The sequence below is a fragment of the Ostrea edulis genome, chromosome 3 (assembly GCF_947568905.1).
Source record: "Ostrea edulis chromosome 3, xbOstEdul1.1, whole genome shotgun sequence".
Lineage (NCBI taxonomy): Eukaryota > Metazoa > Mollusca > Bivalvia > Ostreida > Ostreidae > Ostrea > Ostrea edulis.
In genome coordinates, this window is record NC_079166.1 from 19,490,592 (window position 1) to 19,634,770 (window position 144,179).

Here is a 144,179-nt window from a genome sequence, read left to right on the forward strand (position 1 = left end):
TTAAGCCGTCGAATTTATTTCAACTATATCTAAACACAGCAGATGAAACTGAAACGCAATAATGATTATGTTTAACATATCATTGAAATCGTCCCATTTACATATATGTGTGGTATGCTTTAAAATGGAATCATTTGCATTAATTCATATTCAAAGTTTTTCTGCAGGTGCGAGTTTTGCATAAACTCATTTTCATCGTATGTAAACCGTGCAAATGTTCAATTGCATCTGCTATAGCCAATAATATGATTTTTTAGATATATATTATAAATATATTGATATGTATAAAAGTAACGGGAGCGCCTTCTCACCTTTATAATTGTTGAATATAGAGCAGTATCCAATGCGGGCAACCAAGATAGCTCGCTGATACACATTTAAATATCGATATGTTTTTTGAATTATAGCATCTGTTATTTCGGCTTGTAACCTACATGCACCTGAACTTTTGATCACTAGTACGGGACCTCTTGATGCCCCCCCCCCCCCCCCATAATTAACATGTTACCTGACGCGTCGCGGGGAATTCTGAGTTTTGAGGTGTAATTCCACACTAAAATTATGGAGCACACGTGTACATGTATCATTATAGTTGTAGAACTGAGGCTCTCTGAAAAAGATCTGTCACAATATTTTTTCAGAGAGCTACAATTCTGCAGCTAGTATCGTTATGGAAGCTGCGAAATTAACAGTAAAATATTGATTGTCAGTGGCGGATTTAAGGGGGGTAATAACAATCAGGAATTGTGGTTACGGGGCGCCACTTGATGAGGCAGGGGGTCTGGGGGCTGTAAAGTTTTAACTTTTAAGTGTATTTCACTTCATCAGTCTGGATAATTGACCAGGGGGCGAAGCCCCCAGAAGCTCCTGGATTTTACAGATTTTATAGGGCTTGAAATATGTCGTTTATTTAAGTCATTTGTATACTATTTTCTATCATTTTTGATAAAGGTGAAATTAGTAAAATGATGCAAATTTTAAGGGTTTTTTGGAAACGATTAAGTTATCCCAATAAAGTAATACATTAAGAAATTTAAAAAAAAGGCATTTATATCTCCTTGCTTCTTTTATCGTTTAGTACATTTTTCTAAACAAAATACCACGATTTACCTTAAATTTGAAAATTCGGGGGGGGGGGGGGGGGGGTATTCTATTAGTATAGTAAATTATGGTAAATCTGGACCTCCACTAGGGATTTGCCCTGGCCCCCCTTGGGACCTCAAGCCGGCCCCCAGCCCCCCTGTCTCATAAAGTGGCGCCCCCCGTAACCGTAATTCCTGGATCCGCCCCTGATTGTTATTACTATACTAATAGAATTTTTTTTTTACTAAATAGCTATTGCAGGCATGCATGGTGGAAAGAGGTGGGGTGGGTGACATTTGATTAGCTTACTTGTAAGTAACATGTTGACCTTACAGGTGCGAGTTTTTATCAAATGTGAACCCCCCCCCCCCGATTTTAGAATCGCCAGTTGTGTCGCTTTTAAAACCTATAGAATATGATTTATTTCCAAATTAGGGCCCTCTCGGGCATACAGCATACATGATTGTTAACATTTCAATGTGCAATGTTTATTTAGACAAAATATGATGATAAAAAGAAAAGAACAAAACAAGAGCAAAATATGCACTATTAGTATGAGCAATGTTCATACATGAGACATTTTGAACATGATAATACTTATTTGTATTATATGTAAGTACCACCGTGTATCTTAATGCAAAACAGTCAGAAATACACACAGAAAAAATAAAAATAAAAATATATATATACATGTACATAACAACACTACATGTAATAATAGTAAAGGTAGTATAAGTATATATGATTAATACTCCACTGTAATGCAAAAGATACCACGGGACGGTGCATTGGTACTAGGTCAACATGTCATGTTTATAATAAGTGTATATGTGCAAATATGGTTTCATATGGTTCACACACAATTTACAGTAATATTAGTAGTATGAGCTTAGACAATGTACATAACATGAGACATTACTTGATGTAATATATGTAAGTACCACCGTGTATCCTAATGCAAAACAGTCAGAAATGCACACCTATATTAATTCAGCATTTCCCCAAATTTAGCACCTGTGGTATTCCCAAATACAAATCAGTGTCCTTAGGGGCGAAATCAAAAGTTCAATGTCTTGGCAAAAAAACTAAATTCACTTAGTTTTCACCAAGATCCCCACCCCCTTTAGAACTAAATTTGGTGAATGTTGAAACTTAATGGATTAACAAGTAAAGCATACGATAAATAAAACTCTGTATAGATCTACCTTTTCTACTGTTTATTCACAAATGAAAGTGTATAAATTATACTATTTAAAAATATTCATTAAAATGTAAAATAATTACGTGGTTTTAACAGTCGCTTGTCTTTTTCTTATTCCATTAAAGTGTGATCGATGTCGGATGACAGAAACTTGTGGGATATTTTATCCCCCTCCCCTTAAGCGAGGGGGAGATAACTCGTATACTCTTCTCTGATTCATCAAGTCGTAAAATAAATTTGTCTTTCCTATCATAAAGCTTACAGAAATCTTACAGTATATATTATTTTTACCTTGAAATCAACGTTTGAAAATGTTTATTTTATTTCATACCATGAAATTAAACAATAAAAGGCGAGAAACTATTCAAAAGTCTTTGTCGTTTCTTTTCTGTTCGCGCGCATTTCCGGCAAGGCTTGCACATGGTTGACAGCCAAAATTTTGCTAAGTACACATTGGTTTCGGTTGAGCAGTGATGGATCAAATCCCGGCCGCCATGGATCGGCACTTAGACGTGATTCAGTGTCGCAAAGGTAAATCTTATTATTTTGTATGAAATACTCTCAGAATTACTAAGATTTTCTTCAAGATTCAAGCTGAAATTTCAGTGATAACATATCATTGATTTGTGATCGACAACAATGGAGTTGTCAAATTGAAATGTGATTTTAAAATTGGGAATTCAATTTGTTGTTTACAACGTGATCCCACGTGGTTTTTGTTTCATCAAGTGGTAGGCACTGTTTCTCCTTGTAAGATAGATCGAAACAAAAATATCCATTCTGATATGTGGATTGAACGGTGACGGATCAAGAATTCTGAGTGGTGGGGTTGTATTGATCTTATATCGTTGACTCTAGACCATAAACTCAGTTAAAATTTCATTACCGATACTTTTAGATTATAAAAATGTATAGGCTATATATATATATATATATATATATATATATATAAAATAATAATAAAAATGCTGATTTATCCAAAAAAATAAGTATCAGGAACAAACATAGATCTACATACTAAAATTTTTATTTGTTTTGGAAAATTATTTCTAAAGTGTCTGTGATTCGAAACTTAAACTGAAGTTTATCCTTAATTTATTAGGGATTTATTTGTACCTTCTTTCATGTCTCAAGGGCTGAAATAAGGCCAGTTTTAAGTTCAGGAAGGTCGTGTAACAGGAAACACACATATGTTTTTTTTGGCCTAAGTGATGTTTCAGTACTCTGTGAAAAATAGCATTCCGTTCATGATAGTCGCTAGATCTAATTGTGGCGTTGCTGGAGCGAAGAAATTTAATTATGATGTCATAATAGAGCATCATGCTTCATCGTTTTTGAGTTTCATGAGAATGTACGATGTGGTTTGGTGTATGATCAAATCAAGCACTAAACCGGGGCAAATACACCCTTTAGGCATTGTAGATTTAATTGATCATATTCAAGATCAGTCACATTTTACATCTCGATGAAATTCTGAATTTTTGTAATGGACAAGGTAACAAAGAAATGAATAGGTCACAGGATAGTGAATTATTGTATTTCATGTCAGGGACAAATCATTTCTGTTTAAAAGAGAATTTAAACTGTTACAGTGAATAAAAAAGCCTGTGTGTCTTCTGTTTAATCACTACTGCAACCCTTAGCCTGATTGGCTATATACCAAATCTGTATAATCAGGACTGTCACTTATGTTTTTGGGACAGGATCTTGATCCCTTAGATTGGAAAATGTTGACAGAAAGTTTTGTTCGGATTAACATATATAATTCAGTACCCCCCCCCCCCCCCCCCCCCCCCCCCCCCCCCCGACCACACACACATAAACACAAACTCCCTGTAAAAGTGCAAGAAGTGTAGTAAAGAAATCATATTTTGCTGTATTTTGACAATGAATGGACATTTGATAATGTATCTTACTGTACATTATATCAAAATTGGCATTTACTAGACTATCAATTGGGGAAAGTTTTGTTTATTTTCTAATAGGCAAGGGTCCTTTTATCGGACTCCTTATAGGGAGATTGATGGCCCTGTGATAGATGACATTGATCAAATTCTTTAAGAATTCACCTTTTGAATTGGTGACCTGGTTAGAACTTGAGAATTACAGTAGAAGTCACTGTGTACCCCCACACAAATCACCATGAAAAAGCATTAGACTCATCATCATAAACTTTTAAATTCTTGGGACAATGACAAGCTGAGGGTTGACAATGAGCTGTGTTTACTCTGGTTTCTGAATTTTCTAGATTAGTTACAAGAACATTTGACAGTTAAAAGATTTAGGCTTGGATGGCTCAATCAGTCGGAGTATCAAATTTTCGGAACAATTAAGTGCAGTATATACAGATATCCGTGGAATTCATGGCCACACAGATGACAGAACTCATTGTGTGGGTATAATTATTAATTACGACATGGTTTCTGAAATGGGAAGATTTATGAAAATTTGAAGCCAATTTGGTTATATATTTCCATGCTCCCTTGTGTCATATGATATGTGTATTTAAATATATTAACTAGAAGTGTAACAATCTGGCAATTTATCATATACTTGGTAATAATTATGCAGATTCTGCACTACGTAATATGGGTGATGTCACAATAGTTGATATCAACGACCGGTCCGAAAATCAATATCACATATCAGACCGGTGTGCAGAAATGCATATCAAGCCGGAAATTATGTATTTGCTCGTAAAAATCCGTGTATCAAAGTTTTTACCATAGTGAGTCAATGTATCAAGGTACAGAGTGTATTTACTGTAGTAAAACAATATATCAAAGTTTTTACTATACATGTATGTATCAAATTAAGTTTTTACTGAACATGACATACGAAATGCGTATTAGCATGTATTATTATACCTCAGTATGAGAATTAAATGCAACGAGTAATCTGATTGGTCTAGACGGTCACATGCCAGGGATAACAAAACTTCATATCTCCCTCTCAAACATCATATCTCCCATATCATATTTACCTCTTGGGCAGCCTCGTGCATTTTCCATAAATTTAACTTCAAAGACGACGAAATGTATTGTGACGTCACAATAAGTCCGAGTCGTTCTACTTCCATAAGTCGTAAGGCACCAAACATGCGGGTCTCTGATACACAGTTAAATCCCCTGATATTGGTTGATACAAAAACAAGCAAGTAAATCAGCATTCAAGGAGAATGTTAAAACAAAAACTGGTTATCATATCACTGTATTTCGTTGTTTGTACCTTCTAATTCGTTGAGGCGCGGTGTTACCGTTAGGGCAATGTCAGCTACGTGTACATACATGTACAATGTATAGATGAGCGGACTCCAATCTCAAATGCAATTTTGTGGTCTTGCTTTGTTTCGGTATAATAAACAATTTATTGCATGAATGTTCGGGAGATATGAAGATTTATTCACCCAAGAAAAATCATATTCCCCTCGGGCGTTGCCCTCGGGGAATATGATTTTTCTTGGGTGAATAAATCTTCATATCTCCCTCACTATCATGCAATAAATGTATAATATTCTGTATATATTGATCACATTGATTGCGAGTATGATACGCATATCGTATTGTAACTATGATATTATGATAACAGGGTTTTCTTACATATAGGTTTTCTTTATATCAAGGGCCTGGGCATTTCCAATTTGGGAGAAAAATAGCGACATATGGTTAAAAATGGGAAGAACATTAATAATTACTTACAAAGAAGTTGGGATAAAAACCCAAACCAGTGCATTAGATTAATTATATAATTGGACTCTTGATAACTTTCAGTTTGGTCTAAGTTTGCATAATTAGTACACTGAATATATTTTTATAGCTGAGAAAAAAACCCAACTAGCTTAGTATGATTAGTATTATTCAGAGTTGGTACTTGCCCAGTAAACATGGTGAAGTTCAAAAATGTTAAATTCTTTGCTGAAATGTGATAAGCATGGTGCACATATAAACCCAATATTTGAAGATTATCCTTGAATACTTCAATAGGGGAGCAGAACATATATCTGAAGGTTGTCTTTGATATCAGAAAACCGATATCTGAAGGTCAGTGTTTTCCATTCATTTCATTTGAACAGGCCCATTTAGAATTGTAACAGGCCGGGGGGGGGGGGGGGGGGGGGGGGGGGATTCCCCCCATGAAATTTTGGAAAATTAGACGCAAAATTCTGCATTCTGAGGCATTTCAGGGGGCAAAATGACCCTTGTTCATATGCCACTTTTTAACCTACATTTTTAAATATATACCAAAGGGTTGAACATTTTTACCTCAGACAAGTTAGTCACAGTGGTGTTAAATACACACCTTTCCGATGTTTTGACTGGAAGAAATCATGTAATGTATTCGTTCGACGCTTCATTATATTTCACTGTCATGTGCTTCTTACGCGCAAGGTGAGAGTTTAAAATATCGTCCAATCAAAATCGCCGTTTCAAAAAGCTCTCGATAAAAACATAAACAAGGAAGAAATATGAAAGATATTTATAGTCAACCAATTGCTACCGCATACATTCTTTGCAAAGATCGATCGTGTAAATCAACATCACTGAAATTGACGACATATTATTTTTTGATTTTTTTTATATTTGAACCGGCCAGAAAATCATTTGAAACGGTCAATTTGGCCGGCGGCCGGTTCTTAGGGAAAACACTGAAGGTTGTCTTTGATATCAGAAAACCGATATTTGAAGGTTGTCTTTAAGAGCAGAAAAACCGATATCTGAAGGTTGTCTTTGATATCAGAAAACCGATATATCTGAAGGTTGTCTTTAAGAGCAGAAAACTGATATCTGAAGGTTGTCTTTAAGAGCAGAAAACCGATATCTGAAGGTTGTCTGAGAGCAGAAAACTGATATCTGAAGGTTGTCTTTGATATCAGAAAACCGATATTTGAAGATTGTCTTTGATATCAGAAAACCGATATTTGAAGGTTGTCTTTAAGAGCAGAAAAACCGATATCTGAAGGTTGTCTTTGATATCAGAAAACTGATATCTGAAGGTTGTCTTTAAGAGCAGAAAACTGATATCTGAAGGTTGTCTTTAAGAGCAGAAAACTGATATCTGAAGGTTGTCTTTGATATCAGAAAACCGATATTTGAAGATTGTCTTTGATATCAGAAAACCGATATTTGAAGGTTGTCTTTAAGAGCAGAAAAACCGATATCTGAAGGTTGTCTTTGATATCAGAAAACTGATATCTGAAGGTTGTCTTTAAGAGCAGAAAACTGATATCTGAAGGTTGTCTTTAAGAGCAGAAAACTGATATCTGAAGGTTGTCTTTAAGAGCAGAAAACCGATATCTGAAGGTTGTCTTTGAGAGCAGAAAACCGATATTTGAAGGTTGTCTTTGATATCAGAAAACTGATATTTGAAGGTTGTCTTTAAGAGCAGAAAACTGATATCTGAAGGTTGTCTTTGAGAGCAGAAAATTAATATCTGAAGGTTGTCTTTGAAAGCGGAAAACCGATATCTGTATGAAGGTTGTCTTTAAGAGCAGAAAACCAATATCTGAAGGGCAAACCAAACCATAAAAGCTCTCCCACTGACAGAGTAGCAGTCCAACAAACCAATAGGCTCTCCTTGAGCAGAAACCAGAAAATTGATATTTGAAGGATCCCATTTAGTAAAAGATCGTTGGACTTATATTTGAAGGGTCCCTTGAGTGAGAAACCGGCAAACCAACATTTGAATTTGAAGGCACTTCTTGGGGGCCGAAAACCAATATCTGAAGGGTCCTTTTGAGTAGGAGAGCAAAAAACATGATATCTGAAGGCATTTCTGGAGTTTTGTTTCTTTCTTTGTTTTTTGTCCCTTCAGGAATTTTTCACTCATACCGATACGTCACCAGGTTTAGGTGAAGTACCACCAATTTAGACCTATAATCCTGTTAGTGTTCAGTCAGGGCCGTTTCAGTGAGGGTTATTTACTGATGCCATTTGACACTGTTCTAAAATCATGCAGTACCAGCAGCATTTAGGTCACTGCTATTTGGCAACATGTCCCATACGTCTAGCTGTTGTCTTAAGGACACGATACAAACATAACACTGTTTGCGTAGGTTGATCTATATTTTCTGGCTATCTGTTTGAGTACATGTTACATGACAATCACAGGCAGATGAGTTGTTTGTTTATTTTATGTTCTGTCGACAATTTTTCACTTATATTGAGACGTCACCAGTTCTAAGTGAAGTGCCACAAATTGCTTGGTGTTCAGGGCCGTAGTTCTTCAACATGCCAACGCCTACCGCGACACAGGATCTCCGTTTTTAAGGTCATATCCGAAAGACCCGTGATTCTCACTCCTAAATGCGGCGTGTTTGATGAAGGAGCATCCACTACCTATCTTTAAATGTCTAACGTTTGACATGGCCATGGCAAGAGCAGGGATCGAACTCATGACCTTCCGTTTACGACGCGGTGAACGCTTTACCTCTGAGGTACCGCGACCAGTCAAATGAAGATTTCAGATTCTCATATGATACCACAAAGTTGACATGATACTTTCTGACTGGAGTAATGCATTTGCTGAAATTGAACAACTAGGTTTCATATTCAAGTGTTTGGTTGTAATAACAGCGTTTTTTTTTTTCTCTCTACCAGTCTATGTGAAAGACATCGGACCGTCGGACCTGACCGATGTACAGTGCCTGAGGTCCGATGCATCATTTTTTTCACCGGACCGAAATGTCCGATGTCTCAGTGTCCGGTTTTGAACTTTACTATTTTGATGCGGAGTCATTTAAATATTTGTTATAAGAAAAAATAGCACACAAATCCAAATATGTAAATGAATGTGATTAAAACCGCATGGACCATCTAAAGTAATATACGGGAGGGATCCCTGGTATAGTATTACTAGTATAATAAATAAGATTTCCTTGGTTTTGCATTTTCACGTGTTTCACTTTTTTACATTAGGTTTTTCGGTCTGACAAAATTTGGTTCGGTCCGGTGTGTTCATTGATTACACAGGACCGAATGTCCTGTGTGGTCCAAAAAACTTTTGCATGGACTACTCTACCCGCTGGTATTGGTACATATAATCATTCAATTGGGAGAAATAGTGTCAGAATCGAACAAATTGTGAATTTTCTACCAATGTATCAGCAATTGATTTCAACTAAAAAAGAAAAAAAAAGAACAAGAGACATCAGGAGTCGTCGTATGTTCGTTCTAGAATTGTCGTAGCTCTACAACATGTGCACTGCCATGGTCTGTACTTTCAATTTAATACCGGAAGTGAACATTTCAGTTAACTTGTACAACGTTTCAGACTAAGTAAATTAACGGATATCAGCAGTCTATTTTTCGGCAAATGAATTGGAAATATTTTGTCTCAATATTTGAAAAAATCAGCGTTGTTTGGTATTGGGATTGGTACCCGTTTACTGGTACCAGTTATATAAGGGGGGAAAAACCCGCTGAATAAGCACAATTAAAAGTTCTTAAAAAGTGTTAAAGGACTCGTAAATTTTCCATGTTGCTAAAAAGTTGAAATATATTGCCCCTCCGTATATAACTATAGATATTTCCCACTGTTTTGGACTTAATTCAGAAATCATGGGAATAAATTATATTCCATACGATTAATAATATAGGACTTTTTTTTTTGTCACCATCATGTTTTGTGTTGGGTAGGAATGTACGATCGCTTTTCAAAGTGTGGGACAGCCGCAAGGAAAATTAAATGTTAATTTACGTCTCAAAAATTGTAATATTAGAAAAAAAGACTAATGCATTACCCATTCATTCTTTAAAATCTTAATCAGAAGAGGGGTTTGGGAATGCTACTGTGACTGCCTCAATGAATTTTCTTTTCTCCCAAACACATTTTTTTTATAAAAAAAAAATCTTGAATCCTCTGTGTGTGTTGGGGGGAGGGGGGGGGGGTCTTTTACGATTAACGTTCATCATACTTGGTTTTTATTCATCTATAACCCAAAATTACATTCTTCTCATTCACTACTTCTGTTAAGAATATCAGGGGGTGGGGGGTCAGTTACCCAATGTACATCTATCTTACTTGTATTACAAAATAACAAATGATGGTAATTGTCATAAAAAGTGTGTGAGGGTCAGGGATGGGGTGTGCAGGCCCTCCTGCCCCACCCCTAGATTCTGCGTTTCTGTTAAGTTCTATTTAATTAAACAGAAATCTGACTGTCTGGCGGTATAATGGCCTCATTTTAGTTTTTAGACAGAGAGAATTTCCCAAAAGTCATAAAGCTCAAATGACTTTCTGATTATATCAAACTTGATATTATGAGGGACTGACAGAATATAGTTTGATGGTGGGAAGATGTCCTCTGTAGTTTTAGAGGCTACAATCTGGTAAATTTCTGATTTGTTTGGCATTGAGAAGACGGGGATATTTGTGTCAATAAGTGATTAGTTTGTAGCTGGATGTAGTCCACCACTTTCCCGTTATCAGGTTTCCATATTGAAAGAGTGGTTCCTTATCACATCTATTCAAACAAGCAGCCGTTCTTCTGAGGAGTAAACAGACCTGCAGTAATGGTAATTGTCTCAGTAATCTGAATTTCTTCTCTGATTAAAACTGGTCGGACTCATTAAGAGGTTAGAAGAGATATCTGGGTTATATTTGAATTGGGGATATGTATATATATGACGTAGAATGCTCCTTTACAATCCAGTTTTTAACCCAAATTGAATTACATGGTTCGTGATCAGGAGTCACATGAATTATTTATACCAGTAATTGAAAAATTTTAATGTTTGCATCAATGACCTGAGAAAGTGAAGATACACAAATCTGCATAATCAGTATGAAAGAATGGGAACAATAAAATGGGGAGTCTTAAAATTTTCAGTCAGAAAATTGTGTTTTAATTTATTTTTGAAATGCCTTAATTGCATGTGCATGCATAGAGAACATTCCTTGAAATGTCTGCCAATTGTCATTCTTGTTCTGTGAGTCTGCAACACAATGCTGTTTAAAGCTTTCAAAACAACTGTCTGTAGTGATTTTGTTTAAGAAGGTATCTTGTAGATGTATTCCACAGTCTTAATTTCGTGGATATCATTTTTGGTTTGGTCCGCGGGTATGAAATTCCGCTGAGTTAGGTATGGCTTACATGAAAATAGCTCACATGCTTCAAGTCTGGTATGAAATGTTGCAGATTTTATGTGACGGCGTAAATAAATACTGCATGCAAAAATGCAAGTTTATACAGTACTACATGGCCATATCTTTTTAAAAACATGATTGAAATCATAAATATCAGCAATATTTAAATTTGATTGCCCAGCTGAATGGGGTCAATTTGAAAGTTTTCTAGATATTATTGTACATGTTGTATATCCTCCACTTTCCATCCATTCTCTAGTGTGTTATTCCCCCTTAATCTTTCAAAACAACTACAGTCTGAAATCATTTTGTTTGAATTCTTCAGTAAATTAATCAAGGCAGTTGTTTTTCTTCTTTGGTCTCTACTTCATTGCAGTAACACAACATTTTCTTATCAACAAGTTTTGTATTCCTCTTGAGAATACTAAACACTTATTCTAGTTCTACATGAACCCTGATAATACGTCTGTACTGTGCTACTTGTTACTCCAGCTATATAGCCTGTATACTCTGGCACCCCGCTGACTGGTAGGTTTTAATTACATACGGAAATATGTAGTTTGACTGTATGCAACACAGCCTTACACAGATAGCCAAATAGTTAGTTTGTATCGAGACATGACTCTGCCAAGTTTTATATACTTTGTAAGAGAAAGTAAGGAGCCTCTAAGCTGACTAACTCCTAACTGTATGCAGAAATGCAGGGCTCGAAATTAACATATGCCCGTCAGTCTGTGACTGGTTAAAAGTCTGGTGGACTGACTGACATTTGTTTTAGTCAGTCCGATGAGACTGGTTAATTTTCTAAAGCATCATTTCGGAAAATATACTTATGAAATTTACACATTTGGCATGCTTTGATATGAAGACCTATCAGACAAATCTGATTTGTAAATATAAATCCCACATTTGAGTGTTAAAATATTGTTTAAGACATATTGAGCTAAATTTCATTTTAATAACATTAATAAAATATGTTTAATTATTTCTGGAAAACTCTGTTGGACTGGTAAATTTTTCAGCGGACTGGTTGAAATTATACCCCATCAGTCCGGCTGGACTGGTGACATAAAAAGTTAGCTTCAAGCCCTGAAATGAGAGAGGGTTGGAAAGTGAGAGATAGAAAATTGAACATGAGAGAGAGGCAACTAGTTTAGAATTGACTGTTTCAGACAGTTCTGTAAATTCCAAGATTCAGTGGTTAGACTTTGAATGACCTTGACCTTAATGAGAATGTAAATTTGACCTTTGAAAAATACTCAGTTCATTGAGTTTAGATATACTCTCTGTCAGACTTTATAATTCAAAAGTAATGGACAAGATAGACAAGAGACAGAAGATGTAGAAATAGAATGACCAGCTAAACTACGGTCTAGTGTAGACAAGGTATATAAATGTATTACAGAGAACATTCAGTGTTGTGTGCCCAAACATTTCTTACATTTTCCGTGGTCCTTTATTGGTTAATGTTATAATGGAATGAATGGTATTTGTTTTGGACTTTCAATTTTGCATACCTTGTGAAGAAAGCCCGTGGGGTGTGTGTATATTTCAACAGTCGGCTTCACAGGTTATTGGTTTGGATGAAATAAGTGAGATTGCTGTAGTCTCGAGTACGAAAAGGCTGATAGTGTGACAAAATTATAACAAGACAATCACAGTTTAATTTACTTAATGTTATGAATATGACTTGAACAAAAACAAAAACCAAGAAACAAAATAGGAGGGGTGGGGAGAGAATTTTTGTTTGATGAAAAGAAATGTCAGTCAGGAAAAAAATTGTGGTCCTGGAGAGGTATTGCAGAATGGAGAATCATGATGAAAGATGTACATTTTATGACTCTCTTTTCAACTGTCATTTATGCAACTAAGATCTGAGGCATATTGTTTTTGTCCGGTTTGTCTGAAACTTTTAATCTTGCTTATAAACATTTGAATGGCATATGATAAGGATCTCATATTTCATACATGCATTCTTTATGACAATTAAAGCTTTTACTTTTGGTGCAAACATTTTTGATTTTGTGACCTTGGAGTGAAAAATTAACCTTGGCAATATCTCCTGAATTATGTATTGATTAGTACGGCTTTCACATGTTTTATATAGAATTTTTATGACAAGACATTTCATTTGATACTGTGATCTTTGACCTTATGACCTTGGAGTTTGACCCATTTTTCAAAACTTTAACCTTGCTCATAACTTTAGAATGGTGAGTGATAGGGCTCTATTTCATATTAAATATCTGCATTCCTTAAGACAAAATCTTTCTTTTGGTTTGAACGTTTTTGATCTTGCTTATTGTGTTTTCATGTTTGCCGCTGGGGACGTTATGTTTCACAAACACATTTATCATTGTAGATGGTGGGATCCTGCTGGGAGCCTCCGGATTAACGGGTCGATACTGGCTGGGATCTCTGTGGTTCTACTCCAATCCAGATGTGGCTCCGGATGTGGAGAAGTGCACTGCTGGAGTGCAGCTGGAGGCCGGATTTAAGGAGGCTGTGTGGCTGGATGATACCAAAGTATTAGTGGGATTAGACACAGGTGATTGTTGGAATACTCTCTCAGTCTCTGAAGAGAAAGTAAAACTAAATTTGATGGGGTGGGGATGTAGGCTCTTCACTTTTAGTTTAGGAGCAGTTACCTACTATACCATGTCAATGATAAAATCTGTTACAATAGGTTGTGTAGTTGTAGGGGTGGGTGGTGGGGGAAAAGACAGGGTAGATGCATGATTGACTGAAACATTTTGAAATTGCATATTTTCGGGTCAAAGTTATACGTGCATTTCCATGTTCAGATTCCCTTTAAATATTTAACTCAAAAGTTGTAAATTGCATATTTCATGAATTTTATTATATCCACAAAGTTTGAACGGGCCACACATATTTCATCATTCTCACCAACACTGTATCGGATAGGCTCTCCAAACACTTTAAACTGGTCCAAATGTTTTCAAAAGGCATTTAAATAATTGCTCAAGTAGCAAAAAAATAAATATTAAAAAAATTCTGATCAGAACTATTTAAATTGAAAGGGCAGAGGTTTATTGAAAGCAAGAGAATATCTTTTGGGGTTGTATTTGTATGGGAGTGTAAGTATGAAAAAGGTTACAGTTATTTAAGGGTTTAATGTGACAGTGTCTCTGGTACCGTGCCAATGCTGTTAATGAACACCACTTAACTTCAGAGGGTGGAGCAGGTGTCTAGCTGTCACAGTGTATCTAGGAGAATTAGTAAGGGCACCTTAACACAATTACCTACCTGCTGCAGTGGATGGGGAAAAAGATATTTTGGCTAATATGTAGGGCTGACACCATTCTTTGTCAATAGAAAATAGAGGTACACTGTACATGTATGTATCAGAAAATTTAAAAATAGATTCTAGACATAAAACTGACATTATTTGTTCCATGATTTCGTCCAACTGATCTCGTCTAGTAATATGAATGAAAATACTTTATTTCAAGAAGGTGACCTGATTAGTGCACTCACTATTCGACCCTTCCCGTTGACACATGTATACAGTTATATACACAAATAATAACTTAAAACAAAGAGCCTCGAATGTATGGACACGAGCATGTAACAAAACTCAGTCTATATCACTTTAACTATGATTCAATAACTAGTGTTAAATCTAAAGCAAACTAGCATGATTCTATAACAGTAACAAACAATCACAAAATCTTATGTTCTAGATTGGGATTAAGATTTATATACGAGAAGAAAATAACTCTGCATAGATAGTGGTACAGCAGCTGATACCGTATCGCTCTACATTATTTTTAGAATTAACAAGTTTCCAATTTGGTATATATGTACATTCAATTAAAGCATCACTTTTAAGTTTAATACTGTGTGTTGTGCTGTTGTAAATAAGTCATTTATGGATGAGATTCCTGATAAATCAAGGTCGTAACAACTCTTATTACATGGTTATTTAAAATTCCAATCATATGTCAGACAGGCCTGTCAAGCCGAGCTTTGCATTAAAGGTGCTGAATTCTCTCATTGTTTACTTTAATCTAAAGAGAAAGCAAACAAGTGGCTCTATCATTGTGTTATTCTGGGATGTTCAGAATCCTCTTCCTCCTTTTTGTAGGAGTGTAAACAGACAGAAATCACTTGCAGCACTGCACTTGTTTATTTTGTGGATTAGCTTGCTGATCAGTGTACTTTGTGATCCCATTGCAGCGTTTTTTTCTTCTTATATAACTGGTACCGATAAACGGTATACCATTCCCAATGCCAAAAAACATTGATTTTTCCCAATTTTTGGACTAAAAATTCCCAATTCACTTGCCAAAAAATAGACCGCTGACATCATAATTTACTTAGTCTGAAACATTGTACTAGTTAATTAAAATGTTCACTTCCGGTATTAAATCAAAAGTACAGATCATGGCAGTGCGCGTGTTGTAGAGGTACGATGATTCTAGAACGAACGAGCCAATGACGATTCCTGATTGTTGAAATCATTTGCCGATACATTGGTATAAAATTCGAAATTTGTTCGATTTTGACGCTATTTTTCCCAATTGAATGGGTATCGGTACCAGTACTAATGGGAAAGAAAAAAAAACGCTGCCTTTTAGCTCACCAGATCTTTTTCTGTGGCAGCCTTTTTCCTGTATGTTCCCATTTCTGGTGGAGACATTTACCTACCCTCGGTATTCTAGAGTGCTTGTAAAACACATACTGTATTACGATGACAATTCTGCCCCCATTTCATTTTTGTCCACATTTTGTCTAAGTTAAAACTGGACAAATACATAAAAATTCATTCTTTACTAACAGCTGAACAGCTAAAAACATATTTGGGTACATTGAAACTTGGGGTGAGGGTGGGAAATCGGTGTCCAATATGTAAGGGTAAAAGTAACCCGGGGGGGGGGGGGGGGGGGGGGTGTTGGGGTGTTGGGGGGGGGGGTGTTATTCCTGCATACAGTTATGTTCATGTATGATGAGATGACATTTCAGACAGTTGTTATGTAAAACTATTATTCAACTCCTCAATGAATAGTTTTAGTTCTTGTATGCTTTCTGAAATATGATTATATCTTACATTGTAGTAATATTACTACACTTTGTATATCGGCCTGGTTAGCTCATTGGTTAGATCTGCAGCTATGACGCAGAGGTCACAGATTTTTATCCCATTCTTTGCTGCAATAACTTAGTAATGTCCTTCTGTAATATAATCAAAAGAGCTGACTTTACATTTCTACTTGCCACAACCAGGTGAGGAGTTATCAAAGTATACCAACTCTAAAACAGACCTGGTAATATACCTCAAGATTTTTTGGCAGAAACAAGATAGGATGCAAGTAAATTGTATCTGAATTGTCACCAAAAATATATATATTATTGAGAAACGTCACATATGACCTTAAATAAACATTAAGTGTCAGTATTGTATTTCTTGTAATTTCAGGTGGTGTTGCATTATGGGAACTAGTGGATAATTTCCACACGTTTGTCCACCTAAGTGGTGCAGTCGAGCATGACGACATTGTGACCTCAGTGGGCGTGGTCAGTGGAGGAAAGAAGGCTGTCTCTGCTGGTGCTGACCGTTGGTCAGTTAGAACTTTTAACTAGTCTTTTTTATGCATATACATGTATAGTTTTTGGTCTGTCTATTTGTCCGCTTAAACTTAACTTAGCCATAACTTCTGAAAGTTTAATGATAGGGGTTTCATATTTCACTTGTGTATTCCTTGGGACAATTCCTTTCTTTTAGTACCAACAATATTGACCTTGTGACCTTGGAGTTGGACTTGATTTTGAAAAGCTAACCTTGGCCATAACTTTCAAACGGTTAAATCTAGGGCTTTCATATTTCACGTGTGTAGTCCTTGGAACAAGACCTCTTTGGGTACCAAAGTGTTTGACCTCTTGACCTTGGACTGTGACTACTTTGAAAAACTTTAACATGAGCCATAACTTTTGAATGCTTTGTGATAGGGCTTTCATATTTCACGTGTATTCCTTGTGACAAGACCTTTCTTTGGGTACCAGAATTACTTTGCTTTCATATGGGGACATAAGTGTTTCACAAACATGTTTTTTTTTTGGGGGGGGGGGTACATTGTCATGCTAAAAAGTTTGAGAAAGCAGGTTGTAATATAATTCGAAATCCTTAGCATTTAGTTGCATTGTACAATTAGTACTCTACTTGAATAGTTGATTGTAATTCTTGGTGTTATTTTTCAGTGTAAAAGTTTGGGATTTTGATTGTAATTTTTGGTGTTATTTTTCAGTGTTAAAGTTTGGGATTTTGATTGTAATTCTTGGTGTTATTTTTCAGTGTTAAAGTTTGGGATTTAGAAAATATGTACTCTACAAACACATACAGAGGTGAGTACCGTGATTTCATTTCAGAATTAAAATTCATAAGTGTTGATTAATCTATGTTAGGAGGAAATCCTAGTCCTTTAAATCCAATCCTGTGATGATTTATTTTTGTTTCAGCTCACGCTGACGTGGTGGAGTGTGTCAGTTGTCATCCAACAGACTCCGCTCTTTTTTTGTCATGTTCAGCGGTAAGTTATCATCTTGTTGTGATAAATTGTCATTCTGTCGCGATACATTGTCATTCTGTCACAGTATTGTCATCCTTTACTGTCGCGATAAATTATTGTCCTGCGAGTGTTACAGTGTATTGTCATCCTGTCATGGTATTAAAGTTGTTGTCCTGGTAAATTATCTCATCATAGTAAAGTGTTATTGTGTTGCTGTAAGTTAACATGCTGTTGTAAGTTGTTTGAGTTGCTGTAAGTTATCGTGATATTTGTAAGTTGTTTGTGTTGCTGTAAGTTATCGTGCTGATGTAAGTTGTTTGTGTTGCTGTAAGTTATCGTGATGTTGTAAGTTGTTTGTGTTGCTGTAAGTTAACGTGCTGTTGTAAGTTGTTTGTGTTGCTGTAAGTTATCGTGATATTGTAAGTTGTTTGTGTTGCTGGAAGTTATCGTGCTGATGTAAGTTGTTTGTGTTGCTGTAAGTTATCGTGATGATGTAAGTTGTTTGTGTTACTGTAAGTTATCGTGCTGTTGTAAGTTGTTTGTGTTGCTGTAAGTTATCGTGATGTTGTAAGTTGTTACCGCATTGCTGCTAGTTATTATGCAGATTTATGTGGGCGGTAGATTGAGGGAGCACTGCATCAGATGAGTTGCTTTAATATCTGGTGGCTACAGGGAGGTAGGACACAAATTTTGGGGGGGAGGAGGCATTAGTACCTTTGGACAGATATACAAGTTAGTAATTTATAGTTCTTCAGCATTTTCAATAGTCAGTTAATGGACGAATTCGTACCTAAAGGTGCCCCCTCCCCGTTTCATTCCTATGAGGTTGTAATCGGCCAAATACAGAAACTTCTTGGCATGTAGGTATTTATTAGATATTGTAACTGAGAATTAAAAGCAGTTCTATACAAGCAACACCTGCATAACAGTGATTGATTGCTTGTGTAGTGTTGGGGTGAAGATAAGAGGGGAAAGGATTTTAAACTGCAATAATCAGTAAGATATTTGAGATGAAAGTTGGTGTGAATTAAAGTGAAATATCGGTGTAAGGACTTCCATAAGTACAGATTATAGATGTTTAACATTTTTTTTCATTTTACAGGATGGCAGTGTGTTTCTCTGGGACACGCGGAAATCAAGACCTGTGTCGGATATAGGTGGGTTTCCTCCGCCAATTCTCCCTGTAGATAGAGTAGGTGGGTTTGAAAGAGGACCACTGACATTGCAGTTTATCATTGACCACTAACTGACATTGCACGGTTTATCATTGACCACTAATTGGTTGTATACTTTCACAGTGCATTTTCGTACCTAGAATAAATGTTTTGCACAGTACACTGCTTTTCAAACAAAAAAACCCAGGTGCTTTGGGAGAAGCTGTACTGAAGAGTTTTTTATACCACAGAGGTCCGTGGTATGGCAAAGTACTCTCAGATATCCATGACAATGGAGTGTACAACAAAAAATTGAAAGAGAAATTTTGAATATGTAGAACAGTTGTCTACAAATCATGCTTCACCTAAGGAAAAGGAAATAAATTGTAGATTATTCTTAACTCCTACGATTGATTCTTCCTGCTGAAGGAAAGGTTGAAGTTGGTTTTGAATTCAGCAGCGTTATAATGGACAGAGGAACAGTAATTACAAGTGCTTGTTTTGTTTCTCTAGACACATCACCACTCAAACATTCCCCCAAACAAGTTGTGTGGCAGCCAGACTCGCATCATTTTGCAGTGGGCGGAGAATGTGGACAGTTGGTTGTCAAGGATACAAGGAAGGCGGTTGGAGCAACATTGTCTCTGGACTGCCATTCCCGAGCAGTCACAAAGTTGTCGTTTTGTAAAGAAAAGTAAGGAAGCCATGTTGGATCTTACCTAAGAACAGTCTTTGACAACAGGGGGTTTTAATTGTTTCACATTTCGAATTTTCTTTAAACACTTGGTGGTCAAGTTAAATCCAGATTGATCTTTTCTCTGCTCTTAATGGGAGATTGTAAACCAAGTTCACTCTTTGTTTTTATAATTTCACTAAAATTTGAGAGGTTTACATGAAAATTAGATTCTTGTATATAAAATGATGCGCATAAAAGAAATTATGATCAAATTTAACATTTGCAAAAATGATACCTCATTGACATGTTCAGCAAGACGAGATCACGAAAAAGAAGTTACACGAAGTAAGAGTTTACTGTTATAGTATAGAAAATATTTGGTTACTGGGCGTTTTCTTTTACAGTCCAGGTCTTTTAGCCTCAGCTTCAGAAGATGGCACAGCTGTAGTTTTATCTATAGACAAAGAATCTGGTAGACAAATGTAAGTTATACAGTTCTATTTATAGACAAAGAATCTGGTAGACAAATGTAAGTTATACAGTTCTATTTATAGACAAAGAATCTGATAGACAAATGTGAGGGATGACATTTTATCTGTAGACAAAGAACCCGGTATAAGATTTATCAAGGTCCTTTAAGCTTCATGTTATTTGAAGTCGCCTGTATTTAGGTAGCTCACTACACCAACACTTAAATATTTTATGAAACTTCATCACCAGATGGAGATTCCAATGTTTTGTGAAATTACTGGACATATCGATTGATTTGCTCAGTGGATAAGGTATCGGGTTACTGAACCGCAGGTCTTGAGTTCAAATCCGTCATTGTCTTTTGTGTTATTCGAATAAATTTTTGAAAGTCACGATTTTTCCTTCGAAATTGTATATTAGACTCTTTCAAGGTGTAGTGAGCCACCGTAAGATGCAAGCATACTCATGAAATGTAGATTTAAATCTATTGTCATGGAGTCACTGCATGGGGCTGAAATCAAGATTTAATACTTTACACAAGATAGTGCAGATGAGTGATACGGTCCATGGGTCGTGTGTTCGAAGTTTTGTCTCATTGTATTTAGCTCCCCTGAGATGAAAGCTCAAGTGAGCTTTTCTGATCACTTTTTGTCTGGCATTTGTCCATAAACTTCTAGCGTTTTCAACTTCTGTTCGAAGATTAGTCTTTACAATTGTTTTTATTGAAATGTTGTTTAAGGATTTTGATTACAAACTTATTCAAATCAAAAGGTTTATCTAATTCAAGTTTAACTTTACAGAGAATATAATCTCTTTCAGATTCCAAGACAGCTCCCATACTGATTTTGTGACAGGTCTAAGCTGGCAAGGAGGGGACAATCTCTTCACATGTAGTTGGGACTCAAAAGTCAAAAGACACTGTGTATCAAAGTGTGAACAGACTTCTGAGGACACTGTGGTTGTTAGAATGGAGACGGACTGTATAGAAAAGGAGAATGTGAAGAAAAAGATGGCCAGTATTTCTTTAGTTTGTAATGGAAACGGTGCTGAAGTGGAATCGACATGATGTGCATCATCTACCTCGTTGTATCTGTGTTCGTAGACTGGTGTTTAAGAACTAATGGCCACATATCTACACAAAATTCACACTTCTGTTATGTTGGTGAAAATTGGTTTGCTTAGTTTTTTCATGTCAAACCTATTTGTTTTGTTAGTAGAAGTGTTCTGTTTTTGAGAGGGCATTGAATGCCATGTTTCAGGATGAAACTCGAAAGAAATTTCATTCGAGTTTCACTTGATTAAATGATTCTGATTAAAAGGAAGTTGTGAAATAATAAACATATTGATAGTAAGCTTGCTTGTTTCAATTTTGATTAGAATTACCAGATTTTTATTCCTGGAGGGGTGCAGATGTCTGTTCAGGATAAAGTTAACAATCTAAATCTTAAATATGAAAACATTTAGGGATTCATGGGGATATCTTGACAGGAGTAAAAAAATCATCCTATACAAACAATATTTACATGAATATACTCGGAGCAATTAACGAAATAGTTTTATCGTGAAGTATTCATTTTGGCAACAAGTGCATGGAAATGCCTATCTGTGGGCTTAAACTCACAACTTGTGGTCTAGATGCAGTCTCTGACCTACATTTTTTGCTTCAGTGACTGATTAAAGATAACACTTACTTGGGTCCGTTCTCACTTGATGGGGAGTAGAGCAAACTAAACTTGCTCATGTAATACATCTCAAGAACTTGGTTGTCGGATGAATTTCGAGAACTTGCTCATATAATGCATCTCGGGAACTTGCTCATATAATGCATCTCGGGAACTTGCTCATATAATGCATCTCGAGATGCTTCATTCCACTCATGTTCGGGCTGCTGAGTCTACATTTTGTGCATCGGCTCATGGCTATGTATTGTATTTAATGTGTTGCAGTTGGTATATGTACAGGGGGTGTGGCAGTCAAGTCATGCAGTGAATTCCATAAAAATAAAAAGAATTTGTAAATGCAGTGTGTCATGAATATTCATCATACTGCAAAAGTGATGTCACAAGTCTAGGGTCGTTGAAATTTAGAAGCTGGAATGAAAATCGGTGTGTTCGACATAAAGGTCGGTGACTGACTTTTTAAGAGAGGCTATTCTACTAGAGTTCTGTAAAATTATCCCTTGTGTACCTCCTAATCCACACTCCACATGGTTTATTTACTGTGACCCACAGAAAGGACAACATAAGCATTGTTTACAATTTTTTAAACCAATGGTCTGGAGTTGTTGGGCATAGAGAATTCAAGGGACACTACTCTGTCTATAGCACATTGGTTTCTGAATACACTAGTTCCATTTGAATTTCAGCTAATTTCTAAAACAGCTATGAAACTTTATTTTTGTAAAACTGCCCATGCAGTTTACAAGAAGTTGAAAATGTACAATTGGTTGATTGTATCTTTCTTTATAAAGTTCCTCATTTTTCAATCGTATGGAGACAACACCAAGACCGGTAAAGGGCTTCAAATTTAGGCCTATGCTCGGTGCTTACGGCCATTGACTCGCAGTGAGGGTTCTTTAGTGTGCAACACGGGACATCCATTTTTAAGGTCATCTCTGAGGACCCGTGACATTCACACCTGATGCCGAGAGTTTGGCGATAGAACTGTCACCACCTGTTTTAACGACCTAGGTCTGTTGCGGCTGGGATTCGAACCCCGACCGTCTGCATACAGGGTGAACACTCTACCTCTCCACCACCATGAATGAACAGGATGCATCATGGGCATGGATAGCAATTGGTCACTAGAGTGACGGGGTGACTTGGATACTATTTGACCTTTAGCAATGAAACTTCACGTACAACTGAAAAAAGTAATAAACCAGCTTAGTGTCAAACCTGTTGAGCTACTGGTCATACAAAACTATAGGAAGTTTCAAGTTTGATGATTTTATAATACTCTGTACAACTGAAGTTTTAAAAACTGTACATTTATTTTCTAATTGTAATATAAAATATCTCGACAATATTCGAATTTGAATATAGTCTAAAACCATTCACATGATTAATTTATTTCAATGTTACACAGAATAAGTCACCATTGAAATGATTTTTTTTATAAACTATAAAAGACACATGGATTTTAAAATATTAACCCATATTGTGGAAATGGAAACGAGCATCGTCTGATTCAATATCCATTACATAGAATCATCCAGTTTGGACTTGCTGCCTCCACTTCTATCACATGTATTTATTGTACATGTAATTTTATTATTTGCATAGAATCTTCTAATTACAACTTGTGACTCCATTTTCTAAATTACACATGTAATTTGTAAATGAGGAGAGTTGAAAGTCTTTCTCTAGTTGAAAAAAACCCATCAGAACTCCATCAATGCAACAAAAGTAGTCCCGACACTTAGTATGGTGTTGCCCTGCAAATCAAAATCGGTACATGTTTAAAGAAAATGTTTTCTGTATTGTCAAAACTTGTCAATATTTTACTTCCAGTACTTAAAAATATGCTAACTAAACACTAAAAAAGTACAATAAATATTTAATAATAAAAATTTTCCAACTTTTTATAACTTGAAATATTTTCTGTCCTTTTGACAAGAATCATTACATATGCATGGTATATTTGTACATGTATTGCAAAAACAAGGATTTTGAAACTCTGAAAACCTATTGAAAACTCCTCACCCCAATTCCTAGCTCAATGTTGTAAAGACATCTTTAATTATCACATTACCTGGCAAATGTTATCATGCAGATGATTCCGAATATTAGCTCCAGTCCTATGAAGGCAGCCTGAATTGCAGCTAAAATGACGTCTACTCGTAATACGTAGGTCTGCCATAAGATAAGGTAAAGTGTCCCCAATATGGCGGGAATACTCAGTAATATTGATATAACCACGCCCACTATCCGCTCCGTCAAATTCCCTTTTTGAGCTGAAATACAGAGAGCTTTGTTATCTTAATTTCAGGAAACTTAATGCATACTACAGTTTAATTAATCTTGACATCATAGGGTATAGATTTATTCAAAATAAAAGTATCCCATAAATTATATATACAGGACTTTGGATAACTGAGTAGGTGACTACCCTGTACATGATATCAACATGATGTAAATTTTTAAGCATCAATGCATGTATATTCAGTAATATACAGCCTTTATCTGTTAAACAAGAGGCCCATGGGCCACTTAACTCACCTATCCTCAGTCTCCCATGTAAACTCCATTGTGGATCCGTTAATTTCCACAAGAGTACTGCAAACGGTACACAATACGCCTGTGAAAATGCTTACATAGGGTGTTTTCTTAAGCCATGATTTGTAGAACTTTGCTTCAGGTAGTATCAGCCATCATCAGGCTGTGACATACCTTCTTTGCATAATATGAATATTTCCTAAAAATGGACTAAGTTCAACAACCTGTAATTTTCTCAAAAATTGAAGGAAATCAAAACCCTTGCCACATGCACATATTCCATACCCATACAAATATTCTGTAAAATAAGAAGGTCCTCACTTGAAAACTGTAGAAAGAAAAATAAAAGACAAATCATGTACTCTCTATGCAATATTTCCTCAAAACTGACTAAGTTCAACAACCTGCAATTTTCTCTAAAATTAAAAGAAATCAAAATCCTTGCCACATGTACATCTTCCATACCCATACAAATACTATGTAACATAAGAAGATCCTCATTCGAAAATTGTGGAAGGAAAAACAGATAAAGAAAATCAATATCCTTGCCACATACACATCTTCAATACCTACCGGTAAATAAATGCTCTGTAAAACAAGGTTCTCACTTGAAAACTGGGAGGAGTTCACTGAACAAATCATGTACTCGCTTGGCAATATTTTCTCAAAACTTACTAAGTTCAACAACCTGTAATTTTGCCAAAAAAAAAAAATTAAAGAAAATTTAAATCCTTGCCAATGCATGCTTCAATATGCATACAAGCACTCTGTAAAACAAGATGGTCTTCGCTTGAAAATTGTGGGAGGAGTTAACCAGACAAATTATGCACCCTCAATATAACAATAATTTTCAAATAAAGCGGCAAAACTCCTGCAAAAGAAGTCGAAATGGATCAAAATTGCAACAAGATCTAGAGTGATCCACAAAGAAGCAACATAGCAAGTTTCAGCTTGATATGTGACAGAGAAACGGAATCAGAAACAAAACCCCAAACGGCCGGCCGGACATATATCGCTGTACCATTAATATGTCCTGCCTAAAGACCTATCTACCATGGTCTACATGACTCATGAAGGTGCTTACATATATATAGACTGCAATCTTATACGCACAAAGTTACGTGTACTTGACTACCAATTGTTTTTTATTCTAATTTTGAATGAATACAACAAAAGTTTAAATGCTCTCACCAAAAAATATTCTTAACGCTTCTATTCCAGCCAAAATGAAAACCAAGATCACTTCTGCAGGTAACACATTGTCTGCGTAGGGCAAGTTTTCACCTGAAAATTGAATAATGAAACATTCCTGTATTCAATGAGTTTGTCTTTATATTATAACAGTACAGTATATATCTCAACTCTTGACCATATGCTATCAAACCTCATTTAAGGTGGCTCATTACACCAAATCTTTAATGGTTTGTTGCAACATCTTATATGAAATATGCATCAAATCACAGTGAAATTTAGACTCTAAAATCTCTTATTTATTAAATAAAATTTTTGTGTAATGATCCACCTTAAAATGTATACAAATCATTAAACAAGATCAGCATTTATTTATTAGACCATTAAAGAATTCAAAACAAAAAATAAATTATGTGCCAGAGTGCACATCTGGCAATCAAAACATTTTCATCATGTTTTAATATTAAGAAAATTGGGCCAGTTTAGCCTCTCAAATGTTAACTGATCCCATTAGAAAGATAAGCAATTCAGCTCTGTAGGGGTGGGGGTGGCAGAACTACGAATAAGAATTGAAGAATGAAATCTGTGGGCATTTTGAATACAATATGGACTCCAAGCACTTCTTCTGTTAAAAAAACAAGAAACAATGAGTTTTCAAGGACGCTGGATACACAGGAGATGTATTTGTAGGGAAAGGCAACCCTAATCACATTGTTGCTTTTATGAATAAAGAATTACTTACTGATATCGTAAATGAGTCTTTAAAAACAACAATCCTTGCTTAACGATTAAATGAATATTAATCTATCATGTATTTTGAATTACTTGTCGCTAAGAGAGAGGCCATTAAAGTTTAATTTATGACATCACACTGTCGATTCCGGTTTATTTCATCAGCAGTACTGTAAACATGACAAGTCACGGACAGTTAAGTTTGGAGCCATATAGATTTGAGCCTGTTCTTTCGCAAGAAAAAACTGAGAAAAGAAGACGTTCAATCGAGTCGCAGAAGAAAGCAGACGGTACACGTTTCTTCATACAAATGTCTCGAACCTCAACTTGTCATTATGTAAATTATGGATCCACAGTTTACAGTGTCTTCTTTTCAGATGACTTGGTTAGGTCAGGAATTTCGGGTAAAAACTTTTCATATCTCCCCTTCGCTTGACAGCTTGACAAGAAGGCCATCAACCTATTTATTCGTAAAATTGACCACATGAACATCTTTAATAATAATCTCATCAAAACCGGAACAGACCGTGTGATGTCAGAATATTAATTTTCGTGGTCTTGAATACAAAAGAGTTCCACATCATGGCAGTCTCTATAGATGGTGGGAATTTTAATTTTTAACATTTTCAAATTAGTACTGAAGCTTATCTAGGACGTATATCAACAGAATAGTATGACTTGTAAATATTTATCATACAATCAATTCTATCATATATCATGTGAAATTTTATGGGTTGCCTTCCCCTTTAAAAAGTATTGGTAATATTTATAAATTAATAGGTCCCCTACAGTGTAGTACTATAAGAATTTATACCTTTCTCCCAAACAGTGTATTGAAACACAACTTATTTTATTTGAAAGGTGAATTCTCATAAATCCCTGTAGAGAAGAAGAAGGTCCGACAGAAGGACAAACTGTTGGGTAAAAATTTCTTAAGACTTTGTTCATGAAAGCTAAAAATTTATTATTGGTATTAACATTTTAAAAAGTTACTGACCTTTGTATACATAAATTAAGATTTCACACAGAAAAAAGAATGCGAAGTACCATCCATTTAGGTAGAGGAGGACTTGATATGGTAATGATGATCTCTTGTGTGCAGTTAAGGAAAAATACAGTAAAATCATCACTATACAAATAAACTTTACTTACCCCCCCCCCCCCCCCCCCATCCCCTTTTTTCATCAAAATGAACAAAGCATCATCATACCGGTTCATAGAATTACCGAAATTACCGCTAATCACCAATAAAGGGGTCGAAATTACCTTAGTGTATGTTCATCTATATACCATCTAGTCACACATCAAATTTCATGAAGATTGATAACGATTTGAAGGAGTTGTGGTCATTAAACCGCTTAATGTGAAGTGTAAATACAAGTTATTTCCCATGTTTTAAATATATTGTATTCATGGTATTGATTTACACAATAAAGTGTGATAAATAAATGAAATAAAATATTTGTCCTGAATTTTATATTGCCATTTGGAACTTTCTGGCTCAGCCCTATTTATAGTTCGCTTACTGAGTACCTGTCGGTAAAGGGAAGTAACTCAGATTCACACGTTACAATAATCGGTTTTAAGGAAACAATTCCTTCAAATCGTTATCAATCTTCATGAAATTTGATGTGTGACTAGAAGGTATATAGATTAACATATACTGAGGTAATTTCGGCCCCTTTATTGGTAATTTCGGTAATTTCTTTGATATTTTCGGTGATTAGCAGTAGTTTCGGTGATTCTACATGTTCTATGCACCCTCATCATATACTACTTCTTTATTTTTACATTTACCAATTTGTTTATAATAAACCAACACTGTTTCAATGTATATCATTTCTTGATAATATCACTCACCTTTTAACCTGTGCAGTGCAAGATACAAATACAATTTTAAATAGAGATACGATAATATCGGGATGTTGTACATGTATAACAAATTACCCCCATGTTTCCAATTGTTTTAAATTTACACCTCACATAACTTAAGACATGTATTCCATAATTCAATAAAGGAAAATTGTAGCATTTCGTACACAATAACGAATTATAAAGGATACAACAATCTGCACTCTGCCTGAAAATAAAACACAAAATCAGTTACAGGTCATTTGCACTTTTAAAAAATGTAATCAATGCCTACAAACTATCAAAACAAAACGTGATCACAGTAACATGTAATATAAACTATCATGTACAATAAATTTAAAATCAGAACAGAGCAATGAAAAGAGATATTCAGACATTCAATGATTCATTCATGTTTTTACACGAAAATGACACAAATTCCTATTTTTATTAAACAACGCCCATTCTATTCCACATAAAATCTCCACACACTTGTAGATACCAGGTAATTTCATCTTAAGCTTAATTAACTCCTGGATTTTCACACACATATAATAAAAATGGGGATAATTTACCTTTGTTTTGCCGCGGCGGCTGTCCCGTGGTCGCCATCTTGAAACAAATGTTTCTGCGGATCGCAACCTGAAAAGCGGATATTAACGAATCGAGGAAGGAAATAAATAATAGTGGCGGATCTAGAGGAGTTTCGCAGCTTCGGGGATAATAATATATAACATTTTGGATGTGTTTGTTTGTACAAATTACCACCCCATTTCTGAATTTTAAAAAATATAAAAGAAACAATCTATGTATCTGTAACGGGAATCTTAGTCACGGGAATTACATCATAATTTAATATGACAACTTACAGAATATACAAATTTTCACTATTAGAAATCTACTTGTGGAAAAAAAGTAAAAAAATTGTGAAAATTTATCTGTGTCAATTCATTACACATTATACAACAACCTGTCTTAAATTTTCAGAGATTTTTTTTAACAGATTGCAGCAAGAAACGAAATGCATATAAAAAATCCCTGTTCAAACAAAACGTAACACCCTCTTATCTGACCAAAGTTTAAAAGTCGGCCAAATATTTAGTGTTTCAACATTTATTCAATTTTCAGAAATGGATAACGTGAATATCAATATGGAACATTCTTTGAATCAGACATTGGTTGTTGTAAGTACTTTTTATGGTCACATAATTGGTGTTACATGTATATCATCTGACAGTATCTTGTCCATCTATCAATTTTTGTGGGTATCTTTGTTTTTTTTTAAGTCATGTAAGTTTAATACATGAAAGCTTTGAAATTCACGAAATTTCAGAAATCCATGTTCACACGATGTTCCTGTAAAACAAACATTTCCCTGCAAAATTTATATTAATGTTATGCTTTAAATAAATGCTTTTACTTTTACTATGGTCTTAGAACAAATTCGCCCTTAGTTGAAATGAATCAATAAAAATGAAATGTTAGTAAGAGAGGTAATAAAATGTAACGGAATGAAAATATCCGAATATGTCTCTACTGGTTTCAATAATCTTAAATATTTCCAAAAATAGAAAGAGAACGAGCTACATTTTGACCTAAATAGAGCCATATACTGTATGGAGCGCCAAATTAACATAAACTCAAATAATTATTTGAAGATATCAATGAAATTATTGCTCTCTTTAATTGAATTAATGCGCGCATTAAATCAATTATTGCTCTCATCAAATGAATTAATGCGGGCTTCAATTCAATTATTGCTCTCATCAACTGAATTAATGCGCTCATCAATTCAATTAATGAGAGCAAAAATTGATTTAATGCACGCATTAATTCAATTATAAATTGCTCTCTTCAATTCAAATGATGAGAGCATCAATTCCGTAGAAATATTGCTCGCAATACTTAATTTAGAGCTCGATATAAATAATTTGATGATCTCTTTAATTCAATTGAAGATATCTTTAATTATCTAGAATACTTTCGTACAAGGAATTAATGCGCGCATCAATTCTTTTAAAGAGAACAAAAATTCAATTAAAGGGATCATTAATTCAATTGTGGATATGTTGAATTGAAGATATCTTTATATAGTTGCTCTCTCTAAAAGAATTATTGCTCTCTTCAAATGAATTAAATGCGCGCATCAATTCAATTATTGCTCCCATCAATTGATTTAATGCGCGCATTATATCAATTATTGCTTTTATCAATTGAATTGTAGCGCACATCAATTCAATTGCTGATCTCATTAATTCATTTGAAGAAATCATTAATTCAACTAAAACGCGCATCAATTCAGCTGAAGAATTAATGCTATCATCAATTCAATTGATGCGCGCAATAATTTAGAATTGAAGATATCATTAATTATTTGAAGAGATCTTTAATTAAATTGTTGCGCGCATCAAATGAATTGATGATATCTTCAAATAATTGAAGATATCTTCAATTATTTGAGTTTATATTAATTTGGCGCTCCATACAAATCAACACGATACGCAGGTGACCGTTGAAGCCCATGAGTTTCTTGTTTCTTTTGAAATAAGATGGGTGAACTTGGCGAACAATAAGCCTATTCATGATTGGGTAATGGTCGCGAATCGGGAGTTTAAAATACATATTGATAGTACCCGTAGTTACAATATATACAGTACCGTACCAGTAAAACGCTGTCCAAAATATTTTGAATTAAAAACAAATATATACATCATACATCAAAGAAGAATATTTAATCAAAATCATCATCAGAATTAGTTTCACAGGCAGCAGCATGTACATCAGACATTAAGCGGTTTTTAACACACACATAATTACCCTGATGCCTGGCGTACCCAAAATACCAAAATGACACTGCACCCAACAGTACGTGTTCCACATTTACATTGACATACATGTATCAACTGATGTGAATGAGAAACCTCACATGTTTGTGGTGTAAATCAAATGTGGAATAGCGTTTTCTTTATGGTGTAGTATTAATGCTTTGATTTGGATTCAGTTTTCCCCTGGCAACAAATGTTTTGAACAGCATTTTAGTGTTACTAATATACCAAATATAATAAAGGCATCAGTTCTCGCCTTTTTTGGGACAACTCTGAGACCGGTTTTACAGTTACAGAATGCAGATTTGCTGTTATATTTCCCAGCAAATACAAATGGGACAGAAACAGACACTTGATTTGCTTTTGTTTTTGTATTGAACTGTAGTTCACTGTGCCTTTTGGTTGCATATTTGGCTTATGTCATGATCTCTTCAAGTAACTTCTTAAGCATTGTTGAAATTGTTCTCTTTGACTTTCCTTTACCTAAGTTATCGTTTACATAAACAACACCCATACTTCACAGGAGGCCCCATACTTGTTTCCATTTATTCACTAGCTGCATGTTGGAATCAATTACTTGTGATTGTCATTAATTAAGACTGCATGCTATGAGTAAAACTTAGCATAAAATGTCAGAGACAAATAATATTGAGAAGTCTACTAATTCATAAAAAAAAATAGGTAGGAAAAATTGATATTCGAACCACAGATATGCAATCTGGGCCTGTCCAAAAATTCAATGAGAGTGTTGTTATACCCATGAATAAAACCCGAATTTCAAGATATATAAAGTCACCAGACACGAACATAGAAATTTTCTTGATAATACGACAAAAGTTATACACAAGGAGTAAGGTTTTTTTTCCCATAGAGTGGGTCAAGTCTACATACTTTTATTTACAAAACTTTTACACCTGGATATGTACTAACATATTTTACTCAGTTCACAATGGAGACTAATAAAAATCCGCTTGGAAAGGTCGAATTTACTGTTATTTTGTGCCCTTTTCGCGTGTACGTAATTTGAATAGGATTTTTTCAATGTTCCTTTGAAATTGGCACATCGAAAAAGCATTTTTGGTAACTATAGATTGATTGCTTTAACTAGAATGCAAATTTTTCTCTTTTTTTGGAGAGTTTCAATTTTAACTTTGATATTTGTCCTTCTTTGGGTTCTCGGCTCGATAAAGTCACCCATCTTCTTTATGCACTCCCATGCTCATTTGTAAATTACTGTACTATGTGTTGGTCCTTAATATAGAATGGACCCGCACTCGCTCAAACAGGGGCATCTTCAAGATATATCAAAGATAGGGTGAAAACAAGACTTGCGCAATTGTTGAAGTAATTTGACCGTGGAATCACTGTACAGGGTCGTTTAAAGGCAATAATGGTGAATCGTTATAAAGAAATACATTTGCGTGGCAAATATCGTTTGTGAAATAGCAAGAAAGATTATGTTAACAAAATTTCGCTGTACTGAGAAGTTGAACGAAATCAAACTAAAACGTGTTAACACGTCTCTCTTCAGGATGAAAGGTGTAAATACTGACAGATATTTTCTATTCACTTTTTAATCCCTTGATAAAAACATAAAATAAGTTTTAATGAATTTTGCTTATAATAATGATAATGAACATGAGCACAATAACACAGTGATGTGAACTGTTTATAAATCTAATACACATCATAAAAGTCTTTACACATATCCCTGACTTTTGACAAGGGACCCATACGCCGCATCGCTCACCCAGTTCCCTTGGCATCACTGTTGTAAGTTTGACATTTTTTCAGTCTATTCCCATGAAAAATTTGACTCCATATTGTGTAGGCTAGCTCCAAATGGTGATGACAAAACATAATTTGATTTCACATAACATGGGGATACTTCAACACCAATGCGACTGATATGACATTGCTGTTCTGCTGGTTAAGGTCATAGGGTCCAAGAACATGGTATGAAATGAAAGGACTTACCATAATGAATATTTATACAGAAAAGCAACGCTCTACCTTAAATAGTTCTGGAGATATTCAACAGATTAGATGCTCTAGAAAGGCCTTACCACAAAGAATATACATGTACAAAATGTTTATACAAAATATAAAAGCCCTACCTTAAATAGTTCAGAATATATTTAATAGGTAGGTTTGCTTAATAGTAGGCCAAATTCCAAGGTCAAAGTTACAAGTTTAGAAACTTAAGTACCGAAAAAAGGTTTTGTCACATGAAACGCATATCTGAAATATGATAGCCTCACCACACATGTATTAGTCACTATTCCAAAGTTATGAGCAAGGTTAATGGTTTGGTTAAAGTTTTGAAATTTGGGTCAAACTCCAAGGTTCAGATCATAAGTTTATACATTATGTATGAAATATAAAATTTTACTATAAGGGATCTGTATGCAAATTATGAAAACCTTCTCATAAAAAGTTCAGGAAATATTGAATAGATTAGGTTTTCTTGAAAGTAGGTCAAACTCCAAGGTCAAGGTTTCAAACATTGGTACCAAGTAAAAAGTCTTGTGAAAAGAAATGTGCACATGATATGTAAGAGGCCTTTTTCTCATCATTCAAATATCATGAGCAAGATTTAAGTGTCAGACATGCTGGACAAAACAAGACACCCGACTATAGTTGCAAGAGCATAAAAACTTGAATCAATACAACTTGGAATCATTTGCATTTGGATATGATGTAGTGTGGCACAGCTTGAAAAGAAATAAATTACCATATGCAGTAAATACAGTTACAACGAACGATTTTATAATAAATTCACACTTATGGTTAAGTGGTTTTCATTTCCTGTAGTTTTGAAACATATGAGATACTTATTTACAAATCAAAATTATATGAGGAAGTTTCGATGTAATTTTAAACATTTCTGGCCCAGTGGTTCTTGGGAAGACTTTTTTTTTTTTTTTTTTTTTTTTAAGATTTCCCCATCTTCACTATGCAAGGTGAAGATAACGAACAGTGATCAATCTCAAAACTTCTACAAGCAATACAAAATAGATAGTTGGGCAAACACGGACCCCTGGACACACCAGAGGTGGGATCAGGTGCCTAGGAGGAGTAAGCATCTCCTGTTGACCGGTCACACCCGCCGTGAGCCCCATATCCTGATCAGGTAAACGGACTTATCCACAGTCAAAATCAGTGTGTCAAGAACGGCTCAACAACCGGCACGAAACACGCCAGACAGCACCCGACCCAATGCGAGGTTGTATTGACGAACTAGATCGTCACAACGACCACAGAATTTGCGAAATGCTGACTTCAATCGTATCTCATGGGGTTTTCGTGAAAATTTCCACTTTTCTAGCCCTACGATTCTTTGAATGGCCCACTCTATTTTTGCCTCTTCTTGATCGCCACCCCCTTGAAGGGAACATAACCCTTTATTTGAACAAAATTAAATTCTCTTTACTTAAGTATGATTTATACAAAGTTGGATTGAAATTGATTCAGTGTTTAATTTCTGGAGATGAAAATGTGAAAAGTTAACGACACTGACGACAACCACAGACGCCGGACAAACTTCAACCAGAAAAGCTCACTAGAGCCAAGATTGTTTAAATGCAAATATTGTTCAAAAATGTATAATCAGATGGTTCATCTCAACATAATCTTAATTTTGATTGGCATTGGATTGATTTGATGATGTTCGAGGTTTGGAATCTTCAATTTGTTGAACCTGACTCTGTAGAGTTCGAACTTCAGTTCGTACTTTCTGTAATGAGACTTGAAAACTTGTTTCAGTACTCTGTAACGAAGCTTGGAGATTCCTCTCAGCATTTTGTAGCGAAGCTTGGAAATTAGTTTCAACATTCTGTAAGGAAGTTTGCAAGTTTCTCTCAACATTCCTTTCAACAGTCTGTAACGAAGTCTGAAAATTTCCAATGGCTGCCATAATCATGTCTAATGTTGCTTGAGGTTGAAGTGGTGTATTGGTCCTGGTTTGATCACACAAAGAATTACAACGTTTTATGCGAGCACCAGGAGGACACACACTGCGTAAGATTCTGTCAATAGGAGTCACTAGACAGGTCTTTTGTGGAAGGGATAGTCCAACTGCCATCCCGAGACAACTGAGTCTTTTATCAGGATTAATACAAAAGACAAAGGAACCCGAGTCACCACACTCAAAAAACTGACCTTGAGGAAAGTTTTGAATTTCAATTTGATCACACATAATAGCACTTCGTGAATTATCTGGAAGTTTCAGACTATCATTTATAAACCGGACATGAACACCACTGTGGTAAAGATCACCAATGGTCAACCCAGTTTGGACGCCGTATTTTACAACACTGTCTAATTTTCCTGGAATTCGACGGCAGATTCTGTTCATGGGATCTGGATCAGACAGAGGTACAACTTCTCCCGAAAATACAGGGGGATTATCTGGGTCAAAACCTGCAAGTAAATATAGAAAACAGTTTTATGAAATTAAAACAGAAAGTCACAATGCTCACAAAAGCCATCTCATTCGTATAGAGATCTGAGAGGAACGTGGAACCTCCTTAGACATAGTAGCATATATAGTGGTCCTACAACACAGCAGGGTTACAACATCAGGATTTCAACAGTCTCGTTTAAAGTCAACATTTCGCAAATTATATGGTCGTTATAACGATCTAGTTTGCGAATACAATCTATCATTGGTCAAATGCCGTCTGGCGTGTTTCATACCTATTGTTAGGCCGTTCTTGGCACACTGATTTTGACTACGGATAATTCCGTTTACCTGATCAAGATATAGGGCTCACAGCGGATGTGACCGGTCGACAGGGGATGCTTACTCCTCCTAGGCACCTGATCCCACCTCTGATGTGTCCAGGAGTCCGTGTCTGTCCAACTCTCTAATTTGTATTGCTTATTGGAGTTACGAGATTGATCATTGTTCGTTATCTTCACCTTTCATGCATGTATATATATAAACAATATACTTACATTAACATGTTCATAATTCATACAAGAAAAGTTTTCAATGATATCATACATTTCATTAATCTTATTTACATATAATCCCCATGATTAGCCTTGAGGAGGTATACTACATTGTCATAATAAACATATAGGTATCTGCGTATAGTCAGTTTTTAAATCGAGGCAAGCTACTGACAAGCAAGTTGATGGTACAGGGGTTTCAACAGTCTCGATTGAAGTCAGCATTTCGCAAATTCTATGGTCGTTATAACGATCTAGTTCGTCAACACAACCTATCATTGGGTCAAATGCTGTCTGACGTGTTTTATACCGATTGTTAGACCGTTCTTGGCACATTGATTTTGACTACGGATAACTCCGTTTACCTGATCAGGATATAGGGCTCACGGCGGGTGCGACCGGTTGACAGGGGATGCTTACTCCTCCTAGGCACCTGATCTCACCTCTGATGTGTCCAGGGGTCCGTGTTTGCCCAACTATCTATTTTGTATTGCTTATAGGAGTTGTAAGATTGATCACTGTTCGTTATCCTCACCTTTCATAAGCAATATTGGTCTATTCCTTTTCGAATTAAATGACTAGCTGTGTAGCTCAGTAGATTAGCGTGTCGATTGATGAACTGTAGTTCACAAGTCCAGCAAAGGTTTTAATTTTTCCCCCAGACTGCTTTATATTTCACTAAATAAAGTAGATTTGAAAGTTTTTAATTTCAAAATATTGTTGTACATATGCTCCACTTTTCATTCACATCAAATTTCTCTGGTGCAGCATTCCTCCTTATCAGTTAACTCACACACCTTGCATACACAAGGCTTTAACTGTGCAAGTGTTTTTCCTGCGCTGTAAATCGAAGGTATTTATAAAGGGTGCGTCTGTAGCTCTCTGGTTTGTCCCAATAATTTCTCAGAGAGCCACAATAGTCCCCACTGTATGTATTACTTGTCGCAGGTATTTACCATCACTCTCACTTGAATCAATTGAACTTCAGCAAATGATCACAGGACTGCCAGACAAAATGACAATCAGGTAAGGAGATGTGGATAATAATGAAAGAAAAAAACTATAAAAAAAAACCTTACACAATCATGAAAATTTACATACTGCTTGATAATACAGAGAATAATTATCATCAGAAAGGATTACTTACACATTGGATTTAAAATTACATTTTACCTGCAGAGTACAGTTGATCTGAGGACACAGTCCGTAACCTGAAAGTATCTATCACTGGATCAAGTTCAATTAAAACAGCATCAACATTAGGTTGTGGGGGTGTAGCCTGTTGGAAAGATTTCGGAAATTCTGCAGCAACACATGTTCCACACACTTTATATGTGTGAGCTGTTCTATCAAAGGCTTTTGCTTCAATGCCTGGAGGAATTCCGTTCATCGATTCCAATTCTTCTAGTTCTTTTGATGAAAATATGACATGCGCACATGTAATAAGACCAGTTTTATTATTGGGAAGATCCACAAACCCGCCAATACTTCCACAACCTGCACGGCAAATATATCCGCCAATTTCTAGAGATGCGCCACTTCCAAGAACACAGTATCCCTCCTGGACATCCACTTCAAACTCTCCTAATTGTTTTGGAAATCTTTCCTCTCCGTAGGGAATATACCCTTTATGGAAACAAAATAGACCGATACACAGTTTCTCTACAACTCTGTGTTTCCCTTTGGAATATCCCATTGATTTATATGGTGAGGCTGATATCATTGTAAGGTTAGAGTGTCTCCTAAATAGTTCTCTTGCTTCACTTTCTGTGACAGTTGGTAATGGAGATTTCTTTGAAACTGGAATGGATTTGAAAACACTCGATGCTTCATCCGATGGATGTGTAAAGTTGTACAGGACAAGTTTTAATCCCATGACTTTGTCTGGTATTCTGTCTTTCATTTCTATATCACCTTTGTATGACATGATCATCACTAAATTATTTTCTTGTTCACATTTAACACAGAAAGACAATACGATGGCATTGTTTTGGCGTGTCGGTAATTTTCTTAAAATCAGATTTCTCACAGTTTGTAAGATTGTGTCAATAATGGCAGGACTAATACCCTTCATATCTTCAAACATTCTTTGCAACTGAATATCGTGATTATAAAAGTATACCCTGACAAGCTCTGAAATGAGTATGCAATTCTCGCTCTCTATCGCACATCGTATACTGTGATCAATGATTTCAACAAGATTCTTTTCCTTGAATTCCAAGATGGCCCCTTTTGTATACACAGCAAACAAAATAGAAGAAATACTGCCCCATGTTGTAGATCGTGTTTTTCTGAGGACCTTTCTGCAATTTTTCATCCATTCTATAAAGTCCTGTACATTACACTCAGAGAATCGTTCTATAGACTGTAAGAATGGGTTAATAGCCATACTCTGTCTAACTTTATCCTCTAAACTAAGACCTACACAGTCTAAATAATCAAGGCTACCAAGAATCTCTCCATAATCCTTGTTTATGATTTGACTTCTTCCAAGTTTACGAGATTGTGTTTCGATATCTAGAGAATTAACTGACAAACTGATTCGAATATCAGCCTCTCCATTTTCTTTCAGTCGTTCCCGTCTTTTGGTCATTAACGTTTTCGCCATGGTAGACATATATTTCTTGGTTTTCCCTGCAACCAGTGAAATAAATCAACATTTCAAATGTTATCATAAATGGTCAAGAGTGACAATTAATGTTGAAATACTCTGACCAAGAGGATCATAGGTCACTTCGCTCAATTGAAGCTTGTCCTAGAGAAAAAAGTTAGTAATTCATAGAAAGGTTAAATCCATTTCGTGATCCTTTAACAGTCAAATTTGAATGAAATCACGAGGCTCAAATTAGCCTATTCCCTTTGGTTCGAAACTTTAAAGCTTTTGATGTATCTTAAAGTCCACAGTGACAAGGTCAAAAGTAAAAAAAAAACCAAAAAAAACAAAACAAAACAACCCACCAAATGATAGTTCTGGTCATGAGATTTGTGCATGCATATGGTAAACATCTAAGTTTGACCCCCCGGTTCAAAAGATATAGGCAATGTTAAAGTTGTTTCTTTAAAGTGCGATGTAGCCGCCACTGAAACTGTGGTTATGAGAATAGCTCTCCGAACCTTTGCCCTGGTGAGCTAACAATAAGCTTGTATACTAATCTGACAGCGTGTACCTTAATGGCTCTCGAATTTTTTTTTTAAAAGATTGTTTATATTATCAAACTTCGAACTTTTATTGTGGACTCCCCTGTCATCAAGGTGTACTCAAACTGGAATCTACACTACACTTTACATACTAATTTGACAATGTGTGTGTTGTGGTTGTAGAGAAGATTCTAGCATTTTCATATAAACAATCTTTCCATACAAAATATGTGAACCTCAATTGTGCACCTAGGGGTCATGGAGACTTGAATCTACTGTACATGAAGGTGTCTTGATAAATGCAACTGTTGTTAATGAATGTTCCTATTCATTTAGATGGACATCTTTGGGCCCGAATTGTGGTCCTATCTTGTCTCGGGGATTCATGGCTTGATTAAACTTGAATCTTTATTATATGGAATATTTTCTCATTCCGTGCACCTCGTAAAGTTTTTTTTAACATAAAAAGCATTTTAGTTTTACTATATTCAAAATTATCTCCCTTTGGACGGGACAATACATGGGAATGGTTATTAAAGAAAAATCATTAATGTAGAAAGTTTACATTGACTCGGAGGAAAGTTTAATCAACATTATACTCACCATTTCCATTTTAAGATTTATTAACGATGTTTTGTCTGAGGATGTCCAATGACATTTCAATACTTTAAGATTGCAAAATCACACTCACACACCCACACACTCACCCACCCATATATATATATATATATATATATATATATATATATATATATATATATATATATATGAAAAGAAAACACAGAAATCCTCCGTAAAGCTTTATATATATTTAATATATATATATTCTGCGACTTATTAACGCTGGACAAATTCTACACGATATGATCTGAGGTTATGTACTAGTCGTCTCCCCTATACTAGTGCCTTGGGACTTTCTGAGATCGAACTCTTTTAACGACATTTTGTTTTCTACTTTGATAAAATTGGAAACAGACATTGGACGTTGTGTTATACAAGTACACGATGGGGAAGAAAAGTTCACATGTGTTTTCAGCTCAGGGGAACAACTATACTGCATGAGGATGCTTGAATTTGAAGAATACGTTGTCAATTTCTACCTCCAATAAAACGGTTATTTTGGTCTTACCTGTCCTAATGGTTATCGTGTGAATTAAACCTCCACTATATAAGAATGTTTTCCTTTCATTTCAACATATTTTACCCGTATGCTTCTGGAGATCATGGAGTTTAAGGATTTTGAAGTGTAGTTTCATTTATCTTTTAAACAGTTGTCGTAATCTGACATTTCACTAAAACATGACAACTACAACTATAACCATATTAAGCTCACCTGAAGAAAAGTTATTTCCTGCTGAAACGGGGTTCTTGTCTTTCTTTTCCTTGCCACACAAAGATGAAATAAACATTGAATTAAGTTTTTTGCTGGTGTCTTCACAAATTTTCTTGTCATAAGTGGATCTGAATATCTTCTCATCATCACAGAGTGAATCATCTGAAGTAACCAATACAAACATATATTAGTCCCCAGCCTTACAATTCAACATACTTTATCTAAATAATTCTATTTTATCTGGTAAGTAACTAATGTCTAAAATTCCTGCTGAAACAGGGATCTTATCTTTCTTCCTCATGTAAATGTTTTACGGTACCAATTTTGATGCACCAGATGCGCATTTCGACAAATAATGTCTCTTCAGTGATGCTCAAGCCGAAATTTTGGAAATTCGAAATGAGAAAAAACTTGTAAGAGCTAAAAGGAAAACTAGAGTGCGAAAAAAAGTGGAGCCAAATTCGTCCAAGGATAAGAGCTATGCATGAGGGAGATATCATCCTTAATTTTGAAATGAATTTCTATATTTTAACACTGCAATTAGATATACATCCGTATTTTCACGCTAGTAACGAAGTACTTAGCTACTGGGCTGTAGAGACCCTCGGGGACTAACAGTCCACCAACAGAGGCCTCGACCCAGGGGTCATAATGTAAAAGTTATACGGTACCAATTTTGATGTCATTCAATAGTAAAATACCCTCTTTACCAGTATCATCAAAAGAACTAAAGTCTTCTGTTGCAGTTATCCAATTTTTCGTGTCATCAGTAGATACCGAGATCTTGGAATAATCACTGAATGGATCATCTGAAGTAACAACAGAAATAAGTTGATTTTTTAAAGAATAAATCTATTTACGGTAATCCTAATCAGTAGTTAAATTAATCACGCAAATCTGAGGTTAACCTGCAGCACAAGATATACCAACTGTGATACTCAGATCTGAATTGTTTACAAGGCAATTATCAAATAAATGATAGCCGCTTAGAAAATCCATATCAATTCCATTAGCACATATAAAGAAATATATAAATAAACTGTTATTTTGGTATCAGCTGGCCAAATGGATCATGGTGTGAATTGAACCTCCATTTAAGCACCTTTGAGCGTACATAGTGTATGAAAGGGGTGCTATATAAATATGGTATTATTATTATATAAGGATTATTTCCTTAAGAAATGAATCTCATAATTTGTTTCTTGATGCAGGTATCAAGTGCATTGAGGAAAAAGTTTTCTGTCCAGTTTTCTTATGATACCGCCACCAAAACAAAACTTATAAGTTTCATTCTTATCATTTAATTAATTATGATTTAAATATTTCAAAATGTTGAGTTTAAATAATAAAACATGATTTTGTTTTCAAATCCATTCGAAATATCAATTCTCAATATGAAATCAATATAAGGTTCTCTTTGATGCAGAAAAATCAAACGAATTTTTCAGCCAATCAAACTCACCGTAATTTCATCAAGACAATAAATATTCCATTTCAACAAATCGTACCTTTATGCTTCATGAGAACATGATTTTTAAGGTATTTTAAAGTACATTTTTATTTTTTTTTTGCAGTGTGTATTCCAAAATGGTTTCCTGTCTTAATCTGAAATATCACTACAATACCATGACAGCTACAACGATGTCAACTTTAAGGCTCACCTTTAGTAAGTCTAGTTCCTACTTCAACGGAGATCTCTTCACTTTTTCTCTTGCCAGACAAAGATAAAATCCATTCAGTATAAGATTCTTCACCAAAACTCAAGTCTTCTGTTGCAGGCAGCAGATTTTTCATCATTTCATCAATAGATTTATCACTGAATGAATCATCTGAAGTAGCAACACAGACGAGTTATATTTATATCTACGGTGATCATAATCAGTAGTTAAAACTTGGGTTTTTCTGAAACATTAGAGATCATACCAACTTTCATGCTCAGAACTAAGCTGTCTACAAGGCAATGGAATGAACGGTGGCCACCTAGAACATCTATGTGAGCTATAACACTTTTCAACTAAATGAAATTCCATTAGCATATACAAAGAAATACTTATGTTAATGCGACACGAATACTTTGAAGAAGCCAATATATACCTTTGGCTCAGGTGAGCTAAAAATGCAATTCCGCTACATGAGACATCTAGGCCCCATTAAGGAAACTGTATATTGTCTACGTGTTTGAGAGTTTGCCCAAAGAACAGGAGATGTGAAATTCATCATATGTTACATATCATTGTTGGTTACAATTGATTTAGTAGTATCCGAAATGAAAAAAAAAATTAAATGTCAATGCATGCACAGCGAATGACAACAAACAAAATCAGTTTGCAGTATACTCTAAGTGTCCTAAAATTGATTTATTTCATTTATCCTTTAAATTGTCCATACAAACATCAGTCAGGGAAAGAGAAAAACAATTTAAAAAAACCCAATAATTATACATGTATTTAGGTACAATCAACGGATGATACGTTGTTGGATAACACTCAAAGTTAATACGCCATAACATCTGACTTGTGAATCTAATTCAGTTTTTATGATGCTTCCAGTAGTTCGTATGTATTCGGGGATGACTTGATGAAAACGTTGTGTATCGTGATATTATATTTTTCGAAGCGCTATCTAATCGGTAACAGAACTTACGTTATACTTACAACATGTCATCCGTGATTCCATACTTTTTTCAAAGCAGGGGAAAAACTTACATCATTCACGGGAAGTCCTTAAAACGAATTTTAGGTGAGAAAAACGCTATAGTTCAGTTGATAAAGAGCAAACCACTAGACTCACTTGTGTAATCATTGGAGGGAGCTCGTCGCGTTGCTTGCTGTAAGCTATTTTCCCATTAAAATGCCCATCCGAATTGGTTTCTTGTCGTTTAAAATTTCACTACAATAACACGACAGTTACAACTATAACAGTAAGACTTACCTGGAGTAAGTTTACTTGCTGCTGAAATGGGGTTCTTATCTTTCTTTGCCTTGCGAGATAAACCAAACAAAGGTAAAATAAACTTGGACTCAGATGTTTTGCTGGTGCCGTCCCCACTTTTCATGTCATCAGTGGATTTGAAGATCTTATCATCATCGACTGAATTATCTGAAGTCACGATGCAAACAAGTGAAACATACAACATCAATCTCCAGTCTAACAATTCAATCATACTTTAAATAATTCTATTTTATCTTGGTAAGTAACTAGTCATTACAAAACTTTGGATCACCTGAAACACAGTTCAAATATGTCAAACTACGAGTTAAAGATCCCAAAGGTCATAATATAAGATGAAAGGTCTTGCCATAAGAAATATATATAGGGGATATGTAAGATCTACCTTTGATATTTTAGGACATACATGTACATGTTATGAATCGGTCATAATTATTATTAAAAGTAGGTCAAACTTCCAGGTCAAGGTCACAAGATTACACACCATTGGATGACATGTAAAGTATTGACGTAAAGAATGTATATTCAAAATATGAAAGTCATAGCTTAAATAGTTCAATAGATATTTTAAAGATTTTCTCCTATATCAGCACATAACGTATATAAATATATATTGTGGCCTCAATCTACCACTTGGAAAAATGATTCCAACTTGAATCTACTCTTCGTCAGGACGGACACTTTCATGTAAATTACCACTTTTCTGGCCCAGTGGTTCTTGCGAAAGGTTTTAAGGATATCTCTACACATTTGCATGTAAAACTTTGATCCCTATCGTGTCCCGACCTAATCCCTGCGGACCATGATTTAAATAAACTTGAATCTGCTCTATGTCAGAAAGCTTTTGTAAAATTTCACTTTTCTGGCCCAGTGAATCTTGAGAAGATTTTTCTATATATCAGCATATAAACTATTGATCCCCTATTGTGACCCCACCCTACCCAAGAGTGTCATAATTTGCGCAAACTTGAATGTGCACTATATCAAGAAGGTTTTATGTCAATTTGAACTTTTTCAGGCCAAATGGTTCTTTAGAAGATTGTTTAGATGATTTCGTCCTATTTTTGTATTTTCTTGATTTTTTCCCTTTGAAAAGGGCATGGTATTCCATGGGGTCCGTGTTTGCCCAACTATCTATTTTGTATTCCTTATAGGAGTTAGGAGATTGATTACTGTTCGTTATCTTTACTTTACATGTAAAATAAACTAAAACAAAGAAAAATTAATGCATAAAAAGGACATGGAATAATACTAATGATAACTATAATTTATTGTGTACACTAATTGTATTGACTGACATAGTACAATAAACTACAGTACTTACCAGTTAGAGAGTGTTTCATCTGTAAATATCTGATATAGTACAATAAACTACAGTACTACTAGTACTTACCAGTCAGAGAGTACCTCCTCTGTAAATATCTGATATAGTACAATAAACTACAGTACTACTAGTACTTACCAGTCAGAGAGTACCTCCTCTGTATATGTCTAAATACAGACACTGTATTGGTGTCCCATGACCCGACCCAGAGAAGGTGAGTTTTATCATCATAGTCTAGGCTGTATGGTGGGTATATCCTGTGTTTTTGTGTCAGTAACAGAGACAGGAAGTGACCGTCCTTGTCAATCATCTGTACTGTATCGGTGTTTAAATCACACACCAGGATGTGTGACAGCGCGTCTGTACAGATTCCTAGTGGTATTAGTGGTGGTCTTGATGGAGGTCCTGTGTAGGAGAATCGATGTCTCCCCCCGCGCTCTGTCACCACTACAGCACCACGGTTATAATTAATCCATTCCGACACAATGATATCACCGTTCTTGTTCTCTGTGATATGCAAAAGAATATGGTACAGTGTGTGACCTCTGTTGCCGTGTTCTATGGTCAGGATGTGTTGTCCAATACTGTTGTACCGAGTTACCTTGCCCGTACCCATGTTACACATCCCGACCACCAGATCTCCAGTGGCGGAGGAGAAGTACACACACTGTGGTACCCATGGTAATGTTCTCTCTAACAGTGTTGTGACTATTTTATTACTTACAGACAGCTTCTTGATATTACCATCTCTGTCTATATAAATCAGTTCACCAGAACTGTTCACTGTGTGTATTCCTCCTATATACAATGATGTTATGTCTCTCAGATCATGTATAGTAACTCCTGTTGTGTCTGTCAAGATGAGATTGTTTCTACCAGAGACCCAGACCCGGTCTGACATCACACGAGATATGTGAAACACACAACTAACACCTGTTACACAAAAAGACGTGTGTAATACAGGTGAGGACGTCAGTTTCACTTGTTCATTTCCTACTTGTTTTTTTCTCCTATCATAAAGCAAAGCAGACCTCTGTTTAGGTAAATATCTAAACTTCTCATGGCCAATTTCAACATCATGATGTTTGATATCTAGATCAATGCCATGTCTCGCTTTACACTGGAAACACAGATCACGTTTACATGTGTTACAGTAGAACTTAGTGTCCCCCCGACATTGAGAACACTGTCGTACTTTATATTGTGTACTGAGTCCTAGTATGTCCATGACAAGGAGGGTATTGGTCTTTAGGAATATGATCTGCTGAAAGAAATTAAATAATACGAGATAAAAATATACACTCAAGACACCTTCCATCAACCATAGACCTTAACATTAAACCCCAGATAACGTCTCATATTTACCGTATACCCCAGCAACAACCTAATATAACACTTCACATCAAGGCAAGAACCCAACATTTACCCCCGATAACTTATATCAACTATATACCCCAATATCAACCCCAGATAACGCTTAAACTCGACCCTAGACCTTAACACCAATCCCAGATAGACCCCAACAACATCCCAAATAGAACCTCCCATCAACCCCAACACCAACCCCACATAATGCCTCTCATGAACCCTAGTCCCCACAATCAACCCTAGAGTCCCAAATCAATCCAAGATAGCATCATATTTCAACCCAAGACCTCAACATCAACCCAGATAACACCTCACATCAACCCTGTACCCCAGCATGAGGCCCAGACAACACCTCACATCGAACCCAACCCCAAATAACACTTCACATCAAACCTAGACTCCAACATCAACCCCAGTTAATACCTCAAATCAACCCTGTACCCCATCATCAAGCTCAGGTAATACTTTAAATCAGCCTAACAACTCAACATCAACCCCAAATAGTAGCTTATATCAACCCTCGATGATACCTCATACAACCCCAAATAGCACCTCATAACAACCCTAAACCCCAACAGTAACCCTGATAACACCTCACATCCATCCTATACCCCGACATCAGACCCTGATAACACCTCACAATAACCTCAACATCAACCCCCAAATAAGACCTCACATGAAATATAGACCCCGACACCTACCCCAGGTAATACCTTACATCAACCCTAATCCTCAACATGAGGCCCAGACCACACCTCACATCGATTTCTACCTCAACCCTAGACAACACGTCATATCAACCCTGGACTCCAAACTTAACATCAGTTAATACCTCACATCAATCTAAAGCCTAATACCAATCCTAGTTAACACCTCATGTCAACTCTAGATAACAATATCAACCCCAGATGATACTTCACATCAATACTCGATCCCAACATCAACCCGAGATACCACCTTGCATCAACCATAGACCCCGTCATCAGCCCTCAAAACACATCACTTAAACTTAGACCTCCCCTTCCATCCCATCATATCAACCTATACTTCAACAGCAAAGCAGGCCAAGACCATACCTCAACTCAACCTTAGACCCCAACATCAACCACATTATCTCTCAAATCAACACTAGATCCAAACATAAGCCTCATAAAACACCTCACATCAACTCCATATAAAACCATACATCAACCCTAGATTCCAAGGTTAACCCCCAGAAAACACTTGAAGTCAACCCTAGACATTAGCACTAGATAATACCCTACTTTAACCCTAGTTAACACGTCAAGTCAACTCTATAGCACAACAATAACCCCATGTAATGCCTCAAATCAACCCTCGATCCCTAGCGCCTGTAACGGCAGTTTGCACTGTATCCTCCCAGGAGGCTGAGGAAGTTCTAGATTGATATAAGGTCTGCCGGGGTAATAATGCATTTTTAAGCGCTTTGAACAGCATACGCTGGAAAAGCGCTATATAATCAAAGTACTGAAAGACGGGGTCAAATTATTCAATGCATAACTTTCAGAAATGGTAGTTATGCTAATATGACAATTCAAATAAATACTCTCCAGACAAAATATTTTAATCAGACATAGGTCTTGAATTGCAGATTTACGTACAACTTCCTATTCGTGTTTTTGATATAATCAAAGAAGTGTTCAAAATCGAAATTTGCTTGAAGTATGTTCCTTTTTTATGGTTTTGATGCCAAAACGAATATCTAAATGAATGCTTGTATTGTGACCTCCTAGTCTTGTGGCCAGTTTTGTTTAATCAATATGATCCAGAACTCGATATTCTTGGTTATCATTTCGCCGAGATAGTTCCTTCCTTATCAAACATCAATATTCTTGGTGTGTATCTTATAGTGAGGGTTACCATTTTAACTTGTGCACGTAGCTCCTCAGCTATTTATAGCTAAATCAGGTACTGAACTCATAAAAAAGCATGAATACTATAATAAAATAAATGAAAGGAAATATGAATAAAGGTATGAAACAAAGTTTAATAAGTCAACAGAACAAAAAGATAACATAGGAAGGTTGACATATGACAGTATATGTTTAATAGCCTATTTTTTATGGACCAACATAATGAAACCAAATGTTAAAGATAAAATTGATAATGGCATACTTTGGAATTGCACAATACAACCTGTCAATAACACATGTTAGGTTAAAATCAAGTGGATATGTAAACACCCCAATTCTTTCTTTATTAAAGAAAATTTTCTAAGCTACTAAAACTGTAAACAAGAACATGTAAATTCTAAACATTGTAACAAAATTGGGAACATAGTAATTTCAAATTTTTTACCACACATTTGGGCTAGAAGTTTCCCATGCAATGAAAAATATTTACATGTTACAGTCCAACATAAATAAATAAGTCCACAAGCCAGACAACTGTCTTCTCAAGTTAAACAATATGACGTGAAGTACTGCAAATTCAGGCATTTTAGAATATTATGCATATACCAGTATCTGGACAATTAACAATTGTAAAAGCATTGCTTTTGAATAGTAATAACATCGATACAGATCAGTGAACTATGGTTGTGTAAAGAATATAATACGGTTGCAATGTGAGATTTTGAGTTAATAATACAGACTGATACCTGATCAGGGTTAAATAAATTGCAATGCTGGGTTTTCATCGATATTTTCAGTATCACAGAAAAGGTTATAATGAGATGGACATTTAAACACTCCAAACTTGTATAAAACAATAAATGCCCCGATAATGGCCAATTCCGAAGATGGCCAAGGTAACAAAAACAAATATCTTGGTACCAGTGGAAAGATCTTGTCACATGAAATGCTCAAGTGCAATATGGAAGCTCTAATATTTACCATATAGAAGTTATGACCAATGTCCATCTTTTTTCTCAGAGTAGCTCAAATGTCAAGGTCAAAAGTTTAGTACAAACGGAAAGGTCTTGTAACAAGGAATACTCATGTGAAATATCAAATCTCTATCACTTACTGTTCAAAAGTTATAAGCAAGGTTAAAGTTTTTAAAAAGTAGGTCAAACTCCAAGGTCGAGGTGACAGGGTCAAAAATGTAGATACCCACGGCAAGGTCTTGTCATAAGGAATACTCATGTGAAATATCAAAGATCTATCACTTACTGTTCAAAAGTTATTAGCAAGGTTAAAGTTTTCAAAAAGTAGGTCAAACTCCAAGGTCAAGATCAAACGGTAAAATATGTTGGTACCCACGAAAAGGTTTTGTCATAAGGAATACTCATGGGAAATATCAAAGCTCTATCACTTACTGTTCAAACGTTATTAGCAAGGTTAAAGTTTCAGACAGAATTACAGAATGACAGGCAGGACAAAAACAATATACCCCCTGATCTTCGATCTCTGGGGCATAAAAATAGTTTTTAAACTACTAGAACTGTAAATACATGTATGTACATGTAAATTGTAAACATTTCAACAAATTATTCACATAATTTCAAATTTTTTGACACACATTAGGACTAAAAGTTTCCTATGCAATGAAAGATATATACATGTGATAATCAATCATAAATATACAAGTCCACAAGCCAGATATCTTTTTTAAAATAATATAATATAAAGAGCTGTAAATCATATAATTTCAAAATATTATGCATCAAAGATGCGTATGGCCGAGTTGCAGTTTGGAAAATTATGCACGCTTGCATTCACGAAGTAAAAACATGCACGTATTTAATATAGTTTATAAGTATGAAAAGTTCTGAGACATTATGGTATCCCAGAAAAAATTGTTGAAATAATACAAGGACTCTATAACAACACCAAATGCCAAGTCATTCACAATTCATCACTGTCACCATTGTTCAACGTGGGCACAGGGGTACGTCAAGGATGTCTATTATCCCCTCTGATCTTCTCTCTTGTCATTGACTGGATAATGAAAACAAGCATGACACCACCCAGGGGTATTCAATGGATACTATCCTCCAAACTAGAAGATCTGGACTTCGCAGATGACGTTAGCTTATTATCACATCTATTCCAGCATATCCAACTGAAAAGATGTTGATAGCTTCACGTATCTGGGAAGCATAGTCAGCAAAACTGGAGGAGCAGATGAAGACATCAGAAGTAGAATTGGGAAGGCAAGACATGCCTTTGTTACCTTGAGACCAATCTGGAAGAGCAATTACATCAGCCTCAAAACGAAAATCAAAATATTAGAAACCAATGTAAAATCTGTTCTTATTTACGGATCTGAGACATGGAAACAAACTAAAAAAAAAACAACAGAGCATGACCTCCAAGTTTTTATAAACAAATGCCTCAGACAGATATTGAAAATTAGATGGCCTGAGAAAATATCAAACCAGGAATTATGGAGAAGAACAAGCCAAACTCCAATAATTGATACCATCAAAAGAAGAAAATGGCGTTGGATTGGTCATATCCTCAGACGACCACAGAATAACATCACAAGACATGGATTAGAATGGAATCCACAAGGAAAAAGAAAAAGGGGGCGCCCAGTAACAACATGGCGAAGGACTTTAAACACAGAGCTCAGGTCGATCCAGATGTCATGGGGAGAAACCAAACAAGCTGCACACGACCGAGACAGATGGAAAACTATTGTTGAGGCCTTATGCCCCCTCAGGGACCAAGAGGAATAAGTCAAAGTAAGTCATAAGTATGAAGCTTTGAATGGCCGCAATAGGTATTTAGTGTGATAATGACCTTGACCATTGACCTATGGATTTCAAAAGCAACATGAATCTTGAATGTCATCAGGATTTGAAGTCTGATAAACATACACCAGCAAGTGCATGTATAAAAGTTAAAGGCAAGCTCAAATCTACAGTATATAGTGAAAAAGAAACTTTGATCTTTTGACCTCAAAACAAATAAGAAAAACGTCCAAAAGAATTCGCTTGTACAGTTGTCGGAGAGTAATATTGTTGGTTTGCATTAAAACTATTTTTTGCGTGCATCGAATAAATAACACGACAAACTCCGGATACATTCGCATATTCTCGGTTTCTTCCGTAAAAAAGGCCGGATGTAAACAAAGTAAGAATATTTGCTCATGAAAACAACAATCGTTTCTGTTTGAAAGATAATTCAAATTCATCTAATAAATCAATGAAAAATAAAAAGATTTTTTTTTTTAAAATATTGACTTATATTTTTCAAATCTGTGTACAAAATGATCAGCGCAATTTATGCACTCTTTTCTTCCATATAGATTCAATTCATGTGTTCTCAGCACAGCTTCCGTTTTAAGGCCTCGACTGACAGTAAACTAATAGACGGGGTCACGTGACCCCGTCTAAAAACTAATTATTATTATTATCATTATTATTATTCTTTAAAAAGATATTTAATGCCAATCTTGGCTAGTGATGCAAAGGCATGCTTTTCATCTAAGGTTGAGTATCGTGCTATAATTCGGTACTTGTATTTAAAAGGTAAAACAGACAGGGAAATACACGGCGAGTTAGCCGATGTTTACGGGTCTTCTGCATCATATTATGCTCAGGTTAAATTCTGGGTAGGGGAATTCAAACGCGGTAGAACGTCTTCGAAGATGAAGCCAGGTCTGGGTGTCCAGTGGATGCCACTGACGAAGAAATGTGTAAGAAAGTTCGGGATCTGTAATACTCTGATAGGCGAATTTAGGTGTAAGAAATAGCGCAGGCATTAGGATGTTCACATGGTAGAGTTTGGTCATCAAATCCCTTAGCGATGAGCAAATGGCAGCCAGAGCATCAATATGCAGCGCCTTGTTGAAGCATTTTAAGTCAAAAGATGATTTTCTTTTGCGTCTAGTGACTGTAGATGAGACTTAGGTTCATTATCATGAGCCAGAGAATAAACCTCAAAGTTGTCAGTGGGTAGGGCCTGGGTCCCCGAGGCTAAAGAAGTTCAAGACGCAACCATCTGCTGGCAAGGTGATGGCCACAGTATTTTGGGACGCAAAAGTCGTTATTATGTTGGACTTTTTACCCAAGAGAAGTACAATAACTGGAGTGTACTATGCTAACTTGCTAAACCAGCTGAGGACCGCCATCCGTGAAAAAACGACGAGGTAAACTCTGTAAAGGTGTTTTGCTGCAACAGGACAACGCGAGAGTCCACACTTGCAAAGTTGCAATGGATGCTGTAGAACGAAACAGGTATGAATAAATACCACATTCTACCTATTCTCCTAACCTACCTCCTAGCAACTTCTTCCCATTCCCAAACTTGAAAAAAGATATTTCTGGACGTCATTTCCGGTCTGACGAAAAAGTTGTGACGGCAGTTGAGTAGTGGATTAATAGAAAGTACCCTGACTTTTTCAGTTCTGGGCTGATGGTACTTGAACACCGTTGGTCTATGTGCATCACATTAGAGTGCAATTACATCGAAGAAGAAAAGGTGGATCTCAATCAGAAATAAGTTACGCTGGTTACTTATTGACTCGCCCTCGTACATAGGTTTGATCGTTATTAAAAGTAGGTCAAGGTCACAAGATGACACAACATTGCATCACCTGAAAGGTCTTTCCATACGAATGTATATGCAAAAGATAAAAACCATAGCTTGAATAGTTCGAGAGATATTTTTAAAGATTTTTCCTATAATTATATCAGCATAAACTTTGATCCCCTATTGTGGTCCACCCTACCATGCAAACTTTCACTTTTCTGGACCAATGGTTCTTGAGAGGTAGATTTTAAAAGATGATGTTCGAATGTTCGTGATAATAATACATAGCCACTAATCAGGGTAAATAAATGCTAGATTTGAAATATCAAGACAAAGTTTGCAAAATGATCAACAACTACAAAAATGAAAGGAACTAAACAGCTGTTGGGAAATGAAATTGCGATATATAAAAGACAAAAACATGAAAAAATCAAATATATGCTGATGATTGAATGACATGATACCACAATGGGAATGATATCTGCCATGGTGCGATTCTTTTACCATATATTTTTCCTTATCATTATTATAGTCTATTCCTAATATAATGAAATATGACAAAATTGGCACCATATTTCAAACAACAGAAAAACTTGCACAACACAGGTACAACCTTTAGACACAGTTTGTCCCGACTGGTGCACTAGCACTCCTACATTGTAAGGATTTGACGTCTGTCTCGTTACTGGAATACAATCTGATTTAATGGTAGCTATTCTGAGTATTTGTGACATTTGTACACTTTCAATATGGTTTGAAGTGAATGATCTGAACCCATTTTAGTTCTTGTAAGACTGTACACAGGTTCCTGTGGGTAAGTCACAAAATATCGGAAATTTTAATGTCTGGCTGAGAATTGAGACACTTGTTCCATGTGATGGAATGATTATATTTGATCCGGTTTTCTACGATGTTAATAGCTTTGTAGTCAGATGAATGATCAGTGGCGGATCCAGGACTTCCAGAAGGGGGAAGGGGGGGAGGAGAGCAAGTGAAAGTAAAGTACTAGCCAAAATACTCAGTGGGTGAAAAATCTAAGTTTTTACTTGCACAATTAAAAAAAAAAATTGGCGAAAGGGGGGGAGCTGGAACAGCCCCCTTTAAATCCGTCACTGGCACAGTGCTTCCCAAGTTCTTCTGGTACTTACTGGACAATTAGTTGACTATTGCTAGACCGAATCACATTTTACAAGACCGAAATTTTATAGGCAAATTAAAACACTTATTATATAATAATTTTATTCACGACTATGTTTAAACTTCAAGTTGTGATCAGAACACTGCAAACTCGCAAAACTAAATCAATTTTTGTACAAAAGGAACAAGATACCTCTCGATCCGAAAACTTAAAATCTGTCACTTTCCATGCAAAAAATCGATTGAAATCAATTTAAAACTTGCCGTTATATTGAGGTTTTATAACCGGAAATGCCTAAAGCTAACCAAATCCGAGGGCGTGTGTAAAATTCGGGTAAAAACGGTGTTCCGGCAGTAACTCGAAAATGTGCTATATGATTAAGTGCGGGATTTACCATATGTAAAGGTATGAGATGTAAGCTTGATAGTAATTGGGAGTAAATAGGATGTCTAAGGCAAAAAATTGAAGCAGGCCAGAAATTCAATTCAACCCATTTTAATCACAACAATCGGCCGAAGTTGTGGCGAGATTTCCTGAATCACTTTGTGTGAGACTGATCTGAGATTCGGAAGAGGCGTCAGTCCAAATATCCAATCTCCACGAATCTCGCTGAGATTAGCGGGCTGGAAGCGCCGCAGTTCATATACTCATGTACACTGTACTTCCAAAAATGGAATTTATTACTTAAATGACATTACTATCAAAAGCTTTCCTTCCTAACAGACTCAAACATCAGTGCAATAGCCAATCAAAATTCATATTACGAACAGTTACATTACAATAAAATGTATACGGTGTGACCGTTGGACCGAACGAAGCATGAAGTGATCACTGGCTTGTCCCAAGTGATAATCATAATTCTGTTAAGTACGGTAAATTATAATTCATTTAAAAATATATGTATTTTTACGAAATTTTCCTTGCGCTAACACCCAATAACATCTCAATATTAAAAGGGGATATACGAGGATAATAGTTCTACAAGACCCGCCTATTCATTTAACACGGGAAGATGTAAACCATGCATTGTGACGTTACATTTAGCCTCTTTTTTCTCTTTCAAAGCAAACAACTATAAACAACAACAATACATCCCGTTAGCAATTAAAAAGTAAGTATAAGTATATCGCATATTTTTATTTAAAGAAACTCATGAACTCGTTCATCTAATTAGTCGTATTACTGTTTTTCTGTTTGATAATTGGCTAAAAACTGTAACAATAATAATCATACCATTCATTGTTAAAAAACTGGGTGTTTGAATTACAAATTACACGTCAGTCTTGTATTATTGGCTTTCCAAATCAAAACACGAATAACTCTAGAAGCAACTTATGAACAATACAATATGGCAACGCCCATATGGATCACAAAATTTTCAGTGGACATATGTAGATATTATCTCTATTCATTTGCTGATTTTCTCATTTCTTTTACATACGTGCTACCTTTAGAGCCTTGCCTCGCGTACGGGCCTTTGGCCTGTTCGAAAAAGGCCCGTCCAAGCTTCGCTCGGTATAGTGATATTAGAACAAAAATTCTTGGAAGTGATTTTAGAATAATGTGTCTTACGGCGTGACCGTGTTTGAGGGCGAAGCAAAAAATATTGGCATTAGTATCTAGGTCCATAGCAGGACGAAAAAATATCCCGAAATATTGGTACCTAACATGTGAGGACAGAGCTCAATCAAAGTATTCTAATTTTAGACATTTTTGATCCGCCTATTCGTTGAACGCGGGAAATGCTATGCAACTGATGTAAACAGTGCATTGTGACGTCATATTTAGCGTCGGTGTTTCGCAAATACACAAACATAAGAAACGTTGTACAATTCGCGTTAATCAAAATCAAGGAGTGATTATATATATATAATATATATATATATATATATATATATATATATATATATATAAAGCACAAACAAACAATTATAACACCCAACCTTACGTTTACCCCTAGGATCTAAACGATACATGTGATAATCAATTAATTAATATATAAAGCACTAAATAATCACAACTGGGTACTGAAAATTTTCGCCCCAGCCCGGGGTCGAACCAGCGACCTGCGGCACCCACCGCCTAGCAAGACTGTCAAACCAGTGCGTTTACAAATCCACTCGGCCACAACGACTTAGCAACGGAAGTCGTTGTGGCCGAGTGGACTTACGCACTGGTTTGACAGTCTTGCTAGGCGGTGGGTGCCGCAGGTCGCTGGTTCGACCCCGGGCTGGGACGAAAATTTTCAGTACCTAGTTGTGATTATTTAGTGCTTTATATATATATATATATATATATATATATTATATATATATATATATATATATATATATGAATAAGATTTACACACTTTTATGGATTTTATATAACATCTCAGAACGACGTGAATTTGGGTAAACGAGATTCAAAATGGAGAAATACATGTCCACGTGATAGTATTCGAATCGACGCCATTGGGACCAAAATTTTCAAGTTCCATAGGTATGGTTTAATTTTTCATTGGTTTTCTATATTTTTCCTTTAAACATATATATACGTGGTACATGTGTACCTATAGGGAGAGTTCCGCTCTCTCTTCGGGCCGTGAGAGGGTTTCACCCTCTATGATTACCTGGAAGTTGTTTAAAACATAATTACCTGAAAGTCATTTTAGAATGTCCAGGTATCCTAATGTATCTTCTCACGCTGCACTTTGTATGTCCGTGATGTACAAAAAGTAGTTCCAGGCTTAGTTGTAATCGGAATACTTCGTGCGATTCCGTTTATTGGCGGAGTTTCTGTAGGTGCAATGTGAGAATATAATTATTGCTATCAAGATCAATTTTCAGTCTGATCACACAATATGAAAATAAGGATCGGGTCATCAAATATTCAACTAATTGTCCGATCCATCTGATTTTAGACGACAAGGAAGCACAGTAAATGTAGATGTGTTTTATTGGGTTCACGTGATCATGCACATGCACAGTTACGTTGTTTCCGATCTCCCTCACGATGGAATTTCCTGAACTTTCAATTCACTTTACTTATCATACGCACATTAGTCAGAGAATATCTATTGAATGGGTATCCATTTTCCGGATGTGCCTCTCACTTTAAATTGAACAGTCGGAAGAGCTAAGGAATTTGAAATACAGAATAGTGACATAATTATATGAGTAAACTATTTTAGTATGTAATTCATTGAAATAAACCACTTTTCTAAATCTTGTTCATATATTTATCAAGATTAATTTTAAAGTAACCTTTGCACCATTAACAGTACAAATATTTGTAGTTTCTGGTCTCGGTGTCTTATTTTTTCCCTCTACATTCATACAAATAATTGATATATGACTGTAAGAACACTATACTCAAGGTGTTCGTTCCACCCTTACATAGGATTATGTAAGGAAATAACTTAGAATACTAAAATTTGATGTGAAAGTTTCACTAGTCATATTTCTACAGTCATTGGTAAAATGTTAACGATCATGAATGGAATTCATGTTCAGATGTGTTGCATAAATTTATACATTTATGTTTTAGATTTCGTAGAGCACCAATGATGACACCTTCCTCTTGAATATTGCATTACTTGTATGTAACGTTACATACAAATGATCGCCCCGAACATGGTCGACAGTTTGTACCATGCGATACAACATCAATATGCGTTCATATGGCAATATTATGTGACGACGGCGAGGCAAACAATTGGACGATATGGTAGGACAATTCTACGGAAGCTGGATAGGCTCATTCTGAGAGGTGGAAAGAAGCAGTTATAAGGCGTTAATCATTTCGTTATAACGATTTAGAATGTCTTCTTATAAGAAGTATCTCGTTATAACAAGTTAAATATCTCGTTATAAAGAGTTAGTTATCTCGTTATAAAGAGTTAATATCCATAATAACGAGTTGATTATCTTATTATAATGGTTAAAACGAAATAACCAACTCATTATAATGAATAACGTTTTGAATTACTGGTGGTTTTCTTTTTATTTGCTTACGTTCATATGCAATTGTGTCATTGCTACAACTAATCATAGATTTCCATAAAGTACAGTCCTGCGGGGATCCGGGTTACAATAGGTCATCTGTACCCTTTAATTGCTATAAGATACGACTAAATGAGAGGCGGTCCTTCGAATGAGACCGCAAAAACTGGGACCCCGTGTCATAGCAGGTGTGGTACGATAAAGATCCCACCCTGTTTAAGGACCGTAAGCGCCGAATTTGCAGCCCTTCACCGGCAATGGTGACGTCTCCATATGAGTGAATACAATCAATCAACCAATCCATAAAATATATCTTATAACGAGATAATTATTTCGTTATAATGATTTATTCATCTCGTTATAACGAATTAGTATCTCATAATAAGGAATTGATATCTATTTATAATGAGATACTTAATTCTTTATAACGAGAGAAATAATTTCCTATAACGAGATAGTCAGCTCGTTAAAACGGGAAACGAGACACTAATCGTCATTACGAGATAACTAACTCGTTATAATGAGACAGTCAACTCGCAGAAGACCTTACAAAGCTTTACAACTTAAACACAATCATCAATATCACAGATAGAACGATTACATCAACGCCAAACTTGAACAAAGTATTGTTTTTGAGGAATGAAGATGCGAATGGCAGAATATGAGTTTATTGACGTGTGCTTGAACACTATATAGAAAATCCCGTGTTTGCAGGAGACAATTTAGCGGAGGTAGCACCATGTTGGGAGCGCGATTAAATCAAAGGAGTAGGCTCACGAAGGGCTGAAATCGGCCCTGTGAAATGACCAAACTTAAAGCGAAGTTTAGACAAATTATTTTTGCATAAAAAATAGTCAATATATGATAGTTTATCAAGGTGGTAGCTAATTTGGAGTTTTGCACTGGTGTATCTGAGATCTACTCCTTCAAACAACATGAAATACAAGAAAATGCTTTAAATGACAATATTTTTTGTAATGAAATGCTCAAATATAGTATAAAACACAGCCATGGACCGAGTGCATTATCATTATGACAATTTTTAAATATCACCGTGAAGATTAAAGAACGACGTTCGTTTAGTATCATATTTGCCCCCAGATTTATAAAAAAAAAAATGAAGTACATGTTGAATAAACGCCCTACATTGCAAAATGATGACGGAAATACACTTATTCCAAAAATAAACCGAAACTTAATTGAAAATGTGTCACATTTCTACTACATTGATGTAGTCAAAATACGTACGGAACATACATTTCCGGAAATATCCATAAAATTTAACCAATTTTGCAGATATTTGAATATTAGACAGTATCTGTGAAGTAGAAAGTGTTAGATATAAGATGGTCTCTGTGAAGTAGAAAGAGTTGGATATCAGATGATCTCTGTGAAGTAGAAAGAGTTGGATATCAGACAGTATCTTTAAAGTAGAAAGTGTTAGATATATCCTATGGTCTCTGTGAAGTAGAAATTGTTAGATATCAGACTGTCTCTGAGTTTCCGTTTATATGGAGGGACATTAGATTGATTGATTGATGATTGATTGATGTTTTCTGTCACACTCAACAATTTTTCAGTTATCTGGTGGTGCCCAGTTTTTATTGGTGGGAGAGAGAACCCAGATACAATGTACATGGGAAGAGACCACCGACCTTCTGCAAGTAAACTGGGAAACTTTCTCACTTACCGGCGCGAGCTGCATTCGAACTGGCGCCGACCAGAGGTGAGAGGCCGTGTGATTTTGAGCACGGTGCTCTAACCACTACACCACGGAATCCCATTAAGCACAGAGAGAGGGCCTGCTTGTGACATGGGAGTTCTGAACTTGATCTAAAGTAATCTTGACAAGGTCAGACGTTGTAATAAATCAGAATTGTTTGTGCAGATCATAATTTTGTCATGGAAAATGGCATGGAAATGATCGCCACATCAAAATGATAAAACAGAATGACTGATATCACCATGTATCTATGTGTAAACGTGATCGATACAGCTATTGTGTTGCCACTTCTACATCAAGAGTTATCCAGGCGACTGTGAAGGTTCGTAGACCGCTTGTTCAGTTTTAATATCTTGAGGAATATGTAAGGTAATAAAAATACCTCGAACAGCCTTGTTTGTTTTGATTTGACGGATTTTGTTTTACCTGCATATAATGCATGGTAGACAACGAAAGGATTGGTGTTATCAATGGTGAGCCTATTTTACCATTTGTCAGAAGGAAGTCCAAAATTTACAAGAGATATGGCTAGAATGTAAAACTTATACGGTACCAATTTAGATGTACAAAATGTGTTAAAACATTTACATATGTTTATTTACTACAAAGTGATGCTTTAGCACCTGTTTCCCCCTCTAGTAATACTATAGGTTAACCTGTTTAATGCACCAACTTTGTAATACGAAGTCTGTGTAATCCAGAACCTGACGTGTATTAACCGACACATGCGTCATTGAAGACCTGTGTAATCCGAAACCTGCGTTTTACGACACTTGTGTTTTTGTTGATTCTCATCATAAATATCATTTTTCCTTGTTCTCCAATCTGATGTCAAACAAAAAAAATATTCTCCCCTGAAGACAAGATATGTTGTCCATGAGTTACAGTATCTTTGATATTTCTTTTCTTTCTCCACTACAGACAGTGAAAGGTCAACTGGGTTCACAACCTTTGACACCTAGAAGATTTCTACATGACAGACTCCATCACTCGCGCATCAGAGACCATGGCCAAATGTGTGCAGACCGTAAAAGAGGCGAACAAAAATCCGTACATGCAGTAACCCTAGGGAGTGTGTTACCTGCTCCCCAGGGAGGGGGACAGTCACGGAGTATTACCAGTGGACATGACACTGAGATAAAGAGGGGGACAGTCATGGAGTATTACCAGTGGAAATGACACTGAGATAAAGAGAGGGACAGTCACGGAGTATTACCAGTGGAAGTGGAAGTGACTCTGAGAAAAAGAGTACCTGATTTTTTGTTATGTGTTACTAATCTTTGTAAATAAAAAGATATTTAATTGATTTAATTCAGTATTTTGTTTATTGACTTGTTTTCTGATTAAGATAAGCAAATGAATGATTTTAGACAAGGTTAACCTGGTTACACCAAGGGAGAGGGTACTGTATTCTCTCATCAGAATGTTACCAATGTAGAAAAGAAGGACGCAGATGATGACATTTTCATTCCAATATTTATCATTATTAAATCGAGTGTGATTCCGCGTTGCTTCTGTTTATGAATAGAGGGGATCAAATAGGATTGATATCCAACGTATTGGCTGTTTATTAGAGAAATAAAATAAAGAATTCAGGGCCCAAAATTACATTTGAAATGCATTTTGTCTTTCTTCTCAGTGGTCATTTTCTCTAATGACACTTTATTTCTTGCCAAACAAAATCCAGCTTAGGGTTGGTTGTTAAATCTATAGAATGATTTTGCAATGTAAATTGTATTGTGGTAGACTGGAAATCTTTAATTGCGAAGCTCACACAATGAAATTAAGATTTTAAGAGAACTGAAGTAGTAAGGTTTAATATTGAATTCCCCCTGACCTCCTGTGAACTCAGCCTATTTAAATCACAAGGGACTAAGCCCGTTATAGGCCCAAACTATGTGATACCATAGATAAAGGGTATCACAGACTTCGGGCCCAAAACGGGCTTAGCCCTTGAGATTTAAATATGAGATATTCCTTCTTACTTGAAACTGACTTATGAGCGGCATTTTCACACACACACACACACACACACACACACACACACACACACACACACACACACACACACACACACACACACACACACACACAGAGTATAAAGCTCACTTTATATACGCGGGTTATGCATTTTTTCCTGTAATGCTAGCTACCTTCATCACCCGATGAAACAACAAAGAAAGCATTTAATTGTTTAATGACACGCTTGCAAATTGCACTTTGCATTGTATATCAAGATTACATATCAAGCCTACAAAGCTCATTTTACATTGTGGACTAACCTCTCAATGCTCACTTTACATTCTGAATCTAATATATAATTTGAAGTGTATTTGTCCCTTTCTTCTTTTGCTTTCTTACTGTGTCGTTTTTCAAAACCAATACAGATCTTCTTGAGAGATGGTCGTGTAATGGAGGAAAGAAATTCACATGCAATTAGTAATTATCATCAGTTCTCTTCTGTCCGATCTTCTCCGTCAGCTATACAGAGCTAGCTTCTGTCTAAATATATGTACTAGTGTATACATCTAAATGTAAGCCACAAGCACTTGTTTTTGTAAATAAGTTATGACCTCTATATACTATAAAGGTCAAATCTCATTTACAGAAACAAGAGCCTGTGGCCATTTGCACAAGAAGTGATGACGTAGATTACTGATGACGTCCTCTGCTTGCTCATTGGATAATATTGTATGATAGGGGATTGAGCATTATTGGCAAGCAAGGAAAGCAAAACATGATTTTTTTTAAAAAATGTTCAAATAAGTTTACTCGTATACGTAAAATACGTAGTTGTTCAATGTGAAGTATGTTTCAAACAATTACAGTTTATTTGATAAGAAATCCGGCAAACGACGTTTTGGCACTTCCAAAGTTACTGTAAAAAGATCCCTCCGCAGTTCCCGGATTCACTATCTGTATCTCGTCACCAGCTCTGACGCTCAAAACGACGAAGCCTGTTGAAACTTCGTCATCATGTTCTTTTTCAGAATCCACTTTTACGGAGCCTCTGGGTGCGCCATTTTGTCTCAGTTGCGCGGAAGTCTCACCGTATGCGCCGGATGTTCCAGCGGCATGCGTACCGGCTGCTGCAATCGTCCAAGTGAAAGCATGCACCCCACCAGTCGGCGCTGTAAATATGCCTGTCTTTCGATTGTAGCCATTTCCGAGGTTTGTTTCAACAGAATCGAACACGAACGTTTGACCAGCCAAAAGGAATTTGAAATTGTTTGAAAAGTAAGCGTAAAAGGCAACGACCGGTGCTTTGTTGCTCTGGTCATAACCCTCAAGAGAATTTTTGACATCTGAAATGCAATGATAAAACAAGAAGCATAAATATGTAAAGAGAAACAAGAAATATATAAAACAAATCTAGTCTGTACAACATTTCTTTTTAAAATATCTCGTTCTCTGGAATAATTCCTTTGACCTCTTTCTTGGAACTTGTGTACTTCTTAGATTGTTATCGTGCCTCATCTTAGATTGGACGGTTGCGGTGTGCTTAGTAGTTAGGACTCTCACACCGCCATCGCGACGGTCTCGGACCTTTCATAGGAAAAAATTGCATTTCCTCTGAGAAGCCCGAGGTGTTCCAAATGCTTTTTCCTCTGCAAGGCTCGAGGTGTTCCGGTTTCTTTCGTTGCAACAAGATATCAAGACACTAGTCTGGTCCCCTTTCCCACAATTCCGTTCGCGCACTCTCAATACAGAGAGGCGCGAACAGAATTTTTGGAAAGGGACAGATTATCAAGACACTGGCGTCGTACCGTGTATCAGGAAATGTGTTTTAATTCTGATTTATTTGAACGTAAAAATATCGTATATATTAAAGAATAATTAAGGTCTTCCGTAGCAACGGAAGACCTTCTACTTATTGTGCTGGTTAAGATTATTCTTATTATTCTTTTTTTTTTTTTTCCTAGACGCTAACTTTGAAGCTTCATATCTCGCTCATTCCTCAACCGATTTTGCTCAAATTTTCAGCTTTAATACATTTTACTAAAGATTTTCAAAATACTTTTAAACATTTTGGATATTCTCTTCCGCTTGCGAGTTATTTCCCTTTTAGTGAAATTTTAGGGGCTTTGGTTTCCAGATAAAGGCTCCGAGACTATAATAATTGGAGCAGAGAAAACACTGAATTGGTAAAGTAGAAGCATTGTAGTTGTGCACATCATATTTTGTTTTTTGATTTCGCCATTTAAAATGGCGATAGAGAGGGGTCAAAAATCAGGACGCCTGAAAGAGCGAAAATTTGCACATATTTTCCTTTGTATCTTTTAAACTAAAAATATTTTGTTAAGACATGTAGAATAAAAGTTGTGTAGAATTTCAAGAGCTTTTATTTGACACCAGTAAAAAGGGGCTGGCCCCTTAAATTAGGGATCTACGGCCCCTAAAAGTTTTCGCTTTATAGCTCAAAAACGGCAAAGAATTCGATATGGCTTCCGATAGAAAAGTTGTTCTTTAACATCTTATTTATCTCATGAAATTGTTATTTTGTTCGAATGTTGTGTTATATTAGAGTAAAAAGCTATACCCGTAAACAAATAGCCATTTTCATTTGGCAAGTGAGCGAGAACTCTTCATGCGTATAACTGAAATAAACTTGCTAAAAATAACATACCTGACTACAATAGATACTAATATTCATTTTAAATAAGGTTTTTAACATGCTCTGTGGTTCAAATACAAATTATTTAGTGATACATTTCTCTTTTTCTTTCGTTTTAACATAAACAAACCTTCAACAACAACAAAAGGAGAGAGATAAATTATCTTTTATTTGTTTCATATTAGAATTAAAATAAGTAATATACATAAAAATAAAACGTTCAAACGTAAAATAAATCATGGTCAATAACTGCAAGCTGTTTACATTCTTCACGGTCAGCGTTGTTTATACAGTTATGTAACCCAACTCTCGCCTCGCTCGCAGGTGGCCAGAGTGACAAGCTTGCATAATCAAAACAAAAACATCGAAGCTAACTCGGCTTTCGTCCATCGCATAAATAAACACATCAATTACTGGAAAATTATGTTTGAAATCATTTTGAATCCTTTTACATTATATCATACTTAATTAACAATTATATTATGTTTTATTTCAATTATAAAGTAATTGTAAAGATGCTACCGCAAACATTTCGAGTTAGTGATCAATGGACCTCATAATATTTGTGTCAAGTTATACATACATTTAAAAAAACCTACACAATTTTCCTGATTATTTATCGGGTTGTCATTTTCCTCACAATAAGTTTACGGTAAGGGTATGTGACGTTTCTAATTGTCAGAAAAAATCGTACTAAATAAAATGAAGTAGTTTTAAGTTTTATTAACTTCTAATTGTCTGCATACAGAAGGATTTATTTGTCGGTTCATTTCATTTCATCTAAATACAATCATGCGTGCAAGTAGATGCGGTTTTTATAAGTGAAATGAAAAAGGCAAGAGCGCCCCAAATATATATATACATCTCAAGCGTCTTATTGTGTTTAATTTTGGAGATTCATCACATGTGGACAAGCAATCTGTGATTTAACTCTACTTTAGCCAGTTGATACACAAGCTTTCTGCATTCTCTACAAAGTGAAAAAAATGGATCCTTTTTGTAAGAATAACAAATAATTTATAAACTTTATTTTTTAAATCACGGGTTCTTATCATGATTATACCAACTCTAAACATGTATAGAAAATCATCAGAAATCCACATCGAATCAGTCTCATTTCATTCAGTCATTAACTGCAAGCATTTTACATACACACCGGGGTTTGTTCTTGTTTACAATTACGTAACCCATGGCTCGATTGCCCGAGTTCGGAGCCATCGCATGTGTACCAGCGATCAGCGGCAATACATGTACACACAAAAACATTACCGTTTTAATGTAATTTGCAAACACAACGATTTACAGAAAATTATGTTTTTAATAAAATCGGATTTTTCAAATGATTGGTGGAAGGACAGGAAGTTCCAGTTCCCACCCTCCAATATTTTTGCCAACATATGCTTGACAGTATACAATACAGATCGTTAATTTACGGTCATGCCCTTTCCAGGCACGTAAAACCCGGGGGGGGGGGGGCAGGAAACCTAACGTTTTACTGTTAATTTACTATGAAAATGGTCATTGGAAGGCCTGTTGCCCCCCCCCCCCCCCCCACTTTCGTAGTGAAATGCGCTAATGTTATGTAAAGAACAAATTTTTTGGTGTACAGAAAAGTTGGAACCTACCCCACCCCACCCCACCCCACCCCCCACCCCCCCGAAATAGGATTTTTGACTTTGGGAAATTGTCCGTTTTCTTTCTTTTTTTTTTTTTGCTTTTTTTTTTTTGCTTGTCAAAGATTTTTTAGTAAGTGGAATTTTTTTTTTCTGGCTGCCCCCCCCCCCCCCACTTTCAAAAACGATGTTACGTGCCTGCTTTCAATCTGACCTGACCCAAGGACATATGGTCAAGTTCAAGGTTTTTATGTCACACAGCTCCGACGGAAGACCTCTCGTTGCTTTGCAACGAGCTTTGCTCTAGTTTAATTACCTATTTGTCAAATGGTATTAGAATGAGGGATGACAATCTTTAACCGATTAACCGGTCGGAACTAGGGTATAATCGGTTACAAATTCAATAATCGGGTTGTCGACCAAAATAAGTAGAAATCTACACGTGTGAGTATTTATTTGAAGGGAGTTTTATTTCACAATTTCAAATTTCCTGAATTTGTTAATTAATCTCTGAACGGCGTTACAATGTCGGTGTTCGAATTAAATTACATGTAATTTGAAGATAACGAAAGTTTTAGACCTCCTGTAACGATATACTTTCAGGGGGATCGCCGAAGTATAATCTATGACTACTACTACTTTAGAAAAGGAGGATGGCAGAAGTTGAAACTAATATTACTAGTACTATAGAATAGAGGGTGGCATACGCTTAATCTATAATTACAAATACTAGTACTTTAGAACAGAGGGTGGCATACGCTTAATCTATAATTAGAAATACTAGTACTTTAGAACAGTAGACTGGCAGACGCTTAATCTATAATTAGAAATACTAGTACTTTAGAACAGGAAACTGGCAGACGCTTAATCTATAATTACTGATACTAGTCCTTTAGAACAGAGGGTGGCAGACACTTAATGTATAATTACTGATACTAGTACTTTAGAACAGAGGGTGGCATACGCTTAATCTATAATTAGAAATACTAGTACTTTAGAACAGGAAACTGGCAGACGCTTAATCTATAATTACTGATACTAGTCCTTTAGAACAGAGGGTGGCAGACACTTAATGTATAATTACTGATACTAGTACTTTAGAACAGAGGGGGACAGACGCTTAATCTATAATTACTGATACTAGTACTTTAGAACAGGAGGGTGGCAGACGCTTAATCTATAATTACTGATACTAGTACTTTAGAACAGGAGACTGGCAGACGCTTAATCTATAATTACTAATATTAGTACTTTAAAACAGGAGACTGGCAGACGCTTAATCTATAATTACTGATACTAGTACTTTAGAACAGGAGACTGGCAGACGCTTAATCTATAATTACTAATACTAGTACTATAGAACAGAGGATGGCAGACGCTTAATCAAATATTACTGATACAAGTACTTTATAAGAAGAGACTGGCAGACGCTTGATCTATAATTACTGATACTAGTACTTTAGAACAGAGGGTGGCATACGCTTAATCTATCATTACTGATACTAGTACTTTAGAACAGGGGGATGGCAGAAGTATAATCTACAATTATTGATACTTAAGAAATTGCAAAAGTTAAACAATAAATTACCAAACCGTAAAATTTTATTTTGCCGACATACCTAGTGGATGTACCGGTAGCATATAAACATGCAAAATGAAAGTAAAGATGCCCATAGGTCAGGGGAAGGAGTTAATCTCTACTTACTGTCCAGGGAGTAGTTCATGACGTGGACTCCTAATTCCTTTTTAAGACCTGCATTTTCCGCCCCAAGACGGCGTATCTCCTCCTGTGAATTTCTCATTTCCGTTTGCAGAACTTGGACATCCCGCATAACCTGGGCGACGTTCTGCACAAGATGCAATTTCTGAGAAAGTTCCTGGTTCAAAAGGACTTCCTTCAGCGAACCTATTGTATCAGAGGTTAACAATGAAGCGTTCTGGTAATTGGTCAAATCTTTCTTCTTTTCAATGGCAGCGCCTTCACTGCATGCAATGGACGTCAGCAGGGCTGCTAAAATCAGATGAAGAAAATCCATGTTTTCGATATAAATTCATACGGTATGTAATGTTATAAAACAGAACCAAACCACGCAATATATACTCTGTTATCTTGTTGTGTATATGTGTGTCAGATTTTATCATCTAGAATTGATATGTTGTGTACTGCGGTGCAAAACATGTTAGGCTGAACGTTAGATGATGTTGCAGTCTTTTTTGCGTTTCAAAATCGTGTTGTTTATGTAGTCGAGAAATCAGATTTAAAAACACAATTGATAAAAGTACAATAAATAAATAGATCTATGAATGAATATAAAAAGCTATGCTAAAAAATACACAGTGTAATATATAGTAGACCATATATAAGTATAATTACAGTACATGAATTGTAAATGTAATTATATACATGCAATTTGTCTATTGTTAAAATCATTACTTACAACATAACTGACAAATAATCGAATTACGGTACTTTCGACGTGAAATTTGTGGAACAGGATAGCAATTAGTAAAAAATACAAAAGGTTAGACCTCTATCAAATAGTAAGATTTAAGGCTCGCCTGGGTGCTTACTCCTCCTAGGCACCTGATTTCACCTCTGGTATGTCCAGGGATCCGTGTTTGTCCTACTCTTAATTTTGCATTCTTAATAGGACTTACGAGATAGATGACCGTTCGTTATCGTCACTTTTTCATCCATCTTCACTAGCCAAGGGTTTACGTTCCGCTCCGCTTCTCTACAATGTAAAGAATCTACAATGTAAAGAAATGGAGCGGATCGTTAAACCCTTGGCTAGCAAAGATGTTTTTCATCATACAAATGACAAAATGAAAAACAAAATGAAAGTTCTAAACAATACGAAAAAAAAAACCCCGAAAAAAACCCCCCAAAACTGCACGCACGCATACACACACAGAGCGGTTTAACAAGGGAACTTTAAATGATATACACAGAATGAAAAAAAAAACATGCTATGATTTAACAACATATCAACATTCATTGGCGATTAACCAGGTTTGCCCACATTCGTATGAGTACCGTAACATTGACGTATTTATAAATCAGAAATTGCTCACAACACTTTTCAAACGTATAAATATGTTTAGAATATATATATTTGCTATTTTCAGTTTTTATCTAGTATTTTGTATATTTTTCAGTATGTTTATCTTCTTTTTCTTCTTTATTTGTGAAACAACACATGTCTACTGTCACAATCTGGTGGGGAGGGGGGGGGGGGGTGACAAAGCTGGGGAAAAGGATGGTACCAACAGGCGCTTTCTAACTTACTATGCAAAATATTAAGCAAGCACCTGTTGGTACATTCATCCACAAAATCCACCGTTTTAGGATACATGTACATAATAATGCATTAGTATGAGGTATAAATATGAAATGGTGATTCTGAGGATGACTTCCTGTTCTCTCGGTAATTTCTACTTCCCTCGTTCATAAGGAGCCTTTTGATTTTACAAAATGCTGACCTCCTCATAGCATTGCCTAAAATATTTTCCGTTTTGTTCCGTTTTCTGTTCCGCTATTTAGCAACATCCAAGATTGACAAATTTACAGGCCTACATATTATTGGGGCTAAAATTGATGAATGGGTGTCTTTTCCTTAAACATATACAATCTAATTAAAATTAAATGTTAGATCCGCTCACATACTCGCTACACAAACAGCGAGTATGTGAGCGGATCTAACATATAATTCTAACTAGATTGTAAACATATATTTCTTTTTATTGAATGTTGAATATTTTTAAAAACAAAACAATAATTGCATAGATCTTAACAAAAACTCGACCTGTCTTCAGTAAAATTTGATTAATTAATGAAATTATAAGCTTTCGTTTGAATCTTCTCGTGTTTCTCATAGCAGATTCATGTTGCATATATCGTTTTATTCATTGGAAGATGTTCTGACAATGGTAAATGTAATTGGAATAAAAAAAATAATTTACTCCTCTCGTTACATTTAATTTTTATTTTATACATATAATCTAAAACGTCAAGAGCTTGCGATTTGTGAGCAGTGTGGTTTTATGGTTACGTAATACTTCCTGTCTTCACGTGTGTCCGATCCGAGTTTTGAAACGCACGGGTTTTACGAGGAATTATCAGTTCAAAGCACCATGGTTTCTCTGCAAATTCTACCTGAAACTTGGTTAAATTGAAGATGCAACCCATACTAAGAATTGTTACTTATTTATTTTTCATTTATCACAAAGTAAAACTTTTTAGAAATGAACTAAAAATTGCATAGATCCAAGCAAAAACTTTGCCTTCGATAAATCAATGAATTCACTTGCGAAAAATAATGATAAAAAAAATCTAAACACTTAATTTTGCCAATCATTTCATTTAAAACCTAATAAAATGTTAGATTTCGTGTCCGTGACTGATTTCATTTGTTTCGGTAAATTTTTATGTAGTATGATTTCTAAGGATGCGTAATCTGTGCATCCGAGTTTTGAAATAGGGTCTCTTTATCAACACTATAAATTACCAACTTGAAGATGTACACACATTTCCTCTCTCGTTTAAAATAAGACTGTTGTTGTGGTAACCTCGCTGGAGAATACAAATACATATGTTTAAAAAAAAATCTTTTCCCCCATTTTTTAAAATTTGTTTGACATACATATACATAACTTATGCATATCACGAAATTCCTGATGTAATTAATGATGGAATTTAATACCCCCCTTCTGATGCTACTTTAAAATAAAATAATCATCTACCTGACAATCAGTAATCTTAATAACCCTGTAGATATATGAATTCAAATAATCCAATAAAATAATCAAAACAAAACATGAATGATTCCTTTAAAATATCGCTTTAGATTTTTTCCGTCGGTAAGCAATGGAGCTACGTTGCAGTTGTGTATCCCCTAATCTAATCTCACTACTGTTGGAACTATCAAATAAATCTGGCAAATCGCTCATTTTATCACTATTTTGTCTTACAACACAGGATATTGAAAAAAATTAACACTTTTCGCTATATCAACGATAAAATGCAGTAAAAACAAATGCGCATTGAAAGTGCGTTAAAGTGCGTGATTGTGGGGCAAAGGTATATGCGTTAAAGTGCGTGATTGTGGGGCAAAGGTATATGCGTTAAAGTGCGTGATTGTGGGGAAGGGTCCGAAGGGGGTTAACAGTTGAAGAGATCGTATGTTTGTTTCTGGCTTCCATATAAGATGCAAAGTTAGCCATTCTTTAAAGAGAGGAATTGGTTGATTACCTCCCGCCCCCTCACTTTTTTAGAAGTAGTATTGCATGATAATAACGGAATCTTGAAGTGATGCATCGAAGTCATGTAGTGAAAAATGAAAGCTTTAGAATATCCAAGCTTGAGCAAAAGGACATCTTTTGATATGAAGCCAACTTTTGCACTTCCCCCACTTTGAAAGACCTACGTGCCTATTATAATCTCACCCGTACCCTCATTATCCTCGAATGGAATGTTCAAATTAATATCTTTATCCTTTCGTGGGGTAGTGTGACCTACTTTATCCTTTTGTGGGCTAGTGTGACCTACTTTATCCTTTGGTGGGCTAGTGTGACCTACTTTATCCTTTCGTGGGGTAGTGTGACCTACTTTATCCTTTCGTGGGGTAGTGTGACCTACTTTATCCTTTCGTGGGGTAGTGTGACCTACTTTATCCTTTCGTGGGGTAGTGTGACCTACTTTATCCTTTCGTGGGGTAGTGTGACCTACTTTGATCTGTTGTTATTTCTTCTCTCCGCTTCGTTTCTGCCATTTTATTTGTTGCAAAGTAAAATACACGTTTGCAAAGTGAAGACGGCTGGGCCCCTTATGCACGGCAGCAAAGTAATTCTGGTACCCAAATAGATGCCTTGTCACTAGCATTATGCCATCAATTAATTGTGAAAATGCTCTTCCTAAAGATCGAACACGTAGCAAAGCAATTAATTTTCAATTATAAATCTGTCAATATTTAAAACAAATCTAAAAGAAAAATAACAATCACATGTATTTAAATAACAATGAATGATTTATCATTCATAAACCCTTTTCATACATACTCGTAAACATACTTAACTGCCGAACGATCAGACAATCGCAGAGATGTGTGCAAAGAGACGAAGTCACCAAAACATCTAGACAATCGACGAAACGAAATGTATGTAATAAATTCATACCGTTTGTATTTGTTCTTTCTTTCTTACGAAATATAGTATATACTCGTATTTACAAAACGCCTTAGACTAAGACAAGAATTTGAGATACCCTACTTAACTGCGCACAATGCGTCAAGCATGAAAGGGAACATTTTATATTTTAGTCGTTAGAATGTTTTTGAAAAGGGCTATGAAAAATATTGATAGAATCGGGACAGATTATTATCATCGCTGCGATATAATAATAATGTCAGCAAATAGGGGGAAATTTTTATTTTTGGAAGAGATTATAATTTTGGTATTTTATATAGGGAAAAATACTAATAATGCGGGGGTACCCTACGGCTTTCCATAATTGATATTGCAACTGATATTTAAAAAAAAAATTGTTACAAGTCTCGTGACAAAAGAAAGGTTACTTTTTATAATAATACCACTTTGACATAGAAACAATACATGTTCCTCGGAAATACGGAGTTGTTTACAGCGCCGGGAGAAGAAACTAGAACTGTCCTAATGGGACTAATACCCCCCGCAGGGCATATAAGATGATGGGAAATATTTAATGCAAGCACATTGGATATTTTCACATTATCTACAGGGCAATCAATGTGAATGCAGAAGTGTATATTCTTCAGTACAGCAGTACATGAAATATTAAAAATATGCTTAATATAAACAATGAATACTATTTGGCACATTTTAGGCTGTATGATTGCAAATCCCTGGTCAACTCTTCTAGTCTTTAGTTTATATTCACTTTGTTAAAGATCATTATGTTATGCCAACTTTACTTTGTCATTGATTTTGTCAGTAAATAAATGACATTAGCTCAAGTATTGGTATTATTGTAATCTTTTCCACTGGTATAACAACTCTAAGTAGCTGCAATAAAGGCAGTTTACTATGAATCCCATTGCCAGGGATAGTTGAGATTATAAATACTATCTGACAAATAAGTATTCAACACACATGAGCCACTTTATCTTTTACCGAGAAGTCACAAGATTGCAGATACAGTATGTGGATGCCAAACCCGAAAATGTCCGTAACTTCCATAACTGTTAAAATATTTCAATGAAAATAGAAGATGCACAACTACATTATATATATAAGATGAGAATAAAGTTTGAATCAAATCTGTTCAACGGTATTAGAATTAAACTCTGGACAAAGTACGCAACCCCCAAAAATGAAAAGAAAATGTGCGTAACTTCTATAACTGTTAAAATATTTCAATGAAAATAGGAGATGCACAACTACATAATATATAGAAGATGTGCATAAAGTTTGAATGAAATATGTCCAGCGGTATTAGAAATAAACTTCGGACAAATTGCGTCTACGGACAAACGGACGGACAGACGGACGGACGGACAGACGGACAAAGTAATTCCAGTATACCCCCCAAACTTCGTTTGCGGGGGGTATAAAAATGGAAACAGTGCGAGACATGCTTTAAGTTAGATACTTGTCAGATTTGATTGCAGTGTACAGTAATGCACATCAAAACAACACCGGTGTTGACAAAATCTGAATATTTCATAGTTACTGAACCATGCATGATCTGACGACTGTGGCCGCGTACTCTGAAAAAATGAAGCACTTTGAAAAAAGTGCGTAATTTTTCAAAGTGCGTTATAACAGACGACGGTTGAAAAGCCTCAACTGATGTGAAATAATGTGACGAAAGGTAAACACTCGCTCTTTCGTAAAAAAAACAAAAAGAAAAAAACCAAACAAAAAACCAATGGTGGATTTAATAGAAAAATCAAGGTTTATTTTATATATAAATATCGAAAGGACAATATTGGATCTTCCTGGAAACAGCTTTGGGGTGGAATAATTTGACATCATGTTGTTATGACAAAATTTCTCAAAAAAAAAAAAAAAAAAAAAAAAGGATCAAATTTAAATGTGAGTTTTCTTTTATTTGAGCAGTCAAAATTTGAGTAAAATCAAAGACTTCATCTACTTTAATATTTTTTTCTGAGAAATCCAGGCCAGTTCCTGGTGACTTAAGGACATATGATAACCCCCAAAAGTTGTTATGAAAAGGTGATCATAACAGTGAACAATTTCATTCTGTCATAAAGGATACAAACTCAAGAGTAGGACAAACACGGACCTCTGAGGTGGAGTAAGCAACCCCTATCGACTGATCACACTCGCTGCGAGTCCTATATCTCAATCGGGTAAACGGAGTAATCCGTAGTCAAAATCAACGTGTAAAGACTAAAGAACGGCCTTAATTGGCATGAAACATGTCAAACAGCATTTTACCCAATGACAGGTTGTATTAGTAAATAAGATCGTTATAAGAAAAATAAAATTTACGAAATGCTGACATGAAATGAGACGGTTGAAACCCCTGTAACAACAATTTATTTCTCAGTAGCCTACCTTGATTTAAAAACTGGTCATAGACAGGACAAGGTCTTGCGTATCGAATCAGTTGAGAGACATAAACACCATATGCAGGTGATGATGGAATATTGCTTCAGAAATCAGGCGCGTAGCAAGAAAGAAAATTAAGTGTTCGCAAAGTATTACAAGGGGTCTGGAGGCTGCCGTGAGGCCCCAGTGGGAGAAGCCAATGTAAGCTCCTGGACTTTACCAATGAAATCACCTATTTTTTGTGCACAGAAACAGGGTTTCTTGTAAATTAGAATTCATAAAATTATTTTCTAAACTGTTTTATTATGCCAACTCACCCTATGTACTTGGACTGACTTTACATTCGTTTTAAATACATTGTTTACGTTGTTTTGGACCGGTATATAATGTTACTAATAATAAAAATTATCACAATTCGTCTACTACATATATAAGATCTAAATATGTACATTTTTACGTGATATTCGATATGATATGTAATTCAAAAGGGACTTTAAAAGTTGAATGGACATAATGATGTTTATTAAATTACAAACCTGGACTATGCAGTTATTTTTGAGGCACAAATATTTTAACGGCAAATATCTCTCTCTCTCTCTCTCTCTCTCTCTCTCTCTCTCTCTCTCTCCATGTATTAATGACTGATTTGTTGTTTAAAAATTAGATAATAGAAATTCCCACGTAAACACGGCAAAATCTTATACATTCTGTATATTTCATTAGATGCGTCGAAAACCTTGGGTATCTATGACCTTCAATGTTTGTCAGTCGTGCGAAGAGATGATTCGTGAGAAAAAAGATCAAAGAACTTGCTATACTGCAATGCACAGACAGGTCGGTAAACAACACGAAATTCTTAATAAGCAATGACACAAATCAGTACTAAAACTCAGTGTTTCGGTGAGTCATTCATTTTCCTATTTGTAGGACACTTTCAAGGTTAAACATATCACATAATATGATAATAAACAGTCTATTGAAATAAAGAGACACGGGATGCTGACTCGAGTAAAAACATATATAAGAGTTTGATGTGTTTTATTGCAGAATACTTGTTGAATAATAAAACATAATTGTGAAACGCATCACATAGAATACAATACTAACTTTTATTCAAACACCATATTTTGCAACAAAATGACAAAACATTGTAAATATTGTCTAATTTTCAAAATGAAGGTGGTATACGAAATATTTTCATTTGCAAATTGCAGTTTAAGTTTTTCTTTTTCTTTTACAAAATGATTTGTCGTAAACAATATCGATTTAAACAGTCAGTTTTTGTTATCTGTGAGTAATTCAGTGCATTTTGATCTCGAGCGCGTTGCATATCCTTTGGTAGTTACCTCTTTTGTCTTGTTTAAACGCCAAAGATATGATCTCTTGTTGTTGTTTTTTGTAGAAAGGTGCATTTGATGATGGGGTAACAAATCGTGCGCTAATCTCTCTCTCTCTCTATCTCTCTCTGTGTGTGTGTGTGTGTGTGTGCGTGTGTGCGTGCGTTCTTGCGTGCGTGCGTGTGCGTATGCGTGCGTGTATGCGTTGGGGGACAACTTGAATTTGCAAAAATATATATAACACCGAATTTTGAATATTGAAACATTTCCACCCCAATTTACCCTACCCATCCCTATGTTTGTTTAATTCATTATTATGTTTTTAATTCTTAAGGTTTCAATATTCAAATTGCAAATCAAATTCCTTTGACTAAACCTGTATTGTCTTCACTTATGTAGAATTTTTGATAGAAATTTAATCGTTGTTTACTATACATTACTATTACTTTGGTATATTGCCGTCTCGTGGGGTTAGTGGTCGTGATTTGTAATAAATAAAGTTTTCCTTTCATTCAAATTTCCCTTCGAAATAAACAAATAAAATAACCTCATGATTAGGTAAATTCGCTTTCTCTTTATTCCTTCACATAGACAACCTCTAAACGTCCCAATGAGAAGCGTGTTAGTATATTTATGTACAACAATAAATCTTTCAAACTGAATACTCACCTTGAATAATTGGTGTATATTCATTCAAAATCGTCATCAAATAAGGATTCATTTTTTTTTTTACAGTTGCTACAAGTTTTCTCCACTATGACATATTGAACATAGTTGAAAAATTTAAATTCCATACGGTAAAATTCATTCATTTTTTTTTTAAATATAAATATAAATGCACCCATTTTATACCCACATTTTCTAAAGAAATATATTGCTATTATACACTGGTTCGTCCGTTTGTCACACTTTCTTCTTCTTCATACTCCTCTCTTATTATAAGTAGTAATCAATAAATCTTTATGAATATGATTGGGTGGTGCCCAGTAGATATGCAGTAAGGTTTTGGAATTTTCAATTTTACCTGTGGGCCAAACAAGGGTAAAAAAACCTGATGATTTTTCTAAACACACCTGTTTCCCAGAACTCCTCTTTTAATTCATCCAGTAGCCAAATAATCTTTTGGAAGATAATTGGTAGTGTCCTGCATATATGCTATAAGGTTTTGGAATATAAGGGTAGACATTATTACGACGTTTTTCTCCAACATCTTGTTCCCAAAACTCCTTTTGAATTTTATGCAGTAGCAAAATCATCTTTTGAAAGATGATTCGTGGTGTCCTGTAGAAGTGCAATAACGTTTTGGAATTCTACCCTTCATCCTAGGGGCCCATTGGGAGTCGAAAAACGACATCTTTTCTAGAAACAAAACTTGGTTCACAGAAGTTCTCTTACAATTTACGAATGAGCCAAATCAGCCTATATTATGGAAGGTAAATGTCCAATGAATTTTCATTCTTTACCTTGGAGACCATTTTGGAGTTCAAAACCAACATTTTTCTATATAATATCCTGGTTCCCAGAACTTCTCTTACATTTTATGCTCAATCGTAAAAGATATTTAAACAATAATAAAAAAAAAAAATGATGGGAGTTGGGATGACCCCAGGGTACTTGCTCATCAGCATACTCATTACATCTTGATATGCGCAGCAGGATTATATATGGTTTAGGGGTCAGGACCTCAATTGTTTTGAATATATTTCAACAATTATGAAATGGGGTTTTGGATGACCCTGAGTTACTTGTCCACAAAATACTTTATGCATCTTGACATATGCAGCAAGATTATATATAATTTACAATCGTTTTTAACCCATTGGGGTTAATTATTTTCATTCATATGTCAATTCGACATATTCCAATGAACTCGAAAGAAAGGGCACGACAGAGTCTTCCATATCTGCTTTACATTTGGCTATTTTCATGAACACAGATGTTAACATCAAACTAACAACACAACTTTATGACAAACGGAACGACTTCAGCTTCTCCATTGTCAACGTCCCATATTTATGCAGCAGTATTTCAACATCACGTGCATATGGTGCTTGTATCTCATTGATTCAATACACAAGAGCTTGTTTTGCGCATCGTCATTTTTTAGATCGAGGCAGGCTACTTGCAAATAAATTGATGTGACAGGGGGTTTCAATAGCCTCATGGTCGTTATCTGACCGTTCTTTGCACACTGATTTTTACTACGGATTACTCGGTTTACCATATCCAGATATTGGGCTCACGGTGGATGTGATATGTCGACAGGGGTCAGGTGCCTAGAAGGAGTAAACATCCCCTATTGACCGGTCACACCCACCGTGAGAATTTTAATCGGAGTAATCCATAGTCAAAATCAGTATATACAATGAATAGCTTAACCTTTGGTATGAAACACTTCTAGAGCATTCGGAGCTGTTTGGTTGTTATATTTTTAATGAATTTTTAAATTTTGCAAATACTGGTGAAGGGCTGTAGAATTTAGGCCCATGCTTGGCGCTTATGGCCTTTGAAGATGGCGGAATCTTTATCTTGCAATACCTGCTATTACAGGGTACCTTTGTTTTTGCGGTGTATTTGCGACTTCGTCTCCCTAATGCACTTCTGCATGATTGTCTGATCGTTCGGCAGTAACATGTGTATATATGAAAAGGGTTTATGAATGACAAATCATTAATTGTTAAATTATTTATACATTTAATTGTAATTTTTCTTTTCGATTGGTTTTAAGTATTGACAGAGTTATAATTAATTGTTTTACTACATATTCGATTTTTAGGTAGAACATTGTTACAATAGATGTGTATTTCTTGAGACAAGGCATTTGTTTGGGTACCATCATTACATTGCTGCCGTGCGGGGGCATCGGTGTTTCACAAACACGCCTTGTTTAAAAAAAAGTACGCCAGTCTCTCACTCCTTCTACCATTATGAATTAATGTCATCGAAATTTTACATGAATTTTTCAACTTTCTTTAGTTTATTTCATTGGTGAATTTATACCCAAATAGGCGGATTTATGAGTGTTAAGGCATGTGTGCTTTGCATAGAGGATATTTATACTCAAAATTTTGTTAAATTAGGTTCGTGATTGAAATTCTGTTTAAAATCATGTTTATTAGTTTGTGAAAATTTGATGGAAAATGTTTTCTTCTGCCGCAGGTATCTGGAATTTTCTCGACTTACACCATCTATCTCTAGGTCCCTGTCTCAAGTCCTGCCTCTTCACTATTAAGGAGGAAATACCATGCATCTTCTTCGTCCCATCAATACCCCCCCCCCCACACACACACACATCCACACACCTACACCCACCCACGAACCCACACACCCACATCTCTTCACATTTCTGTCCCTCCTATCCATTCCGGCATTCTTGCACTGTGGTCGTTTTTTCACGACGATTTGAAAGCTTGCAGATCACTTTGGCACCGCGCTGATGACCCTGGCGAGCCATGACGCAGTGAATAACAGAAACCTACAGAAACCCGCTACCGCGAAATCATGTTTTTCTTCTGCTGAAATTTATAAAACACGTACACTCCGAAGCTGATACGAAAACTCAATTCTAATTCAAAAATATCTACATGTATCTCTAAACTATAAAAATATCTTCTAAAATAATGCCTATATCATTACATTTCATACTTCTTCGCATTTGTGAATTTGATATTCTTTTTTAATGGTGCCAGAATTGAATTTCTTTCATTTACAAATATTAAAATGATATGCAATTACAGACGTTAATGGCAGCATTTCAAGACTCGCATGCAACATACAATGAAAACAAAAATATTTTCCGTAAACATAATTATCAATTTAATCAATTTATTAAACAAACATGGGGATAGATGGGGTGGAGATGTCTATAAATTTAAAAATTCAAATAAAGTTCCTTTGACTCAAACTTCAGTGACTTGTATAAAATTTTGTAATAAAAAAAGAATCATTTTCTTACTATACAATGCTTTCATATTCGTATATTGCCGTCTCGTGGCGTTAGTCGTCATGATTTGAAATCTGTGAAGTTCACTTTTCATAAAAATTTCCATCGTAATAAAGAGATTAAATATCCTCTTAATTATGTATTTTCGCTTTCATTTTATCCCTTTACATAGCCAACCACTAAACATCCCAAAGATAAATGTGTTAGTAGATTTATACAACCACTAAACAAAGAGAAATGTGTTAGAATATTTATACAACCACTAAACAAAGATAAGTCTGTTAGTATATTTATACAACCAGTAAACGAAGAGAATTGTTTTAATATATTTGTATAATAAGTCTTTCAAACTGAATACTCACCTTGAATAATTGCTGTATACTCATTCAAAATCGTAATCAAATAATGATTCATTTTTTACATTTACTACAAATAAAAACTGGATGCATGGGTTGATTTGTACTTTTTTTTACTTATTCTGGTTGTAATTAGTACAAATCTTAAATTCCTAGATATTAGGAACTTGTATATTTTTATGATGTTAAAAAACTCTGATACATTGCCCCTCCCTATCCTACTCTATACAAAGTTTCCTTCACTATATTGAACATAATTGAGAAATCGTGTACAAAATTTGAATTTCATACGGTAAAATTCATTCATTATATTGATATAAACATAACATGCATTTTTATACCAGTACTTTCTAAAGGAATGCATTATTTTTACACACTGGTCCGTTTTTCTTTCACACTTTCTTCTTCTTCAAACTCCTCTTTTATTTTATGTAGTAATCAATTGATCTTTATGAATATGATAGGTGGTGTCCTGTAGATGTGCAATAGGGTTTTTGGAATTTTCAATTTTACCCTGTGGGCCAAACAAGGGTTAAAAAAAATCTGATGATTTTTCTAAACAAACCTGCTTCTCAGAACTCCTCTTAAAATTTACGCAGTCGCCAAATAATCTCTTGGAAGATAATTGGTCGTGCCCTGCATATATGTTATAAGGTTTTTCTCCAACACCTGGTTCCCAAAACTCTGCTAGCGTTTTATGAAGTAGCAAAAATCATCTTTTGAAAGATGATTTGTGGTGTCCTGTGGATATGCAGTAAGTGTTTTGTAATTTTAATCCTCATCCTGGAGGCCGAATGGAATCGAGTCGAAAAATTACATCTTTTCTGGAATAAACTTTGGTTCACAGAACTTCTCTTACAATTTACGAATAAGCCAAATCATCTTATGGAAGGTAGTTAATGGTGTCCTATAGATATGCAATAAGGTTTCAGAATTTTTATATTTACCCTGGAGACTATTAGGAAATTCAACATTTTTCTATATAAAATCCTGGTTCCCAGAACTCTTCTTGCATTTTATACAGTACCTAAATCATCTTTGGGAAGACGATTGGTAATGTCCTGTAGATGGTAGTCGGACGTTTCGGCCCAAAAGTTGGACACTTTGGCCCAGACGTTTCGGCCCAAAAAAATTGGACACTTCGGCCCAAGACATTTCGGCCCTCATTTTTTTTGTATGAGACACTTCGGCCCATATTTTTCATTTTGCTAACATCACCCATATTATTGCGTTTCCACAACATTATAGTAAATTGACATTTCGGCCCGAAGTGTCTCAAAAATTTGAGCCGAAGAGTCCAATGGTTTGGGCCGAAATATCATTGGGCCGAGGTGTCAATGGGTCGAAATGTCTTTGGGCCGAAATGTCTGACATTCCTGTAGATGTGCAATACGTTTTTGTCACCTTAAGGAGCAAATGGAATGGAGAAACGACGTACGAAAACATTGTGCTTAATGCATTTTGTCCTGTGCAACAAGAAAATATTCTAAGGGTTGGAATATCAACCATTTTAAAGATATTTGAATAATAAAAAAAATGATGGGGGTTGGGATGACCCGCAGGCACTTGCTCATCAGAATACTCATTGCATCTTGATATGTACAGAAGGATTATATTTGGTTTTGGGCCGGGTCAAGACCTCAACTGTTTCGAATATATTTCAACAATTCTGAAATGGGGTTTTGGATTACCTCGAGGTACTTCTACAACACAATACTCAATGCATCTTAATATATGCAGTAAGATTATATATAATCGGGTTTGTTTTGTTTTCATTTAGAAGAGTTATTTTTTATTCATGTGTCAATTCGATATATACCAGTGAACTTGAAATAAAATACACAACACAGTCTTCCATATCTGCTTTATATTTAGTTATTTCAATGAACACAGATGTTAAATCAAACTAACAACTCAACCTTATGACAATTGGAATGACTTCGGCTTCTCCATCATCAACGGTCTATAGTTGTATAGTACATAATGTAATATTCCAACATCATGTTCCATATCCTTTTCGTCTCTCATTGATTCAATACACAAGATCTTGTTCTGCTCATCGTCAGTTTTTAGATCGAGGCAGGCTACTTGCAAATAAGTTATGTTACAGGGGCTTCAATAAACCGTTATAACGATCTAATTTACCAACACAACCTGTCGTTGGGTTAAATGCTGTCTGACCGTTCTCTGCACATTCATTTTACTACGGATTACTCGGTTTACCATATCCAGATATTGGGCTCACGGTGGGTGTGACATATCGACGGGGGTCAGGAGGAGTAAACATACACTGTTGACCAATCACACCCGTCTTAAGCCCTATAATCAAAGTAATCCATAGTCAAAATCAGTATACCATTGGTATGAATCATTCGGAGTTGTTTTGTTATATTTATTACTCATACGGGGATGTCACAAATGCTGGCGAAGGGCTGTAGAAATTAGGCCTATGTTTGGTGCTTATGGTCTTTGAGCATGGAGGGATCTTTATCTTGCTTTACCTGCTATTACAGGGGACTTCCGTCTTTGCGGTCTATTCCGAAGGACATCTCCCATTTAGTCACCTATGATGATGACAAGCTAGGGGTACTGAGAACCTATCCTAACCCATATCCCCACGGGAACAGACAACATCACACACACACACACACACACACACACACACACACACACATATACATATATATATATATATATATATTGATCACACTGGTCTTTAGCTGTTTTGTAAAGTAACACACTTTATACAACATTTCTGCACAATTATCTTTAAGAACACTCACACGAATACGCCATTTATTTTAAGTTTTCGATTACATACAACATACATGTAGGGATATTCAAGGTCTTGAACACGGTGGCTCAGTCATAAATATCATGGTAAACAGTGGTAAGATTATTGCATTTTTATCATTTTTTCGTTGAAAACAAATATCACTGTGTTCAGCATAACTTAACGAAACTCAATATTTGCTTACAATAGCAGAGTGTTTTCCTTCTCGTAATGTTTTTGTCTCCATAAATTAAGAAAATTTGAAGACGATGACATTTAATGGAAAGAACAAGGACACTGCACTAATTCTACAGTATGTAGATACTATAAATATGATAAGTGTGTTATATCATGGAAATACTCTAAACCCTCTACCACTTAAATACTCAATGGCAGAAGGTGAATACTCAATAACTTAATTGATTTGAAATCCAGAAAATGAAGTTCGACCGAAATGATCGTTACTATACATTGAACCTTGTCCATTCCATGGAGAGACAATCTGTATTTTGTCTCCCGCTTTGGTATTTAACACAACAAAACCAGTAGAGGCATCAGCATCATATTGTCTCTCAGTATCAGCGATAACCGAACCCTTTTCTACTCCATTCTGCGTTAAAACACCATTCATTTCTCCATATTGTTTTCCAGATGAACCAGCAATATGTGTTCCTGCTGCAGTCAGAGTCCAAGTAAACGCATACAAACCGGACGCTGGAGCTGTGAATATTCCGGTTGTTTCATCATATCCTTGGCCAAGGTTCGTCTCCACGGAATCGAAGATGAAGGTTTGTCCCTTTTTCAGAGACTTAAAATGGTTCGAATAATACGCGTAAAAGGCAATCAAAGTTCTCTCGTCTGAAATTGACAAGAAAATTGTTTTTGCAAAAAGAATGTGCGATAAAATGCGTATATTATCAAAGCTGTAATATTTTGAATGATTATGCTATTAAATACAAATATTTTGATATTTTGACGCTCCATATATCATTAAGAATTAGTAACATAAGGTACATTCTAAACCTTTTCTATATTTTAGAATTCCCAAATTATTAAACTGACATGCATGACTACTCAGGAAATAAACTGTCATATTTTGCTGTTATCATACGGACGAATAACAGTATTAAAATGACGGTAAATAACTAAATTTCTAACTTACTTTCTCTCACGACTTTCGAAGACATGTTCGCAATTTCCTGTCTGAGATTTACATTCTCTGCCTCCAGACGATATACGTCGTTTTTCAGAGTTTGAACATCATCCATAACTTGCATAATATTTTGCACAAGCTGTACTCTTTGAGAGAAGAAATCTTTCAGGTACCCCATATTGTGGTTGTTCTTCTGTTGGCCAGACACCAGTTGCGCGTTTCCGTGCATGACAAGGGTTACAACAAAGACGGAGACGAAGCAAGCACAGAAAACCATGGTGTTGTTTACTGCACAACAACTTCTGTACTACGTGAAAAACTCGCTCCATCCTTTTATATGAATTATGGTTCTTGTATTGTGCGTAGTTCTTATCATTTCCAAGGGTGTACAAACTTAACACTTAAGAACACAAGAGGTGACCTGACCTAATTATGTAGAAATTGTTCTGAAATCTAATATTTTTATAATTATTTCTAAGTGTGTAATAAACAACACACTTAAACAGTCAAAATGAAGTGACCTGGTATATCGATAGTATTGGGCAGAGAAAAACATCTTAATTCATAGTCATTGCTTTTTAACTGAGAAAAACTGAAATGCATAGTTTTATCTCATGAAGTAAAGATATTGAAAAAAGGTTGATACAACATCTTCTTTCAGAACTTATTTACCTGCCCAACGTGCAATACAGGAAAATGGGGGGGGGGGTGAAATATATTACTGTTGAATATAAACCGGAAGTAGTCCACATGCTGTAAGTGAACAGAGTTTTCTACTCTTAACACCAGAATGTTTAAAATGTTATGTGGCTGACGTATAATGATAAATGGCGGGAAAATAATGATGGAAGTATAGAATGTGCTTCAAGTAGCTAAATTTTTTTCAACAACAAAAATTATTCCGTATGAATATATATATCAAAGTAATTCCGTTGTTTTGGTTTTTCTCTCCTGAATTTAATATCTAGCTAATTCAGTTAACATTGGTTCAATGGATTTATACATTAATTTGTCCTGGGACATAGGCTTGTTATGGAGTATTTCTTAACCTTTATTTCTTCTAATCAAAAATGAACTCGTATATAGTGTTTAGCATGCGATGCTCGTTTACAAATAAAAACTAAAATTACTCATAATAATATATCTTTTCTTATCATTTTCTAATCGATAACATATTTGTTTATATGGTGCTCATAATTTGAAAAAAGCTCTCTTGTTTTAAATCTTAGCTTTTAAATATAGGATTATGCCTTATTTCAAACAAACCGAGGTAAACATCCTTTACAATGTATTCATGTGCGTGATGACTTAGGGAATGTGAACAAAATGAAACTCTTAAGAAGGATACTTTAAATGCATTACTGTACGTAAAAGGACGCATGACGTGAGTGTGGTGCTATCTTTGCTATGAAAATGGAAGATAACGGGCAGTGACCAATTTCATATACCCTTAAATAATACAGAATAAATTGCAGGGCAAATGCGGACCCCTGGACACGCTTGAAGTGGGATGATATTTTGTGTATAGCTGATACTATATTGCTGTTATATTCGGTTAACTAGGATGTGTGAAATGATAGATTTAATGAGAGAAAAAACATATGACGTGTGTGATGTTATCTTTGCTATGAAAATTGAAGATAACAAAGAGTGACCAATTTCATAAATCTCATGAATAATGTAGAATTAGTACCATGGCAAACACTAGCTGCAATAATGTAAAACTTATACGGTACCAATTTGAAGGGGGGGATCTCCCGAAATCGTCAGAATAAAAAAATATCGGAGAGGACTACATCATTGCAGAGAAATACGGACCCCTTGACACGCCAAATGTGGGATCAAATTTTGTGCATAGCCGATGCTATGTTGCTGTTAATTCGGGTTTCTGGGATGTATCAAATGATAAATTTAAATAATTGGAAAATTATCAAACAAATAATAACATAAAAACTAAGCAAAATTCCTTTTAAATTATTTTTGTTGTTATTTTTACTTTTGTACAATGGCTTTATAAAGAGTATAGAAATATCGGAATTTACACTGTCACGTGAAGCAAGCACAAAATTATCAAACTCAACAAAAGAGATCAATGTGAACTAAATAGGAACGAACATCGCTTTAGAAGTCATAATCAAAATAATAGAAAATTTAAAATTACAGCAAGTGTTTAAGGTAAGTAACGGATAGATTGTTTGATTCATTGATTGTATAATGTTTAACGTCCCTCTCAAGAATATTTCACTTATATGTAGAGACGACTCCATTGCCGGTGAAGGACTGTTAAATTTAGGCCTATGTTCAGCGTTTACGGCCTTTGAGCAGGGAGGGATCTTTATCGTTCCACACCTCAATTTTTGTGGTCTCATCCGACGGACCGCGCCATTTAATCGCCTCTTACGAAAAGCAAGGGGTAATAAGGATCTATTCTAACCCGGATCCCCACGAAATCGGATAGATTGGACTGCATTGTATTTGTAAAAAATAACTTGATATAGAGTACAAATAAAATAATGCTCTTATCCAGGGTCAACAATATATCACATTGCTATCCTACATTGACATCCTGCATCAATATTTTTTTTTAAAAACCGGTTTTTTTTGTATAAAAAGTCCGGACAGTCAGAAAGTGCATTTGAATAAGATTTGCGACGGAATTGACATGAGAGCGAATAATAATTTGACAATAAGGAATCATGAACATCGGGCGTTAATTTGTTAAATCTTCTTCAAAAACATGTCGGCGTTAAGCATTCCAATTCATACCCTCCTATATTTTCAAAAAAGGAAATGTTTCTGTTAAATTTTACATTCTACTTTCATTTCCGTCGGAATTCCCAACCATTGAAATAGACGTACTATATCTATCAAGATTCATGCGCGCATTGTTCAGAACTACAGCGCTTTCATGAGGAAATCTCCTATTTTACAAATTGTAAATATATCAAAGACATAAACATTGGAAATGTAGACATCAATGTATGCGTTCAGTGTTTTCTGCATCTCATTTGAAACAGAAATATTGAAATCCATGTAGCATCAGACTTCTGTCGATAAAAGTTTGACCCGTTGTCCTTGCCTGACAAAATTGTCATTTATTGACTGCAGTGTGGTATGAAAAGAATCCCGTTGTATTAATGAAAATGATCACAGCGATCTACTAATATCGCATATTTGCTGTCGTGCGTGTTTCATACCAATGTCTAGATCGTTCTTACATGAAAGGTGAAGATAACAAACAGTGATCAATCTCGTAACTCGTATAAGCAATACAAAATAGATAGTTGGGCAAACACGGACCCCTGGACACACCAGAGATGGAATCAGGTGCCTAGGAAGAGTAAGCATCCCCTACATACTGCATGATTGACAGTACGGATTACTTCGTTTACCTGATCATGATATGGGGATCACGGCGGGTGTAGCCGGTCAACAGATGATGTTTACTACTAGGCATCTGATTCCACATATAGCATGCCCAGGGCTCCGTGTTTTTTCTACTCGTAATTTTATTGTTTATAGAATACATACACCATACTACATACAACTCATAGAATTTTTTGAGATTGATCAATATAAACTACCTTCCCCTTTTTCATGATAACACGACATTCTCGTACCATATCAATGGATTTCAGACTCATATCATGAACAATGTATTTTAAAATAGAAATTAAACAACGTCTAAAACATTCATGCATATTTTATTGAATCATCAATGTTTCAGAAGAGTATCATGCTATGCGATATCCCGCAAATGAAGTTCTTCCGTTATAAGATGTACTGTAAAACGCACCCTGGCCTGTACGGGGAGCAACGATCTGTATCCGGTCCCCCCTTTTAACATGCAAAATAACGAAACCCGTGGAAGCGGCATCATCATATTTCTTTTCAGTATCTGCATATATAGACCCCTTCGCTACTCCATTCTGAACTATTACACCTGCCGTTTCACCATATTGACCGGACGAACCAGCTAAATGAACTCCTGCTGCGTGTATGGTCCACGAGAATGCAAACACACCAGAAGATGGGGCGGTGAATATTCCAGTGCGTCTGTTATATCCTTTTCCGATGTTGGTCTCAACGGCATCAAATACAAAAGTTCTTCTCGCTGAAAGAGCCCTAAAGTTTTGTGAAATATAGGCGTAGAAAGCGACTGCAGGTGCCGTTTGTTCCGAGCATTGTAGTGTTCGCAAAGCACCTGTTAAGAATAACATAATTAACATACTATATATTCTATATCTATAAATCTACATCTATGATTAGGACTAAAATCAAAATGGAGATGAACAGTCATTTGTTTATTTCTCGTGACTTGGAGAATTTATAAATAAAACCACATTCATGGTTAATGAAATTTCCATAATGAATTATAATCTTGTAACATTTGTTTGATTGAAAGGCTGATTTTATTTCATTCTTTTAGTCATGAAATAGTTTATGAGAAGAGACACTGATTTCTAAAAATTTTATGCTCTTAACCACAATATCCATTCGATTCTTGTGATAGAGAAATAGCTCAGAAGGTTGAGTGATTACGTTGAGTACTGCAGGTAACCTTGGGTTCTTATGCTATGGAGGAAAGGTCAAACCATCACATTTGTCCATGAGAATTTCTTGGATGGGGTTAAGGGGGAGAATTTTCCGAATATATTTGTACATTTTCATTTTTCACCATATCAGAGTCATATTCAAGTACATACTTAAATTTTTCATTTTCGATTTTTTTATGAACTTTCATGCAAGATAGATATCATAATTATTTGTCATGTGAAACAAAGATTGAAAGATCAGTTTAATCAAGATTGGGTATCTAAATGTAACGAATCTTTTAAAGGTATAGTATAACTTACAGACGTTTTACAAATCTTACTTTTAAATGTCAAGAACATATATTGTCAAATATTTCAATACATAAACAACGTATATTAACCAGGTTTAGAACTACATATAATAAATTACCCATAGAAACGGGAAAGTGGCTAGATATAGATCGAAATCAAAGAAAATGTAATGTTTACAGTTCTGATATTTGAGATAAGATGCATTATATTCTTATGTGTCCTGCTTTAAATGATATTAGGCGACATTATATACCAGAAATATTTCATTCTAGACCTAATGTTATAAAATTTCAAAATCTACTTGCAACCAAATTTAAAATTGTGTAAATACATATAATTAATTACCGAGAGAGTAAACCCTCCGGGTTAAATGTAGATATACATTATCAAGATTGTGATATATACATGTATGTGATATAAGTACTTTGTTACTAGCTTGAAAATACGGATGTATATTTCATTGCTGTTGTAAAATTTAGAAATTCATTACTAAATTAAGGATTATCTCCCTCATGCATAGCTCTTATCCTTAGACGAATTTGACTCCACTTTTTTGGCTCTCTGTTATTCCCTAAGATAGCTCTAAAAGTTGATTGTTATTTCGGATTTCAAATATTTCGATTGAGCATCACTAAAGAGACATTATTTGTCGAAATGCGCATCTGGTGCATCAAAATTGGTACCGTATAAGTTTGACATTATGACCCCTGGGTCGAGGCCTATGCTGGTGGACTGTTAGTCCCTGAGGGTCTCTACAGCCCAGTAGCTAAGTACTTCGTTACTAGCTTGAAAATACGGATGTATATTTAATTGCTGTTGTAAAATTTAGAAATTCGTTACAAAATTAAGGATTATCTCCCTCACTCATAGCTTTTATCCTTAGACGAATTTGGCTCCACTTTGTTTTGGCACTCTGTATTTCCCTAAAATAGCTCTAAAATTTTATTGTTATTTTGGATTTCAAACATCTCGATTGAGCATCACTGAAGAGACATTATCTGTGGAAATGCGCATCTGGTGCATCAAAATTGGTACCGTATAAGTTTTACACATATTTATATTAATTACTTGTGCATGTGTGGATATTGTTTTTGAATGCTTGTTTAATATGTTCTCTATGTCGTGTTAACAGCGAATGAGAAAAATAAAACTTTGTAAACATGGTAAAGCTAATCAAAGCATACATTTTATCACATACTTAAAAAACGTAATATCAGGTTATACCCAGGTTAAAACTGTTACCTGGATATGGATTGTTCAGACGTCAATAATTTGGCATTTCATAAAAAAGTGAGAAAAAAACGAGCATTGATCAACCCCATAATTCCTATAAAGAATGCAAAATTAAGAGTAGGGGAAAAGTGTTGACCTGTCAAGAGGGGATGCTTGCTCCTCCTAGACACCTGATCTCACCTCTGTTATGTCAAGGGGTCCATGTTTGCCCTACTCTTAATTTTTAATTCTTTATAGGATTGATGATATTGATCACCGTTATCAACACTTTTACAAATGACATAGTAAGGTATAGAGATTGTGCACTGTACCTGTGGTTTGTGAAATACAAGTACACAGAAGTATAACAACGACTGATGGCGTCAGACTCCACATAACGTCCGCTATAGCTGGTTGGGTCAGCTGTATTGATGGATCAACTGCACGCAGACGGCATTTTATACAGAGGTAGAATTACCAGCAAACAAGTCATTAAAGTAGTATGTGGGTGGTGTCACTATGGTGACAGGTGGCAGATCCACGATACACGACTTTAATCCATATTCATACTGTTCTATATTGACTGATTACATGTCCAATATTTGTAAATGGGATGGCTAAATGAAATTCACTGCTCTTTTACTTTCAGTGTTTGGTCAACGACAAAAAGAGCAACCAAAAAAAAAAAAAAAAAATTAAAAAAATTGTAAGATTGTATGTAGAAAGTATACTGGTTTTTGATTCAATGCATTAAATTATATAGTTGGAAGTGCATTGTTGTTTCTTCCTAATAAGAAATTTTGGAACACATGTGTCTCATCATATTTTAAAATTCTAGTCTTTCTTGGAGTCAATAAATACTGTTGTCATCAAATTTGTCCGATCTTAAGGTCTTTGGAAATGATATGTTTACACTGTACAATCTCATTCTTCTAAATTAATGCCAGTTTTCTCTCGATTCTACAACTTTCATTTTTTCAGTGTTTGATATAATACACGTACGAAATATAGTGGCTTGGTCAAAGACGATATTGTATGTTAGTTCGTTTGTGGTTCAATATTGGATTAATCCTCTTTGAATAGTTTAGGACTTACAATGAAAATGGAACTTAGTTCAATTTGTAATTTTCTTATTCCCGTACTTACAGGACTATTTTCTCTGTCACATTAATCATCCGGAATATTAAGGTTGGGAACTGTAATGTAGTTTTTAAAAAAAATAAAAAATTATGAGTATCATCTTTCTCTGCCACAGCTGGCATTACACCCTGTGTTTGTAAACAGACCTCGTTTAAACCCATGTCATATCACTAGCAGTTCCTACACACGGAGAGCATGGGAAATGTTAACTTTCAACTAGTAGATTAAAATGAACCTGGTTGGTGTTAAAAGGGTTTAGAAAAACAGAGCCATACTTCTAGAAATGAAAATATTGAGTGTATGATTTCATCTTAAATTTGATTTGATAATTTGATAATTTACTTCCAGGGTTTATGATATTTGCGTGATCTCACAGAGAGGCAAAATATACAAGAAATACGAAATGACTAGTGGCAATATAATACACAATAGATGTTTAGTAAAATCATAGGATTAAGGCAATCCAACGTTTACCGAGACGTGATAAGACTTTCAAATTTAGACAGGTTTACCTTTTAAAATGTTTTGTACATTCTGTTTAAAACATAGACATAAAATTGGTATTTATATTTATATTCTTACTTCTTTATTTTTATGCCTGATGCGTATAGTATATTTCGATGATGATTTGTAACAAATATTTGTGGACAGTGGATGCATACTCCTCCTAGGCACCCGATCCCGCCTCTGATATAGCCAGGGGCCTGTGCTAGGACTGCTCTATATTTTGTATTCCTTATAGGATCTTATACGTAATCCACCAACATGTTCTTGTTCTTCATCTTCTTTCAACTATAGTCCAGCTGGACATGTCATTACTGGTGATGTTGATATAGTTGAAAATGAGGACCTCAAATCACTTATTCTTAAAGGTCCTAAATACAGAGAACCTCGGTCTTTTAATTGACGACAGAACTTCATCTCTATTATGAGTTCTGTCGAAGATTATACCAGACGATGGGCTAAATATGAAAAAGAAAAACTTGATAGATTGTCAGAATGGGTTAAAAGCATAAGAGGGATATTAAAATCCCGCATTAGACACATGAAAACAAAAATACGTACCATCTATCCTTCTGTGTTTAGTAAACCAGAAGTGATAAAAGAATTAGATAGGTTACATGAGGAATATGTTTTGGTTCCAGCTGACAAAGCTAGTAACAACATTGTCTTTGTTTGTAAGGCTCATTATTACAACTGTATTTTAAACGAACTTGGCATTAATTCCACTTTTGGTAATCATACTTATACTCCAACTGCCCTTTCAAAAGACGAAATTCTTCTAAACCATGCTTCAGTTTTAGACACATTTAATATTCCAGTCAATGGGTCGAATGAATATGAGTTACCGTACCTATACTGGATTCCTAAACTACATAAAAACTCTTACAAACAAGGATACATTGCTGGATCCAGTAAGTGGTCTACCAAGCTCTATCTTTGCTCCTCACGAAAATGTTAACAGCTGTGAAGGAGAAACTTCAAACTTACTGTGCGCCTACATATGCCAGAAGTGGTGTTAATCAAATGTGGATTCTAAAAAATTCTAAAGAACTTTTAGTAAACTTGAAATCACAGAATTTTTCCCAAATCAATAGCATTAAAACCTATGACTTTTCAACACTATACACGACCATTACTCACGATAAATTAAAGACTAGACTTTTTGACATCATCGACAGTTGCTTCTTCAACAAAAACGGAAATATTCATATCTAGTGATCAGTCATTCAAAAACTTACTTTGTTAAACACCACTCCGATTCCACGCACAAGTACTCTGAAGTTGAAATAAAAAATATGCTAGAGTTCCTCATTGACAATATCTTTGTTGTCTTTGGTGATCAGGTCTTCCAACAGTGTGTTGGAATTCCCATGGGCACGAATTGTGCTCCTTTGTTAGCTGACCTGTTTTTATATTCATATGAAGCAGAATTTATTCAAAAACTTCTACGTGAGAAGAAAAAATCTCTCGCTGTGACCTTCAATTCGACCTTTAGATATATCGATGACGTTTTGTCTGTTAACAATGATAGCTTTCATTCATATGTCGATTTGATATATCCCTGTGAGCTCGAAATAAAAGACACCACAGAGTCGTCCACTTCTGCTTCATACTTAGATATTTTATTGAAAGTAGACATTAACGGCAAACTGACAACTCAACTGTATGACAAACGGGATGATTTCAGCTTCTCCATCGTCAACTTCCCATATTTGTGTAGCAATATTCCATTATCACCTGCATATGGTGTTTATATATCTCAACTGATTCGATATGCAAGAGCTTGTTCTGGGTATAGTCAGTTTTTAAATCGAGGTAAGCTACTGACAAACAAGTTGATGGTACAAGGATTTCAACAGTCTCGATTGAAGTCAGCTTTTCGCAAAGTCTATGGTCGTTATAACGATCTAGTTCGTCAATACAACCTCGCATTGGGTCAAATGCTGTCTGGCGTGTTTCATACCGATTGTTAAGCCGTTCTTGGCACACTGATTTTGACTGCGGTTAACTCCGTTTACCTGATCAGGATATGGGGTTCACGGCGGGTGTGACCGGTCAACAGGGGATGCTTACTCCCCCTAGGCACCTGATCCCACCTCTGGTGTGTCCAGGGGTCCGTGTTTGCCCAACTATCTATTTTGTATTGCTTGTAGGAGTTATGAGATTGATCACTGTTCGTTATCTTCACCTTGCATTGATCACTGTTCATTTTTTTCACCTTTCATTTAAGAATTGAACAGCACTTTTGAGCTGTTCATGGTCAATATGAACGGATTTGGATTTGAGGCAAATTATGTGAATCGCGCTAGCTTTCTATTTTGTATTCTTTATAGGAGTTATAAGATTGATCACTGTTCGTTATCTTCACCTTTTCATGTAAAGAACGGTCTAACTATATATATATATATATATATATATATATATATATTTCACTTTCTTTGGATACCCACTTTCGCCCCTACCCGGGGTTGAACTCACGACCTGAGGAACCAAATCCCATAGCAGCATGTAACCATGCGCTAGACCTCTCGACCATCTAGGGAGGTAAAAAAAACTTGCTTTCGATGACGATGGAATTCTATATATATATATATATATATATATATATATATATATATATATATATTCACTCCAACACCACGCAAAAAAAATGTAGAAGAAATAACAAATGACACGGACGCGTTTTGTAGAAAATTACGGTTGGCTGAATGTTTCCTAGATTTTGAAAAACAAGACGACTCTGTTGTAGCGAACAGAAGCAACTTTATGCCTCCTCGTGATAAAACTTGAAAAAAATTTCACTGAACACGGAGATAAACTTACTGCCAAGGAAAAATCATACCTTCTATGTTTTAATGCTAAAACCAGTAACCTTTATGGCCTACCAAAAATACATAAAAGACAAATCATAAAACAAGAATGCAAAAATTCTAAATCCACGTATATAAGTATTGAATGCCCAGAAGATCTAACAATTAGACCCAATGTCGCAGGACCTACCTGCGAAACTCACAGGATTAGTTATCTCTTGGATTTACTACATAAACCTTACATTACAAATGTTCAGAGTTATATTAGAGACACCGTAGATTTTCTTAATTCCCTTCCAGAAGAAATTAATTCAGAATCTCTTTTAGTATCATTCGATGTCACAAACCTCTATTCTAATATTCCTCATGAGCAAGGACTAGCCGCCATATAATATTGGATAGACCGATTTCCTAATCTTTTAGTAGAGAGATCTCCGAAAAAATTCGTCATATTAGGTTTACAATTAATATTGGAAAACAATTTCATGCAATTCAATGGAATTATTTACAAACAGAAACTGGGCACTGCAATGGGAACCAAAGTTGCCCCAACATATGCAACACTAGTTCTAGGTTTTTTGGAAGAAAAATTATTTTCTACAATTCAGGAAAAATTTGGACAAGAATTTGAATTTTTTTAAGACAGTCGTGGAAACGTTTCTTGGACGATTGTTTTATCATATGGGACAGAGGAGAAGAACAATTAATGAAGTTTTTCAATATTCTAAACACACTAAGCCCCACCATGAAATTCACTACGGAATCCGATAAAAACATATTATCATTTCTTGATGTCATGGTAATTAAAAGACACAACCGCATAGTGACAGACGTGTTTTACAAATTGACAGATACCAAACAATATTTTATGTTTGATTCTTGTCATCCTAAGCATATGAGAAACAACATTCCATACAATTTAGCGTGACGCCTCTGCACAATTATTTCCGATAGTGAAATCCTTAACAGTCGCTTTGTGGAATTACAAAACTCGCTTTTACAAAGACGCTGCCCAGTGCAAGGTGAAGATAACGAACAGTGATCAATCTCATAACTCCTACAAGCAATACAAAATAGATAGTTGGGCAAACACGGACCCCTGGACACACCAGAGGTGGGATCAGGTGCCTAGGAGGAGTAAACATCCCCTGTTGACCGGTCACACCCGCCGTGAGCTCCATATCCTGATCAGGTAAACGGAGTTATCCGCAGTCAAATCAGTGTGCTAAGAACGGCTTAACAATCGGTATGAAACACACCAGACAGCATTTGACCCAATGCGAGGTTGTATTGACGAACTAGATCGTTATAACGACCATAGAATTTGAGAAATGCTGATTTCAATCCAGACTGTTGAAATCCCTGTACCATCAACTTGTTTGTCAGTAGCTTGCCTCGATTTAAAAACTGACTATACCCAGAACAAGCTCTTGCATATCGAATCAGTTGAGATATATAAACACCATATGCAGGTGATAATGGAATATTGCTACATAAATGTGGGAAGTTGACGATGGAGAAGCTGAAATCATCCCGTTTGTCATACAGTTGAGTTGTCAGTTTGCCGTTAATGTCTACTTTCAATAAAATATCTAAGTATGAAGCAGAAGTGGACGACTCTGTGGTGTCTTTTATTTCGAGCTCACAGGGATATATCAAATCGACATATGAATGAAAGCTATCATTGTTAACAGACAAAACGTCATCGATATATCTAAAGGTCGAATTGAAGGTCACAGCGAGAGATTTTTTCTTCTCACGTAGAAGTTTTTGAATAAATTCTGCTTCATATGAATATAAAAACAGGTCAGCTAACAAAGGAGCACAATTCGTGCCCATGGGAATTCCAACACACTGTTGGAAGACCTGATCACCAAAGACCACGAAGATATTGTCAATGAGGAACTCTAGCATATTTTTTATTTCAACTTCAGAGTACTTGTGCGTGGAATCGGAGTGGTGTTTAACAAAGTAAGTTTTTGAATGACTGATCACTAGATATGAATATATTCAATTTGTTAAAATCAGTTATTATAACACGTTCTTTGTATATACAACATTAATTATCAATTATTAAAGACAAAAATGTTCCCTTTTGTTAATTACGAATGGTACGTAAGTATTCAATTTTTTCTTCAAAATTTTCTCGAAAGCGACGATAAATGATGAAATTTACGATTAACTACTTACTGTAATATTTCTTGTTTGTATAACAGGTATCTGAATTTTAATCAGTAAATAGATATAAATAGGGAAAAAACTATACCTATATCTATAAATACACCAGGTGTGCAACGACATTTTGCCCCCTCCTCGATTCGAGTCCGATTTTATTATTTAATTCGCCGTTACAAACCTATTCTCCGACACGGTTAAGCTCAGAAATGATTTTCCTTCTCATCCGTCGCTTCAGAAGGTTAAACTCCCTCGCTACAATCCAACAACGGACACATTTTAACAATATTTTGAACATTCCCCCCAAGGCCTGACTACCATGTCATGACGTTACGAAATCAGAACTTTTACGTTATAAAACGTAAATGTTGCTTATAATCACGAAACGACGGCACAAATCCCTACTTATTGCTAAAATGCGCTCAATATAAAAAATGTAGAATGAAATAATTTGCTCGTTACAATGAACAAGAATAACAATAGATTTTTTGAACTGTATTTGGTATTTTTGTACATGCATATATCTCTTGATATAATTTGACTGCTTTATGTAAGCAGATCATCTTATTGACCTTTGCTTCTGTTGTGATATGAATATAGGATTGCAAGGCTAGGGTGTTTACAACTTTGGATGATTGTTTTAAAGAAAAACAAAACGATAGTTACGTCATTTCGAAATGCAATCGCATATATATATATATATATATAAAGTAATGTAAGCGGGGTTGAACTGAGTCAAAGAGTGTTTACGCAGATCATGCTTTTCTTTTATTTGCTTGTATCTGTGTTTGTAACAACGCTAGCCATGAGCGTGCAAAGGCAGTTATCGATATAAAAAACATCACGGATTTACATACTAGTAGAAACAAAACATTTTGAACGAAAAATTGGCTAGAAAAGTGCAACTCGTGCAAAATGTTGTACAAGTTATGAATGATGTTCAGACTTTGAAAAACGGGGTCGACCGTCTGAAAACGGAAAGCTTAGATCTTAGGATGGAAGTTGGCAACCTTTCGTCAAAAGTCGTGAAGGAGAGTAAGTAGCATTGGTATTTTAATTTAAAATATGTTATAAAACTTGTTATTTCGCAAACAAAATTGATTTGTAAACTTTAAATGATTGCTTTTTAATAAAGTTAGATATTTTTAAAACAGTACACTGATGCATATATCGCAATCGAACAAAGTGCGATTCTAGGAGACAAAATACAAATTGTCGCTGGATCTTGGGATGGTCAAGGTTCAATGCGTGGTGACGGTCGTAATGGCCGAACTACATTCTCTGGATTTCAGATGAGCTAATTACATCTGCTTACAACTGTGGCGAGACTAACTTTACAACTAAAAGCATAGATCTAGACTCTATTCAATCTGGCATTTACTAGATAGAATTATTTTCCCTATTCTAAGATCAGCAAATAGTGTAAATGGATATTTGTTTGCCGAAACGCCAATGCGTAATATTTTCAATGCATCTATTTTATCATATGATACCTTTAAAAAAAATAGCCTCGATGTTTAGGTCCACCATGAAAAATGTTAATTTATGAGAATGTAGATACCAGGCTAAACACTGCACTGTTGAAAAAAAAAATCAAACTACGGGATTGTATGATGACATAGTACACTGTAAATGCAGATCTGTAGTTCTATGAGAAAATATTGGGACAAACCAGAGCTACAGATCCATTCCTTTAAAAAACCTTCGTTTCACGGCACGCACACAAAACGTGCATTGGTTGAGGCCTTATATCACTGAATCCTCGCCGTCTCAAAAACGTAATATTAAAAAATTCTAATATATTTTCGCAGCATACTTGTGTTCAAACATACTTTCAAACATTTATTAAAGACCCATGCAAAATGAAAACTCGCAGCTTCGAATGATTTCTTTGTTTTTACCATCCGCTAAATTTGTTCCGAAGACATCTACAATGTAGCCGTTTGTTGTTGCCATAAAAATGTTTCAGCAAATGGTGACCTTTATGTACAGAATACATGTGAGAGAGTCGCTGTAATTATAACTAGGAATTTGTCTGAATGTATGAGTACCGTTTAGTGTGTAATAATAAAGTATCTTAAATAGGATCTAAAAAGAGCTGCTTCGAGATATCTGTAATGTGATTATATATTTTTTCTTCGAGATATCTGTAGTGTCAATGTCTATATTGTCTCTGGTTATGCGATCAAAACCAAGATAATATTCATGATAGCTATTCTATAGCACTTCCAATGAGTTCAGCCACTTATCACCTCTTCATGGAAATCCGCAGAGCAATCTGTTTGATAAAATGGATATCAATTTGAAAAGAAGGATGTCTACTGCATATATAATTGTCTGGTTTTTGTATTTCTCATTGATGTTACATGTGAGACTAGATCATTACAACTGTATTACAACTGTATTTAGAAACCCCACGTAAAGATTTATAATTTTTATTGTTGCACAAGTTATAAAACCAAGACCGCCATTGTTCGGGAACTGTTGTTATCGTGCTACATTCTTAGAGTTGCGAATGACGAGATCGTGTGTACATGAACGTGATCGTGTTCTTCGACCACACTACCTGCAGAGATAGCAGAAGGATAATTCGTATCCTCAAGTAGGACCCAGGATTACCCCATTTTAATATGACCCCGGGTCACCCTATTTTCTACACAGTTTACTATGCTATAAAAATAGTCCCACATCAAAGTGAAAGTACAATGCAGACACTGTATATTGCACACTACCAAAAGAAAATGAATATTGAACAAGTCATTGTTGATCATTTACATGTCATAATTTCCTAACAAAAATAGCTTAATTTTAAAGATGATAATTCACTGTTATCTGCATCCCCCAGATTTTCCCCAAATACGAGAATGTGATATGAACCTACACGTAGCTTATGATAAATACAATACAGTGAAAATGAAATTGAACTTCGAATATCATCCTTTTATTAATTGGCAATTTATTTACAGGTAATTATAGGATAATGGTGCACCTGAAGGGTGACCTCTGGTCACCTTTTGATTTCAGACATGAAAATTATGTTACTATAGATTATATTTTATGATGCTGTACAGCATTGTAAAGGTGAATGTTTAGTCACCTCAGTCAAAGAATGAAATGGGCTTTTTTATCATTTGTCTATCTGTTTGTAAATTTTCTTATATACTGGGTATATTTTCACCAAGCTTTAGCTAAGGGTTTTCCAAGTTAAGTTCAGATGATCCATGGACATTTTGTCTAAATATAGTATGGTTTGACTTTGTAATTGTCCAGTAGAATTGTTGTAAATAGAAAATATAACGATGACGGAAAGTATGAATTTCGGACATAGGAGATTGGTCATGTGGTCACTTTACTTCTTACTTGGCTATGTGAAATAGAAGTAGAAATATAAACAAGGGTGACCTAAGGTCATTCATACACTGCGATATCGGTTACCTCAGGACACCTTTCTATAACCTTTTGCAATGGTGACCAGAGGAAACCATTATATGACATGTAGATCAATGGGTGACCAGAGGTAACGTTTATATGACATTTACATCAATGGGCGACTAGAGGTAACCCTTATATGAAATTTACATCAAAGGGTGATCAGAGGTAACCCTTATATGATCATTACATTAATAGGTGACCAGAGGTAACCCTTTTATGATATCTCATCACGGGTGACCAGAGTTAAACCTTATATGATCATTTAAATCAATGAGTGACCAGAGGTAACCCTTACATGGTGTTTCATCAATGGGTGATCAGAGGTGACCCTTATATTACCAGTACATTAATGAGTGATTAGAGGTTACCCTTAGATAGCCTTACATCAATGGGTGACCAGAGGTAACCCCAATTTTACTATGGGTGACCAAAGGTAACCCTCTTATAACCACTGCTTCTATGGATGATTAGCGGTTACCCTTACATGATTATATCTATGGTGACAAGAAGTAACTCTTTTATGAGCATTACATCAATGGATGACCAGAGGAAACCCTAATATGACCATTAAACCAATGGGTGACCAGTGGTAACCCTTATATAATCATTACATTATACATGTAATGGTGACCACGGTTAACCTTTGTAGAACCATTAATCAACGGTTTGGAACAATTTCCCAATATCGATATGGTCCCACTAAAGCATATTTCATTAGTTTCTATATAATGATGAAGTTTATTCATCTCTAAGCATTGAAACAAAAAAAAAAATCACTCCGTTAGGAAAATATATATAGAATGAGAATAACAATAGTAATATACTTTAAAAAACACACAGAAAAGTGGAAAGACCCAATAAACTAATTCACGACAGAATGTAAATTGGAGCATGTCTATCCGCCGAAAGATTTGTGTTTCGACAATGACAAAGTCATGCAGAAAGTAAGGACATTTACTCTTTTCTAACAGATAGGAGTTTCAGTTGTATTTATTATTACGGGCATTTACTTCGAGATAGAAGAACTTGTTTCGGGTGACCCCGGGTCCTACTTGAGGGTACGAATTATCCTGAGCAGAGATGATGTGAGTTTTCGTTATGTGTACTCTGTATTCGGGATCGGCAGGAATTTGTACTCGCGCAAAGAACGGCGGTCTTGAAGATTTTACTAATGCATGTATGGAAAGCCAATTGGGTAAGAATTCTATCCCTGAAACTGTGTTTTTGTTACTACCCAATGTACCGTTCGTTCAATGTAAATGTAGAAATTTTGAACGTACTGTAGAAATGTTGAATGTAACTTGACAATTACAATACTTATTATCAGTGTAATGTCAATCCAGTGAATTGGAATGACTGTAAATGTTGTTACGTACTACATTATCCATTCAATGTTTAAAGTTGTATGGTCCGAATTCCGACAAATTTTGTTCACCTTGTAACAACACTGTTAAATTATCGCACATACGTATTCATGAGACTGTAGGACATGTCATACATTCTTTCACCTGTTTTAACATGCATAATCATTTGGTTTTGAACAGGCGTTTACAAGCAACGGCCAATCAGTCATTTCTAATGCATATTCTCAAGATAAATTAAGTGACGGTCACGTGTCCAGTTCAGACTCCCTGAGATAAGATCATCGGTGGTCTTATTTATATAAAGATGTGCATTTGTTACAGTACTACAATACCGTGTCATAAGTGTTTCACGTTTTTGTTATATCAAATACCTCTTGGTAATTCCTAAAGATCTTCATTGTTTTACGCTCTTTCAAACATAAATTTAGACAGCTGCGTCTGAGTTATGTATGTCATGTTGGGTTATTTATTGACGCATACCAGACATGGCGTCGAATCGGTGAGAAATTACACCAGTCCAAACAAAAAGAACTTAGGTTGGACAACAAAGGACGAAAAAAAGCTGAGATCGCAGAATTAACTGGATATGATCCATCTATATACTGGATTTCTTCCTTCACAATTTGAATCGAATATGATACGCAAGAACAGTAGCTCCCACCACAAATGTACTTATGGGTTCCCACTATATACGTTTTAGATAGTCGTCTCACTGTTTTCTTTTACACACAAATGTTTTCATACATGTAGTTAAGAGAAACATGATAACATTTAAGACTAAATTAGCTGGTTAAGGTAATTTTGTACACTTTGAAAAAAAAATTAACAGGTGAACATTGGACCATAAATCTTATTAGAAACACGCCGGTTATTTGGCTACTAAGAACCGGGTCAGGCACTATGAACCGTGTGAAATATTTAAAACGCCGTTAGAGATAAGTGCATAATATTCACTCTCGGTGATCGTATGATATATTCACAACAGAGATGAACTGCACAATCATCTTCACTATAATTGTGCTTTAATCTAACCAAATTGTGAGTGTTGTAAGTGAATATTAGATATACACGACCGTTTTATTATCAGAAGTTTCAGAGAAATCCACGAGTTTCGCTTATATCTAATGAAGGAAATCGATTACTGATTTTATTTTTGGTAATGTACTTTTACCATTCTTGTAATGGATGAAAAGTAAAGATAACGAACAGTTAGTAATCGTATATCCTATATGCAATACAAAATAGAGAGTTGGGCAAACATGGACCTCTGAATATACCAGAGATGGAACTATGTAATTAGGAGGATTAAGCATCCCCTGTCGACCGGTCACACTCGCTTTAAGCCCTATACCTTGATCAGGTAATTAAGTAAACGGAGTTATCCGTAGTAAACATCAGTGTGCCAACAACGGCCTAACAATCGGTATGAAATCCGTCAGGCAACATTTGACCCAATGATAAGTTGTACTGGCAAACTAGATCGTCATAACGAACAAAGAATGTGCGAAATACTGACTTTAAACGAGACTATTGAAACCCCTGCACCATCAACTTGTTTATCAGTAGCCTGTCACGATTTCAAAATTGATCATACACAGAACAAGCTCTTGCGTATCGAATCAGTTGAGATATATACACACCGTATGCAGGTGATAATAGAATATTGCTACATAAATATGGAAAGTTGACAATGGAGAAGCTGAAATCATCCCGTTTATCATAAAGTTGAGTTTTTAGTTAGCTGTTAATATTTATTTTCAATAAAGTATCTAATTATGAAGCAGAAGTGAAGGAAATTGGGCACAAAGGACCGCAGGTTACCTAAAGTGAAAGATACTACCGGTAAGCATGCCGAATTTGGACACTAAGAACAAAGTGATATACAACTTCAGACAAGAAATTAGTGATATTCAGGGATATCATAATCCTATTGAGGTACTTGAAGCAGTTTAAGTATGCTTTTATTGATATACATATTGCAAACAAATATCAAAGGACATATTTGATATTGTACATACATGTATAACATGTAAGTGGGACATACATTGCCTTTTGGTATACTATACGTTCAATCTTGATGTCAGATTTTCTGAATTCGTGTAGATCAGTGTTTCAAAACAGCCGTGCTTCGTGATCAGTTACAAGGAATTTTGGCCTATACAGAGGTGTAGCTCCCATGTGAACGCTGTCGAATACTAAATATTTCATCAATTCTGTAGTTCGATTACCCTCTCTTATTTTTGACAGGCGAAAAAAACAACCCTGAAACAGTAAAACAGATAAATAACGTAAAGAATGTAAGGGGATTGTTCTGCTCAAACACCTCTAAATCGTACATCGTAAGGGCGGGGAGAAATTTATTTGCAAAATATAATCCATTGGATTGATCCCTCGGTTTACGGGTTCAGTTAAACATTCCCACTACAATTCACTACTAGTATATTGACAGTGCTTTCGTTGGGGCGAGTGCTCGATGTATATATATATATATATATATATATATATATATATATATGAGAATCCAGAATCTTTTTCCCGGAAGGAAGTCACGAAATACAATTTCCCCCAATCTATTAGCGGGAATAACACATAGTATTGCACGACTGCAGGTGAATAAGAATGGGCAAAAATATTCATTTTTTCTACAGATGTCGGGGGTCGGGTTCATCCTGCTCTCTATATGCGCGTTTAACATAAAGTCGCTCTAAGCGAAATAAAGATTATGTTTGAAAAGCAATGGAAAAAGCTCTGTTGTGTAGTGAAGATATACATAAGCCATGGAATGAAAATAAACATAGATATTAATTTAATGTCATAGTAATGATATCCTTAAAGTTTATATATCAATTCCATGTAGTATTGACTTATTCTTCATAGAGGGAATCAGAACAATATCACATTGCACTGAACCTCAATCTAAGCATTCACATCTTGTATATAAATGTAGATTCAGGTTTCATATATGTCAAACATCCATCCCCTCCCACTCTTTTTTATTGGTAACGATACATCAAGATCCATTTAAAAGCTAATGATGAGCATTTGTTGTCAAGCTTACAGTTAATTTTTTTCCATAAACATAAATAGAATGTCTCTGTAGAATATAGTTGCATAGGCTTTTTTCACTTTTTATATGCATGCCGTGTTAAACGAACCCTAATCACAAAACAAGATGCGGGGAAGGGGTCACACGATTTCAAATCAACGGGTCAGGTATCACTGGCAAGTCGATGTGGGTTATTTCTATTTCTTATGAGAAAAACAAACCTAGAAGTTTGTATTTTCTGTTTCACAAAACAAAATACGTTTTTCCTGATTGGTCTTCAATGTCTAAATATCCATCCAGATGGAAAACGTTAATGATATACGGGAGAATAAATATCTTTGTAAAAGAAAAAAAGACAAGTCTAGGTCGAGTGCCTGTGATAATACACGAGATTACAACGACGCACGTAAATGTTCGCATCCCAGGACGAAAATTCACTATAAGAAGCTACCTCAAACGTGTTGAATTATATTATACAGGAAAGGCGAAAATAACGAACAGTGATCAATCTCATAACTCCTACAGAGAACACAAAATAAAGAGCTGGGTAAACACAGATCCCTGGATATACCAGAGGTGGGATCAGGTTCCTTGGAGGAATAAGCATTCCCTGTCGACTAGTCACACCAACCGTGAACCCTATATCTTGACCAGGCAAAAGCAGTAATTGGTAGTCAAAATCGGTGTATAAGGAACAGCCTAACAATAGGTATGACAGGTTGTATCGGTAAACTAGATCGTTATAACGGCCATAGAATTTGCAAAATGCCGACTTTAAACAAGACTGTTGAAACTCCTATATCATTAACCTGCTTGCCAGTAGCCTGCCACGATTTAAAAAATGATTATACGCAGAACAAGCTCTTGCATATCGTATCAGTTGAGAGACATAAAAACCATATGCAGGTGATAATGGAATATTGCTAAATAAATACGGAAAGTTAACGATGGAGAAGCTAAAATCATCCCAATTGTCATAAAGTTGAGGTGTTAGTTTGCCGTTGATATACATTTCCAATAAAATATCTAAGTACGAGGCAGATGGGAAGGACTCCGTGGTGTCTTTTATATTGAGTTCAATGGGATATATCGAATCGATATATGAATGAAAATGATTATTGTTAATAGATAAAACTGAATGTCGAGTTGAAGGCCACAGAATATTTTTTCGTCTCATGTATAGGCTTTTGAATAAACTCAGCTTCATGAGAATATAAAAACAGGCCAGCTAACAATGGAGAACAATTCCTGCCCATGGGAATTCCAACAGACTGTTGGAAGACCTGATCACCAGAGAACAGGAAGATATAGTCAATGAGGAACTGCAACGTATTTTTTAAATTTCAATTTCAGATATGACCGGTCGACAGTGGATGCTTACTCCTCCTAGGCACCTGATTTCACCTCTGGTATATCCAGGGATCCGTGTTTGCCCAACTCTCTATTTTGTATTGCTTATAGGAGTTATGAGATTGATCGCTGTTAGTTATCTTCACCTTTCATTAATTTATGTCAGCTTTAAGCTGTATTTTATTCTATGCAATATCGCATTTGCTGCGATTTATGATAATTGTATAGTTTTATTGATTAAACGCTCCGCTGCCCTAAAAGCGAACCTGGCTTACTCCTACTTTGTGTGTGGTTAGTTTACATGATAACAGTGACTAGGAGGTCACATTCTAGTGAGAGCATATTATACAATGTTTTATTGTCGGAAACAATCCATGCTCGTACAAGTAGTTTATTAGTTTATCTAATTATTGTTATTATTCTTATTATTATACGTACATGTACAAGTAGTTTATTAGTTTATCTAATTATTATTATTATTATACGTACATGTACAGGTACATGACGTAGTTGATCAGTTTATTTCTGTGTATCTTCTGTATGACAGGAGTATTATGATATGTACATGTACTTCAATGATAGTGTCTTGTAAGTCAATATGGCTGGATACCAATGCTTTTAATATTGAAACATTTTTTATATTGATATGAATTGTATGTTGGTATTACATTCGTATGTGACACTTTAAAAATAATAAAATATTTCGTTTTCTGATAAAAATGTAACTTCTGTTTTAAAAAGCATATTCGCATTATTAAACGGAGCGGTAGAAAATTTAATAAAATTACTAAAATGTAAGCATGTCATTCATTGTTCGTTTTTATACCCATCATATGACTTGTACTTTAATCGGCCAGCATGTAATTTGATGAAATCGAGGCTGAAAATATAGCGGAATCTCACTATAATAGTGATATACCACTATTATAACGGCATTTACGCCCCCAACCTGTCTATTATAATGTACATCACAGACACATACCATCGTCTTTCAAAGTGGGGAAGGAGGGTTGTTTTTGAAATTTGATATCAGAAAATAAAAAAGGATTTAGTTTCACCTAAACTTCAAAATCGTTCCATAACCGGGACTTTGTAAGTTCGAGTCCTGACATAACATAGGTAGTGATTGCTCCTTCGCCAACGCTCGGCATTTAAAAATGAGTATCACGGGTCTTTCGGATAGATCTTAAAAACGGAGGTCCTGCGTCGCGTCAGGCGTTGGCACGTTAAAAATCTCACTGCTACAGTCCTGAGCTCTAAGCATAAGTCTAAATTTGTGGAACATCAAATACAGCTGCTGACGTCTCAATATGAGTGAGAATTATCAACGGAACGTAAAACAAACAATCAAATTCGTAAATCGGGCATTTCTTTTTGCCAAGTGCATGGCTTGAATTCAATATTTCAACCTTTACAGTCTTCCATTTTCACTAACTTTTGCTAAGTGCTGTTATGAAAAAATGGGTGTGGACAGGAGGTAAATTAGCCATTGTATCTTATTTTGTAAGTGAAATTGACGATGACTGTAAAAGTAACATAAAATGATTGTTGCCAAAACATGGGGAGCGGAGGCAGTGACGCTGTTCCTGCGAGCAAGCATAATATTTTTATGTATGAAAGGTGAAGATAACGAACAGTGATCAATCTCATAACTCCTACAAGCAATGCAAAATAGATAGTTGGGCAAACACGGACCCATGAACACACCAGGGTGTAATTATAATTAAACAAACAATGTAGTGAAAGCATATCATTAAAGTGGCACATATTGGGTGTTGGTTTTCTTTAACATTTTATTAATTCATTTTTTTTGCAATAAGTCAGAAGCACAATTTTCAATTTTTGAAGGCCCAGTAAAGAAAAATCATATTTAAATCTTCAATTTGTAATTTACAAAATGCCGGATATTAAACCCTAGTACACAGATAACTAATAAATAGCAAATCAAAATAAACTTCCTTTATTTGTGTAATTAGTCAGATCTAAATACATAGAAAGGTATTCAAATAGAGACAAATGTGTTTTTTTTTGTTTAATTGAACAGGTGAAGAAAACAGGAAGTACTTATTTAGAAAGAAAATTACAGATATATCCACAAAACAGGACTTTCTGTGAGTAATAAGAGACGATATTGTCCGGGATCACGTTATTTTCTCTATATGTCTATATCATTAAATTCCGATCAAATACAAAATTTTATACTGAAAATTTGCAATGCTACTATTAATAGTACAATATGTACATTGTCCTCACTTAATCTATATAAAATGCATGCAAGTAATTCAATAGACACCCTGTGCTTGAAAGGTATCTAATTTTTTACACCTATTATAAAAGTTCTACGTCACCATACGAGTACTGTTCCCCCTTAATTGTGATTCAGCACAATCAATTCTAGTTTCCGTGGCTATCTGTATTTTGTGATATTGTATCTGTCAATGTGACTCTTGATAAGACTGAAACGCCCCGTGTAAGTCCCCCACAACATGTTGACAGATCCCCAGTATCTGCCAGGCAAAGTCTCTATGGTTTAAAGGTACGTATCTCCCATCATCATAGAGCAGTAGGGTGTGTAGGTCTGTCAGTGCCTGTAGATATTGTGACCTGTTACCTAGTCTGTAGTGACATAGAACAGATAACATGTGCACGGTCACAAAGGGAGATAAATATAAAGTTGGTATTTCGTTCATTTTACAGACTTCTTGTTCCAACCTTAATTCTACAATGAAAGCAATATTTTCTTTGAACAGAATATGTTTTGTCCAAGCCTTCCTAAACTTAGTTAACATTGATTGACCACCTACCGCCTCACTGTACCTCCGTCTGTCTATTCTAATATACATGACATGGGGTTGTGAGAGTCTCTGCTGCACTGTATCTGTGACAGTTAGCGCTGTTTGATATCTACCGGTATCGTACAAGTATAACGCTAAATATAAACCATCACATACACAACCTAACTTTAAAACTAGATCTAACATGTGACTTATTGACCTATCAATGGTGTATCTCTTTTTCTTTGACTCAAACAGACTCTGCGCTTTTAATGACATGGAAGTTGATACAAGCACATCTATCAACCTATCATGGTATACAACATTCTGACAGGTTGTGAATAACTGATCTATTACATTTAAATGCATCATGTTTTTAAGGAAATCCGATACAAAGACGATACTTCTAGAACAAGCGCTTTCGGTATAAAAAGTAATATCTATATCTATTTCTGACTTGAGGTAACTTTCCCCTGTCTGCATTACAATGTATGGATCAGAGACGGCCGGGATCAGAATCTCTCTGAGAGTGGGACTATGTAACAGGAAGGCAACGCCCATCTTGTAAAATGTTTCTAACTTTTGATACAGGAATATTTGTTGCGCCCCGACAATTTTCCCTGCAAACATGTTGTTCTCCGGAATAAAGAAATTTGGAAGATAACTGGTATATACACACTGCATCAAGGATTTGAAACAAAACCACACATGTTGAAGCAATGTTGTTGGTAACCATGGAGTTGAAGAACACTCTTGAATTCTCCAAAATGATATTGTTTTCATAAAATATGAACACAGTAAATCGTCAGATATCACTTCCTTCAAAATTATTTTCATAATTCCGTAACAGAGAAACTGGCAATGGTTCATAGAGTACACTAGCTTTTGCTCTGCTTGTGAAAAAGAAATTCTCCACTCCAAATCTGAGTTTTCGTTTATATGTCTGTTTGCGATAGGAACGAGATGAAATCCTTCATCAATAATTGATTGCAGTAAACTACGCGATGGCCATGCGCGAGTCAAACATCTATCAACCCAGGGAAGGGCTGGTAATGGCCAATGACGGGAATGGAAACACAGAGCGATATCAGTCTCTATGGATAGATAAGAGTAGTTGTGACAAGGACCGTGTATGTTCTCACCTTCTTTGGCCGGGTTCAAGCCATTCATTAATAGATGGAACCTCATCCGGAGTAATGAACTTGAAATGCATTCAGTAAGATTTCTCTCAAGTAGTGAGGGCATGACAATTCGGCGATTTGACGGTGTGAGTAGATGTAATCTTGCGAATCCCGGAGGAATATCGGAGGTCTCCATATGGATAATTGTATCTCTGCGTGGACGATAAAACATGGACTGAGACATCTCACATATCACCTTATGATCAGGGTACCACTTCATGAAATCCAAGTCAGATGATTTAAACCTGAATCCCTCCCTAGTACTACCACTCAGCATCGTTCTCTCTCCTTTATATGACTGTGAAGGTTTCAGTATAATCTCCGCCGAGTCCTCTAAATCCCTTCTGATGGTTACTTCTGTCGGTGTCCCTATCCCACGACACACACCCACATACAGGACTTCTGATACACGGTGAATGTGGTCCATCCATTCTTTATTGTTAACTGACATAATATTTCCGTATTTAGGGAAATATATAAGTCTTTATCTACAACAACCGGAAGTTAGGTACACAGAAACTGATATGTCATTTGATATACTATTAAACAGCAATCACACATTCTCAACTTGAGTAATGTGAAATCAAGACCATAAATGACAAACTAAAATGACAAAACTGTTGCAGTGTTAAGATTAGAAACCAGAGATGAAAACTTGGTAGGAGGTTGAGTGTTGTATGAGCAAATCCTTCAGCAAGTTATCGCAGGGATGAAATATTTTTCATGGTTTGAAAGCAATTATCTTAATTTTGACACTCTATAAAGTACTATGAGGCCCGTGACTTCACCAACACCCAATGGATTTATAATATAGTATTCAGTATGAGGTCCCTGAATTCATCTACATCCTATAGATTTATAATACAGTACTATGTATGGGGCCCGTGACTTCAACAACAACCTATACAGTACTATGTATCTGACCCGTGATTGCATCTACACCATATACAGTACTACGTTTGAGACAAGTGACTTCATTTACATTCTCTACAGTACTATGTATCTGACCCATGACTTCATCTACACCCTAAACAGTACTACTTAGGAGGCCCGAGACTGTGTATGAGGCATGTAACTTCATCATCACTCTATACAGAACTATGTATAAGGTCTGAATCCCGTGGGGATATGGGTTAGAATAGGTCCTCAGTACCCCTTGCTTGTTGAAATAGGATACTAAATGGAGCAGCCCTTCATATGAGACCGCAAAAACCGAGGTTCCGTGTCACAGCAGGTGTGACACGATAAAGATCCATCCCTGATCAAAGGCCATAAGCGTCAAACAAAGGCCTACATTTTGCATCCCTTCACCGATAATGGTAACTTCTTCATATGGGTGAGGGGCTCTCGAGAGGGACATTAAACAATATACGTCAATCAGTCAATGAGTCATGGAAACTGAAAACTCAAGTGAGTTTTTCTGATATAACCCTTAGTCTCTTTTTCCAGACGTCCATCTGACTGTCTGTCTGTAAAATTTTAAATGGTGAGTGATATAACTCCCATATTTCATATATGCATTCCTTGATGCAAAACCTTTCTTTGGGTCTCAAAGTTTTTGACCTTGAAACATTGACCTTGGATTTTGACCGATTTTCAAAAGTTAATTAAGAAATAAACTATCATTTTAAAATTTCTATCGGGATATAAATACGGGCTGATCACGTGATCAAAATGTACGAAGGTATGTCTAAATTTGGTCACGTACCAACCTGTATTTATATCCCGATAGATATTATGAAATGATACGTTATCACTTATATTTACATTTTTGATCGATAACCATTGCTGAATTGTGTTAACAACACGTTTTCATACATTTCACATTGTCAACTGACCTACATAACGCTTCCTTCAAAATGACGAAAACACAAAAACAAATTCCTTCAAATGAAGAATTGTTTTAATTAGTAAGACGTTGAAAAGCAAGTATATAAAAAAAAGACATATACATTAACTCAGGAATATATAATTGAAAACTCTTTCGTATGTCTAAATTAGTAACTTTGGAAAAACTTACAAAAATGTACTGCGAAAGGGGGTGTGCAACGTTACAGTTTTGCTGCGCCCTTTCACTTTTGAAAGTTGAAGACGCAGTTGTTGAAGACTGCCTTTGAAAGATATTCTTTGGACAGCAGTCGTCAGGTGTAGGCAAATCATTTATAGACAAGACAGAGGACACATATGAATCTCCTGACATAACTGACATCGCAGAGGATGTGGAAGTGCTCGAAGATAAGGGACGGTTTGGATTTGGATTTGTAGGTTAATTGTTGACGAAGAGCTCACTGAACACGTCTGTTGACTCGGTAAATTTCTGTTATAGGTTTTCAACGTCTCCGTTCGACGCCCCGACATAAACATGATTTGTTGTGTTTGGAAACCGTCATCACTCATGGCTGTGGCACACAGGCAGTGCGGTGTGTTGGTCTTAAACCACTTCTAAGGTGCCATAAAGGAAATAGCTAATGATGCAAATAAGTCATCGTCTAGCAGAAGGTACAGTTACGCATCACCCATATCAAAGTTGCCAAATTCAGCCATCGTTTACATAAGGATGACCAGGAGTCAGTGTAGCAGACGAAAATTTTGACATACGTAAGTAAGACATTAGACATTGTTTTACAGAAATGTGTTTCTTATTGATGAAAGCCCACTTCTTGGAATACAAATAAAATCATAAATACAATTTGTGATGTTTGTTTTATCTATTGATAGACTTATGTAATAAGTGGAAGCGATGACTAGATGTGTATTGCCTTAGTAAAAGTAGTACCGGTAACCTACTTTTTAACAAATATTCATACACACATACTCTGTTGACCCCGTATAGGTATTTATACATTGATATATTCATATTGTTCGTAATAGTGTTATATAAGAGAAAACAGTTGAACATGTAAATATCAAGCAATATTCCCTGACCTGTTTAAGGTAGAGCTTTCATATTTTGTATATACATTTCTTTTTGGTAAGGGTTTTCATTTCAAACTATGATGTTTGACCTTGTGACCTTGAACTTTGACCCTAATTTAAGAACTTTAACCAAATCTTTCACCTTACCTATAACTTTTGACTGGTGAGTGATGGGGTTCTTCATATTTCATATGTGCATTCCAAGTAACAAGACTTTTCTCTTGGTTCAAGTTTTTTTTACCATGTCCATATATGCTTTTTTATCACCTGCTGTTTGTAGTCTGTATGTCCATCTGTCTGTCTTTAACTTTTTCATGATCCCATCTTCTCCAGAACCACTGGGCCTTTTTCATCTAAACTATGCAGAAATCGTTCCTGGATAAAGGGAATTCAAATTCATTCAAATGAAAGGTCATACCCTCTTAAAAGGAGAGATAATGAAGAAAAGGCAAACATTTAAAATCTTCTTTCTGAAGAACCACAGAGCCAGAAAAGTTTTAATTTACCTGAAAACTTCCTGGCATACAATGTACATATAGAATAGATTCAGGTTTGTTCAAATCATGGCCCCTGGAAGTTGGGCAGAGCCACAATAGAAGACCAAATTTTACATGGGAATATACATATGTGAAAACAATCTTCTTAAGAACAGTAGGAATATAATTAGTGATATTGATATGCAGGCATCCTCAGGTAGAGAAGAATAAAAATTCCATGGAAGTCGGGTGGGTCCAAAATGGGGATCAAAATTTTACATGGAATACTTCGTTAGATTTTCCCCATCGTGGGAACTTGGTAAACAATAGAATCGCATGATACATAGTGTGTCCCCTGAATAGGTGTATTCGCTACTATTGGAACCATCAAATAGGTCTGGCAAACCACTACTTTTTGTCACTTTTTTGCCTTACAACTCAACATCAACACTTTTCACTGTATCAACTACAAAACACAGTACAAAAGAAATGCGCATTAATTGCTTGATTGTGAGGTAGAGGTATCTGCGTTAAATTACGTGATTGTGAAGAAGGGGGTTAAAAAGCATCATCTCAATAATAGAAGTCGTGTTAATATGCAATCATCTTCAGGTAGTTCAAATTCAAGTTTGTGCAATTCAAGGGCCTCAGGGGTAGGGTAGTTCCACAATAGGGGATCAAAGTGTCAAATGGAAATATAAAGGAATAGTTCAATTTTTTTCTTTTTAACATAAGATAATACAATATGGAGTAAATCCATTGTTTATCGATGCTTGATTTTGACCTTACAGAATGAATAAGTTTTGATAATTTTTGAATAAATAAAATATGCCTGTTCGTTTTTTCATTCCGTGATTTTAGTCTTGAGTCAGCCTTATGGAAATTTCCAGAACGAAGCGCCCAGAACGTGGCAATATCATACAACCAATCGCACATTCTCGGGCCTTTTCGGCAAGCCGAGCTGAGATTGGTTTACAAGATAATCAGCATAAAATTGTGTATAGGTGTTCAGTGTTAGTTATACTTTTGATAATTTTGATTAGGCCCATAATTGTCATTTTATGAAGAACTTCAACGAATGACACACCCATGGGGCGGATCCAGAAACTGCGGTTCTTTATGAGACAGGGGGTCTGGGGGCCGCCTTGAGGCCCGCAGTGGGTCCAGGACGAAGCCCCCGTAAGTTCCTTATAGGGCTCGAAGTATATCTCCTATGTAGTAATTTTTACTATTTTCTGTCATCTTTGATACGATGAAATTAATAAAATGACGCAAATTTTAAGGGTTTTTGGAAAAAATGTTCTCCCAATAAAAGTAATTCAATAAATCAAAAGATTTTGTCATTTATTTATCCGAAAATGGAAGAAAGTATTGCTTCATTTATCCCTTACATTTTTCTAAACAAGAGCCCACGATTTACCTTAAATTTGAAAATTCTTTGGGGAGGGGTGCCGGCTGCGCCACCTTAAATCCGCCACTGCCCCTTTCGAGACCAATGATCTGATACATCGATGAAGTTTTGAATACGATATTCATCTGACATTTTCGATGTTCTTATTTTTCCCCGTGATTATAGAAGTCACTGTTACGACTCTTTGTAAATATTTATTAACAGTTGCTGATATGTACAAACACATGAAAAACACAAAAAAAGTTTTTAATTTAGTTGATCATGTTTTGTAATGCCACAGATCATGAAAGTAAGCAATAAGTTAAAAACTGCCCAATATATCAGATATCGAATGGTCCGGGACCGTTCTGGGAAGTTTGGGCCTTATAACTTTAAAGTTAAAACATTTTATCGAAATTAGGTTGTACACTACCCGACAATGTTCAAGAAATGAGGCCACTGTTTACAATATTGCAGTTTTTTCTGTTTGTCATTCATATAGTGCATTATGTTGTAGCTGATTATTGTGTTTGACGAGAAGAAACGACGTTTACTCTTTTTTTGCCCTTAAATTGTCGTACTGGACAACAACTACCATTATAAACACATTCACATTACCGAGTTTCAAATTTTGAAATTATGAACGACCGTTCATTTTGTCTTTGGTCAACTATTCGGCATGACGGATTACAATTCCATCGTAAAATCATTATCTAATTTTCAATACGGAGAGATATCATTTATGTTACATAAGGAACATTCAATTTGGATCTCCAAGTGACTCCCTATTCATCAAGTTTTATTTACTGTATATGATATCAATAAATAGAACTAGTACACGCAATTATTCATAAATTAATTGAACAGACGCTGGCTTGCTCCTCGTATGTATAATAGGAACAAATGACCACTAGTTTCCCGAACTGCCCCAAGAAACAAAATTTATTGAGATTTTCACTATAGATAACATTAGCAAACAAGTCCCATATTTACATAATACAGTTGTAACAAGTCATCTGACGCGTCACATTTCACACAATGTCATAACAAGCACACTCAACAGTCTGAGTGTCTAACTGGGAGAGTGGATGGTATGGCCGCATTGCAAATCCGAACCAGGGGAAATAGCCGGATACCGACATAACAATGTAGAACGGGCAAACCGGTGGCCCCATGATACACACAGGTGCTGGAAGTCCAAATGCGTGTATGACATAATGGACTTGGAATGGTTTTGGACCTACCTGATGTCCCTGTTCCCCCGGAGATTGCTGCTTGGTAATAGTGCCGGTACTTCCTCGTACCACACAAGGCACTCCAGACACAGTCTCCCCTCCGTTTAAAAGAGGTGGAGAGAGAAACCAAGCCGTGCTGAAGCTAGTGATTCTCCAATCCATATTTTACTTTGTACCGTAAACAAATTCACTGACTTAGAATGTCGACCAGCTTTGATCACTGACAGCCCTCCGTCGTAACAGACAGATGGGGAGGAACAACAGGCCAAATGAGATTCAAATATTCCTTTTTATATCCCCTGGTCTGCCAACAGCCATCGATGTGATGGACTCACCATGACCCGAGTACACATTTCACAAAAGTACTCCCCCCCAATGCAAGGAGTTACGGCTTAAAAGAACTTAATGACCTTTCACCCCCCCCCCCGAAGCGGTTAAGCTTAGATTAACTTATTAACTCGATAACCTAGTACATATATCACAAAAACATCCCAACCCTGATAAAGTGCTTATATTAACTTGATTAGTGTTTGTGTTAGATCCTGGAAAAAAAATGTCATTCCCAGAATTAGACAAGTGAGTTCCATCGTGCCTAAACAAGTTGTGATTAAGTATTGAGATATGGGGGTGGCTAATGATGGATCCCCCTACCTCTGCAATGGCAGCAGCCGCTCTCCTTTTTTCGCTTCTGATCAATTTTCTTATTTCTAGCCAGAGGCACACCGTGCCAAAAAAAGTCTCGACAGAATATTGGACCAGACAAGTATGGTTTGGGGCATAAGTGCATGATACCTGAGAAATGTGCATTGAATTTCCTGCCCCAGAAGTTTGCTATTTAGCTCTTCTGAGACCAGATAATTTGATCCCAGGTGAATCACAAGGATAACTGGAGGTGGGAATGATTTAAGTGGATGAAGGACGTGGGGATCGAGTTCATGCCACTTCATTCCACGCATGGCGCGCCACTGGACTGTTGCTGGAAGACCCAGGTTTCTACCTCCGTGTTGACTCGCATACTCGCCTGCCCAATATGGAATTCAGGATCCCATGATCCTGATGGTTTTGTTGCCTAGAATGACTTTTTATGGGTTAGTGAAAGTAGTATATTACTAAACTGTATGGAAGGTAATAGTATATATGCCACGAGTAATTATATTCTAATGTATGTGGTAAATGCATTTGATTTCCATCGACCGGATTTCATTATCTCAGAATCAGAGGCCCCTCCTAAAGCCATGTCAGTGGCACTGCCGATTCTGAAGCTATAGGTTGCAAAATGACCCTGAACCCCAGCAATTACCAAAGCTTTTTGTAGAATTGCGTTAAATTGATATCTAGTAAGGGGGATGCATCACTATGCACAAAGAATGAACAAGACGGAAAGGTTAGAGGTATCAGGCTCTGGACATGTGTAATGCCTGTACTGGGCATATTGACTGGAATTTGGGCTCCCTCTTAATAACTAAGGTGGTTTGGTGCCCTGTTTGATCGGTTTTTGAATGAGGGATTAGAATTTTGACACAAGTGTTTATTGGAGCAATTATTACATCCTGAGACCTGATGGTATTTTGATTTTTGTGAGACAATTGACTTGTGACCGTAATTTCCCCCACCCTCAGAAGGCCAAAATATGCTAAACAAAAAGCCGACTTGTACAGGGATGTTTCGTGCTGTGATGAGGTTACCTGTGGGGGTACTCGCACAACTTGATGCAGGATGTTGATGATAATGGGCCAGCGAGTATCAGGTTTAGGGAGTTTGTCCGTTTTAGGCCTTGAATTGATTTGGTCACCAAGAATGACTTAGTTGGGTCTGGCAATAGCCTTATTTTGTGGAGATATGACAGGGCTCGCACATAAAGCTGGATAGTGTTAGTTGAGAGGTTTTGAAGTGAACGATATGCTATAAAGTACAGTGTGGTTTTTATTTTGATGGGCCAGGAGGTAGGAAGCTTTTAGGCCGAAATGAAATGATGGTATTTATACAAGACTGACATGTATGCTTTTTTGGTATTTGTGGATATTGCGGCATTAATAAGCCAGGATTATTGGGATTCTAGATCCTCCAGATGTGGTTTGGTAGAGGCTTGGGTCTGAGGTCTGCTGAGGAGGCCAGCGACGAAATTTGGTCCACTGTGAACGAGAAATACAATCTGCAATTTTGTTGAGCTTTGTGGGAATGTACTGGGCTTTAACAGTGATGTTATACTTGAGTGTGATCAAGACAATCTTGCGAACAAGGTGCATTGCACGTTTGGATTTTGATGCTGGGTTGGTGAGGATGTGCACGACCGCCAGGTTATCTATGTGGAACAAAATGCGTTTATTGACTAATGACTGGGGCCATAATACCGGGGCGACATACCCTGGAAACAACTCGAGAAAAGTCATGTCCCTGATAATATCGGATCTAATCCAGGCAAATGGCCATCTAGAATGGGCAAACCCACCTGCGAAATATATGCCACCCCCAGTACCCCCCCCCCCTGCGCTGTCAGTAAAAAGTTGCAACTTGGAATCTGATACCTAGCAGTTATTTGAAATGACTGTCACCCCATTATATTCCTGGAGAAAAGATAGCCACACAAGTAGGTCGGCCTTGATATCCTGAGTGACCCTGACTTTGTGGTGTTTTTAATGCCTGAAGTTGCATCGATAAGTTTGCGACAGAATGGCCGGCCTGGGGCTATGACCCTGCATGCAAAATTGAGAAGTCCAATGAAGGACTGCGACGACCTGAGGGTAACCTTTTTACTTGAGAAAAATGACCGTATTGTGTCCTTGATTTTTGCAAGTTTTTCCTTTGGGAAATTCATTACCATTTGTTGAGTGTCAAACTCGATGCCGAGGAAAATTACTGTAGTTGATGGGACTGTTGTCTTTTCCTCGGCAATTGGAACCCCGATATCTGAACAGATTGATCTAAATGCTGACATAGTATCGATTCACACCCGAGCATTTGGGGGACCGGCAAATAGGAAATCGTCAAGATAATGGAGAATGTTTGGATTGTGCGATTGATTTTAGTTATCCAGTGGAGTGCAGTTACAAATTTTTCCCAGATGGCGCAGCTAATGGAGGCTCCAAATGGGATCATTTTATCAAAAACATATTTGTTTTGAGATCTAAAACCCAACAGTTCAAAATCTGTGGGGTTGACTGGGACAAGTATAAAGGCCGACTTGATGTCGGATTTAGCTAGCAGGATACCCTGGTCGAGTACTGATACAATGGCAACTGCATCATCAATGCATGAATAATGAACTGAGCATTCTGACTGTGGGATATAAAGATTAATTGACTCGTTGTCAGGGTATGACAGATGATGTGTAAGGCGGCAATCTCCGTCCTGTTTTTGGCACTAAACCTAGTGGGGAAATTTGTATTTTATTAAAGGGTGGTAGATTAAAAGGACCTTCTATACTCTGCAGTTCCAACTTTTTGCTGATTTTTTTTTAGCTTTAAGTGGGTTTTGAATGATACTTGCAAGATGTTTTGAATCTCTGAAGTTGCGTGGACCAGTATATTGAATTAGAAAACCATTACTAAAACCGTTGATGAGGAATGACCGTTGGCTATAATGTTTGAGATATATATTTAACTTATTGGGATCAACTGGAGTCTTGCTCAAGGAGTTACATCTGCGTTTTTCTGCATTTATTGGCAGAGTGGTTTCCGTCACATTCTCTGCATTTGTGGTTGAATCTACAATTGGGGAAAAATTACAAGCTTTACCCTGGTCGAAAAACTTGCATGTGCCTAGTGGTTTTCTGTCGGCCATGTTAGTTGACCGATACTGTGTGGGGTTTTGTTTGTAACTTGATTGTTCAGTGGTGCTGCTCTGGGACAGGGGGTTGGTGATATACAAAAGCCAGAGCTCATTATTTATTTGACCCCAGGGGATAATTGGGTTAATGGCCATTCTAAGTCGGAATTGTTCCTCTTATTTGAACCTCTTATCCTTAGACGAATTTGACTCATCTTTTTTGGCACACTGTTTTTCCCTATAATAGCTCTAAAACTTCATCTTTTTGGCACACCGTTTTTCCCTATAATAGCTCTAAAACTTCATTGTTATTTAGGATTTCAAACATTTCGGTTGAGCATCACTGAAGAGACATTATTTGTCGAAATGCGCATCTGGTGCATCAAAATTGGTACCGTATAAGTTTTACATTATGACCCCTGGGTCGAGGCCTCTGCTGATGGACTATTAGTCCCCGAGGGTCTCTACAGCCCAGTAGCTAAGTACTTCGTTACTAGCTTGAAAATACGGATGTATATTTAATTGCTGTTATAAAAATTTAGAGATTCATTTCAAAATTAAGGATTATCTCCCTCACGCATAACTCTTATCCTTAGACGAATTTGACTCCACTTTTTTGGCACACTGTTTTTCCCTATGATAGCTCTAAAACTTCATTGTTATTTCGGATTTCAAACATTTCGGTTGAGCATCACTGAAGAGACATTATTTGTCGAAATGCGCATCTGCTGCATCATAATTGATACCGTATAAGTTTTACACAACCAACCAGATGAACGGTTTCCTGCCAGGCGTATGTCCCTCATGTATTTAAGTAAGTCTTGAGCTTTGATGGGGAATTTTTCTAGCAACACGCTAGGAAATATTTAAAAAAGCCGATGTTCACCTATCTATGTTAAGATAAACATTGGATCTTTGTTTTACAAGACACATGCGGCCATTTTTTATTTGAATTTCCCCTTGCGATTCGGAGTAATCTTGTAACTCGCATGCAGATTTTAACAACAAAGATATGTCAATAAATTTTCCTTGCCAGATTTTTTGTTTTAGATTGTGAGGTACATGAACCGACAAGGGGTCAAAATAACTAGGGGTTGAGAGAGGTTGGTAGTCATCAATTTCGAGGGTGGACTGAATAGGAAGAAAATAATCGGAGTCTAATTGAGGGATGTCAATTATTGACTCACCGCTTGATGTGTTATCCCCCGCCGGTGGTTCGTCCACGTTGACAGTGGCGTCTGGCGTGGGTGGTCTGTGATGCTGCCTAGGGGGGTGAAATCCGAGTTCTCGGTCGGCCCCGGCCTCTGGATGGGGAAAACCTCTGCTCGGCTGCCTTTCTGCGAATTGGCGGCATGATTGGGAGGATTTAGACTGAAAAATTCTCTGAGCGATTTTTGGCTGCTGATGTTTGTTGATGATGCCGAAAAAGGAAGCGTAGGGCAAATGAGGTTAGACAACTCATTAAGGGATTGGCTGTGCTAACCTTAAATTGTACTTTAGCTTATTCCGCTTAATATCATGAATTGATGACGGCCGGTATAACAAAAACACACATGCTATATCGTAAATTAATAGCGATTATTTTGATACGAGAATAAAATAATCAGCATTATTCTTTAATTCATTTGAATTGAAGATATCTTACATTCAATACTTGTGCGCAACAATTCAAACACACATCAAAAAAGTCCTTCCTCTGTGCAATATTATTTGTGATTTCCCGCGCTTGCGAGTAGGTTCATCTAGTATATCAAATTATTATTCTACATTGTCATCTTGCACCATTACTTTTTAAATATTTTTGTATAAAAAAAAATCGGGATAGTCAGAAAGTGCGATTGAATAAGATATGCGACGGAATTGATATGAGAGCGAATAATAATTTGACAAATAAGACACAAAGAAGGACCGTTACTTTGTTAAATTAATGCGTCAATGCTTCTTAAAAACATGTCGGTATGAAGCTTTCCTGTCTATACCCTCATGTATTTTCAAAAAAGGATATTTATCTGTTAAATTTTACATTCTACTTTCATTTCTGTCGGAATTCCCAACCATTAAAATAGACATACTATGTTTATCAAGATTCATGCGCGCATTGTTTAGAACTACAGCGCTTTCATGAGGAAATCTCCTATCTTACAAATTGTAAATATATCAAAGACAAAAAATTGGAAATGTAGATATCAATGTATGCATTCAATGTTTTCTGCATCTCATTTGAAACAGAAATCTTGAAATCCTTGTAAGCATCATACTTCTTCTGTAGATAAAATTTTGACCCGTTGTCCATGCCTGACAAAATTGTCATCTATTGACTGCAGTGTGATATGAAAAGAATTCCGTTGGATTAATGGAATGATCACAGCGATCTGCTAATATCGCTAATTTGCCGTAGTGTGTGTTTCATATCAATTTCTAGATTGGTCTTCTGTACTAATTTTGACTGCGGATTACTCCATTTATCTGATCAAGATATAGGGATCACAGCGGGTTCACTCCTTCTAGGCACCTGATCCCACCTCTTGGTATGTCCAGTGGTCCATGTTTGCCCAACTCTTTATTTGTATTCTTTATAACATTTATGAGATTGAACATTGTTCACTATCTTCATCTTCCTTATGATAACACAACTTTCTCTCAATTCATGAATGGATTTCGAATTCATTATAGGATTGACTGTATAATTTTTTTTGTTCATCGAGAAATGAATCTAAAAACAGCATCGCAAACTTTATGAAAGCCGAAGACTTTCATAAAAAAGTTTGCGATGCGGTTTTTAGATTCATTTCTCGATGAGCAAAAAAAATATATACTGTCAATGCTTATAATTCAATTTTAAACACAAATAATGTATATTTAAGCTAAATTTATTGTAAATAACAAGAATCAACAAGAAACAAACAAGTACATGTAATTAACACGCGGAGTGATTTTATTTAGGACTTGTTGATTTTAACACGTTGATTACTCTAGCTCCGGATGTACATTAACATTGATCGAACAATTGTGAAAAACAAAATTGTTGATAAATGATTTGGATGATAATTTTGTATTTTGTTCTTTGAACATTGATTGCTGAAGCAGGTATGTGTTCTGGTCGTCCGGAACACAGCTGGCCCTGCGCCGCCATCGTTCGCTGACGTCAAGTTGGATAATGTTTTGCTGATTGCGATTTTTTGGTTGCCTGTGCATTTTCTGGCATAACTACGGATAGATCCTTCGTTTCTATACTCACTCATGAACATGATATGACGGAGTTCTACCCCTGCGTCGCTAAGTGCCTGTATGCTTGTAGCTCTGAGGCAGTGTGCCGTGTATCTTTGTTTACATTTTGCATTCCTAGATATGTCGCACATAAATTTTGAAAACTGGTATTTTTTCACTGGTTTTTCTGAATACCAGATATCCTCGTTGAGATTATTAATCGCTTCTTTTGTGCAGTGGTTGAACAAAGCATTTGCGTTCGGGTCTGTTTTGCTAATGAGAAGTTTTAATGATGCGACTGGACATTTTTCGGTGTTAGTGGCATACATTCTCTTACCATGATTTGCTTCTTCGTTTGTTAACCCTCCTTGAATCGTTTTTTGTTTGGTTTCATGAGATAGGACAGCATATTCGCGTTCATGTTCATCTTTAAGAAATTCAAATGAATTTGGTTTCAGCTGTTCGTGAAACTCGAGGCCGCGAGTAACAAAGTGTATTGCTACATCGTACCAAACGCGATACCGCAGGATTGTTTTTGGAGTTATCGTTTTTGATATAAATTTCATTATCTAGATTAGATTTGCCTTTAATTAGAAGATTTAAGAAAATAGATTAAACAAATTTACTCAGTAAATAAAATTATAAAATAATCATTATAATTAATTTGTTAAAATGTCATTTGTTCAGTTTTTGACAAAAAAATTAAAAAACTATTAAGGCTAATGCAAATTTTATACACTACTCATTCATCTGTTTTGTTTTTGTACGGTATATATATTACTCGATAATAAAAGATATGTGAAGGATAGCATTTGGGTTAGTAGAGCCCATGTGTGGAAAGAAGCTCGGATCGAACATTCATCGGAAAATGAATAAAAAATTGGTCTATAGTGAGAGATGGGGTAAAGCAATGAATGGAATAAAAAATTGAATTATATACATGTAATAAAAAAATATATTTTAAAATACAAATTAAAAACAGCGTCTAAATCATTTATGCTTATTTTATTGGAACATCATGATGTTTCAGATGAGTCTTATGCTATACGATATCCCGCAAACGAAGTTCTTCCCTGTACATTTGTACTGAAAAATGATCCCTGGCCGTGATGAGGACAAACGATATGTATCCGATCCCACTTTTTAACATTCAAAATAACAAAACCCGTGGAAGCAGCATCATCATATTTCTTTTCAGTATCTGCATATATAGACCCCTTCGTTACTCCATTCTGAACTATTACCGCTGCTGTTTCACCAAAACCACCGGAGGAACCAGCTACATGGAATCCTGCGGCGTGTATGGTCCACGAGAATGCAAACACACCAGAAGATGGGGCGGTGAATATCCCAGTGTGTCTGTTATATCCTTTTCCGATATTGGTCTCAACGGCATCAAATACAAAAGTTGTTCTCGCTGAAAGAGCCCTAAAGTTGTGTGAAAAATAGGCGTAGAAAGCGACTGCAGGTGCCGTTTGTTCCGAGCATTGTAGTGTTCGCAAAGCACCTGTTAAGAATAACATAATTAACATACTATATATTATATATTTATAAAGCTACATCTATAAATAAGACTAAAATCAAAATGGAGATGCACAGGCATTTCTTTATTTCTCATATTATGAAGAATTCATAATAAAAATATATTTATAGTAAATGAAATTTGCATAACTAATTATAATCGTGTGACAATTAATTGAGAGGCTGATTTTATTTTAATCATTTATAGCGGAACTTTGTAGATGCCACCTTAATTTTGATATGTTCTTTGTTTTTACATCAAGGGGAGATCACCCTGCCATTGTTTTTTATTATTGTGTGTAAATATGTTACCCGGTGATCCCCGAATTTTTTATATGTGCTTTAACATGATTTTATACTTATACATCCTTATGTAATATTGTTTCTCTTAAGTTCTAGGGAAATAAATGACATTTTTTATCCAAACTGATGTAGTTGTTTTCAAAGGTAAAAATTAACAAAGCTACAGGTCTAAGATGGAACTGGAAATAATAAGTTTTGAAGTTATATGCAATATTGGGAAATCAAAAGATAAATGGCGGACATAAAGATAGTTTGTGAGAAAGGCCACTGATTTCTAAAAGTTTATCTCCTTAACCACCGTATCCATTACATTCTGTTACTAGAAACGATCAATGTTCACAATAGCCCAGAGGCTGCTTTGTTTGCGTTCGGTGTTGCAGGTAACCTTGGGCCCATACCCAGAGTCTCAATTATATGGAGGAGTGGTAGATCCGCTAATTTGTCCATGAAAAATGCCTGGATGGGGTTAAGGGGGAGAATTGCCTGTAAGTCTTTGAATATGTTCATGTTCTAACACAGTAGATAAGTTTGTTCATTTTGGATTTTCTATTAATTTTCATGTCAGATAGATATGATAATTTGCTTATCAAAGTATATGCTCCATATATTTACTTACAAGTATCTTATTTAGATTTATGATATGGTTATACCGATAGAGACTGTTTAGCATTCAAGAATTTGGCATTTGATGAAAGGTGAAGATAACGAACAGTGACCAATCTCATAACTCCTATAAGCAATACAAAATGGAGAGTTGAGCAAACACGGACTTCTGGATATACCAGGGGTGGGATATGTGAAAGTTACCGGACTTTGGGAAGAGTCGCATTCGGTGTTGATACTGTAAAGAGATCCCTAGATATGACATCAAATTACAGACCACTTTTAGCACATTTTTCACGATTTAATTATATTTATCAAAATTCCGTCACCATCGAACACATTGGACATGCCTTACTATAGTGCTACATATGTATCACAGAAGGACAAGTCAATGGGAGAAAAATAAAGCATTTTTGGGGGGAAAAGACAGACAGTAAAAATGATATGATCTCATTTTTACGAAGACGTCAGACAATATATTGGTTTGCTTTTCACGTCAAAAACAAAATTAACATGACACTGGTCGTAAAAACTTTGGATTTATCACAGAAAAAGAAACTATCATTCTTCATGCAAATCTGGAAGATCTCGTGTGAATTTGAGAAAATTCAGGGACCTCATTAAATTTTTATATCCATGTCATAATTCTTCACATATTTGCCCAACTCCCTATTTTGTATTCTTTATTGGAGTTATGAGATTGATCACTGTTCGTTATCTTCACCTTTCATTAAGGAAGTTAGCTCCTGAGCTTTTGAGCACAACTCCGCAGGATGCTACAACTGAGTATTCACTGCTTCAATACTGATCCCATTGATGCAAACATATTGCACATCTATTACTGAACCTTATCCAGTTGAAAAAAATTGTGTCGATTCAAAATTTGAAAGGGTTTTGCAGGGACTATATTTTGTGGCGAAAGAATTGATTAATCAAAAAGGTCTCAATCTGCGTGATATTACAGTTTCCGTTTCATACAGTATATTTTCTATTTTTATACTACTACATGTATATATGTATTTTGATTTTATAATTTATGATACAAGTAGTTGAGACTTGGAACTAGTTCAAATGTTGTAATTTATGAATTTAATATTTTTCCAAACAGAACACCGATTCTTAAAACATTTTTAATTAATTTAATCGAAATTTTGAATAAAAATTAACCCTCATTTTTTAAAGTTCCATTTAAATTTTAAGACAAGACCTTAAAAATTATGTGAAATTTTAGAAAATGACGTTACTTCTTATATGTCCATTTAAACTCTCAAATGATATCATGATTTTTTTCGTGTATCAAGTGCAAGGAGGTCATTGTTTATTTCCATTACTTGTATTAAAAAGTTTATCTGTAGTGTTAGAAGACATGATTATATATCTATGGTATGTGATGATTAATTTGTGTTGTTCATGTTGTGTTGACACCAAATCAAGTTTAAATGAATAACTTTTAAGTGCAAAGAGGTCATGTTTAGAACACTGTAGCTCAACAACAAGTGTTGCGACCCCAGTTTTTCTTTTTAATTTCCTAATTCTCCTTCAATGTAGAAATCAAAATTACACAAGTTTTCGTAATAGTCTCCATGAGATGTTAATCTACTATCAGTGTATCTATATACACGGCAGGTATGACCGGTCAATAGGGGATGCTTACTCCTCTTATACTCTTTATCATACCTCTGATGTCCAGGGGTCCGTGTTTGCCCTAATTTTAATTCTGCATTCTTTATAGGAATTATGATCCGTGTTTGCCCAACTATCTATTTTGTATTGCTTATAGGAGTTATGAGATTGGTCACTGTTCGTTATCTTCACCTTGCATAGGAATTATGAGTTTGATCACTGTTCGTCATCTTCACTTTTACAGTTCTCATTTCAAAGACTTAATAACATATAAAGATGATGGACTTTACCTGTGCTTTGGAAAATGCATGTACACAGAAGTGTAACAACGATAAATGGCGTCAAACAGCTCATAGCGTCCGCTATAGTTGATTGGATCAGTTTTATTGATGGATCAACTACACGTAGACATGTACAGTATTTTATACAGAAGTAAATATGTCATTAAGTAGTATGTGGGTGGTGTCACTATGGTGGCAGGTGGCAGATCCACAGTACACGAATTGAATTCATATTCATACTATTCTAGATTAACGGATTATATGTCCAATATTTTGTAAGTGAGAAGGCTAAATGAAAATCACAGCCTTTTTTTACTTTCAATGTTTGGTAATTTTTTTAAAAATCCTAGTCGTGTTTCATGGAATCAATGGATGTTGTTGTCATTGGCATACCTTAAGGTTAATATTACTTTGGAAATGATATGTTAACACTGCATATTTTCCAAGTCATACAGTTTGTTCTTGATTTCACAGCTTTCTTTCATTTTTTTTCATTGTTTGACATAATACATGTACAAATGTGAGTGATTGGGTCAAAAACGAGAATGCATGTTAATTTGTTTGTGATTCAATTTTGAATTGATCCTCTTTGAAATTCATTTTCAAATATTTTAGTACTTACAATGAAATTGGAACTTAAATAGATTTCTAATTTTCTCATTCCCCGTGCTTACATGACTTTAATGTTTATCATCCGGAATATTCAGGTATAGGGCTGAGAGGTGGGAACTGTATTTTCATTTTTTATAATTATGAATATGATCTTACTATGCCACAGATGGCACTAGATCCAGTGTTTGTAAACAGACCTCGTTCAAACCCATGTGATATCACCAACAGCTTTTACACCCATTTGATAAGGGTAAATGGAAAAAGTTTATATTATTTGTTTATTGTTAAATAGTAGATAAAAGTGAAACTGGTTAGTGTTAAAGAAGTTTAGAAAAACCGAGCCATAGTTCTAGAAATGAAATTATTACGTGTATGATTTCATATCTAAAATTTGATTTATCAATTTAATAATTTACTTCCAGGGTTTATGGTATTTGTGTTATCTCACATATACAAGAAATACTAAATGACTAGTGGCAATATAGTACTCAATGGATGCCTAGTAATATCATAGGATTTATGCAATCTAACAAAATTTAACGAGACATGATAAGTCTTTCAAATTTAGACAGTTTTACCTATTAAAATATTTTGTGCATTCTATTTAATAAAATATTTATAGACATAAAATTGGCTTACGTCATTATATAAAGTGAATTTAAAGATAAAATGTACTCATTCTATTTTTCTTCTTTTTAAAAAGAATTCAATTCATCTGATCTTTACAAAATCTAGAAATTGTAAAGACCTGTAAATGCAATTTATGTAATAAATGATTTTATGCAGGCGACTGTATATTTTTGTAAACCCATTAAGAGCCTCTTTATTCTGTCTGTGTATTTTGTGGTTTAACTTGGGGAGCCTCATTATTTTTATCTACACTTCAATCATACCCGTATGTAAACGCTTTTGGTTCCTGATTTTGATTGGCTATTAGATAGCGTTCCTTCAGTGTAATTTTATCCTGGAAGAAGTCTGAAAGTTTATCTGTTTATAATTAGTTTTAGTAAACGTTTTTGTTTCTAAATGGATTTATTTGGTTCAGGAATTGAATCAGTGCTTTTCAAAGTTTCCACGCATGTTTCTCTTAATACCGGTAAAATATGAATATTGGATAGGTGTATTTTTATGATGTAACAGGACTGCCATTGAATTGTTGATCAAAGTACACTTGGTATTAGTTAGTGGCATTTTTTGTAGTCATATATTTTTTTCTCTATTATACATGTCTAATTTGTAGTCACGTGATCTGCTAATTTTGTATGTATCATACATGTTGAATTGCTGATCAAAGGTATTCGATCAATAAATACACTTTCAACAACATTGGAATTTTCTTGTGTTTTGGTAAGGAGGAAGCATAAAAACCACTATCATACATTCACACTCATTCATAATGTACGAGTAGGTATTTTCATTCTTACTTCTTTATTTTTATGCTTGATGCGTATAGTAAAAACATATATACCTTAATAAAACCTCTAGCCACCCCGAATCTACAAAAAAATATATATATTCCCTTTGGACTTGGGCTCCGTGCGCGTAAAATTTGTTCCACAGAAGAAAAAATATCAAATTCAGCGGAAGGAAATAAAGAAAAATCTAAGAAAATTTAGATAATGATGTAGAAAATGAACTTAAGAAAGTAGATAAACTCGACCGATCAAATCTCCTAAACTACAGAAAAAAGACGAAACAGGGTAACCGTGTTGCAGAAGGATAAAACGTATGCTCAACTAGGACTTAAGGTCACCTGCTCATTCACAACCATCCAACATGTTTACTCCGCTACAAAATATAGTGCATTGAAACCGCAAAAGTGAAAGTAAAATAAAAAGCACCACCATGAATTCTTTGCAAATGTAATATGATAAACGGAAAATACATTTCTTTAAAGAATAACTCTCTGATTTTAGGAAAGAAACAATAGGGGTAAATCCAAGCAACATTTACAGATATATTTGGTAATGGAGTTATTTAGGTGACCTCTGGTCTCCCTAATGATATGCAATGTTAGGCGACCTTATCAATATAACACACAATATATCAGAATGATGCGTATCTTGTCCCTGCAAGCCGGGATCGGGGGTGGGGGGTGGGGGTGGTGGTGGTGGTGACCTCTCATCTCCTCGTTGATATACCTTACAAGGAAACATCTGGTCTCCGTGCAGATATACAAGTTTAGGTGACCTCTGGTCACTGTAATTAAATGCAGCATATAAGGTAACCCCTGGACACCTTACAGATAAGATGTCATGTTGTCCCTTATTGATATTTTCATTAGGTAAACATTGGTCCCCGTATGTTTAATCTAATAAGTGACTCCTAGTGTCTTTACAGTTTTGACCTCTGGTAAAGATGTCTCTATGTTGATGAAAGGTGAAGATAACGAACAGTGATCAATCTCATAACTCCTACAAGCAATACAAAATAGATAGTTGGGCAAACACTATACGGCATACCGTAAGGTGACATCTGGCCTCCCTAATAAAATAAAACTCTGGATTACTTCTTGTATTCATATTGATTAAACACATCAGGTGACCTCCGGTAACTCCATTTATATTCCAAAGTAGGTATTCCTATCTCCACATTGAAATACCATCATAGGTTATCTCTGGTCATCCCACTGAAACAGATTAGGTGACCACTGGTTTTGGTAATGATATACAACCCCCACATTGGCTAACTTCTGGTAAAGGTGTCGCTTAGAGTCTCCTTATGGACATATCACAATGCTTGACCTCTGGTTTCCCTTATTAGTATTCAACATAAGGCGATAACTAGTATCAATATGAATAAAAAAAACTTTACATAACCTGTGGTCTCCATACAAACCTGACTTCCTTGTAGTCTCCGTATAAAAACACATTTGGCGACTTATGGTTTCCATACTGATACTCCATGTTAGGTGACCCCTTGTTTCCGCATTAATAACCCCTGGTCTCCCTATTCATGTTCCACATTTAGTGACCTCTGATGTCCATATTGATATACAACATTACCTGATCTTTGGTCTCCGAAAGGATCCCTACGGATAAACCTCTTTTGACAGCCCTTTATGTCCTTACTTTAAACGCCTTTTTGAAAGTGTCGTCTCCATATTTATTTCCAACAGTATGTGTTCATTGGCCTCCATATTGGTATTCCACATTTGGTGACCTTTGGTCTCTTTATATAGAAGGACTTCTTGTTCAGGTGTCATGAAGTATCCCTATTCATGTGTCATATTTTCGGTGACTTCTGGTCTCCGTATTGATTAATGAAATCATTACTACTTTGATTTAGGACTTAAGGTTACCTCTGATCTCCTTATAGATATTCCACTTAAGGTGACCCCTGGTCTCCCTACAGTGGCTGACTTATGTTGAATCTCCATCTTGTAAAATGACAAGGTGACCTCTGGTCTCCATTTTCATACACACATTGAATTGGTGATCTCTGGTCTCCCCAGTCATAGAACCCTCTAGGTAACCTTTTGTCTCCATACTTGTAGTATCCGTGTGAAAAACACATTTGGCGACTTATGGTCTCCATATTGATACTCCATGTTACGTGACCCCTTGTTTCCGTATTAATAACCCCTGGTCTCCCTATTCATATTCCACATATGGTGACATATTGATATACAACAAACTGTTCTTACAGGCTTTCAACTGGAGAAAAAATAGACGTGCTAAATTAGATATATCCGCTGTTCTTCCTGAAGGTGGGAAAGAACACTCTGTTTCAGCAATAAAGTGTCTTAAGTAGACCAAGTACTGAAATCTCAAGGTTAGTGCACATCTACGTTTTTCATTTTCAGATTTTTTCTTGGAATAGAATACCATTTTTTGGGTGGTTACAGCAACCATCGAATTAAGGATTTGCTGCTGCTGCTTCATGAAAATGTTGCAAATTTCTATGAGTACGTCAAATGAATTGCTATCAAATATACTGCCTTTAAAAAAAATAATCGTTAAAATGAATTGATGATTTACAAAATGGTTGAAAGAATTTCTTTGTGAAAATTATTTCTAAATTAGCCCTTATTACTTCACCTAAGCCAAAGGTTCAGGTGAGAATTTCTGATCAAAATCACGACCTTTCACAAAGCTTAAATCATGTTGAAATTTTCGCCTAGGACATGTTTCTTTCTGCAAAACAGCAATGTCATGTTACAGTAGTCAGAACAGAAAGTTTTTTATGTCTACGATTTCTTCTTTATCTCCTGTCAGCGTTGTGGCCCATCGGCCTCTTAATAATGTTACAGTAATAAGAACTTTCTTGTTAAAATTTTAAATCGGTCAACAGGGGATACTTACTCCTCCTAGGCACCTGATCCCACCTCTGGAATTTCCGGGATTCGTGTTTATGCCCTGTTCACATATTAGTATTGTTTGTAGTTTCTTATGAGATCGATCACTGTTCGTTATCTCTTTTTTTCATTTCTAGCTAGAGGTTAGCATAAGTACATCAGAAATGTTCCTGTATGTGCAGTACAATAGGGAAAACATAAATGTAAGATATGTTTTTAAATACTTTAATGAAGAATATGAAATCATCTTAAAACATGGTTTTTAACATTACCTTTCAAAGTTGTCAAATCATTGTGCATTTTTTAATGTACAATTTCATATAATACTGATCAAAAATCGTTTTCCTTGATAAACAATATTAACAGAAAATATATATCAAACATGATTCACAAGAATAATGATAATACGGTAATAACTAGTGCTCATTGTAACGGTATTCCTTGCAGATGTTCCCAATACAGCTCCCCTATGTTACCCCATTCCATACCAGCTTCCATAATTTTATTTGTAAATATATCTACATTTTCCCCAAAGTATTTATCGAAAAGTAACATCGGTATAAGTATTAACCAATCAAATCTCAGTGCATGTCCAAGCACATATTTTCTAGATTTCTCATTTATATCTTCTGTCTCAAAGATTTACATTGAAAAATGAACTGCGAGAGATACATCTATTTACGTATAAGGCTAAATCCATTTAAGTATTAGCCAATCAGAATTCAGCACATGTGTAAATATGTTCTTCTTTTAAGTTTTGATAGCACCATACTGTGGGAACATATAATACCAATCTTGCAATCAAAGTTGCTGTTTTAAAGAAATTTCCTATATATCAAATTGTAAAACCTCATAATATATGCCTATATTTTAAATTTCAAAGCATTTTTTAAAAAGAAAAATAGAAAGATTTCTGTCTCAGCCAATCAGAATGAAGCTCAAGTGCATCCCGGGCTTTCTTGCTAATTCAACCATATAATCTTGTTTCCATTACTAATGTATGTCAATATTCTGGGTTTCAAAGCATTTTTTCAAAAAATTGGAAAGTTAAAGCTATTTCAATTATATCAGTGTTTTCATCATCGCACATGCTCAAACACATGCATGCATGTGAGTGCAACTTGATCTTCGTTCTGCACATCTACACAACATGTCTAATAACCCTCACACGGTTTCATCTGATGAGCTGTTCTATTAGAACAATTGCGTACAAAAAATTTCAGCAAAGAAACGAAAAAAGAAGAAACAGAATATAAACATATTCGTTTGGGGAGCATAAAATAGTTTGAAATGCAACTATCTGTTGAAAATCGTCCAAATCAATTTGCATGCCTGTCATAAAACTGAATTGCAACAGGGAATGATTAAATCGCCTGAAAAGAGAAATAGGAAAATATAAATATACATAATGTACTTATGTTCTGCAAAACAAGGTTGGGAGCATATTAAATTTGTTTCCAATTAAGGCTTTCCTCTGGAAGGCTTAATCGTTTTGTTGTCATGTCCTTTGATTTAACATTTCCTACCATTATAGCTATATGGACGAACTTGCAAAGTGTGGGAGGCTTAGAAATGTAAGAGCTTTAAGGGTGACGGACCCAATTCGTTTCTACAATAGAGATTTTATTCAAATTTTGATATAAGGTAAAGCATGCATTAATGAGTTAAAATCAATGAAAAAACCAAATGAAAATCGTATTTGATTTTCACCGGGGGGCGTTTCAAAAATGGACTATGAGGTAGTCGTAATTGCAAAGGAAATATAGGGAAATTTCCAATTTGCAATATAAAAGTTAAAATTTTAAAAATTCTACAGTAGAGTTTTATACCAAATTAAAGGATGATTTTAAAAAGACAATAAGCTTACTAATTATAAGAAAAAAAAGTATGGGTCATCGGCAATTCTTTTTCAGGGGAGCATGTCAAAGGACGATTTTGGGCCAGTTTTCAAGGAAAATGTCACTGAATAAGAAATGGATAGGTTTTCTACTTGTAGTTTCATAATTTTCCTTTATACTAAATAATCACATGGATTAGGAAAAGGTTCACCAATCATATCTAGACACTGAGTCATTGCATAATATTCCAGCGGTGGTGTCAAAATATGTAATGTATGAACTGTCACAAATTCAATAAATCCGATATAGAGCTCAGTATGCAGTGGATTTGTGTATATAGTGTAGGCCTATATGTAATATGCATATTTTGTTTTCATTTTCATAATCTTCAACCTTTCTAAATAAAGTCAAAAATTTCAAATGTTTGAATAAAAGCATACATGATAAGAGATCAAGTACATGACTTATCGGACAGTTTCAAGATAGGATCTAACATGTACTTCAAGTGTCATCTTCATCTATAAGATTTTTCTTATGAACACTCTCAGAAACAAAATGGACTTTTATTCCCTGAAACATTTTTATAAGTTAAGCTTAAGAGTAGCATAAATCTATTTTATTAAAGGAATTCTGATATTTCTTGTAGGCTACTTGTATTGAATGTAAATGCATATATATATGTTTTTGTAATACGGTGGCACATGTTGATTGGTAATTGCAATCTCAGACGCATATTATTCTAACTGAATGTATTATTCTCTACATCAAAAGATAATGATAAGTCGACTATTTTCGCAAATATATGTGTATCTCTGCCGTGTGATGGGTTCTGTGCTAAGATCTGCGCTAGGATGATAGTCTTCAAACTATTCAACGGCAGGATCGATTTTCCGCGCAATCGGCATTGTGACGTCAAATACAAAGCCCAGCGGCGTATTCAACGTCACAACTATAGCAGCTGTTCCCAACATTATGACTGAACGATTTGTTTTGGGGGTTTTTGTCGGAAGAGGAATTATTCTGCTTTGGTATAATAATAAAATATCCATCCAATGGGTAGGGGCGATAACGTGTTTATTGTCAGCCGAGAAACTACCCCCGGTCCTGCCTCTGTTCTTCGTTTGTTGTTGATTGATACGGTTTTAGTCATTATTTCTTTGTCGTTTTAATGAATGGTCGAAAGATTTCAAAATATAATTCTACCCTCTTTTCCGCAGTTGGTTGTAAATAGATATTGTCGTCGGTTTTTGAGTAATACGCTTCTGGTGCATGCCGCAAATCGTTAATTGTTGATAGAGTAATACAGTAATTACTATTGATAAAAATATTCATGATATAAACTATATTCAGAAGTAAAATTTTAATAACAAAAGAGTCTCCTTTTTTTATTTCGTTGTGCATACGTAAGACAGTTTGATTCATCCTATATGCGCGGAAGGTTGTAAAAACACGGAAAATTACGGAATCCCAGAAATTATACATAAAACACGGAAGAATCACGGACAGATTTTTTAAAGTCACGGATTCACCATCGTCGCAAACCACGGGTTATTGTTTCATTCTATTTGTGAAATAGAATGAAACAATAACCCGTGGTTTGCGACGATGCGGATTCACAGATACAAAAGTTATGGAAATTCTATAAATCGACTTTATTGAAGAATTGATATAAAATATGGATTAAAACAAGATGTATTACTTGTATAATGAAAGAAATATACAGTCTCAAGTTCAGTTCGTAAATTTCGCATGTTCATAATGTGATGAAACAATTGCAGCGACATCACAATGCACGGAGACTGTAAATAGCGATGTGCGCGGTTTTCTGCGCAGAAGTGCAAAATTTCGAATTAGGTCTGTCGTCCTTAAAGAATCAAAGAGATAAATTAGTAGCTGAGAACATGTTTAGGGCAGGAATGGACGAAAACATTCAGTGTGTTACAAGGACAGGATGTAGAGTTCCCTCTCAAAGCAGTACCGAAAAGCTGTATGATGTTGATATTGCCAACATAAATTGCAATTGTCCAGTATATACTCAATGAGGGTCAGTTCTGGGACCAAGACTTTATGCAATTTTTGCAAAACCGATTGGTGAAATCTGCCGCAGACATCATATCATGTATCATTGCTATGCTGACGATACCCAGGCATACTTAGTTTTTAGACCTACAGATACATGGAATGCTATCTCATCGCGGCTACAGGAATGCTTAGCAGATATAAAATCTTGGATGAACGTCAACCTGCTGAAATTAAACGAAGAAAAAACTGAATTTATAGTGTTTACTTCGAAACATTCAAACGTTTCACCATCTTTTCAACTGTCTTTTGGAAATACCATTATTTCCAACTCGGACTGTGTTCGAAACCTTGGTGTTTTCTTCGACAGTGTACTTTCTTTTAAAAATCATATTAGTTCCATCTCTCGTTCTTGTTATTATCATCTACGGAATATTGCACGGATTCGTTCTTTCATCAATGATGACGCCTGCAAGACACTTGTATGTTATCTTGTGTTATCACGCTTAGACTATGGAAATGCACTAGTTAAAGGGCTACCCCAAAAAGATCTGAGCAGACTACAGACAATCCAAAACTCAGCAGCTCGACTTGTTGCCCGGGTCAGGAAGCATGACCATATATCACCGGTGCGTGTGTCCTTGCACTGGCTTCCGGTTGATTCCCGTGTTGAATACAAGATTTTACTACACACATACAAGGTACTAAACGGATTGGCACCGGCCTATATCAGCGACCTCATCACTGTGTACGAACCAAAACGATCTCTGCGTTCATGCAATTCACGATTGCTAGAAAAACCCCGCGTTCGTACAAAGACCTATGGAGATCGAAAGTTTGATGTAACAGCTGCCACACTATGGAACAGTTTACCGATAGACATCCGTTCGTGTGGCACTGTCAAAAGTTTTAAGACAAACCTCAAAACATATCTTTTTATGAAATTTTATAACCATATTTTGTAATATATTCTTTTTTAAAGTATAGGCTGGTTTGTCGTATGTACTCGTAATGTTTAATTGTTTTATTTTATTGGATGTTATACTTTATGTTCTGATTAATCTTATCATGTTTTACATTTTACATTGTTAAAGCGCTTAGAGTAATTATAAATTGTATAATGCGCTATATAAATGCCGCACATTATTATTATTATTATGTGTTAAGGACAATTTCCAAGGAAATACTCTGTGCTGAAACTGCTATTTTTACACTCACGTCATCAAACGAATACTGTTCATATTAATGCAATAATCTATTTCGTCCTCATTTAATCTAAATAGCTAGGTACTGAAATCTGTCTGATTCTCTTTTTCGTACCATAATTTTTCTACGTCACCGTACTGTGAACCCATAATTTTGATTCGACAAAATCAATTCTAGTTTCCGTGGCCATCTGTATTTTGTGAGATGGTCGCTGTCTAAGGGACTCTTGATAAGACTGTAACACCCCGTGTAAGTCCCCAACAACATGTTGACAGATCCACAGTATCTGCCAAGACAGGTCCCTATAGCGTAAAGTTACGTATCTGCCATCATCATAGAGCAGTAGGGTGTGTAGGTCTGTCAGTGCCTGTAGATATTGTGACATGTTACCTAGTCTGTAGTGACATAGGACACATAACATGTGCACGGTCACAAAGGGAGATAAATGTAAGCTGGTATTCTGTTCATTTTACTGACTTCTTCTTCCAACCTTAATTCTTCCATAAAGGTAAACTTTACAAGGAAATCAATATCTCTTGTCCAGGCATTCCTAAACTTAGTTAACATTGATTGACCACCTACCCCCTCACTGTATATCTGTCTGTCTACTATAATATACATGACATGGGTCTGTGAAAGTCTCTGCTTCACTGTATCTGTGACAGTTAGCACTGTTTGATATCTACCGGTATCGTACAAGTATAACGCTAAATATAAACCATCAGATACACACCCAACTTTGAAACTAGACCTAACATGTGAATTATTAACCCCTAGATTGTGTATCTCTTTTTCTGAGACATCAACAAACACTGTGTTTTTCATGACATGGAAGTTGATGAAAGCACATCTATTAACCTATCCTGGAATATAACATTTTGACATGTTGAGAATAACTGGTCTATTACATTCAAATGCAACATGTTTGAAAGGAAATCTGATACGGAAGTCCTACTTCTAACGGAGATACTTTCACCACAAAAAGCAATATCAATATATATTTCTGATTTGAGATAACTTTCCCCTGTATGCAATACAAAGTATGGATCGGAGTCGGCCGGGATCAGAATCTTTCTGAGAGTGGGACTATGTGTAACAAGAAGGCAATGCCCATTTCGTAAAATCTTTCTAACTTTTGATCCTGAGACATCTGTTGCGCTCCGACAACTTTTCCTACAAACATGTTGTTCTCTGGGATAAAGAAATTTGGAAGGTAACCGGTATATGCACACTGCATCAAGGATTTGAAACAAAACCACACATGTTGAAGCAATGTTGATGGTAACCATGGAGTTGAACTCTCTTGAATTCTCCAAAATAGTATAGTTTTCATAAAATATGATCACAGTAATTCGTCAGAAATCACTTCCTTCAGAATTATTTTCATAATTCCGTAACAGAGAAACTGGCAATGGTTCATAGAGTACACTAGCTTTTGTTTTGCTTGTGAAAAAGAAATTCTCCACTCCAAGTCAGAGTTTTCATTTGTCTGTTTGTTTGCAATAGGAACGAAATGAAATCCTTTACCGAAAATTGATCATAGTACACTACACGTCGGCCATGCGCGAGTCAAACATCTATCAACCCAGGGAAGGGCTGGTAATGGCCAATGACGGGAATGGAAACACAGCACAACATCATTCTCCATAGATGGAAACGTGTAGTTGTGACATGGACCGTGCAGGTTCTTACCTTCATTGGCTGGATTCAATCCATTCATTGATTGATGGAACCTCATCCGGAGTAATGAACTTGAAATGTATACAGTATTGTTTCTCTCCAGTAGTGAGGACATGACAATTTCTTGATTTGACAGTGTGAGTAGATGTAATGTGGCGAATCCCGGGGGAGTATAAAAGGTCTCCATATAGCTAAGTGCATCCCTGGGTGGATTATAAAACGTGAACTGAGACATCTCACATATCACCTTATGATCAGGGTACCATTTCATGCAATCCCTGTCTGATGATTTCAACCTGAATCCCTCCCTATAACTACCACTCGACATTCATCTTACTCCTTTATATAACTATCATGTATTGTTGTTATTGGTGTGTCTTTGTGAGAACTGAAAACAGGACAGGAGACGGATAGTGATACGATTTTATTGCTTGACGTCCGGGGAAAAAGTGACTAGACGATTCAAGATAGCATCCCCTGTCCAGGAATAGAGTTAATCTTGTTGATGAGGGGTGTGGGGAAAAACTATTATTGAAATTGATATCAAAAAGACGCAGTTTATTTTGGGAATTTACTTATAACGCGGAGAAAAAGGTAAATGGCATATAAGGAAATTAAGTTTTCTTAACAAATTACTCTAACGACACCGGCTTCATTGATTTCCGCGACACTATTTGATTTTCTCAGGTTCGAAAGAAATAAAATGGCAAAGGGAGCACAGACTACTCGACAAAGTATATCAACAAATCTGCCCATGACAAAGATAAAATATGTACGAAGGAAAATGGCACATACTTTTAAGTAAACTAGTTTTTGATTATACAGATTATTGTTGTTGTTTCAATTATTTGGACTATTGTTGGTTGTTGTTTGGTATTTTTGTTGTTGTTTTTCTATCAAAATCTTAGAAATTGTGCATGAAAAAGAACAAAATATAAAATGTTCTAAAGTTTCTTTAATTTATAAAATTGTTAAAATGGTGAATGTGTCTATATGATATAACTGTGACGGTTTCAGTATAATCCCCGCCGTGTCCTCTAAATCCCTTCTGAAGGTGACTTCTGTCGGTGTCCCTATCTCACGACACACGCCGACATACAGAACTTCTGATACACGGGGAATGTGGTCCATCCTGTAACGAATCTTTAACGTTAATTAACACAATACATGTTCGCAACAAAACGTTTTGAATTCTATTTATAGACAATTGGAAATAGCCATCCCCGGCTCTTTTCTTTTGACAGTAATTTTTTTTTCTATTCTACAGTCATTTAGGGTATTTCGGGTCACCCCGATTTTTTGGAGTCGCCGGGTTAATTCAGAAATAGTTAGCACTAAATGTGAAAGAAAAAGAAGATGTTGCAGTCACGTCCAGGAAGGTTTGTTCTATGTATTCACACAATTAAGAAGTAAAATCTCAAAATAAACCGCATAATTAACACGTTGATTAATTGTCATGCTATCTCGATCGGTGAATGTTGTGTGTCCAAAACGAAGACATTGTTATTTTTATCGATGTTGTAAATGTTATGATTGACGAAACGATACATGTGATGTACTGCTGGAAAGTTAATCTTATACTCTTTTAATTGCAATTTTACTACATTTAATTACAATAAAATACCTGGCGTTTATAGCGTCTTTCTTACCCCCTTCGATTTAGTGTATTTTGGATCACGTGCGTTTTGAAAGGTACATCTTCCCCGAGTCTTTGCTGTGCCGCATGTTAGTGTTTACAATATACATTTTCATTCATATTTTTAGAAAATGTGTTATCATTAATTTTAGAATGTAAAATTGATTACTTACGATAAAATTTTGGCTGTTCGACGTAACAAAAGACATCTTACCACTGTCACGGTCCAATTCAGCCTCTTTCATTAGCAATATAGCTACACAATCTATCTTTATCAAGCGTTATAAAGTCTTGTAGAATTTCTAAAAGTATTTGAAATACCTTGTGAAATTTCAAATGTTAGTTGAATTAATTTAAAAGAGTATAAAGAATGATTGACAGTTGAAATATGAAATATTACTGGAAAGATCCATGCATAGATCTACATGCATGTCCGGTACTATATTAAACACACCATATTTTAAACAGATCATGACAAGGTAAACAAAATGTTTCTAAATCTATTTAGCTATGAAGGTACAGGTAGATTATGGACAATAAATACTACTACATATGAATTATATATTTGTAAAATAATGGTAAAAACTAAGAGAGGAAAAAGAAACGCAAATGTGGTTTGGATTCCAGAAAATGTTCCGGAACACTTTTAAAATGCTATAACTGATGAAGAGAGGGGTCTCAAATTACGCGATATAGAAGGTCTTCCCTGTGGACATGTTCCAAGAGGTTTGGTATATGTGATGGATGCTCGGGAAGATATTTCTGCAATCGTTACTGGTGAACCAAAGCCAAGTTTTCAACCCTGGCCCCCTATGACGAAAAAAGTGGGAGGTGTAGGAAATCCCTGTAAATACAACGTTTAGTATGACCCCAAAACTTCCATGGTGCGTTGACTAAACATTCTTCAACAGCATATTGAAAATATGCCTGAAAAGTCGGTAATTGATGTCTCTTTATCATAATATACTCTGTATCACAACTAAGGATATATAAATGTCATGTTCCATCTAGATTGTTCATATGCTGGTGAAACAAAAACGTCTCCATATCAGCATATGAGTGAAAGATTCTCTCGAGAGACGATAAACAATATACAATCAATCTTTTGATACAGAGGTGTTGTATTTTGTAATAATACTAACTTTTTATTGTTACATTGAAAGATATCTTAGTAGTCATTGTTTCAAATAAAGATATAAAATGACTTCAATTAATATCTGTGAAATAACTAAAGGCGTTATTTTTTTTTAAATTGGAGGTGATAATGTTTTGGTCCGTCTGCTAGATCCGCCCTGCATTACACACGTTACATAAACTTAAAACGTAAGCCATTTGCAGTGGCGGATATAAGGGGGGAGAATACGGTGCCCCCACCCTAAAAATTTCAAATTTACGATAAATCTTGGTCTCTTCTTTAGAAAAATGTAAACGATGAAATAAGCATTAATTTCTTGCACTCTTGGAGGAATAAATGACGGAATCTTTTGATTTACTAAATTACTTTTATTGGGAGAACTTCCATTTTCCCCAAAAAACCCTTAAAATTTGCGTCATTTTATGGATTTCACCTTATTAAAAATGACGGAAAATAGTAATCAAAGGCCTGAAGGGCCTGATAGTTGACTCGCACTTCATTGTCAACTGGAACAGGTAATCTTTAAGGGGCTAGATATTAGTGATCAAGGATGACGAACATCGTGTGTGTGAGTTCGCATATGCACGCTTCTTTTAGCAGGATTTATACTTTAATGCATTATGTCTGTGTAAAGTGATTAAATTGGACTAAGTCATGACCCCTGCCATTTAGATTACATATTCAACATGGATGTAAAGAGTCATTGCTAATTCATGATTGTGCTAAACAATCTATGATGTACAAATGCTAAGAATTGTAGGAAAATCATAATGTAGTCATATAGTACTTTAACTTTCAGATAAGCACCACAATGGCTCTAAGAAGATACCATCCAACAAAACACTTTAGCAAATCAATTCCTTGAGCGTAAACTTTAGTCAATGTTACAATGACTATACAGTTGACATCTGCAATAAACATCGCTGTTTTACTGTACTGGCTCTCAGTGTATATTTTGAGAGTTTATTAAGCAACTGGTTGTAAAATGCTATCATCAAAACAATAAAGAAATCAAGAAATGTTTGTCAAACAATACAAACATACAACACCACCCCCTCCTACGTGGTGCAGAATTGAAAAGGGTTATACACATGCATCATTTAATTGATGAAAGCGCCAAACCAATTCAAGATGTTGAGCGGAAAATATCTTCCTATGTCCAGAATGGACTGACCCTTTGCCTATGACCATGTGACCTAAAATGAATAGGTGAGTATGAGTATTCCATAGGATGTACCAGTGTACCAAGTTTGGTGTCAATCAAGCGACTGATTCTTGAAATATAGGAGAGAAAATATTACCATGTCCAGTTTGACCCTTGATCTTTCTCCATGTGACCTCAAAATCAAAAGGGGTCATCTACTTCTTACGATGTACGAGTGTTCCAAGTTTGATGATTGTCAAGCAGAGAGTTCTCGAGATATTGAGTGGACAGTATATTCCTATGTCCATTTTGACCCATGACCTTTACGCATGTGACCTAAGAATTATTAGGGGTCATCTACTCCTTAGGATGTACGAGTGTACCAAGTTTGATGTTTGTCAAGCAAAGATTCCTTAAGATATTGAGCCGACAGTATATTCCTATGTCCAAAATGGACTGACTCCTCACCTTTTGACCCCAAAATCAACAGGGGCCCTCTTCTCATAACCAACCAATCATAACGATCAAGTGAATGGTTCCCAAGATATTGAACGAACATGTGATCTGCCGACCGACAAGTGCAAAGCAATCACCACCCCCCCCCCCTTCTTCTTTCAAAGGGGGCATAAGTAATTATTTACAGAATTTCATGTACAGTCACATGAATTTAGAAATGTGACTGAAATGGGTTTCCGTACTTCAGAAAAACATAAATACTGACTATTACAGCTACATTTATGGGCATCCATAATTATAATCAGAATAATGCAGTATGCTTATTAATTTACACTCGTATTTAACCGAATATAATACGCAATTTATTATTATTTTTTATGAGAAGGGTCACATATTACATGAACTGTATGTATCACTAAAGGTTTGTGATTCATTTTATTATAGTCAATGCAATGTGCACTTAATTTTTCGCGTTGTTTACCTATTTTAAAGCGCAATATTGTAGAAAATTCTATGCTTACATCCTGTATCTAATTATTATGAAACATACAATTAAAATTTATCATCATGCAATTTTCAAAACTGCCCTGATATTATGATACCGTGACTAGCACATGTTTTGTGTACACGTCCTTTATCGCTTGATTTTGTCAGATTTCTTCATGTTGCACGTTTTTCATGGGTCTGGGAACATGCGATTACTTTTGTATTTTAACTTTCCTTTTGCAGTAAACGACTGATGTAATTACTCATCTAAATGCAAGGTGAAGATAACGAACAGTGATTAATCTTATAACTCCTATAAGCAATACAAAATAGAAGTTGAGCAAACACGGACCCCTGGACACACCAGAGGTGGGATAAGGTGCCTAGGAGGAGTAAGCATCACCTGTTGACCGGTCACACCCGCCGTGAGCCCTATATCCTGATCAGGTAAACGGAGTTATCCGCAGTCAAAATTAGTGTGCCAAGAACGGCTTAACAATCAGTATGAAATACGTCAGACAGCATTTGACCCAATGATAGGTTGTATTGACGAAGTAGATCGTTATAACGACCATAGAATTTGCGAAATGCTGACTTCAATCGAGACTGTTGAAACCCCTGCACCATCAACTTGTTTGTCAATAGCTTACCTCGATTTAAAAACTGACTATACGCATAACAAGCTCTTTCATATCGAATCAGTTGAGATATATTAACACCATAGGCAGGTGATAATGGAATATTGCTTCTTAAATATGGGAAGTTGACGATGGAGCAGCTGAAATCATCCCGTTTGTCATACAGTTGA

The 144,179-nt window shown here is 35.7% G+C and overlaps 8 protein-coding genes across 11 annotated transcripts; 1 reads left to right on the forward strand and 7 right to left on the reverse strand.

Moving 5' to 3' along the window:
• Positions 1–2,641: 2,641 nt before the first annotated feature.
• Positions 2,642–21,548, forward strand: LOC125673877 (methylosome protein 50-like). Of its 2 annotated transcripts, none has more exons than XM_048910802.2 (9): positions 2,642–2,815; positions 13,731–13,916; positions 16,809–16,950; positions 17,682–17,731; positions 17,846–17,916; positions 18,998–19,052; positions 19,563–19,743; positions 20,130–20,207; positions 21,016–21,548. In XM_048910802.2, the coding sequence occupies exons 1-9, from the start codon at positions 2,758–2,760 to the stop codon at positions 21,260–21,262; spliced, it is 1,068 nt and encodes a 355-aa protein (XP_048766759.2). In that variant the 5' UTR covers positions 2,642–2,757; the 3' UTR covers positions 21,263–21,548. The 2 variants fall into 2 exon arrangements, with proteins under 2 accessions (XP_048766759.2, XP_048766758.2); XM_048910801.2 differs by having other exon boundaries at positions 2,673–2,815; positions 18,998–19,091.
• Positions 21,549–23,128: 1,580 nt separating this feature from the next.
• LOC125673891 (transmembrane protein 216-like) lies at positions 23,129–28,835 on the reverse strand. Its single transcript, XM_048910821.2, has 6 exons — positions 28,763–28,835; positions 28,400–28,416; positions 27,334–27,427; positions 25,605–25,697; positions 23,950–24,151; positions 23,129–23,632 (listed from the first exon to the last, which is right to left on the reverse strand). The coding sequence occupies exons 1-6, from the start codon at positions 28,797–28,799 to the stop codon at positions 23,617–23,619; spliced, it is 459 nt and encodes a 152-aa protein (XP_048766778.1). The 5' UTR covers positions 28,800–28,835; the 3' UTR covers positions 23,129–23,616.
• A 3,731-nt stretch (positions 28,836–32,566) lies between these two features.
• On the reverse strand, positions 32,567–56,588 carry LOC125673872 (uncharacterized). 3 transcript variants are annotated; one of them, XM_056157696.1, is made up of 8 exons: positions 56,299–56,588; positions 44,851–45,973; positions 43,371–43,538; positions 42,101–42,268; positions 41,150–41,248; positions 40,440–40,601; positions 37,142–38,602; positions 32,567–35,434 (listed from the first exon to the last, which is right to left on the reverse strand). In XM_056157696.1, the coding sequence occupies exons 2-8, from the start codon at positions 45,938–45,940 to the stop codon at positions 34,647–34,649; spliced, it is 3,936 nt and encodes a 1,311-aa protein (XP_056013671.1). In that variant the 5' UTR covers positions 45,941–45,973; positions 56,299–56,588; the 3' UTR covers positions 32,567–34,646. The 3 variants fall into 3 exon arrangements, with proteins under 3 accessions (XP_056013671.1, XP_056013670.1, XP_056013672.1); XM_056157695.1 differs by having other exon boundaries at positions 44,851–45,976; XM_056157697.1 differs by lacking the exon at positions 32,567–35,434 and adding an exon at positions 36,658–36,971 and having other exon boundaries at positions 44,851–45,976.
• A 4,960-nt stretch (positions 56,589–61,548) lies between these two features.
• LOC125673881 (uncharacterized) lies at positions 61,549–68,425 on the reverse strand. The gene is made up of 2 exons (XM_048910809.2): positions 67,301–68,425; positions 61,549–62,672 (listed from the first exon to the last, which is right to left on the reverse strand). The coding sequence occupies exons 1-2, from the start codon at positions 67,629–67,631 to the stop codon at positions 62,197–62,199; spliced, it is 807 nt and encodes a 268-aa protein (XP_048766766.1). The 5' UTR covers positions 67,632–68,425; the 3' UTR covers positions 61,549–62,196.
• Positions 68,426–82,560: 14,135 nt separating this feature from the next.
• Positions 82,561–84,034, reverse strand: LOC125673892 (complement C1q tumor necrosis factor-related protein 3-like). The gene is made up of 2 exons (XM_048910822.2): positions 83,717–84,034; positions 82,561–83,412 (listed from the first exon to the last, which is right to left on the reverse strand). Exons 1-2 carry the CDS (start codon positions 83,982–83,984, stop codon positions 82,970–82,972), a joined length of 711 nt encoding a protein of 236 aa, XP_048766779.2. The 5' UTR covers positions 83,985–84,034; the 3' UTR covers positions 82,561–82,969.
• A 3,358-nt stretch (positions 84,035–87,392) lies between these two features.
• LOC125673887 (collagen alpha-1(X) chain-like) lies at positions 87,393–90,254 on the reverse strand. The gene is made up of 2 exons (XM_048910816.1): positions 90,099–90,254; positions 87,393–87,911 (listed from the first exon to the last, which is right to left on the reverse strand). Exons 1-2 carry the CDS (start codon positions 90,160–90,162, stop codon positions 87,442–87,444), a joined length of 534 nt encoding a protein of 177 aa, XP_048766773.1. The 5' UTR covers positions 90,163–90,254; the 3' UTR covers positions 87,393–87,441.
• A 17,280-nt stretch (positions 90,255–107,534) lies between these two features.
• LOC130053478 (uncharacterized) lies at positions 107,535–109,969 on the reverse strand. The gene has a single exon (XM_056160792.1). The coding sequence runs from the start codon at positions 109,967–109,969 to the stop codon at positions 108,023–108,025; it is 1,947 nt and encodes a 648-aa protein (XP_056016767.1). The 3' UTR covers positions 107,535–108,022.
• A 13,551-nt stretch (positions 109,970–123,520) lies between these two features.
• LOC125673888 (cerebellin-2-like) lies at positions 123,521–126,997 on the reverse strand. Its single transcript, XM_048910817.1, has 2 exons — positions 126,872–126,997; positions 123,521–124,038 (listed from the first exon to the last, which is right to left on the reverse strand). Exons 1-2 carry the CDS (start codon positions 126,933–126,935, stop codon positions 123,569–123,571), a joined length of 534 nt encoding a protein of 177 aa, XP_048766774.1. The 5' UTR covers positions 126,936–126,997; the 3' UTR covers positions 123,521–123,568.
• Positions 126,998–144,179: the final 17,182 nt, after the last annotated feature.

Coding starts and splice junctions, on each gene's coding strand:
- LOC125673877 (XM_048910801.2), top strand. CDS start 2,758: ATGGATCAAATCCCGGCCGCCATGGATCGGCACTTAGACGTGATTCAG. Junction 2,816..13,730: donor CGTGATTCAGTGTCGCAAAG/GTAAATCTTATT, acceptor TTATCATTGTAG/ATGGTGGGATCCTGCTGGGA. Junction 20,208..21,015: donor AAAGAATCTGGTAGACAAAT/GTAAGTTATACA, acceptor AATCTCTTTCAG/ATTCCAAGACAGCTCCCATA.
- LOC125673872 (XM_056157696.1), bottom strand. CDS start 45,940: ATGGACATACTAGGACTCAGTACACAATATAAAGTACGACAGTGTTCT. Junction 41,249..42,100: donor AGGAACTAGACTTACTAAAG/GTGAGCCTTAAA, acceptor TTGTTACTTCAG/ATGATCCATTCAGTGATTAT. Junction 38,603..40,439: donor AGGAAATAACTTTTCTTCAG/GTGAGCTTAATA, acceptor CACTGGTTGCAG/GGAAAACCAAGAAATATATG.
- LOC125673887 (XM_048910816.1), bottom strand. CDS start 90,162: ATGTGGAGTCTGACGCCATCAGTCGTTGTTATACTTCTGTGTACTTGT. Junction 87,912..90,098: donor TTGTATTTCACAAACCACAG/GTACAGTGCACA, acceptor TATTCTTAACAG/GTGCTTTGCGAACACTACAA.
- LOC130053478 (XM_056160792.1), bottom strand. CDS start 109,969: ATGGACCACATTCACCGTGTATCAGAAGTCCTGTATGTGGGTGTGTGT.
- LOC125673892 (XM_048910822.2), bottom strand. CDS start 83,984: ATGGTTTTCTGTGCTTGCTTCGTCTCCGTCTTTGTTGTAACCCTTGTC. Junction 83,413..83,716: donor TTCGAAAGTCGTGAGAGAAA/GTAAGTTAGAAA, acceptor TGTCAATTTCAG/ACGAGAGAACTTTGATTGCC.
- LOC125673881 (XM_048910809.2), bottom strand. CDS start 67,631: ATGGATTTTCTTCATCTGATTTTAGCAGCCCTGCTGACGTCCATTGCA. Junction 62,673..67,300: donor CATGAACTACTCCCTGGACA/GTAAGTAGAGAT, acceptor ATTGCATTTCAG/ATGTCAAAAATTCTCTTGAG.
- LOC125673888 (XM_048910817.1), bottom strand. CDS start 126,935: ATGAGCTGTTTGACGCCATTTATCGTTGTTACACTTCTGTGTACATGC. Junction 124,039..126,871: donor ATGCATTTTCCAAAGCACAG/GTAAAGTCCATC, acceptor TATTCTTAACAG/GTGCTTTGCGAACACTACAA.
- LOC125673891 (XM_048910821.2), bottom strand. CDS start 28,799: ATGGCGACCACGGGACAGCCGCCGCGGCAAAACAAAG. Junction 25,698..27,333: donor CTTAATTTATGTATACAAAG/GTCAGTAACTTT, acceptor TTCAATTTTCAG/GTGAAAACTTGCCCTACGCA. Junction 24,152..25,604: donor AGCGTTAAGAATATTTTTTG/GTGAGAGCATTT, acceptor TCTGTATTTCAG/CTCAAAAAGGGAATTTGACG.